This window comes from Corythoichthys intestinalis, chromosome 19 (genome assembly GCF_030265065.1).
Source record: "Corythoichthys intestinalis isolate RoL2023-P3 chromosome 19, ASM3026506v1, whole genome shotgun sequence".
Lineage (NCBI taxonomy): Eukaryota > Metazoa > Chordata > Actinopteri > Syngnathiformes > Syngnathidae > Corythoichthys > Corythoichthys intestinalis.
This window is the reverse complement of record NC_080413.1, coordinates 39,033,519-39,177,697: the sequence shown is the minus strand read 5'-3', so window position 1 is coordinate 39,177,697 and position 144,179 is coordinate 39,033,519. Positions and strand designations below refer to the sequence as shown.

At 39.4% G+C, this 144,179-nt stretch overlaps 1 protein-coding gene across 2 annotated transcripts; it reads left to right on the top strand.

Moving 5' to 3' along the window:
- Nucleotides 1–29,757: 29,757 nt before the first annotated feature.
- meis2b (Meis homeobox 2b) lies at nt 29,758–97,827 on the top strand. 2 transcript variants are annotated; one of them, XM_057823106.1, is made up of 13 exons: nt 29,758–30,133; nt 30,276–30,508; nt 30,808–30,949; nt 31,084–31,134; nt 31,312–31,362; nt 33,470–33,616; nt 39,969–40,083; nt 63,154–63,293; nt 71,614–71,690; nt 76,859–76,917; nt 78,796–78,885; nt 81,094–81,185; nt 96,834–97,827. In XM_057823106.1, exons 1-12 carry the CDS (start codon nt 30,122–30,124, stop codon nt 81,150–81,152), a joined length of 1,176 nt encoding a protein of 391 aa, XP_057679089.1. In that variant the 5' UTR covers nt 29,758–30,121; the 3' UTR covers nt 81,153–81,185; nt 96,834–97,827. The 2 variants fall into 2 exon arrangements, with proteins under 2 accessions (XP_057679089.1, XP_057679088.1); XM_057823105.1 differs by having other exon boundaries at nt 81,094–81,190.
- The last annotated feature ends 46,352 nt before the right edge of the window (nt 97,828–144,179 follow it).

The window sequence follows — 144,179 nt, the reverse complement described above, 5'->3', positions numbered from 1 at the left end:
ACACTGATTAATTGAATAACAGTTAGAGTGATATATAACCATTTCTGTCCAGGCAAAGTACAGCAGCAGATTGTAGGAAGGGGTGAAGGAGAGATGGAAGTTTATGAGCATGAGCAGAGGTGAATTAACTATCAACAAGGGATGATGGATTTTGATTTTGAATACTGATGGCTGAAAAACAAAAAAAAAATGTCACTTTTTTGACAGAAATTTGTATGTTGGTTCAATTATATATAGTAAAGGGCTATTTCTGACTTTTTATGATAGATAAAATCTGAAAAAAAAAAAATTCACTCACTTGCCAGTGCCCCGCTGTGCCCCAGTATTGTATTAGGTCTAGTGACGCCCCTGATAACAGTCACTTAATATCCTTGTAATGGCAAAACAGGAGTGATGCCCCTTAATGCACAAAAACAACTAGCACCCAGCATACCAACAATGACAGAAGAATAGTGCTGAAATTCCCCTGAAAAAAAGTGCAATTGCATACTGTAAATGCTGCCAAAAAAGCACAACCATCCAATTCATCTCAAAAACACTGAAAACAATCTACAACTGGTAATACTCAAGGTATAAGAATCACCAAATGACTAAACGTAAACAAAAGATGATAAATTAAATTTGTTGGGGGAAAACAAACAAACAAACAAACAAACAAACAAAAGCATACAGTATATACTGTATATGTTAATAGAAAAAAATCTAACAAAAATGTGACAGAATAGAAAATCAGTACCCCACTACAATATCTTTGTATTTTGTGAGCACTTAATCTTCTAATTAAAACCCATGCTAAATTCTGTAAAGCAGTGGTTCCCTGGCATTAAAGACATTCAGACGCAATTTCTTGGAGGGGATTAAAAAGTAACCATGGTTTGCTAATTAATCCCAGTCGATGAGATGTAGACAAAACTCATACTGACCCAGCGTTACGGTTGGTTTTAATTTTTTAAACACTTTGATGCATTTGTTTACATTTCATTTTTTTTACTGTATTTTTCTGTCATACCATGAATGCATGTCTCATGAAAATAATGGCAACGTTAAATTGGTGCAAAAAATGCTGGGAACCACCGCAGTAAGGGCTTTCAAAAAGGTGGTGTCAGTGTGCCGAGGTTATTATTTATGGCCCTAATTGTGGCCTGTGGTCCTTTGTCTTGTACTAATGGTTCACTGCACAATGAGCCATTATGCGTGTGTGTGTGTGTGTGTGTGTTTGTGTGCATGAGGGGTCTGTAATGATGAGCCTGTCATTGTTGAGTGGTGCGCCAAGGTGGAAGACCAGACCAAATTCTCCTCAGGTCCTCATACTGTTTATTAAGGCTGCAACAACTAACAGATTAAATCGATTAAAATTGATGAATAAATTAGTTGCCAGTGAATTTGATAATCGATTTTTGCCGGCACAATGAGCAGTCCTGTGTGGGTCCTTGTTTGTGTGTAATGTGAGGCTACTTTTGCGCGCAAGTGATTAGAGCAAGTGAGAGAGAGTTCACTGCTACACTCAGGTTGGGTTGCAGAATCAAAAATATTTCGAGGTGTCGAGAGGTAGATTGTCTTTTGTGTTGTTAGATTCAGTGTGCCTCCGTCAGAGATGAGAAAAATGAAGCTAATTGAATTGTTGGAGAAGGGGGACCGGAGGGTGTGTTCCAATTATAGAGGGATCACAATCCTCAGCCCTCCCGGTAAAGTCTATTCAGTGGTGCTGGAGAGGACGGTCCATCCGGAAGTCGAATCTCGGATTCAGGAGGAGCAGTGTGGTTTTTGTCCCGACTGTGGAACAGTGGAACAGCGCTACACCCTCGGCAGGTTCCTTGAGGGTGCATGGGAGTTCGCCCAACCAGTTGACATGTGTTTTGTGGATCTGGAGAAGGCGTTCAACCGTGTGCCTCGGGGAGTCCTTTGGGGGGTGCTCTGGGAGTACGGGGTACCGAGCCCCTTGGTATGGGCTGTTCGGAGTCAGAGTTTGGTCCACATTGCCAGCAGTAAGTCGAACTCGCTCCCAGTGAGGGTTGGACTCCGCCAAGGCTGCCCTTCGTCCCCGATTCTGTTTATAATTTTGATGGACAGAATTTCTAGGCGCAGCCGAAGCGTTGAAGGGGTCCGGTTTGGTGACCTAAGCATTGCATCTCTGCTTTTTGCAGATGACGTGGTACTGTTGGCTCCATCAAGCCATATCTCCAATTCTCACTGGAGCGATTCGCAGTCAAGTCTGAAGCGGTTGGGATGGAAATGGTGGACATGGTCCTCGGGAGGAAAACGGTGGAGTGCCCTCTCCGAGTCGGGGATGAGATTCTGCCCCAAGTGGAGGAGTTTAAGCATCTTGGGGTCTTGTTCACAAGTGAGGGTAGGAGGGAGCTGGAGATTGACAGGCGAATCAGTGCAGTGTCTGCAATAATGCGGACTTTGCACCAGTCCGTAGCGGTGAAGAAGGAGCTGAGCCGAAAAGCGAAGCTCTCGATTTACCAGTCGATCTATGTTCCTACCCTCATCAAGGGTGACGAGCTATGGGTCGTGACCGAAAGAACAAGATCCTGGATACAAGCGGCCAAAATCAGTTTCCTCCGCAGGTTGTCCGGGCTCTCATTTAGAGATGAGCAATGGGGGTGGCCAGGGGTGGCCTCGGCCACCCCTATAAATTTGTTGGCCACCCCACTGGCCACCCCGCTTGCCAATATAGATTGTTGTAGCATCAGTTATGCATTTCATCCAAAATGCAAATCTGCTAGCACCTGCTTTTCCCCAGTAATTATTTTGTTTTGTTAAATGTACACCTTATGCAGTGACGTGCGGTGAGGTTCGTGGTTGGTGAGGCACTGACTCCTTAGGTGTCAGATTTACAAATATATAACCAAAAAGGATAGCTTATTCAATTAACTACTGGTTATTTCATATCTCATCAGCATTCTTCACAAAACACGCACACACGGTACATATTACAGATACGTAAAGGTAGAAAATAACGTGCATTTGCGCTACACTCTCCATGTGTTGGAATTTCCATCGCAAGTCTTTAGTTCATACAACATAAATGAGTACAGAGTGGTGTACAAAACCACAGATTTCAATTTTGACCTTTTGTGAAATATTCAGTTGTTTTTAAAACTTGAATCTGATACTTAAATCAATTTAATACAGATTGCTCAACAAAAAGCATGAAAAGAAAAAGTATATTTTATTTAAGGCCAAAATTTAGTTTTAAAATATTAAGATTAAAATGAAAACTGTGGTCTTACCTTTATTTGTAGATGAAGTCCATGCGCCTGCCCTTCGCCACAAAAACCTCAGTTACTTTGTTGTAAAAGTCCTCCTTATTTTCCTTTAGTTTTAAAAGTCTCTCCGCCTCAATGGAGATGATCGCCAGGGAGGAAAGTTGTCCTGAATCGGTCCTATTCCGACTGTATCACATCACCGATTGCTTCAATTAGATCGTTCTGTATTCTATTTGACAAGCCAGAAAACACAGTGGATGTGTCCAAATGTCTAGCTAACCTCTCATCTTTCTCAGCAAAAGCGTATAAAAGTTCGACATAATTGCCACGATTAGTAGAGCTTGCCCTCTCATCGTTACCACGAAATGCTAACTCCTGCTTAGCTAAGAAGCAGGTTGCATTAATGAGGTCTTTCAAAATCTCGCGGTTCTCCTTTACCCTAGCATTGTGGGTGCTAACGTTGAGCCGCCGCTGTTCGTTCAAAGCCAAATCGATCCTTGAGCTTCCAAAAAATTTTAAAGCAGTCTGGCTTTGAATGTGAGTGTACGATCTCTCATGTTTGCTGAGACTTCGTGGTAAATTTTTCATGTCACAATATCCCGTGTTAGTCCAGACATTGGCACAAGTTGAGAACAAAAGGCATGGGAAGCAGTAAAGGCAGTTTTTCGAAGGACAGCCACACAGCCAGTCTTTTCGGGTGTACCACTCCGTTTGAAAAGAGCGAGTTATCTTAGACTGTCCCGTAGTTTGAAGCAAACCTTTTAGCTCCGGCGTTGGTCTTCCTCTGTTAAGCAGGTCCACTTTTGACTGAAAGTCCAGTTTTGAGAATTTTTAAAGTTTGGATATATAATCCTCTTCCATTTTGGGAGTCCGATGTCGACGTAGTAAACAATACAAAACGGCTCGCCGCAGTGCACTTGATTCGCCTGGTGCCATTACCTGTTGGCTCACGTTCGCCCCCTTTCTGTGCGGCAGCGTACTATCTGCCGCAACCTGTGCCTTTTCACTGCGGTTTTATTTCCCATCAGCAAAACTAAATACGTCGCTAACAAACATTAAACTTTAAGGGTTAAAGACATTAGCCAGACTGTGGAAAATCAGGTCAAATAAACGTATCTGGAAACATTATAATGGCGACATGCAGATGTACGGCAACCAGCATGCTCCAATTCCATGTATCAACCCAGTTTGTTATGGATTGCGCAATCAGAGGTGAGGCTTTACTAGTTGCTGCCGCACCTCTCGTTTCATTTCGTTATTTGAACAGGAAATGGGCAAATTCAGCGATTTTGACTATAAAAAAATGTTTGAAATGAGTCATACATTAAGAGCAATGGACAAATATTAATATAAATTTGATGCTATAATTATTTTTTTGTCATGATGACAGGTGAGGCTCTGCCTCACCTGCCTCCCCTGACCGCACGTCACTGACCTTATGCCTAATATATACATAACACAATAAAACAGAATTGTTGTAGAACTCAAAATGTTGACTGGACAGTTATGGACTATGCACATTAAATCATTAGTAATATCAAATATTACACAATACACCAAAGTATATCAGTAGCCGTGTCCTTAAGTCTTTCTGATAGTTTTCCCCTGACCTTTTTACTGCAGTAATAATAAATAATAATAATAATATAATGAAAACCTGAAATTATGGCTTTTAGAAGCAGTTTACATGGCGACTCTGCGACACAAAGACGCAATGACTGAGTAGCGGACTCGCCTCGCGTGCATATGGTGTCGGCGAAGATGGAAGGCGAAGACGAAAAATTCTGAATCCTGCCTCCAAAGTGGAAGAATCCGGTTGTGGGGGGCTTCCTCGGCATGCATATCAAAGGCTCTTGCGGCGCGACACCGCGCCGTAACGTCAGCACTCGTACACGTCACATTGGGCATGCGCAGTGGTGCTACTAAACATTAAAAACAGCAAATATGGCGGAATGTCGGCTTTAATTTACTGTTTTAATAATATTCTTAAATATGTTGAACGTTTCAATTTTTTTGCCTTTTTGAACAAAAGAAAAATGACATTGCTTCGAGTGGGCGGGCATATTTTTTTCCAGGCTGAGGGAGCTTGGTGGGGTCAAAGTGCATCATTCTCTGTCGCCCTGTAAATCTGCACTGCCCCCTAGGGTCTGACATGAATACTACATCGTTTTGATGCGGAATTGCGACATTGTTCAAATGGAGACGCAAATGCGATTTTGAAATTTTTCGTATTCTCGGAGAGTCACCATGTAAACGGCACCTTAATTTTGGTGTGCCACCCCAAGATTTTAAGTGGCCCCATCTGGCCACCCCGATGAAAAATTTCTGGAGGCGCCACTGGAGATGAGAAGCTCGGTCATCCGGGAGGGACTCGCCGACGAGTCGCTACTCCTCTGAATTGAGGAGCCAGCTGAAGTGGCTCGGGGATCTGGTTCGGATGCCTCGTGGGCGCCTCCCTGGAGAGGTGTTTTGGAGAAACATGTTAGCACTTGAGTTATCGTTAGATAGTAAGTTATCTCCCTCCTTTAACACACCTGACACAAATGATCAGCTCATCAGCAAGCTCTGCAGGAGCTCGATAACGATCCTGTATCATACACAAATTTATTTTCCAGTCTTTTGAAAAAGAGTAAATCTCTCACTCAGTTACGGGCAGCATCCATTATAGCGCGCGAGCGTCCGTTAAAGGTGTCGGGGCGGCAGACATGTCTTGAATTTCGTTCAGCTACGAGCGACTGTCATAAAGTTATGAGGGAAAATCGTCGTTTTTGAGCCTTTATGAATCGCAATCGAATCATCAATGGTCGAATTGCGATGCATGTAATAATCAATTTTTTGGAACTCCTCTAGTCAGTTTGGAATCGTGGTCATTTGACACCTTTCTGGTATTTCTTTATAGCCAAAAAAATCCCGGGACTTCCAGCGTTAAAGGTCTGTGCTGAGGTATCATCACACACTAAATGTAACTCGAAGCATTTGCATTGTATTTGAGGTACCATTTGGCTAATGCTAGCGTCCTCTTTAACTTATGGTCAACATTTTTACAGACAGTTCGTGGCGTCCAGGTGGGTATAATTAACTGAAAATAATGTACTGTTTTCCTGCTGAGTGTGGATTATCACCAAATTGATGATAGATTTGTAGATGCAACTGTTCAGATCAGGTATTTTTGGAGACATTTTGGGAACACGTTCTATTGATATCAGGTAACTTCCAGTTGATTCTGGGACATTTCAGGGACATTTCCTGTTGATATCAGGTCACTTTCTGTTGATTTGGGGACATTTCGGGGACACGTCCTGTTGATCTCCGATCATTTCCTGTTTATCTGGGGACATTTCAGGGACACGTCCTGGTGCATGGCTCTCAATGGCATCGACTTACTTGGGTTCCAGTTATATGTCAATGGGTTGTCATGGTAAATGGTCAAAAATCACAAGGACCTACAGTGGGGCAAATAAGTATTTAGTCAACCACTAATTGTGCAAGGTCTCCCACTTGAAAATATTAGAGAGGCCTGTAATTGTCAACATGGTTAAACCTCAACCATGAGAGACAGAATGTGGGGAAAAAAAACAGAAAATCACATTTTTTGATTTTTAAATAATTTATTTGCAAATCATGGTGGGAAATAAGTATTTGGTCAATACCCATAGTTCATCTCAGTACTTTGTTATGTACCCTTTTTTGGCAATAACGGAGGCCAAACGTTTTCCGTAACTCTTCACAAGCTTTTCACACACTGTTGCTGGTATTTTGGCCCATTCTTCCATGCAGATCTCCTCTAGAGCAGTGATGCTTTGGGGCTGTCGTTGGGAAACACGGACTTTCAACTCCCTCTGCAGATTTTCTATAAGGTTGAGACCTGGAGACTGGCTGGGCCACTCCAGGACCTTGAAATGCTTCTTATGAAGCCACTCCTTTGTTGCCCTGGCTGTGTGTGTGGGATCATTGTCGTGCTGAAAGACCCAGCCACGTCTCATCTTCAATGCCCTTGCTGATGGAAGGAGATTTTCACTCAAAATCTCTTGATACATGGCCCCATTCATTCTTTCCTTTACACAGATCAGTCGTCCTGGTCCCTTTGCAGAAAAAATGCCCCAAAGCATGATATTTCCACCCCCATGCTTCACAGTGGGTATGGTGCAATACTTTCTTCAGCAGGGGGACACGTCTGGCAGGATTTGAGTCCTTGGCGGCGCATTGTGTTACTGATAGTAGCCTTTGTTACTGTGGTCCCAGTTCTCTGTATGTCATTCACTAGGTCCCCCCATGTGGTTCTGGAATTTTTGCTCCCGGTTCTTGTTATCATTTTGACGCCACAAAGTGAGGAGGGAGTTGAAAGTCCGTGTTGCCCAGCGACAGCCCCAAAACATCACTGCTCTAGAGGAGATCTGCAAGGAGGAATGGGCCAAAATACCAGCAACAGTGTGTGAAAAGCTTGTGAAGAGTTACGGAAAACGTTTGGCCTCCGTTATTGCCAACAAAGGGTACATAACAAAGTATTGAGATGAACTTTTGGTATAGACTAAATACCTATTTTCCAACATGATTTGCAAATAAATTCTTTAAAAATCAAACTATGTGATTTTCTGGATTTTTTTCCCACATTCTGTCTCTCATGGTTGAGGTTTACCCATGTTGACAATTACACCCCTCTCTAAAATTTTCAAGTGGGAGAACTTGCACAATTAGTGGTTGACTAAATACTTATTTTCCCCACTGTATGTTTTCCTGCCATTGAAAATGAATGGGAAATTTGGACGTACATGGCTGTCAATGGCATCACATTAGAAATTAATGGGACCGTTTTTGGCATATTTTGTATACAATTTTTATGCCCCTTACTGACCTGGAATTTTTGTATGTGTAAATTATGTGATTTGGTAACATTTTCAGGACTAGATATTTTTTGAAATTTTTTCCCCGCATTTATGGATGAATGGAACAATTTTCGGGGTCATTCCCAAAATTCCCTGCGTCGCGCGGAAATTCCGGTCATTTTAGTATTTGAGCGGTGACGGTCGGTAAAACGAGTTGGGCTGTGCGGCGCGCCGAAAAAAACACTATTACAAAAAAGGGGGGGTCTATCTGGGTCTATCTATCTGGGTCTTTGCCTTACAAAGACCCATCTAATGACTTAAATATTACTAAGACTAATAAGTATAATCGTCCAAACGACTAAGACGAAAATGAAAAGGGCTGCCAAAAAACAACACTGGTGGTAAAACTACTCTTAATAGCACCCCCCCCCCCCCAAACTACTCAGGTAAATGTAACGGAGTAAATGTAATTACATTACTACCCACCTCTGGTGATTTCACACAACAGACGTGTGTGCGCGTGTGCGTGTGTGTGCGTGTAGGGGTGTTCTCTCCCCCCAGTCTGGGTGTCAGTATTAATGAGCCCAGATTTCATTTCCGATGAGCGATTATTTGACTGTTCATTTGGTTAAGATTTATGACGAGGTCCTATATCTGTAGCCTGCAGCGCTGCTCTAGTCTTTAATAATGGGAAATGAACACATTAATCACCCTGTAGCAGTCAGCCTCACGGAAAACACGGGAACAATATGCAATCTGCAACACTGGACACAGGAGAATATCGTTGCCTATTCAAAAACTCTTATCTAGCACATGGTGGGAAGAAAAATTACCTTTTTGATTGAATATGATTTTACATGGTAGAAGAAACCACTGGGCTGCAACATAGTGTCTGGTGTGCCGTGAGAAATCATCCACTTTCTCCTAGTTTAAGTAAAAATTATTTTTTGAAAATGAATCTCCAAATGTGCCATTGATGATTGTCTGTGCTGTCCAGTGGTCGGCAGAGTAATCATGTAATACTCTTCCATGTCAGTAGGTGGCAACAGGTAGATAATTATTTAGTTTAGTGAGCAGACAGTAGCGTTGTGGCTAGCCGCTACCGCTTACCATAAGAAAATAATTTTAAATATTTAATACATTTTATAATTCTTTATGCATTTTTTTTTAAATTCACAAACAAAAGTTTGTTTTTGCAAGTTGGAATTCGTTGATTTTTTGCGTTTCTTTGGCCTAATATTGTTATGTAATACAGGGGTTCCCAACCTATTCCACTAAGGCACACTGTGGGTGCAGGATTTCATTCTTACCAAACAAGATGACAACACTTTTTCCCCAATCTGGTGTTTTACAAGTGCAATCAGTTGATTGCAGTCAGGTGTGGCTTGTTTTAGCAGAAGCCTCATTGGTTCAACTGTCTCTGCTGGATCGGCTGGAACAAAAACCAGGACCCACAGTGTGCCTTGAGGACTGGGTTGAAAACCCCTGATGTAATAGGTTATAGCGCATATTCATATAGATGACAATGTGCTGAGGAAAAAAAAACAAAAACATTGTTTGGAAAAAAAAATCTATCATCCTAAGCAGTAAATCATGACTTGAATATTCTTTTCACCGAATACTTTCTTACTTGTACTCAGGGGTGCCAGTGGGCCGTAGGGTCTGGAACACCATTCCGGTATTAAAACCGGGGGTGGAACAGGGCAGAATGGTGCTTTGATCTCGAAAATATGACGGCAACTGTCAAACCTCCATGTTTAAAAAAAGAAAAAAAAAACAGGCTGCCACACACGCATTTTCAAAAAGAAAACAATCTAGTAACGTCACATTTACATACACAAGTGTTAACAACAATCCTAATAAAGTGCTTGTGTAGCGTAATTTATTTCTTATTTTTTTGTTCCAGAGAGTTCTCCCAGCATGTGTATCTGAGTCCGGCAAGACACCCTGCCTGGACAACTGTTCCAGTTGTCCGTTCCATTGGCTGACATACTGACATGTGATCAGCATGGGTAGTTGGTTCCGATTGTTTCAAATGTCCAAAATTTGGACTTATTGTTCATTTACCTATGTTAGTCTACTTATTTATTTCCTTAAAATATAAAAAAGTCCATGTCTGTGTTATCTTCAAAATATATTCCATTTCACTGTGCATAATGTAAGTCATTTGTACTTATTTTTGTTAATGTACGGTACTTTGAAAAAATAATAATAATACAAAAGTCAATGTTTACATCATCTTCAATTTAATAGTGTACATCCTATGTTTTTAAGTACCGTATTTTTCGGACTACAAGTCGCTCCTGAGTATAAGTCGATCCAGCCATAAAATGCCCAACGAAGAGAAAAAAAACATATACAAGTCGCACCGGAGTATAAGTCGATTTTTTGGGGGAAATTTACTTGATAAAATCCAACACATTGAACAGACATGTCATCTTGAAAGGCAATTTAATATAAAAATACAATAGAGAACAACATGCTAAATAAATGTACAGTGTACAGTGTATGAACAACGAAATGTGAATATACTGTCCTACGTTAAGGCTCGGTCGTGGCTATACAGCGAACTCCCAAAAGACAATGCTGGACGTCCGTATAATTTGCTGAATCAATTTGGTCCTCGATAGAAAACAGGTTCGCATCAACGTAAATAAATGATAATTAGGTACTATTAGTAATAAGTAACAGGTTAGCATGCGTTCGCTATCATTAGCACATCGTTCAAACAACCACACAACTGGCGCTAAGTGTCCGATCACGGGTGGAAAACACACAGCAACAACAGAAAAGATGATACACGCAGGCGTTGCCTCTGTAGAGATGATTTAAAAGCATAAACAATGAAAGTAGGTTCGCAGCCGTCTATTCTCTCTAGCTAACTCGCCCACTCAACTCACTCAGAGCTACGTAGCTGTCCGTCTTCTTCTGGCGTGTCACGTAAACAAGCGCGAGTGCGCCCTCACGTGGGCGTGAAAGCGCCACAAACTAAATGCATCCATTTCAAGATAAAAAAGTCAATAATACAATTGAACATACACAGCCAAAGGCAGAACACGAACGTGGCCATAGCTATAAAGAGTTATTTAGACAACTATAGCATAAGAACATGCTAACAACTTTACAAAACCATCAGTGTCACTGCAAAACACCAAAATAACATGTGAAATTATATCATAATGTGTTAATAATTCCACACATAAGTCGCTCCTGAGTATAAGTCGCACCCCCAGCCAAAATATGAAAAAAAAAAACGCGACTTATAGTCCGAAAAATACGGTAGTTAAAATTGAGGTATTGCGTTTAGATGCGAGGAAATGATGGCAAAAAAAAATTAGGAGATTGATGTTGGGGTTACTGTGTGGTGTTTTTGTTAACTGTTATTTTGCACATCATTGAAAAAATACCATTTTAAATAAAAATCTGTTTCTCGTGTATGCCTTGCAACAGTAAGTGTAATGCAGTAGCCTAATGTATGTGTAAAACCTGTTGTGTTTTATAGGTGCTGTATAACTGCCAAAAGCAGTTTGCTTTGCATTTCTGTGGTTTTAGGAGGTCTGATCACAAAAAAAAAAAAAGACAAATTTGGCTCCTTGGCGACCTTTATGTCAGAGAGTTCCGGCAAGAAATTCTAGCCACTTTCACCCCTGCTTGTACTCAAGCGCATAGGTTTGCATAGGGACGGTAGGGACAAAACACTACTAACTTTTCAGGATGCTCAAATTGTCCCCACCAAATTTTAAGCAACCTTATTGGCATTATATAATGTGTTCAGTTATGTACAGTAGGTCATTTAGATTGTCTTCTCATATGTTGTGACGATAGAATTGACTCTACCATTATTAAGTGAATTATTTTCATTATTTTCAGACTCACATTTACCCGTTTTTCACTTGCTGAATGAGCCAGTTCATGTTTTTTTCCTCAAACGCACGTTTGATTGGCTGATAACTTGACCCCCCCCCCACACACACACACACACACTCCCCCCGAACACTCTCACAGTACAGAAATACGTTATTGTCGACATGCTGCCTGCCCTCCTTTACCCGCTTCGAACAGGAGGGATATGAAGGTAAAGGTGAAAGCCCACCTCTAATTTTGTTACTGAAAAGTCCGACCTGCATCACAATTTAGAATTACCATTACATTAAACTGTGTGAACTTGCTAACCTGAGTAGGAAGCTGCTTCAGGAGAAGTGTACTCCTGTGCGTGAAATATATTTACTCTGCTAAGCTGTAAGAAATGTAGTGAACCAAGGTTTATCTACTTCTTCCCAGTATCATTTTTATTTTGCTTATGTGGTCTTAAAGCAGGCCAAATGAGCTTTTGTTTTTTGTTTGGCTGTGCTTGTTGACAAAGGCAGAAGAGTTTTTCCTGAAGGAAGGCTCCATTTTTATTTATTTTTGTTATTCCCTGACTAAGAGTTTTTTTTTGTTTTTTTTTGTTGTTGTTGTTATATTTAATTTATTGGTAACACTTTATAATAACTATCCGTTTTACCATTAGTAAACTGTTGATAAATGATTTATTGTTGATTTGTGAAGTATTTGTTAACAGTTTGTTAAGCATTTACAGGGTGTTCTTAACCTGAAACACAGTTTGTGTAGAAAAGTTTCAAGTTTTTGTAACGTTTGGTATTTCTATCTTTTCAGGTTAAGAAATGCCGTTCACTTCAAAAGAAAAGGCATTTTGATAAGGCATTTTGCAGGCAGCGCTCATGTTGGAAATTTATGAAAATCTGCCATAGAACCAACAAATATTTGTACTTTTCTTTGTATATATAACCAATAAAACTTATGACCTTCAACATAAAGTGTATGTAGTTTTATTAAGATCCATCAACTAGCATGGGCATTTAGAATGGGGTCAACCATCTTGGAACATCCTGTAAATGCTTAACAAACTGTTAACAAATACTTCACAAATCAACAATAAATCATTTATCAACAGTTTACTAACGATCTATTAACTAGTAAAACGGATAGTTATTATAAAGTGTTACCAATTTATTTAGACAGACACTTTTGAGTGGTATTAAGACAAATGTTTATTTTTATGCATTCCTGGATAGTTAAGAGATGATCAAAAATTTTGTATTTCTTTGTATGTTAATACACAAATTAGTGTTAAAATATTGCAATTTAAATTTGCTAATAAAATCTAGACATTTATTCTGGAAGTTTTCAAAATGTTTCTTTAGTAGTTTTTGAAAACAATGGTTTGAATCAAACGGTGTATTACCTGAACTTAACTTAACTTGTTTTCAGTGTAAATCTACTAGAAATAAGGCAAGGCAAGGCAAGGCAAATTTATTTATATAGCACAATTCAACACAAGGCAATTCAAAGTGCTTTACATCACATGAAGACCATAAAAATCACATTTAAATCAACACAACATTAAAAACCAAGACAAATGATCGCATTTAATCACAGAATAAAAATAAATAAATAAAAATAAAACAAAAATAAAAATAAAGCAAAAACTACTACTACTAATAATCATTGAAATCAGCAATGGAGATAAGCACAAGAGGAATAGAAGGCAGGTAGGTTGAAATATATAGACAGTTATGGATATGCAGTGCCAAACAAAAGCGTTTTTAGCCCTGATTTAAAGGAGCTAACAGTTTGAGCATACCTCAGACGTTCGGGTAACTTGTTCCAGAGGTGAGGAGCATAATAACTAAATGCTGCCTCACCCTGCTTGGTTCTTGTTGTTGGAACATGCAGAAGACCCGTTCCAGACGACCTTAGGGGTCTAGATGTCTCATAGGAATCTAACAAGTCAAGCATGTATTTTGGTCCAAGGCCATTAAGTGTTTTGTAGACGAGCAGTAGTATTTTATAGTCTATCCTTTGACTCACTGGAAGCCAGTGTAGCGATTTCAAAACCGGTGTAATGTGGTCCAGCTTCCTTGTATTTGTGAGGACTCTGGCTGCAGCATTCTGTACTAGCTGCAGCTTCCTGACTGATTTTTTATCAAGACCTGTAAATATACCGTTGCAGTAGTCCAATCTGCTGAAAATGAATGCATGCATAAGTTTTTCCATGTCTTGTTGAGTCAGAAGCCCCTTAATTCTGGTTATATTTTTTAGGTGGTAATAAGCGGATTTAGTGACGGACTTTAGATGGCTATCAAATTTTAGGTCTGAGTCAATAATTACGCCAAGGTTTCTGACTTGATTTGTAGCTGTAAGTGACATTGTGCTAAGTTGGCTGCTTATCTTTGACCTTTCCTTTTTTGGCCCAAAAATGATCACCTCTGTGTTCTCCACATTTAACTGGAGAAAATTCTGGCACATCCATTCATTGATTTGACAAATGCATTTACTCAGGGAGACTAAGGGACTATAATCATGTGGGGACACAGAAATGTACAGTTGTGTGTCATCTGCATAGGCGTGATAGGAGATGTCATACTGTTCCATTAAATAAATAAATAAATTAATAAATTAAATAAATAAGTGAAATGATCTGCCAGTGCTTCAAGTAAATTTTACTCAGATTTCTTGAAATAGGAAAAATAGCTAGCTGAAAATAGGCTTAAAGTTCCTGTGACACGAAAAAGCATGTTTATTTCATAATACACGCGGTATTTTATGCCCCTGAATGATATGTGCTTCGGTCTTGCATTGCATCGCTGTGACGTGTACGGTAGAATACGTCCTCTTCACGCTACAGTGTACTGTTGTGTATGAGGACGAAGGATTCAGCTGATTTTGCGGATTAATACGTTTATTTTTCGCATCACGCCAGTCAAACGGCTGCAGAAAAATCATTCTGTATGAGGGAGAGGCATATGCGCCTTTTTGGGGTTTCAAAAGGTTCCCATTCACCGTGGATATTTACTGTGGGACCATTGGACTTACGAGGAAGTGAGTAAACATCTTGTTTTGTATTATGTCAAATACGAATACAGCGATTACAAAGTAAACACTACAAACTTTCTTTAAATGAAGGACTACTTACGTTTGATCATTGATAGGCATGTAAAAAACTCTCCTAATGCTCATTAGCAGCAGCACGTTAGCTGCACAACAACTCCAGCCACCCTCCTCCGGGGAACGAACTGTAAATTGCTCTCCGCCGGGCGGTTTGCCGATCCGCGAAGACAATCGACAACCGGGTCGTCATGTCAAATAATCCAGGATAATTATGTGTGATTTTCCGCTTTGAAGACTTTGAAACATCACTCGGTTCGGGTTAGCATGTCGGCCAGCTGTCACGCCTTCTGGTTTGTTTACATTCTCTGAAGCCGGGGAAGGGAAATGACATATGTCCGATATAGGTGTCATAAAATATTGTTCGGGAGGTGCGACAGTAAAGGTGAAGTTGACAGTTTTCACCATTATGGAGTAATTTTGCCATGTCGTCCTGAATAAATGCATTTTTATTATTTCATATTCCATTCAGCACAAGACTGTTATTTGTCATGACCATGCCATTTATTTAGCAATTGGGGAAAATACTTGGATAAAAAGAATATCCTGTAAAAATATTGAAGTAAAGAGACAGAAACAATGACATTTTGCCGCTCTCTTCGTCGCGTTTTCCTCGTTGTGAATAGTTCCCCCTCGACGGGCTGACTGGTCCTTCTCAAGTCATTTATATAGCTATTGGGGAAAATACTTGGATAAAAAGAATATCCTGTAAAAATATTGAAGTAAAGAGACAGAAACAATGACATTTTGCCGCTCTCTTCGTCGCGTTTTCCTCGTTGTGAATAGTTCCCCCTCGACGGGCTGACTGGTCCTTCTCAAGCCATTTATATAGCTATTGGGGAAAATACTTGGATAAAAAGAATATCCTGTAAAAATATTGAAGTAAAGAGACAGAAACAATGACATTTTGCCGCTCTCTTCGTCGCGTTTTCCTCGTTGTGAATAGTTCCCCCTCGACGGGCTGACTGGTCCTTCTCAAGCCATTTATATAGCTATTGGGGAAAAATACTTGGATAAAATGAATATCCTGTAAAAATATTGGAGTAGAGAGACTGAAACAATGACATTTTGCAGCTCTCTTCGTCGCGTTTTTCTCGTTCTGAATAATTCCCCCTCAATGGGCTGAATAGTAAAACCGATGAGCCCAGTCTACCGCTGACGTCATCCATCTGTTGGGGACGCTAAAGCCCTATTATGGTAGGCGTGGCTAAGCGGCAGATTAAAAGACTAATTTCTCGTCATCTGTGCTTTGCTAAATTGTTGTATATAGTCGAATTGTCTCAAAATATGATTTTAATTCACATAATAATGCCAATTAAGACTTTTTTTCTCGTGTCATATGCTCTTTAACAGACTTATTTTAAGCAAAAAGCTTCTATATTTAATCTAAAAAAAAACTTGTTTGTCATAAATATTCTTCAAGAATAGATATTGTTCAAAACATTATTTGAAAGCATTTTTTTCTTGATTTAGGTGAAAAATGACCGACTTTTAGATATTTGGGCTTAATAAGAACAAATGGTAATATTTACTAAAAGTAAGTGGAAGAATCTGACGCATTAATCTGTGAACTAACCTTTAAAACTCAAAACAAGATGAAGAAAATTATTCGAATAAATTTAAGAAAAATATTCAGATTAAGACGTTAATACTGTAAATTTGCAGTGTGAAAGTTAGTATAAATCAATACAGATTTATTTTGAATTAATCATTTCGCTTATGAATTAATTAAGTTCTTATTGGTGAGAAATGTAGCCCTGACCGCCTTTTACCCAGTCTGTTTGGTCTTATTAAATGGTAAATGGTGTTATACTTATATAGCGCTTTTCCACCTTTCAAGGCGCTCAAAGCGCTTTACACTATCTCGCCATCCACCTACTGGTGACACAGCACCAGGAGCAACGTGGGGTTCAGTGTCTTGTTCAAGGACACTTAGACGAGTTCATCAGGGTGGAGAATCGAACCCAAAACCTCTGGGACAACTACTCTACCACTGAGCCACACCACCTGTCCCTGTAATGTCCCGTCCCCGGCAAAAAGTGTACATGTAGGTTGTGCTGTTATATCGTCCCTACCAATATTGAGACCAAACCTACGCCCTTGATTGTACTTCAATAATTTTTTTGGGGTGACTACTTGAGTCACGCTACTCTTACATGAATAAAATGTTTGGCTGCCTTACCCACCTCTGCTTCTGCCTCAAGAGCGCAAGCACTCCGTGTTTGAGCAACTGCCAGGCCCATCAAAGGTAGCATCAATAGACAGAAACTTTTTCTCATCAGATCCATGAATGCCTCCCTGAAAATTGGGCAATGTATGCGTACGTATTATCCATTTATGTATGGACAGTGCAGTATGTATCTAATGTTGCAGTCTTTTTGCTCATTTTTGCGCAATTTTGCTGTGATTGCTGCAAACACAATAAACCCTGTTCTAGTCTATACCACACTGCATGCTTGCATCCTACTCCAAGCTCCGACTCTCCACTTCCAACAACAACCGACCAACTGCAACCCCCACCCCAGCTTCTTCTCCACCCTGGCCTCCTTTCTCAGTCAGTTCTGACAATGCAAATGATTCTCACTGGGGTACAGGATGACGGGTGACAGAGGCAACCAGACCGAGACTGTCTGACGATGGAGGGGAAGGGGGCGCGGAAGGAAAGTTGAAGAACCCTGCGTGTGTATGTGTGTGTGGAGGGGGGGTACGTCTGTGTGTAAGGGGTGGGGTAGAAGAAGAGGTCAAGAATGGTGGTGCACTGGCCCTTTTCTGGTGAAAAATGCATATTTCCCTGACTAAATGGTAATTTATTACACGTAAGACAAGGCCTGACATGCTGAATTAACATTCATTCAGATCACATTGGATGGTCGGGGTTGTAAGGGGAGGGAGGAGGTACAATGAGGTAAACATAAAGAAAGAGAACATAGGGAAAAAGAAACAGCATGGAAATAATATGCAATGAGGATGATGTAGCCCCCGGGCATGGTGCATGTTTTGCTTGCTTCCTTATCGTTAGTGTATTTCTAATTCAAATATATGCCTTAAATAATTCACATGTGGCATATCAAAGAGTTGTGTGTGATACTTTTCTATGTTTGAAGGAAAATACATGCATGAAATATTTCCTATCCTATTTCAATTATTTTCCCATCAACAAAATTTGGAAGACAAGAGGTTGACTGGAATTTGTGCGCTATAATTTCATAACACATTAAGAGAAAGCAAGAGAGAGAGACCGACAGACGGATGGACAGACGGACAGACAGACAGAGACAGATGAAAACTCCAATAGCGTACCGCACAAATGCTATTTTTAGACCGTGACGTCGCCATCGTAACGTGGAAGTGGGTCATTATAGACACGCCCTCGCATACAATCCATGTAATTTCTGCTTGTTTTCTCTAGTAATCTTTCAAAAACGAACATGCTGACCAAACACTGCTGCTATGGAACTTGTAGAAACGACTCTAGACATTATGACATATGAAGGATGTTTTTTCTTCATGTTTCCCGAAACTCAAAACTCGGAGGAAAAAATGTAAAGAATGGATAAACTTGCACGGACATCCAAAAGACCAGTTTAACACCAGCAAGGTGAAGCCATTGACATTTCATATGCAGTAAACATTTTGTTGGGGGCCATGGTCTTACAGAGGACGAAGAGATAAGCCATTATGATATTTTTATTTATTTTTTAGCGTGGCATTTTGCCGTGCTGCTTCTGTCTGACAATGAAAAAAAATTAAAGTGGTATCTGACTGCCACTATTGTTACCTTTTCTGTTGCAAACAAAAACAACAACAAAAAAACTTTAGTAAGGGGGAAGTGTAAATAAATTATAAAAATAAGATTTGTTATTGATGAAAAAATTAAAAGTGTTCGTTGGCTGTCACTGAATAGCATTTGCGATCGCTACACAAAAATAGCAATGTAAATTACGGTCAGAGACGTAAGACAACCAGAGGATATAATATATAAGAAAGTCAGGGAATATGGTGGTAAAGGATAGATTGTTGAAACAGGAGAACGTCATTGTTGGTGGCGTAAGGCAATGCACACAAGAAATAGGTGTCGATAAAAAAGCTAACGCTGGATCAGGTCGGCTTTTTTTCAGCCCTCAACACTCAAGCCATCTCTTTAACTGAACATTTGTATGTACTTCCACATCTTTACCAGTGAATCCGGCACCAGGGACACAGTTTTCAGACAGAATTGGTAGGTTTAGCTCAGTAAACTACTAATTCGTACACTATTTCCATGCATTTACAATAAGGGACAAACAGGAGGTTGACCCGCCGAGCAACAATTGCTAACGTCATGAATATTAATGAGCAAAAGTGACGTGATGCTTGCGGTATGCCATTTGATCCAAATGGTAAATTGCCAACTAAATGATTGGATGCACTTCAAAACCACTTAACCAAAGAGAGAAACCGCACTGCTTTAGGACTTTGGTTTGATCGTGAAATTGACCTTTTGACTCCACCTCCTAAACATTAGCAGGAAAAAATGGTAAGATTATGAGATCATAGTTTGAACAACTGAAAAATGCAAACTTTCTGATTAAAGAACATACTTTGTTTGGAATATATGAGGTTCAGCATGAATGTTATCCCCAGTGTTGTTAATCTCACTTAAAAAAGTAATTATTTACAGCTACAAATTACTTCTCCCAAAAAGTAATGGAGTTAGTAACTCAGTTACCTCATTGTAGGAGTAATTAGTTATTTAGCAAAGTAACTGACGTTACTTTTCATGTTCTACACGTTGTTTTTATTTGGGTTGTTCCGATCATGTTTTTTTGCTCCCGATCCGATCCTGATCGTTTTAGTTTGAATATCTGCCGATCCCGATATTTCCTGATCTGATTGCTTTTTTTTGCTCCCGATTCAATACCAATCATTCTCGATAATTTTTCCCGATCATATACATTTTGGCAATGCATTAAGAAAAAAATGAATAAAACTCGGACGAATACAGGACTGTCTCAGGAAATTAGAATATTGTGATAAAGTTCTTTACTCTCTGTAATGCAATTAAAAAAACAAAAATGTCATACATTCTGGATTCATTAGACATCAACTGAACTATTTCAAGCCTTTTATTATTTGAATATTGCTGATTTTGGCTTACAGCTTAAGAAACCTCAAAAATCCTATATCAAAAAATTAGAATACTTCCTCAGACCAAGTAAAAAAATAATTTAATAACAGCAAAACTAAATCAAACATTTGAAAATGTCCATTGATGCACTCAGTACTTGGTTGGGAATCCTTTTGCACGGATTACTGCATCAATCCGGCGTGGCATGGAGGCAATCAGCCTGTGGCATTGCTGAGGTGTTATTGATGCCCAGGATGCTTCGATAGCGGCCTTCAGCTCATTTGCATTTGTCGGTCTGGTGTCTTTCATCTTCTTCTTAACTATACCCCACAAATTCTCGATGGGGTTCAGGTCAAGGGAATTAGCAGGCCAATCAAGGACAGTGATGCCATGGTCAGTGCACCAGTTACTGGTGGTTTTGGCACTGTGGGCAGGTGCCAGATCATGCTGGAAAATGAAATCCTCATCTCCATAGAGCTTTTCAGCAGATGGAAGCATGTAGTGCTCTAAAATCTCTTGGTACACAGTTGCATTTACTCTGGACTTGATGAAACACAGTGGACCAACACCAGCAGCTGACATGGCTCCCCAAACCATTGCTGACTGTGGGAACTTCACACTGGATTTCAAGCAACTTGGATTTTGCTCCTCTCCAGCCTTTCTCCAGACTCTGGCGCCTTGACTTCCAAATGAAATGCAAAACTTGCTTTCGTCTGAAAAGAGGACTTTGGACCACTCTGCAACTGTCCAGTGCTTCTTCTCCATAGCCCAAGTCAGACGCTTCTTCCGTTGTCTTGAGTTCAGAAGTGGCTTGACCATGGGAATACGGCTATTGTAGCCCATTTCCCGGACACGTCTGTGAACTGTGGCTTTTGATACCTGGACTCCAGCTTCAGCCCACTGTCTTTGAAGCTCCCCCAAATTCTGGAAGCGGCTCTTCTTCACAATTTTGTCAAGGCTGCGGTCATCTCTCTTGGTTGTGCAGCGTTTCCGGCCACATTTTTCCCTTCCAACAGACTTTTTGTGGATATGCTTTGAAACTGCACTCTGTGAACAGCCTGCTCTTTGAGAAATTTCTTTTTGTGTCTTACCCTCCTGATGGAGGGTATCAGTGATGGTCCTCTGGACAGCAGTCAGATCAGCAGTCTTCCCCATACTTGTGATTTAGTTTACTGAACCAAGCTGAGTGTTTTTAAGGCTCAGGAAACCCTCGCTGGTGTTTCGAGTTAATTAGATGATTCAGGTGATTAGTTGAATAGCCTACTTGTATACTTTTTCATGATATTCTAATATTTTGAGATAGGATTTTTGAGTTTTCTTAAGCTGTAAGCCAAATTCAGCAATATTAAAATAATAAAAGGCTTGAAATAGTTCAGTTGATGTGTAATGAATCCAGAATGTATGACATTTTTGTTTTTTTAATTGCATTACAGAAAGTAAAGAACTTTATCACAATATTCTAATTATCTGAGACAGTCCTGTATATACATTCAACATACAGTACATAAGTACTGTATTTGTTTATTATGACAATAAATCCTCAAGATGCCATTTACATTATTAACATTCTTTCTGTGAGAGGGATCCACGGATAGAAAAACTTGGGACTTTGTATATTGTGACTAAATATTGCCATCTAGTGTATTTGTTGAGCTTTCAGTAAATGATACTGTAGCCATGCCCAAATGCATGATGGGAAGTGGAACCATGACTGTGCGTAGTGCTACCAATTGATATATCTTCTCTGCGTTGGGAAATAACATAAGGTGTTAAGAAAAAGATCAGTTGCTACCTTGCTTCCCCACATTGCTTCCCATGATATTTCTAATCGTAGGGAGAGGGATTGTAAGGCTTTAGCCTAATAAAAAAAGGCTGCCCAAATTCACTCTACTCATTTTACGCTGCCTTTTATCTCTCTATACAGATAAAACGGTGCCATTACAGATTGAGCGCGACAATGCGTGAGTGAGTCGTGCAGCGCATGCATTAATTGCGTTAAATATTTTAACGTGATACATTTTTTAAAAAAATTAATTACCACCGTTATCGGGATAAATCTGATAACCCTACCTTAAGCCTAAACTAAAGACTCTGGATGAGTGTAACATGTTATGTCCATAACGTTAAATACAATTAGAAAACGATTTAATTAAAAAATATATATATATATTTAAAAAAAGGCGTGCCCGATATTTTTTTGCCGATTCCGATACTTTGAAAATGACGTGATCGGACCCGATCGATCGGGACATACTTTTATAACATCTATCACATAAAAGATGTATATATAAAACTGACTGATTTGAACGTACAGTGCTGGCGAAAAGTATTGGCACCCCTGCTATTCTCTCAGATAATGCTCAATTTCTCCCAGAAAATAATTGCAATTACAAATGCTTTGGTAGTATTATCTTCATTTATTTTGCTTCCAAGTAAAAAACACAAAAGAGAATGGGGAAAAAAATCATTATCATTTGACACAAAACTCCAAAAATGGGCCTGACAAAAATATTGGCACCCTTTGAAAGTCATGTGATTCTTCTCTAATTTGTGTAATTACCAGCATCTGTTACTTACCTGTAGCACATAACAGGTGGTGGCAATAACTAAATCACACTTGCAGCCAGTTATAATGGATTAAAGTTGACTCCACCTCTGTCCTGTGTCCTTCAGTGTACCACATTGAGCACGGGGAAAAGAAAGAAGACTAAATAACTGTCTGGGGATTTCAGAAGCAAAATTGTGAGGAAACACGGGTAATCTCAAGGCTACAAGTCCATCTCCAAAGACCTGAATGTTCCTGTGTCTATTGTGCGCAGTGTCATCAATAGGTGTAAAGCCAATGTCACTGTGGCTAACCTCCCTAGATGTGGACGGAAAATAAAAATTGACCGGATATTTCAACGAAAGATTGTGCGGATGGTGGATAAAGAACCTCGACTAAAATCCAAACAAGTTCAAGCTGTCCTGCAGTCTGAGGGTACAACAGTCTCAACCCATACTATCCGTCTGCGTTTGAATGAAAAGGGACTCTATGGTACCTATAGCAAAAATTTGCTACTCCTCTGTTGCTTAATCTCGTCTTGTGAGACGAATTTGATCATCTCAAATTTATCTCATTCTCTGCTTATTTGTTGCTGACTTTGTGCTCCTAAGGGGTGATGAGTCAAAATGAGCAAAGACATCATTGAGACAAAGGAGATTGATTTGAGAAAACCAGATTTGAGCAATATTTTAGAAGAGAAATTCTCTTTATTAAAAATGGAGTTACACAGCACCTTTCAGGCTCTCAAAGCACTTTGACACTATATCCTCATCTATCTGCTGGCGACGCAACAACGTGGGTTTGAATGTCTTGCTCAAGGACACTTAGATGAATTCATCAGGACAGAGAGTTGAACTCACAACCTCTGGGTTGGAGAACAACTGCTCTACCACTGAGCCACGCACGGGCACAGATGCAGGGTATTTGATGTGACACGCCAAATCAGTGGAAAGCAACTTCAGAAAGCGCGTGTAGCAGCGATGAAGAAAATTTATTATATTTTGGTTCATTTAATAATTTATATATTTCTTTGCTTTTTCGAAAAAAACTTCCAAGTTGCCTTTGAGCCAGTAGTTTTAGCAAGACATTGTCAGCCAGTGTGTTGCCTGTTTTGATTACGTCATCAAACAAGAGGACGAAAGTTCTTCACACTATTTTGAGGTAAACTTTCGGTCTTCGAAACCAAAACCGATAATGCATTTGTAGCAGCTGATAGTTTCCGGTGCCGAATTTTCGGTCACATCTCCAATTTTTACATTGGGCAAGATGAACCAAAATAACCAGATGTTATCTAATTATTTGACCAATTCTAATATTTCTCGGATTTTGGCAGGAGATGAATTAAGATGTGATTGGACATGTCAGAGCAGACTACTCTTTCTTACAATGAAAGAATTTTGAAAACCCAAAATAAGCAATTGCAGACTGGAAGGAGATCAAATTGAGAAATATTTGTGACTGCCACAATATAAGGTTGCTCCGCGAGATCAGTAAAAGAGGCAGCTTTGAGGCAAGGTGAAGAAATAAAATACTTTGCTCATCCATATCTTTTACTGAGACATTACTGAGATCGTGACTCCAAGTATGGAGATAAAATTGAGACACATTTGAGATTGACACAAGCACTCATAGTTGTCTCTTGGTGATATCTTGAAAGGAGAGAGCTGTGAGACTTTATTGAAAAATCGTGCCAGTAGAACTATTCTTAAGATCTTCTCATGTAATGTTCACTATGAGACTTACTTTTCATGAGACAAATTTGAGAAAACTGAGAAAACCTTGATTATTCCTGATTCATTTCTCAGAGATGTAAATGAGACATGAACAAGATCTCATCTTCAATTTTGCTTTACTATGGGTAGGATACCCAGGAAGACCCCACTTCTGACCCAGAGACAGAAAAAAAGCCAGGGTGGAGTTTGCCAAAACTTACCTGAGAAAGCAAAAAAACGTTTTGGAAGAATGGTCTCCGGTCAGATGAGACAAAAGTAGAGCTTTTTGGGAAAAGGCATCAACATAGAGTTTACAGGAAAAAACAAAACAAAAAAAAAGGCCTTCAAAGAAATGAACATGGTCCCCACAGTCAAACATGGCGGAGGTTCCCTGATGTTTTGGGGTTGCTTTGCTGCCTCTGGCACTGGACTGCTTGACCGTGTACATGGAATTATGTAGTCTGAAGATTACCAACAAATTTTGCAGTATAATGTAGGGCCCAGTGTGAGAAAGCTGGGTCTCCCTTAGAGGTCAGGGGTCTTCCAGCAGGACAATGACCCAAATCACACTTCAAAAAGCACTAGAAAAGGGTTTGAGAGAAAGCACTGGGGACTTCTCAAGTGGCCAGCAATCAGTCCAGACCTGAATCCCATAGAACACCTGTGGAGAAATCTGAAAATGGCAGTTTGGAGAAGGCACCCTTCAAATCTCAGAGACCTGGAGCAGATGGCCAAAGAAGAATGGTCTAAAATTCCAGCAGAGGATTGTAAGAAACTCATTGATGGATACCAGAAGCGGTTGTTCGCAGTTATTTTGTCTAAAGGTTGTGCTAGTTGTAAGTATTTGGCTGAGGGTGCCAATACTTTTGTCCGGCCCATTTTTTGAGTTTTGTGTAAAATTATAATTATTTGCTTTTGTTACATTCTCTTTTGTGTTTTGTATTGCAAGCAAAATAAATGAAGCTATTACTACCAAAGCATTTGTAATTGCAATCATTTTCTGGGAGAAATTAAGCATTATCTGACAGAATGGCAGGGGTGCTAATACTTTTGGCCAGCAGTGTAGATATGTTTTTCAATATGCAAATGAGGCCCTGAATCTCCTGTCTTTCTTAACTTTGCTCTAGTTGTCGTCACACACAGGTCATGTATACCTCATTCAAGAAAAATTTAGTGCAAGTGACCCATTTTTGGTAATTAAAAAAATAATAATAATAATTGTGGTGTCTCCAAATACAACGCCAACTAAGTGATGACAATGCACACTCAACAGAAAAAACAGTACATTTTCAATGAATTGTACCCACCTGGACGCCACAAACTGTATGCTAAAAAAGAGCATTTAAGATGATGCTCGCCACGCTAAATTCTAACAAGAACGCGAATGCTTTGCTAACAGCCGAGCCACGTAGCCAAACATCATCGCGTTTGCAACGGCGTCAGAACCCCCGCTCCTCCTCCCCCTTCTGAACTTTCCAGGGCAGGCAGGCGGCGGATGTGTGACAAAATCAGACAACTTGTGCTTCATTCAACCAAATTGTAGTAACACAATAACGCGCCCCTTCACATCCTCAGTACGGGTAACGCCGTTAAGTAAAAGTACAGATACAGGTGCAAAGAAATTACTTACGTAAGTAAAAGTACAAGTATCTAAGAAAAAAATTACTCAACTAAAAGAACAAAAATTTAAATGTAATTTCATGTAAAGTAATTTTTTTGTAAATTATACTTTACAAGTAAAAAGTAAAAGTATTTCTCCTGATGCAAAAATGTAATATACGTACTGTACATTATATATACACTGTATATATTTGTGCGTTTTCTTTATTTTCATGACTATTCACATTGTAAATTCTCACTGAAGGTAATAAAACAGTGAATACACATGTGTGGAATTATGAACTTTACCAAAAAAGGTGAAAAAACTAATAACATGTATAATATTCTAGTATCTTCAAAGTAGCCACCCTTTGCTCTGATTACTTTTTGGCTCATTCTTGCCATTCTCTTGATGAGCTTCAAGATAGAGTCACCTAAAGTGGTTTTTGACTTCACATATTTGCTTTTTCAGGGTTGATTAGTGATTACTGCTTTATCAATGGTGTTGGGACCTTCATTTGTGTTGCATTGAATGAGGTGTGTCCAAACTTTTGGCCTATACTGTACATAAATACAGAGATCTGAGTCAATATTCAAAGAAGGAACCAGAAAATTCATTGACTGCTCCGTTTTATTAAAAAAAAAAAAAAAAAAAAAAAAAAAAAAAAAAAAAAAAAACAAGCAATAAAATTGACTGCATTGTAAACTGAAGCTTAACAAGCTCATAAACTCCAAAACAACTATCTGGTGCATACCGCCACCTACTGTACAAGAGTGTTGTGTTTTTTATTGGTAATATATTGTTCACCTGCCTAATCTTGCTTGTAGTTGAGGCATGGAAACGAAGCTATCAATTCACAATGAGTAAAAAGGAAACAAACAAATGTTACGTGTAGTAGATGAGAATTTCAAAAGTAGTGGAGTAAAAACTAACGATACCTGCTGTAAAATGTACTGAAGTAAAAGTAAAAAGTACCATTTCATATTTGTACTCAATACACAAAAATGTACTTAAGTACATTAACCAAGTACTTTTACTTACCCATTAAAACCAATTAAGTATAGCCTCCATACATGCATTAATGACAACAAACCCATACAGTGTTGTTCTGACACATTTACAAATTCACAAAACTCAGACATAACAGCATTTAGCTTTCACTTACTGTGTGAATGCAGAATTGCTGCCACATCATGGCTCATCAGATCACAGAACCCTCTCCATGTCCAGAAAAAATATTACCAAAAATATCATTTTTATTCAGGACGCACAATAGTAAAAACAAACTTTTGCATTAAAATTGTGAATACCATCACTCAAAAGTTTTTATTATTGTTAGAATGAAAACACCTCTCAATATGCTTATGGAGTGTAATTAATTATTATTGAAGATAAAATTCAGTTTATATTTCTGGAAATTTTAGAAATATGATTATATAGAATGGCCACATTTGTCTTTTGTGTGACTATGTCGATCTCTCCTCTTTCTCTCTCTTTCTCTTTTTGCAAAGCAAACCTGTAGACACACACATAATTGAAAGAATAGTCATATTATGTTATCCATGGTATTGCATTTAAAACAGTGGCACATTTAAAATATTGATTGGGCAGTATTTACAAGTTTACAACATTGTAGACTGAAAGTTCCTAAAATGACGTCCGTGAAGTTGAGAACAAGGAGTGGTTGAGATTTTCTTTTTCATATATTTACCCTTTTAAACTTTGTTTTTTTTCAATTTTTCTTTGTTTGGATCGATTATTTATCATCTAACATATCGGAGAAAATGTGACAGTAACAAAAAAAATATAATTAAGCGATAGTTATGAGGTAGGTATCCGTGACTTTTTTACAAACACCATTTTTTTCATTGTGACGTAATTTGTTTAAAAGTTTAAAATATGTGAGTGAATAATTTTCTAAAGCTTTTTTTTTTTTTTTTTTAAAGAAATATCAGATGTCTGTAAACGGGGATTTCCAGGCTAAACCAGACAAATGAAAAATAGTTTGGGGGCTTAATGCGCCATGAATCTGCCATGGCAGCATATAGACATATGGCGGAAAGCACAGACAAGACTGAAAAAGCAGTTTTTGCTCTTGCACCCCTCTTTAAAATAAACTGCTGTATTTTAAGCCAAAAGAACTGTTGTGTTTGATAGAACAATATGTCTATATGCTGCCATAGCAGATTCATGATGCATTAAGCCCCCGAACTATTTTTAATTCATCCGTTTTACCCTGGAAACCCCTGTTTACAAACGTCACGCAACCGCTTTTGTTTCAACCCTGCCATAAAAAGAAAGTCAGTAATTATATTTATTATTTGAAATTTCTGTCATTTTTGGCATAGAATCATTAATTGATGTCTGATAGGGTTAGTTAGTTAGTTTAGTTTAAAAAAAAAAAAAAATGTAAAAAATTATTCACTCGCATGTTTTAAACTTTTAAACAAATTACGTCACAATGAAAAAAATGGCGTCTATAAATAAGTCACGGATATCTACCTCATAACTATCGCTTAATTGTATTTTTTTTGTTACTGTCACATTTCCCCCAATATTTTAGACGATAAATAATCGAACCAAACAAAAAAATTAGAAAAAAAAAATGTTTAAAAGGGTCAATTCATGAAAAGAAAATTTCGACGATTCCTAGATGTCTGCGATTTCTACATCTTCAACGTAAATTTAGCCTAACAGTGGCGTTATTACCCGTACATTATTACTGCAGCTAACCCTCCTAGCATGAGTTCTGACTTCAATGCTCAGCTCATCAGTGCTTGTAGGAGGAGGTGGCAGCGCTATCCCTTCATGTTGACTTGGCTTGAGTTTGTCTTTAGTTTCTTGAAAAAAATACGGATGTCCATTTCAATTTGAATTAGTAACGGAGGAGCCACTCAAGCGCCATTTCTGTAACCGAAGCAATCCCTATCCAATCGCAGTATTCAGTGGCCGGCTACTCGGCCCACCCCCTTATCTGTGATTGGCCAGAAATAGCCTTCATTCGCTGCTCAGATTTGTTGAATTGAATGACGACAGATCAAGATAGGATGAATAGAGGGTTCATCCTCTCCGTGTGTGTGTGTTTCTGTGGAAGATTAAAAAAATAAATGAAAAAATTACACAGTACAGTCTAATCGAGCTAGGGCGGGCACAGCAGTCACTCAGGGCGGGCCCAGCCCCCTTAATCTGTTAAAATCATGGCGTCTTTAATTCTGCTCTTGCGAGCTCTCACCTCCAGTTAGGGTTTTGCTGTTTTGGCTCAAAATATCACAGTTTATTTTAGAGAGGAGTGCAAGAGCAGAAACTGCTTTTTCAGTCTTGTCTGTTTTTCCGCCATACAGGTTATGCTGTTAAAGCTTCCTTACCAATGTTGAGACCAAACCTATATTGAAGTTAGTATAAATCGATAGATTTGTTTCGCATTGATCATTTAGCCTATCAATTAATTAGGTTTATATTTGTGAGAAATTTGGCTCTGACCCCCTTTCAATAATCTGTTTGGTATTATTATTGATGTCCAGTCCCCAGCAAAAAGTGTGCATGCAGGTTAAGTTATGAGACCAAACCTCCGCCTTTCATCATAATGCAGTATTTATATTTGTACCATGAGTACACACGCCCTGAAATGACCACTATATTATTGATCTTCCTGTGTGGCGCTACTACCTTATTGTGAAAGCTATAACCGGAAACCGTAATTGTTTCTCATGCTTGCTCGATAGTAAATGTGGGCCGGCTGAATCCAACCTTCACCAAGTTCCATCATTAGCATACTCTGCAGTTCTCCCATTTTATAAGGGGCTCCTCAGCCAATCTGCGTCCAGAGAGCGTGTCGGCGCGCACGGACACGAGCGCCCACTCCAAATAAGCAAAGGACTGACCAGAGGAGAAAGTCAACGCTTACATATGATGCTCCGACCAAAAATCAAACACATGCATTGAACTGAATCATCAGAGAAGCTCACGAATCTGCACGGTGAAGAACCAGAGGAATCAAGTTTTAAAATTACATGTTAGTAGGACCGATGATGATACCTTCGACCTTCTGATCACTTTTCATTGCTTGTCATTCCACTGACGTATACGGGACTAATAATAAAACGGAATATACTTTTCTGACTGTTGGATCTTAAAGTCATCGCTTCTCTTAACACACTTGAAATTGCGCGCGAGGATGGCGCAAAGGGTGAGTAACACACACACACAAGTTTAATGAGTATTTTTTGGGACACTTTAAAAAAAAAAAAAAAAAAAAAAAAGTAAAATATCATTTTAAATAAAATATTCCGTCGTGATGAAAATCATCCTATAATTTTCTCTCACTCAAGTACGATGAGTTGGCCCATTACGGAGGCGGCATGGACGGAGTTGGCGTCCCGACATCCATGTACGGAGACCCGCACGCCCCGCGGCCGCTGCCCCAGGTCCACCACCTGAACCACGGGCCGCCCCCGCATCCCACTCAGCATTACGGGGCCCACGCGCCGCACAGCATCATGCCAGGCAGCATGGGCAGCGCAGTCAACGACGCGCTGAAAAGAGACAAGGACCAGATTTATGGGTATTTAAAGAAAATGATCATCCAGGCAGTAAAAATAAATGTGCGCTATTAAAGTCATGGAAGATGAATGATGATGAATAATTTCAAGCAACAATATTTATAGGGGGGGAAATAGAAATATGTGCATGCTTTATAAATAGTCAAACTCCAGGTCCACACGATCTAAATATGCATTTTATATTTTGGAAAAAAACGTTCAGAAATAAATTAATTGTGCATTTAAATTTGGATTTTATCAGCTTATTGTCATTTTTAATGCGTTCTTCACTTAACGGGCGTTTATTCTGTTTATGTTGCAGCCACCCTTTATTCCCGCTTCTTGCGCTCGTGTTCGAGAAGTGCGAGCTGGCGACGTGTACGCCCAGAGAACCGGGAGTGGCGGGCGGAGACGTGTGTTCCTCTGACTCCTTTAATGAAGACATAGCGGTGTTTGCAAAACAGGTTCGTTCAATCTCGATAATAATGAATGCAAAAATGAAGTGCCTTCAATTTCAATAATAAAATAAATATACTACAGTAAAAGGCCGTGTTTTAATTAATAAAATATACGACACTGATATTTTCTTTGCTTTCAGATTCGCGCAGAGAAACCCTTATTTTCATCAAACCCAGAGCTGGATAACTTGGTGAGTACAGTATATGCAATTCTCCTTTCTATGAAAGCGCGTGCAGGATGCGCTTGCCTGGAGCAAACACATTCCTTTAGGGCGCACTTATTAAAATCATTGTTTTACTTATAGCGCACATAAAGCGCCCGAAGGCTCTGTTTATTGATGGTTCCGTGTATCTGTTGTTGTTTTTAGATGATTCAAGCCATCCAAGTGCTGCGCTTTCATCTGCTCGAATTAGAGAAGGTCAGTATTATATTAAAGCCCCATTAATGAAGTCGTTTGTAGAGCATTTAAAAATAATATTTAGAAAGCAAAGTCGTAAGAACGTTACATTTATCAGTTAACGAATAATACAATGCATTGAGAATGTGGATCCAGCAGTTATTATTTATATAATACTTAACATTATTTATTATGCTTTTGGGAAGAACAGAGATTTCTGGGAAGGATCTGTCAAATATTAATTATCATATGTATATTTTGTACTTTAAAATTGTATCTTTTCAGTAAGCATGTATTTTTGTATATGTCCTATACACTGTATAATATGACAAATGCAAACATGCTGCCTTATAAAATGTAATTGATGGTACTTTAATTGGCTGCAATTTACTTAATTATTTCAAGTTTTCAGGATTCAAATTAACCTTAATAATTGGATTATAGTAAATTGTTTGCAGTTCTCAAAATAACTTGAATGATTTAGATTACAGTAATTTATATATATATCTATAAAACCTTAGTTAGCTTTAGTGTTGTTCACTCAACATATGCAGGTGAACTTTATTTCATTTACCTATAATAATTCTACAATATAAACAGTATATGCTAATTTAATTAATAAGACATTTTCAAACAGTAATGACCCTACCCCAAGGTAAATGGAGAACACTCAATGGATTTTTTTTTTCTTGGTCTTGCTTCGTGTCAAAATGAACAACCAGTATAGTATAACATTGTATCATATAAGTAGAGCTCTCTACAACACCTTCACGTCGATTTGACAATTAAATATTTTGGCCAGCGACGTGGAGAAGAATGAGAGAGAGAGACTGGCTTTTGTTTTTCACACTTGCTGTTCTTGTGCCCCATACACCGCACAAACCTAGGAAACAACGCACTCTATTGAACAGAACACATATGACATAACAAAAGCAATTCTCTCAGTCGTGGTTGCCACAACAACCCATCAGTGTTGTTTTTGGCAGCCCTTTTAATTTTCGTCTTAGTCTTTTGGAGGATAATACGGATTAGTCTTGGGCTAGGTTCATACTGCAGGTCTTAATGTACTATTCCGATTTTTATTTTTTTATGTCATATCTGGTTTTTTTAGCGTGCCCATTCAGACTGCCTTTGTCCGTTGCTATGCTAATGCTACAAATTACATTCAGTGTATGATGATCCCTCAGCATAGACCTTTAAAGGCTAAAGCAAGATTGGGTATTCTCTCTGGCCAAGAAAGCAAATCTTACCGTGTGTTCCAGCCTGCATAGAGAATGGAGACGACACACTAGTAAGTCGGAAAGGGGGGGGCGCAGCAAGTCACAAGTGACGTAACCAGACGCTGCTACAATGCAAGCTAACTACACATTAAATGTCACATATTTTTACCATGTGACGTAAAATGTTGCGCATTTTTGTCTCATCCTCGTGTCATCAGACGAAAACTGGCATTCGTCTCATAATGTCTCCCAAAACATTTTGATCTCGTTATTGTGTCGTTATCGTTATTAAAAAACGTGTTTGTTGACGAAATATTTTCATTGTCGTCATCGTTGACGGAAACAACACTGCCACCCATCATCTGTTGCGCCGGAACAGTCACTTCAATATTTTACTCTTTTATACACTGTCGCGTTGCATTCAAGGCAATGCGACAGTTTATAACAGAGTAAAATATTTACATACCAAATCGATTTGAGTAAAGTAAGTGAAGGTGGTGAAGAGAGCTCTGGTTGTAGGCATGGTTCAGTGTGGACGTGTGCGGGAATGTTATGGTGTCAGACAAACGTGAAATAGACGAGGCAGATCTGTGCTTGTATGACAGAACGCCCAAAGAACAATGGGTAAAAAAAATTATTGTTTCCAAATCTAATTTGACTTAATGGAGAAACATCAAGTTAGGCATGTTTTCCAACCCCAAATTACCACTTAATTATTAAAAATTAGCGTTCACAACAGTTAGATTAAAAAAGAGTTAGGTTCACTTGTCATATTTAAATAAGTTGCATAGATAGAGACAACTGATTCGCTGCGGTGACCCCTGAAGGGAAAAGCCGGAAGAAAAAGAAGAAGACAAGCATTTACAGTGGAGAAAAAACTGTTTTTTAACGGTAGTTTCATTGTCTAGGTCCATGAGCTGTGCGATAACTTCTGCCATCGGTACATCAGCTGCCTGAAAGGCAAAATGCCTATCGACTTGGTCATCGAGGACCGGGACGTCTGTAAATCGGACTTTGATGACCTGTCAGGATCTTCTACCAACCTTGCAGATCATGTGAGTTTACAGCATCGTAAAGCTGGATGAGCCGTCTTGTCACTTAACTGTTATTCATCTGAATTTTATGGTGTCTTGATACAAGTACGAAACAGTCAGAGAGGTCCATATTTGGATGGTTTAAAGATTTAGGACACCAGTAATAATGATCATACATGCATGTTTTCTGCCTGCATAATGTCACATTGATGAAATTTGTTGGAGCTGCAATACTATATTTTGCTTTAGTTATGACCCATGTGTCTGCAATTTAAATAGTATAATATGTTCTTCTAATTCTAATTAACTACGACCATTCAGGCAATACTGCTATTATGAAATTTCTTTAACTAAGATCTTTACATCATATCACTTTGCTGTTAAATTTTAACAGACATTTCTTAACATATTGATATGCATCATTTGTGTTTATAATCATCCATATCACACTTTGGAGCTGCATAGTTGAGTTTGAGTTAAGATTACAATACACAAGCCCTAATATTTGGCGCATTGTCCTCAGAGTACCTAAAACAAGGGATGTCCCCGATCCGATCACGTGATCATTTTCAGAGGATTGGAATCGGGTAAAAAAAAAAAAAAAAAAAAGGATTTTTAAAATGTAGTCATTTTATTTTGGAGTATTAACACATTTGCTGCCATTGATGGCAATAGGCGTCCAATTCATTTTGACTGGAAGGGCTGCCAGGGCTACTTCAGTCAAATTTGATTGGACGTCTTGCCGCGAATGGCAGTGAAATGCGATCACTCAAGTTGAAGTGGATTTGATGTCTATTACTGTCAGTGGCAGTGAATGAGTTACGAGCAACAAATAGTGGAGAGGTATAAGTACATTGAAATATACTGTATATACTGTATATAATATACAGTATATATTTCGTTTTATATGATAGATTTATGTTTACACCACTGAAGCAAACTTAGAGCAAAAATCCAAGAATCATCACAACCAAGATAGCTGAATTAATCAACATTATATTACGGTATATGCAAGGACAACATTTCTCACGGATATGAACCTAATTAATGGGTAGGCTTTCATATGTATTGGTTCAGTTGATACACCGTTCGAGTCAAACCTTGTTTTTCAAAAACTACTAATGAAACATTTTCAAAACTTCCAGAAAAAATGTCTGGATTTTATAAGCAAATTTAAATGGCAATATTTGAACATAAATTATATTAACAGACACAATAAATACAAACTTGTTAGTAATATCTGAAGTATCCGGGAATACATTGTCTGTCTAAATTAGAAATCAAATATAACTGAAATAACGCCTGCTTTAAGACCACATAAATAAAATAAAAATGAAAATTAGGGAGAAGGGGGTAAACCTTTGCTCACTACATTTCTCAGTTTAATTAACATTAACAGTAAAAAACAAATTGGTGAGGAAGGATACTTCTCTCTAAGCAACTTCCTACTCGAGTTTTGCAGGTTAACAAGTTCACACAGTTTAATGTTATGCTAACTCGGATGCAGGTCGGACTTTCAGTAGCAAAATTTGTGGTGTGTTCCACTTCCGCAACATTGACATCTTTTTACATTACTTACAGTGGCTGCTGCTGCTGCTGGCCGGAAAAAAAATATATACATCCATCCTCTTCAAAGGGAGCGTAGGAGGCGGCATGTTGTCGACTTGTTGTATTTCTGTCGCGGCTGTGTGAGGCATTTGTGTGTTGTCGGAGTGCCAAGTTTGAGGAAAAAATATGGACTGGCACATTCAGCAAGTGAAAAGGATTAAGTAATGAATGTAATTCACTTAATAATGGTAGGGTCAATTCTATCCTTACAGCATGTGGGAAGACAATCTAAATTCTCTGACTTCGTAGGGTTATGTCCTTGCTGTCCCTATGCAAACCTACGCCCTTGATTATATATAATAGTTTATTCATGTGTAAAAAAACTATTTAAATCTAAATTGTTTGCAACCTTATTTTTTGCATCACAACTAATTTCCTTAAATAAAAAATAATAATAATAAATTTTAAAAAACAGCTTTTCTATTAACCTATTAATATGGTTATAATGTTGGGACAGCATTGTTGAAATTATGTTTTGAAAAAAAAGGCATTTTGATTTTTTTTTCTTCTTCTTAATACATTTCCGAGATATATCGGATTGGAACTCGGATCCTCAGAATCAGTTGACCCAAACTCACATGAAAAATATGTGATCTGGACATCCCTACTAGAAACCTTTTCTTAAGTAAATGAGTTCTGCCCTTTAATATTGCTCACTCTTCATTATACAATGACAGACAATTTGTGTGTTTTTGTGCATGAGTGTTATTTCTAAAGAATGCAGGCATTTTTGTGTGAAAAAGTGAACAGTAATTATGTGTAGAAGGGTTATGAGCACCTTTTTGAAATGTAACCAAACCTTAAAAGATGTCATCTAGAAGCTAGAGAAGCTGTTTATTTGTTACATGATAACAAAGGAATTAAGTTGGCGTTAGAGTCTATTGCTAAATCTCAAGATGCAATTTTACTGAAACAACAATGTATACCAATGGCCTAATTCACTGGGTTCCAAGGGGAAAAAAAAGAGGACGTTGCTTATTTTGGGGGCTGCAAGGACTTGGTGGATTATTGGTTATTGCAACGCCTCACAGTTCTGAGATCACAAGTTTTTTTTGGGATTTTTCCATGTTCTCCCGTTACCTCTGTGAAAATAAGTAAATAAGTGATGTCATTTGTTAATGCTAGGTTTGTGCTAGTTTGTGCTGAAAAAAAAAACATTTGTGTTGTTATGATTTTTGAGATATGAACAATTCTTTTATAGATTAATCTGAGGTTAAGCAGCCCCTCATTTTGATTAGAATTGGCTAAAAATGGTGTCAATCGTTCGTAATGGTGTGCGCTGTAAAAAGTTTCGTTTGTGCTGCTATTGTTTTTAAAATGCTGAGATATTAATTTCGAGCGATGAGGTCACGCAGCCCCCCATTTATTGCAAAATGAACCCGAAATGGTGCCATTCGTTTATGCTACACTTGTGCCGTAATTTTTTGTTTGTTTGTGCTGCTATGGTTTTTTGAGATATTAATTTCGAGTGATGACGAGACTCGCAGCCCCCCATTTACTACAAATGGATCCAAAAGGGTGCCATTCGTTTGTGCTACATTTGCGCTAGTTGTTGGGACACCCTTCTGTTATTGAGAGAGTTGGTACGCTTCATCAGCCGGAACGGCTGCGATTGACGTCATCACTCGAAATTAATATCTCAATATCTCAAGAACAATAGCAGCACAAATTACATTTTTTTACAGCACAAACGTAGCACAAACGATTGACACCATTTTTAGCCTTTTTTTTTTTCAAAATCCGGGGCTGGTTGACCTCAGATTAACCTATAAAAGAACTGTTAATATGTCAAAAACAATAGCCTCACAAAAGAACATTTTTTTCAGCACAAATTAGCACAAATCTAGCACAAACATGCAAAGTACATCAATCACATTTTTTCAAATGATTGCGCCAAATATTAATGAATTTGACAGAACACAAAGATATAATACAATTAGGGAAAATGGAGTACACAGAGAAGAACAAGAAAACAAATGATCATCATTTTAAACATGCGTTTTACTCTTGTTTCACTCAAGTCTCTCATCGCTTATGTTGTCTTCCGGTAGGGACAGTACCTCCACCAATGAGATAAGTTGGATTTCATACTGTCATTGTTCCGTCAGCTCACTGGTCATAGGCAGGGTACTGTAATACGTTTCCCTGCATATTCTTGTAAAGCACCATACCAGTATTTGTTTGTTCTACAAACAAGACACTATTGGTCAGGGGTCCCCAAACGTTTTTCTTTGGGGGCCACATAACTTTTCCCTTCTCTGATGAGGGCCCGGCGTCAGTTTGTAACAGAAGAAAATGTGACAATTGCAGGAGTGCCTAAAAGTACAAATTTATTGTTTTTCAGAAAGCCACAATCAAATAACCCTTTCTGGATTCTTCACGGAACTAAAGTAAATAAAATAAGAATAAGAATAAGAATAAGAATAAGAATAAGAATAAGAATAAGAATAAGAATAAGAATAAGAATAAGAATATAATATAATGTAATATAATATAATATAATATAATATAATATAATATAATATAATATAATATAATATAATATAATATAATATAATATAATATAATATAATATAATATAATATAATATAATATAATAACACTGTTAATTAAATAGATATTAACCAAATAACTCTCTCTGGGTTCTTCACAGAAAAAAGCCAGGAAATAAATATCACTATTGGAAAAAAAAAAAAAAAAGAAAATCAAGATGCTCTCTGGTATTGTTCAGGGGGCCGGACCAATCGGGGAGGCGGGCCGTATACGGCCCGTGAGCCATAGTTTGGGGACGCCTGCTACAGGTAGTTCTCGAGTTAAGAACGAGTTCTGTTCCTACGCTAACAACGTAACCCAAATTTTCGCGTAAGTTGGAACTTACTCTTTCAGTACCCCTAAAAATACCCCTTAAATTTCAAAATAACTATCCAAACCCATGTGTTATAAGCCATTGTGCTGTCCTCACCAGGACGTCTGAGCGAGCTAGCTCCAAAATGATGATGTCAGACGTCCATGTGGTTTGCTGACTTTAGTCAGCTGCTCATGACATTAACACTTGCAGAATGAAACTACAATAAAAATGAACTTAAATTAATTTCATCTTCAATAACGGCATTTTAATTTGTGTTTATAACTAGCTGCTGATACAGCAATAACAATCCACACAAACGATGGGCAAGTATCAGTTAGTGTCTGTACGTCAGCAAACCCAATCAAAAGACAAGACCTGCCCCAAGTATTTGACCACAATTGAAAACGCACAGTTAACAATACAAAACGTGTTATATACAGGTGTTGCCTCTGTGGATGCTTCACAAGCTATAAATGAGGGCACAGGCTTGCAGCTGTAGTATTTCCCCTCTCTCTCTTACTCGGCTTTCTAATCGCCGGTTGTAGTATACGGACTACGTGTCCCATGATCACCCCGTGGTCACGCAGCCAATGGCATGGGATTTCAGGGTATCTAACATAGCACATCTAGGTTGCTATTTGATGATATCTAGTGCAAATTTCGCGGGTATTGTCGGAGCATTAAAAAATTTAACATACGCCGCAAAAGTCACATCTGCTCATTACTGCACAACACCAGCATATGACCGGTGACCGTCACCGTTTCGTGCAATGCGCAAAGTAGTATAAGGAAACTTTTTTTTTTTGTTTTGTTTAATAAAGATTTGTCTGTGAGCCAGATGCAGCCGTCAAAAGAGCCAGAGCTGGCTCGCGAGCCATAGGTTGCCAACCCCTGGCTTAGAATTTTTATTCAGACAACAAAAACAAACCCAGAGGAAAATGACGTTTACATATCCTTTAACTAGTTCACACTAGAGATCATGAGCGGCAGGTGTAAAGTGCCATAAATCCATTAGAAGCACGTATTGCATCTTAACTAGCTTGGTGTGTATCTTACCTGATAACCATGACACTGATAACACTCAGTGTGACATGTACTGTATGTTAACGATAACTCAACCTCTGATTGAGGGAAGCGGAGATATTGATTCAGATGCACCTGGTTGTAGTTACTTCTTTTAGTTTGAGGTGTGCCGCTTAATGGTAACGGTAATGTCTCTGTGTATTGCAGAATTAGGCAAGAGCTAATTTTTATACAGTTTCATGCTTTTTTGAATTGCCTTTTAATATATGGGATGTGAGAAATTTAAACCTCCATTAGATTGGTAAATGTGGAAACACATGGCGTTTCTTTGAGTAACTGCATTAACAGAGGAGTTGTAATTATTTTCTGGACGGCTAAGAAAAGAGAGGCCATCGTTGAAAGGCCTCCTTCACACTGCGCTTTTGTTCCGGTGCTTCTTGTTGTCATCTGTTGAGCTCTTCATCTGATCACCATCAGGCAAACAGCTGACGCAAAGAGGCTGAAGAGGGAGCTCTGCTGTTTGGCTTGGGCTTATAGCCGTCTGCGTCCTGACCGAGACGCCCAATAAATACGGGCTTCTTCCTTAACTCTGCTTTCAGAAACAGCACTAGGTTTGCGTGCTGCAGTGTTAGCCAGTAATCCTTGGAATTACAACAGTTTTGATTTGATATCTACAGAATGGTAACTTCTTTTTTTCTCGTGTGTTGTTTAACTTGTTTGCTGTCTTAAAATGCTAATTGAACTTTGCAGCTGTCTTTGTAAAACTGCATAATGGACCTCTTACTAGACCTACTGGACCTTCCTCATCTATTTTCCTCTCTCTCTCCTCTCCTCTTTACCCGTATTTTCTTATCTCCTGTCCCCCGGTGTGTGGACCTTATCGTGACCTCTCAGAACCCAGCATCCTGGAGAGACTTGGATGACGCCCACTCCACACCCTCGGTAGGAACCCCGGGACCGTCCAGCGGGGGACACGTCTCTCAGAGTGGAGACAACACCAGTGAACTCGGTAAGGGAGCCATATCAAAGCTTTGCATTTTCAGTGACCTCTCTAAGCGTAGGTCCAGCTGTAAGGTGTTTCAGTGGGAATATTCCTTGAGAGTTAATGTACTTTGTATCATACTGACAAAGAGGTTTCCTTTGAAATCATTTGTAATAACCACCAATTTCAGTCTTGAATGTTACATAAAATAGATCAGAGAAGGTGGTGCCAAGAAGTTGCATGGGTGCATCTTGGTGTTTTATAACCTCCTATTCGGCTTGCCTTTTAAAATTTATCATTGCTATAAAAACTAGAAACTGCAATTTCTGGAGAAATTACTATGGGGCTTTGCTGTTTGGGATACAGATCTTAGCCCCGCCCAGGTTTGTCTGGGGACATTTCAGGGACAATATTAGGTCACTTCCTGTTGATTTGGGGACATTTCGGGTACATGTCCAGGTCATATCAGGTAATTTTGGGACATGTGGGGGACATGTCCTGGTCATATCAGGTAATTTGGGGACATTTTGGAAACATGTCCAGGTCATATGAGGACATTTGAGGGACATGTCCTGGTCATATCAGGTAATTTGGGGGACATGTCCTGGTCATATCAGGTCATTTGGGGCATTTGGGGGACATGTCCTGGTAATATCAGGTTATTTGGGGACATTTGGGGAACATGTCCTGGTCATATCAGGCCATTTGGGGACATTTGGGGACATATCCTGGTCATATCAGGTCATATGGGGACATTTGGGGGATATGTCCTGGTCATATCAGGTCATTTGGGGACACTTGAGGGACACGTCCTGGTCATATCAGGTCATTTGGGGGAATTTGGGGGCATGTCCTGGTCATATCAGGTCATTTGGGGACATGTCCAGGTCATATCAGGTCATTTGGGGGACATGTCCTGGTCATATCTGGTTATTTGGGGACATTTGAGGGATATGTCCTGGTCATATCAGGTCATCACTGATATCATGTGACAATGTCAGTTGTCATCATGGCAATCATTGGCATGACAATAATGACATGACAATGTCATGTCATAATTATGACTTCAAATAAAGAGTTAACGAAATGGCCGCAAATGAATCAAAATCGGTATTAGTAAGCGACCATCCTGGCACACATACGCTTTTCAGATACGCGTATTTTGTCTAATTCTCAGGCTGTAAATATTATTTGTGTGTGCACATACTGCTGCAGCCAAAGGGGCTGAATGGTATTTATGATAGTTTTTCTTATAATTTTACTTAATTCAGTTGACTATGATGAAAACTAGATTACAAATGAAATTAGTAAATTAGATAAGTGAATCACTACACAAATAACATACAGTGGTATGAAAAAGTATTTGAGCCTTTTGGAATTTCTCACATTTCTGCATAAAATCACCATCAAATGTCATCTGATCTTTGTCAAAATAACACAGACGAAAAAACAGTGTGTGCTTCCACATAAACTACCAAAACATTTATAGGTTTTCATATTTTAATGAGGATAGGATGCAAACAATGACAGAAGGAAGAAAAATAAGTAGCGAAACCATCACATTTAATGAGGATAGGATGCAAACAATGACAGAAGGAAGAAAAAAAGTAATCAAAACCATCACATTTAATATTTTGTGACTATATATTTGTGCAATAACTTCAACCAGATGCTTCCTGTAGCTGCAGATCAGTCTGCACATCGATCAGGACTTGTTATTTACAGTGGTATGAAAAAGTATCTGAACCTTTTTTAATTTCTCACATTTCTACATGAAATCACCATCAAATGTGATCTGATCGTTTTCAAAATCTCGCAGATGAAAAAACAGTGTCTGCTGTAACTAAAACCACCCAAACATTTAGAGGTTTTCAGATTTTAATGAGGATAGTATGCAAACAATGACCGAAGGGGGAAAAATAAGTAAGTGAACTATCACATTTTTACTACTTTGTGGCCCCCTCCCCACTCCCCCACCCCCTCCCTTTGGCAGCAATAGCTTCAACCAGACGCTTACTGTAGCTGCAGATCAGGCTGGTATATCGATTAGAACTAATCTTGGCCCATTGTTCTCTACAAAACTGCTGTAGTTCAGTCATATTACTGGGATGTCTGGCATGAATCGTTGTCTTTAGGTCATGCCACAATGGGGTTCAAGTCTGGACTTTGACATGGCCGCTCCAGAAAGCGTATTTCGTTCTTCTGAAACCATTCTGAAGTTGATTTACTTCTGTGTTTTTGATTATTGTCTTGTTGCAGCATCCTCTTTTTAGCTTCAACTGTCTGACAGACGGCCTCAGGTTTTCCTGCAAAACATCCTGATAAACTTTTGGATTTATTCTTCCATTAATGACAGCAAGTTGTCCAGGTCCTGAGGGAGCAAACAGCCCCAAATCATGATGCTCCCTCCACCATGCTTCACCATGGGGATGAGGTGCTGGTGTTAGTGAGCGGTTCTATTTTTCGTCCACACCTGACGTTGTGGTTACTCCCTAACAATTCAACTTTAGTTTCAATAGTCCCCCAAATATTTTGCCAAAACTTCTGTGGAGTGTCCAAGTTTTTTTGTGTGTGAAATTAAACAAACAACAATGTTACTTTTAGACAGCAGTGGCGTCCTCCGTGGAGTCCTGCCATGAACACCATTCTTGGCCAATGTTTTACATATGTGTGCGCAGAGATATTTGACTGTGCCAGTGATTTCTGTAAGTGTTTAGCAGACACGCTAGGGTTCTTTTTTACCTCTCTGAGTATTCTGCGCGGAACTCTTGGCATCATTTTTGGTGGACAGCCACTCCTTGGGAGAGAAGCAACAGTGCCAAACTCTCTCCATTTGTAGACAACTTCTTTGACTGTCGATTGATGAACATCCAGACTTTTACAGATGATTTTGTACCGTTTCCCAGCTTTATACCAATTAAAAACCCTTGATCGAAGGTCTTCAGACAGCTCTTTTGACCGAGCCATGATGCGCATCAGACAATGCTTCTCATTAAGACGTTTCTTAACAGGTGTGTGTTTTATAGTGGGCAGGGCAGTTTTAAACCACTTATTAGTGATTGGGCACACACCTGACTTAAAATGGTTGGTAAAAATTGGTTTCAATTGCTCTTTTAGTCTACTTAGGCGGAGGGTTCACTTACTCATTTACCACCTTCTGTCATTGTTTCCATGCTATCCTCATTAAAATATGAAAACCTATAAATGTTTGGGTGGTTTTAGCTAAAGCAGACACTGTATTTCCATCTGTGTGATTTTGACAAAGATCAGATCACATTCGATGGTGATTCTATGCAGAGATGCGAGAAATTCTAAAAGGTTTAGATACTTTTTCATACCACTGTAAATAACAAAATTAAATGAAAAATAACAATTTGGCAGCTCAACGTCAAATATTGTCAAAAGTAGTCCAACTGTTATCAAGTCGCCCAATTCATTTCTTTCTGGGTCATTGAAAATAGCCCAATTGGGCAGGATTCCTTTAAATCTGACAACTGATAGGAGCTTCGGGACTGTCTTTGAGCTAAAACTTGCTTAATTAATGAAGACCCCCTGACAATGGTGTCTTGGGTACAACTCATTTAGAAGTGATATAGAGATCTCTTTACTGTGCAATGTTTTTTCAGTTTGTGTTACCCTAATATCCCAGCAGTTTGTGTGATTTCGGATGTGCTAATTAGAGGTGATAAAAGTTTTATGGCTTGTTTTTGTTTTTCTCCCCTTTTGGCCGGAGTAAAAATACAATGGTCTTTAGAGCAACTTTCCACCCTCTGCCCATCAGGCATCAATGGGCAGTGTATTGACAAGAACAATGGCAGAATGCTTTGCAAGACAAGAGAAACTGAGAGGATTAAGTAGACAATCAGAAATAGATCAAGATCTTTCATTTGCTATTTCACCAAGCACTTCAAAAAAATAATATGAGTTACTCGCATCACCTGAAGAGAAGTGTATTTGTCATCTTAAAGTCAGGCTGGCTTTAGTGGGAATATAGAGTCTTTCCTTTAGGTTTTTTTTTTCAGACAACAGTGGGGGAAACCTCAAGGTCCATGGCCTTTTGACCTGGAAAAGAATACATTGAGTATGGGGGTGCTGAATACCCCCCGTGGGGATGTAAGGACAGAGCATTTTATGTATATGAAACAAAGGAAGATAGGAGAACAGACTGATCAGAGCTGTTGTTGCTGCAGCAGGGCTGGCTGTAAGCTACCTGCTGAGGCTATGATACAGAGGAGCTTAAGTGAGAAACTGCAGTTTAAAAGGCATTCATACATTACAGCGTTTGGATCCATGTTTTAAAAGGATGGCATGTGGAAACAGATGTGCAACCTGTCAATTACATGCCTCGTTAACATTTGTGAAAAGAATTCTTCCTCAACCTGGTTGTTAAAGAAGCATCACATCACCAGGATTAAAACTGCAATATTTTGTTATCATGTTCCAGCGGTAGCAAACAAACAAAACTCAGCTTTTGGAAGCAGGCATTAACCAGCATTTGTGATTTTTTAAGTCATCTTTAGGGATTACATGTCAACAGTGTTGGGAAAGTTCATTTTCTACATGAACTAGTTCAAATTCAAATTCAGTTCATAGTTCATTATTCAGAATTTTGATCTACTGTTCATGGTTCCAAAAAATGAACTTTTGTAGTCCTTTCTTCTCCCTAATAATTGCTCCTAATAATTGCTGCACGCTGTTATTGACATATTAGAATCACAGACAGCAATTATTTTATCCTCTTAAATACTGAAACTTTTTAAGATTCGTCTTCATATTCAATTTCAAATCTGCATCGGTTTTACTGTTCGTAAAAGTCCCTTAAATGTTGGTACTGGGCCAGTGTTCCATCAGATTTTGTACCCCATCTGAAATTCCATTTTTGTGGTTCTGCACATGCATGTAATGTTACAAACGGCTGCGAATGCAGGGATTCCAACGTAAACACCAAATTTATCTATAAATAAAGGAATCATGTACTTACGTTTCGTCACGGACGCACACGAAGGAAAGTTCTTTCGCACCGTGTCTTCCATGTACCGTCAAAGTGCCTGCGACACCATAAAAAAATCTTAAATAGCATTATTATGTGAATTACAATCATATTTTGAGATGATTCGACCACATACAACAAGTTGGCAAAGCGCAGAATACGAGAAATGAGTCTTTTAATCTACTGTTTAGCCCTACCTGTCATTATAACGCTCTCGCATCCCCAGCTGGGGGTACCAGGGTCACAATTTCATCTGATTTGGAATTCAGCCCATTGAGAGGGAATTATTATGAATATGGAAAATGCGACGAAGAGAGTGGCAAAATGTCATTGTTTCAATCTCTCGACTCCAATATTTTTACAGGATATTCTTTTTATCAAAGTATTTTTCCCAATTGCTAAATAAATGGTATGGTCATGACAAATAACAGTCTTGTGCCAATATGAATATGAAAAATTCAAAATATTGAGTACGACAGGGCAAAATTGCTCCACAATGGTCAAACTATCTACTTCTTGCACCTCCCGAACAATATTTTATGCCACAGGAGTTAATTCGGGTTTTGTCATTTCCCTGTCATTAGGAGAGCGTAAACAAACCAGGAGGCGTGACAACTAGCCAACAAGCCAACCCGAACCGAGCGGCGTTTCAAAGTCTTATTCTCGCCTTTCAAAGCAAAAAATCACACAAAACTTTCCGGGATCATATCACACGGCGGCGGGATTGTCAATTGTCTTCACTGATCAGCAACTCGCCCGGCGGCAAGCAAGTTACTGCTCGTTGTTCCTCTGCTGCGGGCAGAAGAGCTCGTTTGCCGGGGAACCAGCAGGAGAATGACTGCCGGACAAACCGGCCTATGTCGGAAGAGCGCACAGCTGCCAGAGCCCAACCCGAGCATAGTGGTCCATTTCCAGGCACACGAAGAGGGCAGAGGGGGCTGGAAGTCTGGGCGATATGGAGAACCGCATGAGCGTAAGCCGAGGATAGCACTGTGGGCACACGAGGAAGACCAAGGGGGGTGTGCGACAAGCCGCCGGTTGTTGGCCGAGTGGCATTCTCGGTGAACAAGGAGCACTATCAGGCACAAAATGCAAGCCACTTCCATATTAAAACGTATGCCATGATCCCAGTATTTGACATAATACAAATCATGATGTTTACTCACTTCCTCGTAAGTCCAAAGGTCCCACAGTTGTCAGACTTGTTTTGGCCAATCTCGGGGTGGGGGTTTTTGAAACCCAAAAAGGCTCACACGCCTCTCCCTGGTGCAGCAACAAAACCCTGCAGCACATTTGGCTGGCTTGAAGCAAAAAATAAACTAATTCATCCGCAAAATCAGCTGAATCCGCAGTCCATCTGCATGCTATAAAGCAATGCTGTATTCTGAGATGCTACCCGGGTGACATCACATCGCATTCCTCCTCAAAACAGGAAGTAATTTTTTTTCATGGCGCGGGATTTAAAAAATTAATAAATAAAACGATCGCTTTCACACACATCCAAGCGGTCCATTTCATTCAGGAGCATTAAAGACCGTGTGAACTATGAAATAAACATGCTTTTTGCTGTCATAGGCACTTATTTACGCCCTATTCATGTTGCAGAAGTATGTTTATGATGCAGCTTGTTTAAATATTATCCAGAGATGCTAAATAAAGTCCAACTTAATGTAAAAAATATTCACCGCCATAATAGCTTCGGGAGCAAAAGCTGCCATATTTGCAAAACAACACAGCCATGACAGCCTTGGGCAGTTTGGGTTGCTGAGTTGTATAGTTTTCTGCTATTTAGGTTTGTTTGTTTTTTTAAATTGTGTTTTCAGCCTATTGTTTGTCTGCAGTTTTGTCAGAAAGGCTCTAATTCTGAACTCATGAATGTGGTATACGGACTACGTGTCCCATGATCACCCTGGGTTCACACAGCCAATAGGATGAGACTTGGGGGATGGGTGAAATCACTGCTCTGTTATATGATATCTAGTGAGATGAGCGTAAAAGTTAGCATATAAAAAGAGTTGACATCACATTTACAGCAGTGGTCGCGTATGTTCTCTGTTGCACAGCACCCATTACTTGACAATGAACGAGGTTATGAACGCCGCTCAGAACCGCTAGAATGTGCGTTCAGAGTAATGTTCATGAGACAAAAATATGATGCGTTCAGTTCACGTTCACCCAAAATATGAACGTGTTCATGAACGATCATTCATTGAACGCGTTAATGCACAACATTGCATATCAAGTTACTCAATGTACCTTTCTGTTCGACTTTTGTTTACCGTTTAACAACTTTTTACCTAACCGGCTCGTTGACCTAAATATGCTAAATATTACATTTTGGCCTAAAGAAACATCCTGATAAGTTGTGTTGTGACAGCTTTTGCCAAATGCAGGTACAACATACTGGTATATTCAAGAATAATGAACAAATATATATATAAAATAAAATAAAAAATAGCAAAATTACAAGAAATCAATGAAAAGAAATTTATTTAGACTGAGTCAAATTCCAGGGGAAGCCTTCTCTATTTTTGGGAAATTTGGAGTCTCGAACAAAAATGAATTAATAGCATCAATGTATTTTTCTTTCTTCTTACTTTTTATCTATTAAGCAATCCAAGCCTGTGTTTCCCTTAAAGTAAAATATATACACCTTTCCAAAGACAATTTTATTTTATTTATTTAATCTGGACCAAAACTTGCATCCTCAGTTCTTTTTTCTTTTTTTAAAAAAAAATATTTATTTATTTATTAAAAAAAAAAAAATTAAAAATTTTTTTTTTTTTTTTTTTTTTAGCATCCTCAATTCTAATCAATACATTTTCTTGACTATACCAAATTCCAAAATTATTAATGTAATATACAGTGCAATACAGTGGTACTTCTACATACAAATTTAATTTGTTCCCGGACCTGGTTTGTAAGTCGAAATGGTTGTATGGCAAGTGGGATTTTTCCATAGGAATACGTTATAATTCAATTAATTCGTTCCACAGCCCAAAAACCTATGCTAAATCCTTCATAAATACTACAGGTAAAATTACAAATAGCAATTACACATAGCAAAACAAATACATTATAAATACAAATAATAATAATAAATTGGGGGAAAAAAGCACCTGGGGGCACCTGGTTGTTGTATTTACTTAGATCATCCGCAGGACTATAGTTACGGTTATGATGTTCCAGGGGCAGGTAGCGTTTTGAAATTGCACTTTTTTTTTTTTTTTTTCCCAAAAGACCCACGTTTGAACGAAGGAGAGCCAGTGTCGCATGAGAATCCCTGTCGTATTTGGTGTATGAACGGTGTCGGCGGTTCAAAGTGTTTTGGCTGGGCGGAGCAGCAAAGAAACGCCTTTGAAAAACTAGAACAAGCAATATTTGGAGAAATTGCGATGGTAGCTTTGCTTTCGCGAGTAAAACCCATTGGGGTCATGTCCTGCTGATTTCAGGTCACTGCCTGTTGATTTGGGGATATTTGAGGGTCACTTCCTGTTGTTATCAGGTCATTTCCTGTTGATTTGGGGACATTTCAGGGTCACTTCCTGTTGATATCATGTTATTTCCTGTTGATATTTTGACATACATTTCCATCAATGGCATCGACTTGGGCGCCGGTTGAATGTCAATGGGCTGTAATGGTAAGTTTTTGGTAAAAAATCGCAACCACCCATGTTTTTCTGCCAACAAAAATGTATGGGAAATTTTGGCCATGAGAAATAAATTGAATGAAGTACATGGCAATAGCATCCTATTAGAAACAAATGGGAAATTTTTGGGTGAATTTTGGGGGAACAGTGGGTTTTGGGCGAATTACCTTTCTGAATTTTTTTTTTATGTATGATTTATGTAAATTTGATAAAAAATTTAGGACTACATAAATTTTGAAAAAAAAAAACGTTTTTCATTAAAAAAAACCTGTGTTTTGTCATAATCTGTAAATTTTTGGGTTCATTCGAAAGATTATCTGCGTCACACGAGAATTCCAGTCATTTTGGTATTGGAACGGTCTCGATGGGCCAAACGGTTTGGGTTGTGCGGTGCACCAAATAAACAGCACTAAAAAAAAAAAAAAAAAAAAAAAAAAAAAAAAAAGGAATAACAAAGATGGTTGTTTTTGCATCTCATGTAGCTACCATCAAAAATAGGAATACTATCCTGTAGATGCTAGATTTTGCATTAAATGCAAAGCTACCATATTAGTACATACTATATGGACTATTAGTAAATAAGTGCAACTATTTCTTGTCATGTCATCACTTCACTGAGAGTGGTAACTATACCACGTTATGACAACCCCAACCAACCATGTGTGAAGTCATTTGAGACTGCTGTGGTAATTGCAATTGGCTTAATACCCTGGCTTAAAACCACAGGAAAATGATCCTATACACTAGTGGCTGGTGGTTAGGCTTCTGGCTGCTCGCTTCTCTGTGGCATCCTAGTCTTCAGTTGTTTCCTTGTAAGCTGTGTGATATGCAAAGGGCTCTCTTTGATACCACAACCCCCAGGGTTACTGCCGTCGACCACAGCTAAAGGGGTTGAGCTATCCAAGGAATGTTTGCTGGAGATCTGGGGGAGGACAAGGAGAAGCTTCAAATGTCCATCACAAAGAGAGAAATAAAACAAAAGATGGCAGAGGCACAGGTCAAAAAGATTCTCCGAAACGGTATTGAAAAATGCATTGTGAGAAACAGGATATGGGGATTTTTTTTCCTGGCGACTCAAAGAAAGAAAAAAAGGAAGATGGAATGTTCCATGGTAGGGGTGCTAACATACCAGTGACCTCACAGCTTCAGTGTTACAATTAAATAATGCCCTGGTTGCATCTGTCATAGTGTAGATGTTCCTAAAAGGAGGGAAATGAAGGAGGTGAAAATGAAGGAAAGGGAGGGGGAAGGGGTGGTCACATTTTCATTCTTTTAATGCACACAAACACATGTGCTAAATGCGTTTTTAGAAGTTGGTAAACATTGTTACTTGTTTTGTGTTGACACCAGTGGCGTTCCTAGCCTACATGGTGCCCTGGGCGACAAGACACTTTACCTGCCAAAAATATATATGCAACCCCTGGCAAAAAGTATGGAGTCACCAGTCTCGGACGAGCACTCACTCAGACATTTTATCACGTAGAACAAACTCAGATAAAAAGCTTGAAAACATTAGAATTAGAATTAGTTCAAAAGTGCAGCTCTTAAGCATTCAGAAACAGTAAAAGAAATGACTAAAAAAACATTGGGGTGGTCAGTAAATGTTAATTTTATAGAGCAAGTGTAGGGAAATATACTGGACTGTCTCAGAAAATTAGAATACACAATATTCTAATTTTTTGAGACAGTCCTGTGTATATATACAGGACTGTCTCAGGAAATTAGAATACACAATATTCTAATTTCCTGACTGTCTCAGACAGTCCTGTATATATACACAGGACTGTCTCAAAAAATTAGAATATTGTGTATTCTAATTTTCTGAGACAGTCCAGTATATAGAATCACTCCATTCTGAGGAGAGAAAAAAAAAAAGAAAAAAACCAAACGAACACAAAAACACATTTAACACAACTATTCCTCCACCTAGCATTGTGAGGAATGTTCATGATCTACATATGTGAAGCGCCTTTATGTGCCTGAACCGCCATTGGTTGACACGGACCTGATGTAGCCAACAGTCAAAGTCAATCAATTTCCAGTTCCCAAAATAAGGACACTAATGTAACAAATCGGGTTGCACTCAGTCACGTGAAAAAATTACAACACCCCATGAAATATTCAGTTCTTTATTAAGAAATGTTCACATATCAATGTCTGAACTTGTTTTTCTGTATCTCTGGAGAAGAAAGTGATTTAATTGCAGGTAAACAACAAAAATTAACATTGTTTTCTCATTAAACAAAATTTATCAACAAAAAATGCATATTCTAACTGAGAAAAACAGGACACCCTACCACCTAATAGCTAGTGTTACCCCTTTACCTTCAGTGAGACACTTTTTGTAGCCATCTCCCAGTCCTTGACATCGGTCCGAAGAACGTTTGCCCCATTCCTCACCTCAGAATACCTTTAACAGTGACTGACTGTTGAAGTGAGTGAAAACACCTTGGTGAGATCAAAGAAGCTGTCTGAGGCCTTCAGAAAGACGATTGTCAACACTTCTGAGTCTGGTAATGGATTTCAAAAGATCTCAAAAGAATATAAAATCAGCCATTCCACAGTCCGGAAAATAGTCTACAAGTGGAGAACATTCAAAACAACTACCAACATGCCCATGTCTGGCCGTCCAAGCAAGTTCACCCCGAGAGCAGACTGCAAGATGCTAAAACAACAAAACATCTCTAAAAACTCTTAAATGTCATCACGGAACCTACTGCAGGCTCTTTCTACTGTTGATGTGAAAGTGCATGCCTCTACAATCAGAAGGGGACTTCACAAGTTTAACCTTCATGTGAAGGTGTGCCTTCGCTCTCCAAGAACAACATGAAGGCCATACTGAAGTTTGCCAGAGTGAATGTAGACAAAGACCAGGACTTCTGGAATAGTGTTCTTTGGACAGATGAATCTAAAACTGAATTATTTGGACACCAGAACAGAGGACATGTTTGGCATAAACCCAATACAGCATTGCAGGAAAATAACCTCATACCGACTGTGAAGCATGCAGGTGGAAGTGTCATGGTTTGGGGATGCTTTGCTACAGCAGGACCTGGCCAGCGCACCATCAAAGAATCCACCATGAATTCTATTGTCTGTCAGAGGGTGCTTGAGGAACATGTGAGATCATCCGTGAAAAAATTAAAGCTGAAGCGAAACTGGACCCTGCAACATGACAATGGCCCAAAACATACCAGTAAATGCACCAAGGACTGGCTAAAAAAGAAGAAATGAGTCCTGGAATGACCGAGTCAAAGCCCAGATCTTAATCCCATTGAGATGCTGTGGGGTGACTTGAAACGGACTGTACATGCAAGAAACCTCTCAAACATCTCACAGCTGAAAGTATTCTGCGTTGAGGAGTGGGGCAAACTTTTTTCAGACCGATGTCAAGGACTGGTAAATGGCTACAAAAAGCGTCTCACTGAAGTTATTTCAGCCAGAGGGGGTAACACTAGCTATTAGGTGTTAGGGTGTCCTCACTTTTTCCTCAGAATATGCATTTTTGTTGATATAAAGTATTTGGTTTAATTAGTAAAACAATATTAGTCTTTGTTGTTTACCTGCTATTAAATCACTTTCTTTTCCAGAGCTGAAGAAAAACAAGATCAGACATTGAAATGTGAACATTTTGTGATAAAGAACTGAATATTTTATGGGGTGTCCTAATTTTTCCACATGACTGTATACGCTTCAGGTTCCAAAGTTGATGTGTTGAGTGTTGTGTTTTTTTCCGGCTGTTCCTAAACACACCGCATTTCTGACTGGAGTAAGAAGGAGGGGTGGACGAATTAGCGAGGTGATTTTGTTTTGTTGGTATTGGCTACGGCCTACGGTAGCCGTGTTCCATGCTTTCGTTGCAAATACAGTAGTACTTCTACTTACGAAATGAATTGGTTCTGGAAATAGTTTCGTAACTTGAAAATTCTGTAAAAAGAGACACATTTTTCATGGAAATGCCCTAATCTGTTTCAAGCCACCAAAGTTCAGACAGAAAACTTGTATAATGCACAAAAATGCATCAAAATATGTAACTAATACATGTTACAATTAGATTATTGCACAATAAACATTAAATCAGAGTTGTGCATAATGTTAATAAACAAGAATACAATAAAGAATAGAAGTTAATACTCTCGTGTAAAGCTGTCGGAACATGAGGCGCGAATGAAGAGGAAGCTGGGATACACACATACTAGTACATACAGTAGATGATCTCTTAGCCTATTCGATGCCAGAAATGCTAGGTAATATGGCAGAGCAGCTATAAGTACATATGTTACATTCAGTAATCTCTGGGAGCAGCAATACTGTATTTTTGCCTTTTGTATCCTGAAATTTCTTTCGTAACAAGAGGCAATATTTTCAGTTTGAGGCATGTCTTAACCTGAAAATTCTGTATGTCGAGACATTTGTAAGTAGAGGTACCACTGTAAACCATTGAAAACCCTAAAGTCTGAGTTATGCTTCTGCGTTGCGGTGATGGCGTAGCGACTACAGCGTCAATGAGCGTTCGATAGTTCTGTGGCGCGGGAACGCGTTGCTCTGAAATTCACCACTAAGCCACCAGAGGGGTGTGGCATTGTGTTTGTACGGTTTTGGGGGACTCATGTCGACTTCCTCTAGTTTTCTTCCGGTTACACAACAATGGCAACGGAGATGGAATGCTTGAATGTGGATCTTCAACTCATCAACATTGAACAGCAAATGTTGATCATACAAATGTTGAGGCCCAGGCGACGCAGAAGACAGCTGCGGAGGTGGTCGTTAGCGTAGGAATGCTTGTAAATGGAGGTGATTTCGCGCTGAACCGGAAACAACAGTCCGAGCAGGCCAATCACACCCCATTTGCGTCACAACACCACACGTTGACACGACGTGTAGTTAGAATTTTGTTTAGCTGTACGTCAGGCTATGGTGGAGGGCTATAAATCGGGTCTGCCTAGGTCTGCCGTAGAAGCATAACTCGGCCTGAACTAACTCAGTAATAATGGTAAGTGCAGCGTTTTTTTTTAAATGCGAAATATTTTGACGTAAATTTCGACTTTAACAGTGAAATTCAACTTACGAGGAAATTCAGGTTACGTAGGAACGGAATACATCCGTAAATTGAGAACTCCCTATATAGGTGAAAATTTCTGCCATTCTAATTCCAGTTTTCAAGACTTGGCTTTAAATGCAATCATCTTGTCCAGATCCCAGCACAAAGGTATTCCCCAAGACTTGGAAGCAATCCAGACTGCTTCATTTGGAACGGTGTATCATGCCTAATAAGGGAAAGAGTTGTGTGGTGTCACTGATGATGGATCAGGGACCTGCTGAGCTCATTAGATAGGCGTGCTGGCTTTGCATCACTGATGCAAATGGGGTACAGCAATCAGTTCTGCTAAGTGCTCCCTACTTTGTCTTTTTCACACTCTATCCAATGACTGCTTGTCATACCATAACAGTGTTTAAAAGAGCAGGAAAACAGAAGGGAAATAAAAACAAAACAAAAATGGGTTGAATATTTGACAAAGCAAAGGAAAATTAGTAGTCACGAATAATATATGTTAGTTTAAACAATATTAAGAAGCCTTGAAATATTTGCTTTGGTATTTACTTTTTGCTTCACATTATTTCATCATTGTTATCATTCATTCATTCATTTATTCATCTCTACCGCTTGAAGGGAGGGTGCAAAAAGGCAAGAGTCTTCTTCATATCTTAGGGTGATGCTTTTTGTGTGTTTTGCTTCTCTGCCCCGGGGCAATACTCCCGCCATCCCTGCAGTAATGCCCATCCCTCCACCTCCACCCTGGAGTGTCACGCGTGCAGACACTGGCAGGCAGTGGGAAGCAGAGCCTGATGGGTGGGGGCGGAGATAGAGTCATGGGAGGCGGGGGGTGAGAGCAGGGCCATGGCAGAATTGCACGGGTGTACGACTTTGAGACTGGACCGTCACACACTGCTTAGATTGGCTGAGTTGCCGCGGAGCAGTCAGAAGCGATTAGTGTAGCAGAAGATCTGCCCTGCGGCTTTCCCCTCTCTACAGCACAAGAAAGCGGGATGAGGCGAACAGAGAAGAGGCGGTAGACCAGGGTGAAGTGGGGGGGTGGGGGGTGACATGCCATACGTAGAGATAATTAGTCTGAGCCAGGGCTCTTTCTTTCTTTTTCCTTCTTTACTGTTTTTTCACCCACATTTCCTTATTCACTTAAGATGATGAAAGTATACTATAACTATAGGACATTTAAGAACTACAATTGACACAGAATATAATATTTAGTATAATACAGTGTATTTATATTTATCTGTGCATTCATTTAGTAGACGTGAGTATTGTAATGGTATATTTACAGGTCTTGACCAAAAAAAACAGTCAGAAAGATGCAGCTAATACAGAATGCTGCTGCCAGAAAAGAAACGAATCAGTGTTGTTTTCATCAACAATGACGAACAGGAAAATATTTCGTCAACAAAACCTTTTTTTATGACGATGCAGAGATGAAAACTGGCTAAAAACTTGTTTTGGGAGACTAAAACATAAGTCAAATGCCAGTTTTCCTCTGACGAGACGAAAACGCGCAATAGTTTCTGTCATATGTTCACATTGTGCGACATTTTATGTGTAGTTAGCCTGCATCAGAGCAGTGTCTGGTTGTGTCACTCATGTGATGTGCTGCGCCCCCAAATCACAGTCTCAAGGCTTGCACAGTAAGATTGTTTTCTTGTCTTAGTCAGAGAAAATATGCAATGTTGCTTTAGCCTTTAATGGTCTGTGCTGAGTGATCACCACACACTAAAAGTAACTCTTAGCATTAGCATAGCACTCGCGTTCGGTAATGCTAATGGCTAGTGTCCTCTTAAACTCTTGGACAACTTTTTTTTTTTTTATACAGTTCATGGCGTCTAGGTTTGTATAATGAATTGAAAACACTGTTTTTCTGCTGAGTGTGTATTACCAAGTTGTCCTTGTAGACGCTACAATATGTGCTCATCTGTCAATGTTCATTCAATATAATTGGAAACCTTTTATTTATTCATTTTTGGAGTAATTTCTTTTTTAAATTTTACAGGCGAAAACATTTGTAGTAAACGTCAACTAAACCTGGACAAAACTAGTCTTGAGTTTTCATTAACAAAAACTAGAGGAAGACAAACACATTTTGAGATGACTAAAATATGACAAAGATGAAGAAGTATTATTGTCCAAAAGACAAAAATTAAAACGGCTGACAAACACAACACTGACACAAATGCAATGATGCATTAATTTTTAGTAGACTATTGTAATGGTATGTTTACAGGTCATCACAAAAAATCGGTCAGGAAGCTGCAGCTAATGCAGAATGCTGCTGTCAGAGTCCTTACAAAAATAAGAAACCTGGACTACATTACACCGGTTATGAAATCGTTACATTGAGTCCAAGGATAGACAATCAAATACTGGTCTACAAAACACTTACTACGTTTGTTCCCCCCCAAAAAAATCCTCCATTTGTTTTACCCCTTCGAAGCATTTAGACCCCTAAGGTCGTCTGGAACCAATCTGCTGTGTGTTCCAAGAACAAGAACCAGGCAGGGTGAGGAAGCATTCAGTTACTATGCTCCTCACCTCCGGAATAAGTTACCTGAAATTCTGAAGTGAAATTAAACCATTTGAATCAGGGTTGAAAACACTATTGTTTACTGCAGCGTACTCATAACTGCCCATATAGTTCAAATTTGAAGTTACAGTAATCCCTTGTTTTCCCGGTTAATGTCCGCCCCCTCACGAAAATTGACAATCCGTGAAGTAGCGGCAAAGCTAATTTACAAATTTTTTTTGGGTGTGTTCAATGTATTTATTCAGATTTACTAGGATTGGAAAGAGATACATATAAACAAACAAACAAACAAACAAACAAACAAAACTTATGTGTATACGTATACATTGGTACCTCGACATAAGATCGCTTCGACACACGATCTTTTCGACATCCGACGTAAAACTTGACACGCCATTTGTTTCTACATCCGACGACATGCTCTGAATATGATGTTCTATGACAGCACTGCAGTTTCTTTGTTTTCCCGTAAGACGGATGCACGGCATTTTTTCTTGTGAGAGAAATCAACATGGGTTCTAACAATATTAGTGCAAGTGCTGAAAAAAAAGGAAAAAGGTGATGATTACCATTAACATGAAGATGGATATGATGGAAAAATATGAGTGTGAGGTGCGCATCCGTGATATGGCTCAAAAATATAGCCGTGGACTGTCTATCTATTAAGGTGGCAATTATTATTGTGGTAACATCGCCAAAGAAATCGCCAGTTTCGTCAGGTTTCTCATCATTTATTCCATCAACTTGTGCAACACAACACGCCTAGTGTCCCCCGCAGCAAGTAAACAAAATGAAAGTAAAAAAGCTCACTCCATCAAGTCAGCCACGCGATGTGTTCAGGTACACCACGGAAACCAAATATAAAATCTTTTTTGAGCCTCTTAACCCTATAATGCCTGACCCCAGATATAATACATTCAGATTTTTTACATTTGAAAGCTTTATGTGGTCCTGAAACATACAGTATTAATGATTAAAAAAAAAATACAAAAAATAATAAGCACATATTTTTAATTTGTATCAAAAATGTTACATTAAGCATTACAGTGATCCCTCATTTTTTCGCGATTAATGGGGATAACATTAATTTTATTTTATTTTTGTTTTGGGGGGGTGTTCAATGTATTTATTCAGATTTAACAGCATTGGAAAGTGATACATATAAAACATGTTTTTTCCCTTTTATCCCAAAGTAATTAAAAAAACAAACAAACAAACAAAACCCTTACATGTATGTGTATATTTTAATAAAAGTTTTATAACTACGTCAAATGTACTAATTATTGTATGCATGAGCTATATAGAAAACAAAACTATGATTTGTACATCTATATATGCATACAGGGGTTGGACAAAATAATGGAAACACCTTAAAAAAATCAACAAAAACTAATTTAATATGGTGTAGGTCTGCCTTCTGTGGCAATTACAGCCTCAATTATCCGAAGTATTGAGTCATACAACTTATGAATTGTTTCCAAAGGAATTTTAGGCCATTCATCAATTAGAATACCCTCTAACTCTTTTACAGATGATGGCGGTGGAAATCGACGTCTTAATTGAATCTCTAAAACTGACCATAAATGCTCAATAATGTTGAGGTCTGGGGATTGTGCTGGCCATACGAGATGCTCAACTTCATTAGAATGTTCCTCGTGCCGTTCTTTAACAATAATGTTCAATGGTCATGATGCCAAAATGTTTGGTGTTTCCATTATTTTGTCCAACTCCTGTATATGTCTTGCAATTTGTTTTTTACTGTATTGATGATTTTATGTGTCATTTTGTTTGTGTTTTTGAATATGTATGTAATGTAAAACACTTCGAATGACCTGGTGTTGAATCATGCTATACAAATAAAATTGCCTCGCATTGCCATATTTCAAAATGAAGGCAATTCACAGGACAATAAGTATTTTTTCCCCCAATATAAAAAAGTATTGGTGCAATATGGCTTCAATTAAAAAACTCAAGACTACAGAAGTAACTCAACAACGAAACAATTCTTGATTTGAAAAAAAAAAAAATATGCAGAAGACAGTGTCGAATGAAGGACAGAAGCCGTGTCATCCCTGCAACTGTCCATGAGTCAGACCTGGATACCATCCGTCAAAACTCCCACAACCCCCTACATCCCCCTCCCATCCATGGAACACATCCTTTTGAATGTCAATATTCATTAGCTGAAATATTTATTCATGAATATGGCTCATATAGATGCGCTTGATTGATGCATCCCTAAAAACAAAAAGACATGCTTGGGCAAATCTTAAGAAAAGTAGGGTTTCTGTCCCGCCTCAGGGGAGGAGTCTCTCAGATGCATTATTCACATGCCCTCCAGGCAGGCTTTCAAGGCTACTCTGCCCCGAGGGCAAGAAAAAATAACCACCACTGTTAAAAGTAAATCATCTCGGCTGATGCACAATTAATGGCAGAGAGGGAACAGAGTGCCCCTTGCGCTGCAAGATGGAGCGCGTTGGCAAACAGGGGCGGAAATTTCTGCTTAAAGGAAGCCTCCTCCCTTGATCCGTGCCAGCTTTCTTCTGAAATCAAACAGGGATGCCGCTAATGGCGGGATTCTGAGCCGCAGACGTACGTGATGCTCGGGGTGAGGGTCGGGGGATGGGATTTGTTGTTCACTGAACACATGGGAACACAGGGGTGCCGAATTTACCGTCCCGTTCTGCCAACTCATCCACCTTCGTTTTGCCTCAGTGACCAAAAGTCCAACTTTGAACAATACACGGTGTGATGTTATTGGGTCTGTATCATACAAAGGTCAGACTAAGTTTTTGTTATTGTGTTTTACCCCCTTTCTTCTAAGGAAATCATTAGTCTCGTTTCAAATAGAGGTCGCGTATAAATAACGTTACATGTAGCACAGCGCCTGAATGAGCGTTCATTATTTCACGTTGGGCACACAACTCCTGCAGTCATTACTTCATGTCAAGCCAGTGACTCAGATTGTATTAATAGCTCTTGGTCTTATTGAGCTCCCACACTACAAACTCCTCTTCATTATCCAATGTCCAGGGGAGTCAAACAGAGGTGAGAGGAAGAATCTTGTGCTTTGCCATTACACACAAGAATACATCCCCAGCCTGTATTATGTTTGTTGTCAAACATGAATGAATTTGTGTCGTGTGACTATCGATTATTTAAGTAATCGGTTAATCTATCGAATAATTCGCTGAGTAATCGGATAACAAACATTTAATGTTTTGAAACAAGTGTTTATGCTTGCAATAATATTTGTTTTGACCTGCACAACCATTGGCGCCAAGATGGCAATACAAAATAAAATACCTGAGTGTATCTTCAAACTCTACAGAATTGCGCTCAAATAAAAACTTACGGCCTTATGTGGGTCTTATTTCTATGTACAGTACAACCAATACAGGCCGTTAGTACAATGTGTCAATTACAAACAAATAGTGTGGCAGAACAACCAAACATTATCAAAAATTCACATTCATATTTTGTATTATTAAATGAATTAAACACTTAAATGAACTGTTTGAATTGTTATAATTCTTTTAACCCATCCATAGATTTTATAATGTATTGACAGGACACGGGGCGCGGGGCCGATAAATAGGGGGCTTGCATTGTTGACGAGGCCGTCAAAGCTGACCGAGTGGAATCACCGACAAATAGCTTTTTTTCGTTGAAAATTCTTGTGAGTAAATACTTAAATCCCTGAATTCTTTATAAATATGGACGTAAAACGGTCTCGATTCTTGGTTAAAAGCAAAAAAAAAACATGCAGTTAGTAGTGTTGTTGCAATAAAAAATAACGCCGTTAGTAACGCCGTTATTTTTTTCAGTAGTGAGTAATCTAATTAATTAATTTTCTCATGTTGGCAACCCCGTTACCGTTACTGAGGATGGAAAGGCGTGCGTTACTATATTGGTTGGATGACGCGAGAAAAGTCTGATGGAGACGGACTCACTGAGACGAGAGAGCAGAGCAGGAGTGGGGAGGAGGCAAAAAAGTTGTGACGCCGAGCAAATGCGATGCTAGGTGGCTCCGATACTACCTGACTGTAGCCGATAGCCTCCAAACTACGCCCACATGATATGGTAGATATGGTAGACATAGTAGATATCACATATTTAGAACTAGATGTAAAATGACAGACACGGCGGCGTTAGCAGCATGTACAGTATAGGAACTAGATGTGTTAGTAAACAGCCGCCATCTTAAAGCAGTAGACTTCTTAACTTTTAACGGTTGATTTAGGGTAAAGAATTGAGCTGGGGCCAATTGTACCAAAAACCTTTTAAAAATTTCACATAGTGTGACCTGTTTTGTTTTGTTTTTTTGAGGGGGAAAAAAAAACAAAACATGAAAATTATCACCAGTTACTTTGCCGAGTAACTAATTACTCTTACATTCAGGTAACTGAGTTACTAACGCAATTACCTTATGGGAGAAGTAATTTGTAACTGTAATTAATAACTTTAAGATTAAGAACACTGACAGTTAGTTAGTTTTTTCTCACGGATACATATTGAAATCATGAGTGTTTTATACAAACAAAATGAATTATACAGTATGTCAAAAGTAAGCGCATTACCTTAACTAGCCGCACATCTGACATAAACAATTAAGTGGCATTTTTACACAAGAATGAGAGTATAACGTCTACAATAATATTCAACACTCAGATTGCTTTTTATGAATTCTCACACAGGACATACAGCGGTATGAAAAAGTATCTGAACCTTTTGGAATTTCTCACAATTCTGCATATATTCATCATCAAATGTTATCTGATCTTTGTCAAAATCACACAGATGAAAAAACTCTGCTTTAACTAAAACCACCCACACATTTACAGGTTTTCATATTTTAATGAGGATAGTATGCCAAACAATGACAGAAGGGGGCGGGGGGGTAAGTAAGTGAACCATCACATTTAATATTTTGTGCCCGCACCCCTTTGGCAGCAATAACTTCAACCAGACACTTCCTGCAGCTGGAGATGAGTCTGGCAAATCGATCAGGACTAATCTTGGCCCATTATTCTCTACAAAACTGCTGTAGTTCTGTCAGATTCCTGAGATGTCTTGCATGTTTCGATGTATTTAGGTCTTGCCACAGCATCTCAATGGGGTTTAAGTCTGGACTTTGACTTGGCTACTCCAGAACGTGTATTTTGTTTTTCTGAAACCATTCTGAAGTTGATTTACTTCTGTGTTTTCATGGTCATTGTCATCATTGTATTGTTGCAGCATCCATCCTCTTCTTAGCTTCAACTGTCTGACTGACGGCCTCAGGTTTTCCTGCAAAACATCATGATGAACTTTTGAATAAATTCTTCCATCAATGATTGCAAATTTTCTAGCCTCTAGGTAGCAAAACAGCCCCCAAATCATGATGCTCTCCCCACCATGCTTCACAGTGGGGATGAGGTTTTGATGTTGGTGAGCTATTCCATTTTTCCTCCACCCATGACGTGGTTTGTTACTCCCAAACAATTTAACTTTCGTTTCATCAGTCCACAAAATATTTTCCCCTTTTTGTGAACATTAAATGAGCAACAATGTTTTTTTTTAGACAGCAGTGGCTTTCTCCGTGGAGTCCTACCATGCACACCATTCTTGGCCATAGTTTTACATATACTGTAGTTGATGTGTGCACAGAGATGTTGGACTGTGCCAGTGATTTCCGTAAGTCTTTAGCAGACACTCTAGGGTTCTTTTTTACCTCTCTGAGTATTCTGCGCTGAACTCTTGGTGTCATCTTTGGTGGACGGCCAGTCCTTGGGAGAGAAGCAACAGTGCCAAACTCTCTTCATTTGTAGACAACTTCTCTGGCTGTTGATTGATGAACATCCAGACTTTTAGAGATGGTTTTGTATCCTTTCCCAGCTTTATACAAATCAACAATCCTTGATCGCAGGTCTTCAGACAGCTCTTTTGACTGAGCCATGATGCACATCAAATAATGCTTCTCATCAAGACATTTCTTACTAGGCGTGTGTTTTATAGTGGGCAGGGCAGCTTTAAACCACTCATCAGTGAATGGGCACACACCTGACTTAAAATGTTTGGTAAAAATTTGGTTTCAATTGCTCTCCTTAGGCAGAGAGTTCACTTATTTTTTTATTTTATTTTTCCCCCTTCTGTCATTTTTTGCTTGCCGTCCTCGTAAAAATATGAAAACCTATAAATGTTTGGGTGGTTTTAGTTGAAGCATTCACTCTTTTTTCATCTGTGTGGTTTTGACATCAGGTCAGATCACATTTGATTTTGATTTTATTTTTTCATACCACTGTAGTTTCGCAAAATAACATATTGAGCACAATTAGGCGTTGAGGCTGCTCTATAATCAGCTGGTACTAATGATTATTTTTTATAATTGATTAATCGGATGAATGTCTCTTTTTTTCAATTACCGTCACAATTTAATTTGCAGTTGTTTTAGGCATGTTGTAAGTAACAATGAAGTAATGAGATATTATTTTTGAAGGAAATAGTCATCCATTTTGTCTTCATTGTTCATTACAACATGCCCAAAACAACTTCAAGTGAAATTTTGATGCCAATTGAAAAAAATGACATTTATCCGATTAATCGTTTAATACATTGTCCGATTAATTGATTCTAAAAATTATCGTTAGTTGTCGCCCTATCACTAACATAATTAAGAAAAAAAAAAAAGCAGCAAAGATGCCAAAAAAGAAATGCGTGTCTGCTGGGTTAGGGCCGTTTGGGACATAGGGGGGGCATTTTTCATTTTACATACACTAACAAGAATGGGGGTGTAGCGCCCCTGAAAGTAGCAAAACAATTCGAATTTCTCTATTTAATCGATTAATCGTTGTAGTTAATGTGACTCCTCATGCTTTTCTAATCCTAGGAGACGGCCTCGACAACAGCCTAGCGTCACCGGGCACAGGAGACGAAGATGACCAGGACAAGAAGAGGCAGAAGAAAAGAGGCATCTTCCCTAAAGTTGCCACAAATATAATGAGAGCATGGCTATTTCAGCACCTTACAGTAAGAACTTTTGATCTGTGTTTCCTATGTTTTAGTTGGGTCCAATGGATACTGTCTAAAGCCAAGCAAACACCATGCCCTTCATCAGATAGTTCTTATGCTTCTAACGCTTCTGAAGAAACATATGCAATTGTAATGTTGCCTAAAGGCATCCTGAAACTAAACCCACGGTTCTACCAAAAAATTGTTCACTTTTGTTCACCATTGTGCAGGAAACTCCGCTTCAGAGGGCTTTATTTTTATTCAGCTTTATTAAAATTAAAAATGATTTTGCACATGCACACTCCATGCAAAGGTGGGCATTCAAGGAAAGCATGGGGTGTGAAGACGAATCCAAATAATGCGGATTTAACGTATGGTGACAGAAGGTTGGTCTAAAGTATATACAGAGGTGGGTAGAGTAGCCAAAAATTTTAACTAATCACAGTGCTCTGTAATGGCTGCCAGTAAGGGACCTGGCAGCCACAGTAATTGGGCGTTAGGTGGTCCCACACTTTTCTTTATGGCGTGGCTCCCGGGGCAGGACCTCCTCTTCGCCTGGGCTCCCTGTTGCGGAGGCAGGGGTGTGGGAAAGGGGCTCCGGTCCCGCACTGCGTCGGCTTCTAAGCGCTCTCCAGTTTCCGCCTTCCTCTCTCTTCTCTACCCGGGTATCCTCCTTGGGCCATGGTGCGGGTCGCCGGCTGAGAGCCGGTGGGTTGGCGAGGTGACGCCCACTCTGGGTTGGTATCCTGTCCTGCACAGGACTAGCAGGCCGTAGGGGTCCCTCGGTGTGACATATCGGTTAGTGGGTTGCGGGGGTGGTTGGTTCGTTTGGGGGGCGGGCATGCGTGGGGACTGGTGGCGTGTATCACCCCTCGACTTGCTGGAGATGGGCTGCGGCCCTGGGGCCGGCCCCGCGTAGCATTTCCACTTGTCTACAGGACTATCGCTCGCCTGATTGGATTCAAGCATGATTGGGTCCAATTAGACACACACAAACGGAGAAACTGTGCCAGGATTAGCGATCAGGGAGCAAAGAATAGGATGTCAATATATACACACTTACAAGTGATTCAGATAATACTGGTGTCCACACCTCACATTGCTGATTTGTGTTTCAAAATCATAATAATCATAATATCATAATAATTTAACAAAAACTGAATTAATTAGGTACAAATTTAAGTGATATAACCACATGAAAAACAATAATTATCAGGAATGTATTTTTAATACATTGAATAAAATTCACATCTGGCGGCACGGTGGCTGAGTGGTTAGAACGTCTGCCTCACAGTTCTGAGATCAAGGGTTCAATCCCGGGCTTCGGCCTTCCTGTGTGGAGTTTGCATGTTCTCCCCGTGCCTGCGTGGGTTTCCTCCCACATCCCAAAAACATGCATGGTAGGCTGATTGAACACTCTAAATTGTCCATAGGTGTGAGTGTGTGCGTGAATGGTTGTGTGTCTCCTTGTGCCCTGCGATTGGCTGGCAACCAATTCAGGGTGTCCCCTGCCTACTGCTCGAAGTTAGCTGGGATAGGCTCCAGCACCTCCGCGACCCGCGTGAGGAATAAGCGGCATGGAAAATGAATGAATGAATGAAAATTCACATCTATCATGCCAAATTTAAAACTGTATGATTTAACTCTTAAGGTCCTGAGCCTTATTTGTGTGTGTGTCAGAGCCGGTCCAGGCCATTTGGGGGCCCAAAGCAAAATAATGCAAAGGGGGCCATATTTTTGGCCCACCATTTCGTCACAGTGTGCTGTGAAACCCATACATGCAATCCAACCCATACATCCATATTTTGTATATTAATCAGATTTTGTTGCACTGCATACTTCAAACTTCTCACCCAAATGATTGTCAGTACTTACAGTAGGGTCAGTAGAGTTAAATCCCGCGATTTTCACAGTATTCCGGTGTGTGTGAAATGGGCAATAGAGTAACATTCTCCTTATACCAGGTTAGTTCTTCGTAGGCACTGAACAGATTTTCATTTGTTGTTCATCTTTGATCCATTATAGGACAAAGAAAAGACCAGCGTGTAAAGGTCGATTTTACAGCACGATTACATACAGATATCAACATCAGAGGAAGAGCAAAGGATATTTTAGAGTGCTTTTACTTTTGTCCAAGGTCTAAAAAACAGCTTTATACAGTTTATAATAGGCCAACACAGATCCTGTACTCATAGTAATCCCTTACTTTCCAAAGACCACCTTTAGATTTTACAGATGAAAAAAGGAAGATAATTGAATTATCCCCTTTCTGTCCTTCATCCTCTTTCATCTCTAATTTGTTAAGCAAAAGTGTTTGCCATGGCAGGATGTGCCAATGAAAAGTGTGCGCGGAGACTTTGGCTCTTGAAAGGCCCATTGCAACACCCAAGCGATCAAGCATTCATCAGTTGTTGAGGTTGTGAATGGAACTGGATTATGTTTTGTCAGATGTTGCTGTGTGAGGCCTACGGTTGGTTACAAGGTAGGGGGGGTCCTCCGCAACAATCTCGTGCTTTTGTCACCCATTCTTAAGAGTCTTGAAAGATCCTCTTCTGAGGAAGCTATTGAGAAAGCAGCTGTAAAGGTTTCGATTCATTATATTATTCATTATCGTCTCATTAGCCTGGTCAAAATGTTGGTTTCCATGCAACCTTACATTTGGCCACATTCAAAGATGAATGCCCAAGTTTGGATTTAGTCATCACACCCTGTAATCCTCTGATGGCCTCACACTTGGTAATGTAAAATGATTCTTTTCCAAGATTTGTTAGCCCATTATGTAAGGGTTCCACAACGTACCAGTAGGTTGACATGATTGCGTCCACTAATTTGCACGATTCGGAAAGAAATGTTATTATGTACATTAACTTGTACTTGTGTTCATACATGACTAAAAGAGACAGTTTTAGAAATGTGAAATACTACAATGGTACCTCTACTTATAAAATGAATGGGTTCTGGAAGTAGTTTTGTAACTTGAAAATTCTGTAAGTAGAGACGCGTTTTCCATGTAAATGCCCTAATCCGTTCCAAGACCCCCAAAATTCTGACGTACAGCAAATCTTTTATGATGCATTCAAATGGATCAAAACATGTAACTGATAAATGTTAAAATCATAGTCGTGCATAATGTAAAAAAACAAGAATAAAAGTTAATACACTCATGTAAAGCTGTCGGAATACGAGGGGCGAATGAAGAGGACGCTGGAATACACACATACACATGCAGTACAGGTCCCTTTTAGCCAATGGGATGCCAGGAATGCTAGGCAATAGCCAATGGCAGAGCACAGTGCTTAATTTATAAATCGTAAGGTGCTGGAAAGCAAAGTACATATGACAGAGCAGGGATGATGTGGCGGGCACAGGTCCCGGAACATACGTAGAAAATGGTGCTGAAAACAACACGCAAATGCCCACTTGCCATGCTGTGGGACTTAAAAGCCTCAATTTCAGATATTATCCATGGTATAAATGTTATGACAACAATTTACAATTATTTAGGCTATACTCTTCACAGCACGTGCAATTGCCCACATAACCACAGGTGGTACTTACAATACACAGTAAGCAATTAAGTTTCTCAACAGGTCTAACTTGTACTACATAAAAGAATTTAGAGTTTACAATAAATAACACAAATCTCCCATTATTATTATTTATTATAATAAAGGGTGGGTCTGAGGAAGCTCTCTGATTGGTCATTTGCCATGTATTAATCACGATATAACATGGTAAATAAAATGAAAATAATTCAAAACTGTGTCGCCTACTTTATTGCATTAACATAACATCGGCGAGGTTAAGTGTGAAGACCACAGTTTGTTTACGCTTGCTAGGACAACATGGTTGAAAGTAAAATTAAAGGCAAAGAAACTACTTTCTGTGAAAGATGAAATCTCTCAAAGCTTATGTTTGACAGCAAATTAGCTCACATTATGAACAGATTTGATGCTGATTTTATTGTTGTGGTCCGTTATATAATCGCAATTGTACACTTGATGCTGTTGTTTAACGTCATTAGCAGTACGAGAGTGCTGGTAGTAAGTCTGCTTCACCCTGAACTGAGCTGCTGTCCAAACAGTTGTGCATCTCATGCCTTCCCTGACCTGTCGCTTGATGTCCCACATTCTTCTCTGCTCAGTGCGTGCTCCTCTACTTCTGAAATTTTCCTGTAAGTGAGCTGATGTACCGGTTCCCGCCTTTTGCTCTGGCTGCTCTACCGGGCTAGCTGATGCCACGGTACTCACCTGTTGCTCCGGCTGTTGGTGGTCCACCTGGCTGGCTGCTGGCGCTGTAGCTGGCCCCCAATCTGGGGGGCGCTGAACCTGACCAGCTGCTGCCACGGTAGCAGCCTCCTGCCCTGCTTGACTGGCTGTCCGTGAACCTGGCTAGCTGCTGCGGTGCTAGCCTCCTGCCCGTTAGCATTATCGCTGCAGCTGCCCTCATCGCCAGTTGTTGCGTTTCTGACTCATTTTGAACCATCGTCTTTCTTTAAAAAAAAAAAAAAAAGACAGAAAATGCAACTGTCTTTTTGTCATTTTTAAATACCCTTTGATCCTGGCTGCTTGCTCCCCAGATGCCGCAAATTAAAAAAAAAAAAAAAATTATGTCACACGAGAGGTGCCGGATCTACCCAAATAAGTCCCGGAACATAGGGAGGCCAAAATCAAGAGGTGCCGGATCCTGTTCCGACAGGATCTGGTACAAATTAACCCCTGGCAGAGCAGCTATATATATATGTTACGCTCCGTAGACTCTGAGAGCTGCGAGTACCACCCATACTGTATTTTTGCCTTACGTATCCTAAAATTTCTTTCATAACAAGAGGCAATATTTTCTTGTTGAGGCTGGTCTTAATGTATGACAAGACGTTCCAAAGTAGAGGTTCACTGTTCTTAATTGGTGCATGACACAGGAAATGGGTGCATCGGTACATATGTATGTGGTAATTTAATATTGGCAAGATGAAACTTAATGCACTAGTGGGTTCTATTGGAGGGATGTTTTAAGTAGACACCTGTTAGCATTTTTGAAAACTGACCGACGATCACGGCAGCCTGTTCAATCACTTGGTGTGTTTTAAACTCCGTAAAAAAATCTGTATTTGACATAGAGCGCTTCAGTCAACGTGACTCGAAAGCACAGATGTTATCCTCCCTCCCAGTTTTTATTTGGCACCGATTGACCACGGAAAACCGGAGATATGAGCTTTTTAAATTTCTCAACAGGAAATGTGTTTTCTCCACTTGAGAGCACTCATGATGTTTGGACGAATGATGCTTCATTTCTGTATCTTTTTCTATTGCCGGAATTCAATGATTTTTTTTCCCCTTTGGCTTAATGTGGTTTTCTAAGAGAGTAGTCTTCTTCTTTTTCAAAGTATAATAACAACAGAAAAAATGCCATTGTTTAAAACAAAATCGAACATCATTAGGAGTTACTCACAGTGTTTCTCATTACTTGAGTATTCTGTTCACCAAATACTTTTCTACTTGAGAACATTTTTTGGATGACTACTTTTACTTGAGCAATATTTTTATGAAGTAACGCTACTCTTACTTGAATAAAATTTTTGGCTACTCTACCGACCTCTGCAAATAATGTTATACAAAGAATGCAAATGCTTCTCTATTCTTCAATAAATGTCTGATGGAAATGCGAGAATTACTGTATAAACAAGTTCATTCAAAATGAGTCACAATAATCCATTTTGTTTTTGCATAATCAAAAAGTGTAGTCTCACCTCTCCAAAGACATATCAACTATTTTTCGACTTTTCATTTTCCACCAAAATTTGTTGGGTTTATCATAAGTTTCCAAAATTTGGAGAAAACGAACCCAAAAAAGTTTCGACAACAACTCTTCACTGTCTTGAACAACCAGTATGTTCGTTTGGCTGAACAACCACCAATTTGGTGCGCAATCTAAGGACATGATGTACTGAGAAACAGCAATTACCTTTGAGCCACGACAGATTTAATTCTTTAACGGTGTCATTGAAGCTCATCCAGGGGCAGAGATTAGTTTGTGAGTTGGGCGAATGTAAGGTAAAGTTCTTCATCTCTTCGAGCCATCTTTGTGATGTATTCGTGGAGCTTGGATGTTTCGTGTTGGATTGTGGTCCTGATGCTCACTAACCCTCGGCCTCTCGCCTTCCGCTTAGCGTATAGCCTCTGGATACTGGATTTTGGGTGGAACCCTCTGTGCATGCTGAGCAGCTTCCGTGTTTTCACATCTGTGGTCTGAACTTCCTCCTTTGTCCAGCTTATTATCCCAGCAGGGTATCTGATCACTGGTAGGGCATAGCTGTTAATTGCTCGGATCTTGTTCTTGCCCTTGAGCTGACTCCTCAGGACCTGCCTTACTCGTTACAGATGCTTGACCGTTGCAGCTTTCCTTGTGGCCTTGCTCTCTATACATATATGTATCATAATAAATCGTTAGATGTGAAATTTGTAGTTACGTAGCTGTGGATATCAACTCTTTCTGCCACCATCAACTGTTCCAAACTGCTGTCTGCAACTCTGTATCTCCCAAGGAGATGGTACCTTTTCTCGTAGGCCCAGTCTAACTGTTTGCATTACTCTAGCACGCGTAATATAATTAATCAGGGAATTGTATCGTTTCTTGTATTTACTGTTTGTATTACTCTAACACACCCAATATAAAATAAATTGCACTTATACCATAGTTTAAGGAAAACAAGCAGAATAAAGGGCATAAAAGATACACAACGCCTTCTTATCACGGAAGCCCAACGTGTGTGTCATGAGCAAGATTGACGCACCAACTCTCGCAATCACTTCTCCCGGGCAGTCCAGAACAAATGGCGGGACACTCTGTCCCAACACAAGGAGCACCGGAGAGTGCCCGATATCCAACTGATAACACGACTGACAAGACTCCAAGAGCCCCCTTTGACGCTGAGGTGGCAAAATCCACAGCCCTCGTTGACCGGACAACAGTAACTCCCGAATCCTCCTGCCCAATCCACAAACAGACAATAATCCCAAACACACCCTTCCTTCGGCCCACGGCCCACCCCGCGAGAGCCTTCAAAAGGCTGAATGTTTAACTAAGCATTGTAATTTTTTTTCTCGGGAACCTTTTGTTGACTTCTGATATGGTGACCTTGGAATGACCTTGCCTCCCCGCCTGAGTGTTTCTGTTTTACCTTGTCGTTGTGATCGCTGTCAACCCGAATAAATTGTCAACTTGTTCTCGGTGAACCCTCTTTAAACCTTTCAAAATGGAGTCAGTACGAAGGGTTAAGACTAAAGTGAACGCGCAGCGTTTGCCCTTCAAGCCGGATTGTCGGTGTCCCGCCGGCCCGGGTCAGTGGAGCTGCGCCAGCGCGGGTCTGGCGGTTCGGCTAGCGCAATTCCGGCGGTCTGGCTAAAACGTCAGATTCCTTCAGTCAGTATATCAAATTTTGACATATGTTGTTGTGGTGTGTGGCGTGGCCGGAGAATCTGTTATCAAAAAATCCTTGCAGATGACAGGTAAAGTTTTTCTCTTTGGGTGGATGGCTTGACAGCTACTGCTTCTTGCGTCTTTCACCATTTTGTGTTATTGTTGGTCTTACCATAACAAACACACATGCACAGTGCTCCATTGTGGCTGGTAGATGAATCGAGTTTTTTTCTACATGTTAAATTACTCTAATGCACTTATTTCCATTTTTTTTTTTACATGGTTACCATTTCATTGCACTTTTAAATATGGAGCAGAAACAACATTGACTTGCTGACTAAATGTTCCGATGACTTGTGGACACCTACTTATGCCCCTTACCTGAAAAATAAGTTGAAAATGAAGTTTTTGGAAGCTCATCCTTCACTGATGACAACAGGAGCCAGCTGATGGTCTGACAGCAGCAGAATGGCAACTAGCCCACGACCCTATCCCCAGTACATGGGTCACCTCTGTCTGCCATCTGCCGCCCTTCTCCCTTAATAATACACACCCACACACCATACACACATACACAGATATACGACAAAAACGACTCGGCTCGAGGAAGGGGGAGGGGGTGAGGTGGAGTTGAGGGTGACGGGGGGCCTGGCCTTACCAGGGCACCAGACAAAAGACACTATTGTGCCTCTTTACATCCCACCCGATCATTTGTCAAGCAATGTCAAATAATGTCACACAAAGCCACGCGCTTTTACCCTGAAGTGTTAATGGGGCCAAATATTGGTCAGTCCCTGCTTTTGGGGGGGGGGGGGGGGGGGGGGACAATACATTTGTATGATCACATCTATGAATTAGGGATTTTTACGTCTCCTGAAAAACTTCAGTCACCTTTTTTTTTTCTTTTTTAAATCCCATACAGCACCCGTATCCCTCAGAGGAACAGAAGAAACAACTTGCACAAGACACAGGCCTCACCATTCTCCAAGTCAACAACTGGTAGGTAACTTTAAAGCCAGTTTCGTACATTTCAAGTGCTACCTTAAACACAGTTCTTACGTCCACCAAAGTAAACATGATTCAAAACAGATTTGCATGTTTGCCAAACTTTCATGTTACATTATCCCAACCAACTAACTATACAGCTTGTCCTCGGGTTACAAACAAGTTCCGTTCCTACGCTGGCAGTGTAACCCGAATTTCCGCGCAAGTCTGAATTAACACTTTAAGTACCCCTAAATTCCTTCTAAATCTCAAAATAACTATCCAAAAACATGTATTATACAGTACGTCATTGTGCTGTGCTCGCCAAGACGTTGGCGCAAGTCTTAGCTAGACATCGAGCTGTAATCTTTTCCCTCTCTCTCTCACTACGCGACTCCTTTGTGGGAACAAATGGACTCTTCCTCGTGCGTGCTCATACGCTCTTCTTCATGTGCGCAAATATGTTCTCTTGTACAGTGGGGCAAATAAGTATTTAGTCAACCACCAATTGTGCAAGTTCTCCTACTTGAAAAGATTAGAAAGGCCTGTAATTGTCAACATGGGTAAACCTCAACCATGAGAGACAGAATGTGGGAAGAAAAAAACTGAAAATCACATTTTTTGATTTTTAAAGAATTTATTTCCAAATCAGAGTGGAAAATAAGTATTTTGTCACCGACAAACATGCAAGATTTCTGGCTGTCAAAGAGGTCTCTGAGGTCTCTCAATTTTGTCTCTGGTGTTCTTCGACAGCTCTTTGGTCTTGGCCATCGTGAAGTTTGCAGTGTGACTGACTGAGGTTGTGAGCAGGTGTCTTTTATTCCGATAATGAGTTAAAACAGGTGCCATTAATACAGGTAACGAGTGGAGCCTCGTTAGACCTCGTTAGAAGAAGTTAGACCTCTTTGACAGCCAGAAACCTTGCTTGATTGTAGGTGACCAAATACTTATTTTCCATCAGGATTTGCGAATAAATTATTTAAAAATCAAACAATGTGATATTTTGTTTTTTTTTCCACATTCTGTCGCTCATGGTTGAGGTTTACCCATGTTGACAATTACAGGCCTCTCTAATCTTTTCAAGTAGGAGAAGTTGCACAATTGGTGGTTGAATAAATACTTATTTGCCCCCTGTCTATTGTGGTGTCTACAAGGACAATGGCAACTTCTTTAGGGTTTTATATGATTTATTTGCAACGGAGACCACTAACAGGCTTACTGTAAGCCATAGCCGACGGCAACAAAACAAAAAGAAAATAATAGACTTCGCACTCCAGGAAACTTGTCCACCGTTTCTACTCATTTTTTTTTACCCCTCCCACTTCCCTCCGTGAAGCTGGCTCCCCATCAGACGCAAATATGTATAAAAATGATGTCAATCGTTTGTGCTACGTTTTGCTTGTTTGTGCTGTAAAAAGTTTTGTTTGTGCTGCTATCGTTTTTACGATATTTACAATTCTTTTACAGGTCAATCTGAGGTCAACCAGCCCCCCATTTTGATTAAATATGTCAAAACATGCTGTCATTCGTTTATGCTCCGTTTGTGCTGCTATCGTTTTTGAGATATTGAGATATTAATTTTGAGCTATGATGTCACACAGTCCTTCATTTATTGGAAACTAGACCCGAAATGGTGCCATTTGTTTATGCTACGTTTGTGCTGTAAAACTTTTAGTTCGTGCTGCTAGCATTTCATAGATATTGAGATATTAATTTCGAGTGATGACGTTAATTGCTGCCCCCCGTCGCGGCTTACGAAGCGTACCAACTCTCTCAATAACAGAGAAGTGTACCAACAACGAGCGCAAACGTACCATAAACAAATGACACCCCTTTGGGTCCATTTGGCTGCGAGTCATGTCATCACTCGTAATTAAAATTTCAAATCCCCCATGTACTGCAAAATGGAGCTGAGGGATGCCATTTGTTTGTGCTACCTTTTACGCCAGTTGTTGGGACACCCCTCTGTTATTGAGAGAGTTGGTACGCTCCGTCAGCCAGCAGGGTTAGATACAGAAAAGCCGAGAGTGACATTATCGCTTTTAATTAATATCGCAATATCTATGAAACGATAGCAGTACGAATGAAAATTTTTACTGCAAAAACGATTGACACCATTTTTAGCCATTTTTTATCATAAGGGGGGGCTGGTTGACCTCAGATTGACCTCTGAAAGAATCGTTAATATCACAAAAACGATAGCAGCACAAACGAGTACAAAAATCAGCCAAAAGAGCACAAACCTATGACATAATCTTTCTATAAATTTGGGGGGGGGGGACTTCACTGAGCTCTCATACTATTCCTCCAGTCAATCACGCGGTACGTTTAGGGACGGCATGTGAAACACAACACTCCGCACATAAACTATGTTTCCAGACTAAACAATGGCGTACAGCAAGCAACACATCACTTTTGCTCACTAATATTCATGACGTTAGCAATTGTTGCTAGGCGGGTCAACCTCCCATTTGTCCCTAATAGTAAATGCATGTAAATAGTGTACGGATGAGATATTTACTGAGCTAAACCAACCAATTCTGTCCGAAAATGATGTCCCTGGTGCCAAATTCACTGGTTAAGATGTGGAAGAACATGTAAATGTTCAGTTAAAGAGATGGCTTGAGTGTTGAGGACTTAAAAAGACAGGCAAAAGAGCCAACCCCTTTTTCTTGTGTGCATTGCCTTAGGCCACTGACAATGACATTCTCCTGTTTCAACAATCTATGCTTTACCACCATATGCCCTGTCTTTCTTATATATTATATCCTCTGGTTGTCTTACATCTCTGACCATTCTTGGGGGTAATTTACGTTGCTCTTTTTGAGTAGCGATTGCAAATGCTACTCAGTGACAGCCAACGAACACTTTTAATTCTTTCATTAATAACAAACCTTTATTCTATAATTTATTTACATTTTCCCATTACTAAAGTTTTTTTTTTTTTTTTTTTTTACAACAGAAAAGGTGACAACAGTGGCAGTCAGACACCATTTTAATTTTTTTCAGGTCATTCATTGTCAGACAGAAGCAGCACGGCAAAACGCCACGCTAAAAAATTAGTTAAAATATCAAAATGGCTTACCTCTTCGTCCTCTGTAGTAACATGGCCCCCAACAAAATGTGTACTGCATATGAAAGTGAATGGCTTCATCTTGCTGGCATTAAACTGGTCTTTTGACGTCCGCATAAGTTGATCCATTCTTCATGTTTTTTCCTCTGAGTCTTTGCCTTCGGGGAATGTTTGAAGAAAACATTCTTTACTTGTCATAATGTCTAGAGTCGTTTCTACAAGTTCCATAGCAGCAGTGTTTACTCGGCATGTTCTTTTTTGAAAGATTACCAGCAGAATGCGAGGGCACATCAGTATGTTGATCCACTTCCAGGTAACATGGCGAACTATGGTCTAAAAATAGCATTCGTGTGGTACGCTATTGCAACGGTATGAATTCTATTCCATTTTTTAAGAAGTAAATAGAGAATATTAAATTTCGTAGTTACATATGAAATATGATTAAAAATAATTTCACAGTATTACTAACACTGTGGATTGCAGTCACATTTAATATTGTGTTAAAATTCAATTAAAAAATGTATAAACTGTTAAACAAAGTCACGCTAATGTGTATCACACACACACTTCAATTTTAGATGTGTAAAGGTTTTGTTCAGTTACAAACGTCATTATCGCTGTTTAATTAGGGGAAACCTTGGCCTGAAGTTGACAGGTATGTACTAGATATATATTATATGTACAGGCCTATTTTTCCATTTTGTTGACAATGTGCGGTAGCTCCTTTTGAAGAGGTTTCTCCAATAGAATTGAAAGATATCCATTTTAGAAAAGAGTTATCCCAGAGGGGTGTCTAAGTGGGTTTTTAAACCTGATTTGAACATGTTTCCCGGGTTTCTGCGAAAGACCTAATTCTGAATGGGTTATTGGCTGCATGTAATTTTAGCCAATGGCATCCAATAACATCAGTGCTGCAGATGTCAACGCCACTTTTAAATCATTTGTGTGCCGCATTTTGAGTACTCCGTGGAATTTATAAATGAAAACAGCGTCAGACAAGACACGGAAAATTTGTAAACAAGCAAAGCAAACAAACAAAGTTAATATAGCCATAATATGAGCACAATGCAATGTGTAGTATGGAATTGGACGTGCATGAAGCAGCATTGGTGAAAACCATTAAATTATCATTTACAGTATCTTAATGAAATGTATTTAAGAAAACACATCTGCCCTACCGTAATTTTTTTGTTGTTTTTTAAAAAATATTTTATTAGTTATATCGGCAGCACGGTAGATATCTATATGTATCATGATTTGTTGAGCTGCTTTGTCTATTTTAACTATTTTTTAATTGTTTCAGTGTGTAGCACTTGCAGATCTGTAGTATAAAGTGTTTCAAAAATATAATTTGTTATTCTTAATATTATTATCGAAGATGAATGAATGAGTACTTATCTCACAAACACCATATTAATCAGAGTATCATATTTAGGCCAGTGCTGGGTCATGTGACGTATCTTGCTTTAAAGGTTCCATTGTATTGCATTCATTTACGTTCTATCTAATAATACTACTATTATATTTTTTCCAATTTTGTTGAATGAAGTGCGTTTTGTTACCACGGACTTAAATAGCAAGATAAATTTACCTCAGCACACATTCAGATCCAAAAGCTTTAGAAGCGCTAATGCAGATGTCAATGCATTCAGATCCACTATGCTGCCTGAGGGCTGTGTTCATGAAAAAGTATTGGCAAACCAGTTAGTCACATTATAGCCTGTGGCTACAAAGCTGAATCAATATTTTTTTAAGATATGTTACAAGCTTCATATACACTAGGTCGTATCCGTGGAAGTGAATTATCAAGGACATGCCTAGAGACAGAATCTGTATAGAGACATGCAAAGGAAGATCCTGAATTATCCTGAAAAATGTGAGATTGGATGTCTTTGATTATGGTAAACTTGTAAAAAAAATAAAATTAAAAAAAATATTCTGAAAATGAAAACTTGCGATATTTATCGACTGAGGAAAATGTTTGATTAAACCCTCTGATTCTGCTTAATGCTCTTGTGAATTGAATAATTTGCTATGTTTTATGCACAGAACAACCAACTATGGCCAGTGTGTCCCTTCAATATTCAAATGACATACCTTTGTTTTTCAGGTTCATCAATGCAAGGAGGAGAATAGTCCAGCCTATGATTGACCAGTCCAATAGAGCAGGTGAAATTGCATCTCATTTTGAATTAATCATCAAGCAGAAGATGTTATTAAATTTGCTATCAAATAATTTTTGACACAGATTATTGTAGTTTAATTGGAATAAAACGCAAAGAAAGATTATTTGACAGGACAATTTGCACTCAAGGAATTCAAAGTGCTTTAAAGCTACATAAAAATTACAAGAAGGCAAATACAGTGGTATGAAAAATTATCTGAACCTTTTGGAATTTCTCACATTTCTGCATAAAATCACCATCAAATGTAATCGGATCTTTGTCAAAATCACACAGGTGAAAATACAGTGTCTGCCTTAACTAAAACCACCCAAACATTTATAGGTTTTCTTATGATGAATGACAGAAAAATAAGTATGTGAACCCTCTGCCGAAGGAAACTTAAAGACCAATTGAAACCAATTTTTACCAAACATTTTAAGTCAGGTGTGTGCCCAATCACTAATGAGTAGTTTAAAGCTGCTCTGCCCACTATAAAACACACACCCGGTAAAAATTGTCTTGATGAGAAGCAATGTCTGATGTGCATCATGGCTCAGTCAAAAGAGCTATCTGAAGACCTGCGATGAAGGATTGTTGATTTGTATAAAGCTGGAAAAGGATACAAAACCATCTCTAAAAGTCTGGATGTTCATCCATCGGCGGTCGAAGAAGTTGTCTACGAATGGAGTTTGGCACTGTTGCTTCTATCCCAAGGTGTGGCTGTCCCCCAAAGATTACGCCAGGAGTTTAGCGCATAATACTCAAAGAGGTAAAAAAGAACCCGAGAGTGTCTGCTAAAGACTTACAGAAATTACTGGCACAGTCCAATGTGTCCGTGCACACATAAACTATAAGTAAAACTATGGCCAAGAGTGGTGTTCATGGGGGGACTCCATGGAGGAAGTCACTTCTGTCTAAAAAGAACATTGTTACTCGTTTAACGTTCGCAAAAAGGCACTGGGACGCTCCACAGACAATTTGACAAAATATTTTGTAGACTGATGAAACCAAAGTTGAATTTTTTGGGAGTAATACACAACGTCACGTGTGGAGGAAAAATGGAATAGCTCACCAACATCAATAACTCATCCCCACCGTAAAGCATTGTGGAGGGAGCGTCATGATTTGGGGCTGTTTTGCTACCTCAGGGCCTGGAAAACTTAATCATTAATGGAATCATTAATGGAAGAATGATTCAAAGGTTTATCAGGATGTTTTGCAGGAAAACCTGAGGCCGTCTGTCACACAGTTGAAGCTGAAAAGAGGATGGATGCTGCAACAAGCCAACGGTCCAAAACACAAAATTAAATCAACTTTAGAATGGTTTCAGAACAACAAAATACATGTTCTGGAGTGGCCAAGTCAAAGTCCAGACTTGAACCCCATTGAGGTGCTGTGGCATGACCTGAAGACAGCGATTCATGCCAGACATCCCAGGAATCTGACTGAACTACAACAGTTTTGTTGTGCCAGACTGATCTGCAGCTACAGGAATTGTCTGCTTGAAGTTATTGCTGCCAAAGGGGGGACCACAAAATGTTAAATGTGATGGTTCCCTTACTAATTTTACCCCCTTCTGTCATTGTTTGCATACGCTCCTTATTAAATTTATGAAAACCTATAAATATTTAGGTGGTTTTAGTTAAAGCAGACAGTTTTTTCATCTGTGTGATTTTGACAAAGATCATATCAAATTTGATTAGGATTTTATGCAGAAATGTGACAAATTCCAAAGGTTCAGATACTTTTTCATACCACTGTCTATTTTAAAGGGGTTATTGGCTGCATGTAGATGGAGCCACTAGGTTGCACTGTATGTGACTGATGTTCACATGGCTGTACATACATACATTTAACTTGTTTTCCTTGATTCTTCTCTCAGTGAGTCAGGGTACAGCTTATAGTCCAGACGGCCAGCCTATGGGAGGCTTCGTCCTTGATGGACAGCAGCACATGGGTCTCCGACCGGGAGGTAAGCTTAGACCAAACAATTTTCATATATGTTTATGTATATATTTGTATTTACGGTTACAGCTACAGTTTGTGGAGTTAAGTGTGAGCAAATACTTGGCATTCGTAGCATTTAAGATGGCTGACTTTTGTTTGGCAAATTAGGCTTATTAATCTACTAAATTTACATCTCGATCAGACTAGATGGACATTTGAACACCAATTGTTTGGTGTCAAGTGGGAAAATGCGTGTCGTATTGAACACTCAGTGTACATATGTGTATTACAGCTTTACAAATTGTCAAACGTAAAGGAAGTGTAAAGCTTCAAAAAGCACAATTGCCTTGTTTGATTAGTGTAAAGATGATCAGCTTCACGTTTAGTGAGGTTAAAACACATAACATTAATAAAGTAAAAAAATAAGATACTGTGCGGTGCAATAAGGTACTGTCGTAGACTTCATAATGTATTAACTGGACACGGGGTGAGGGGCGGATAAATAGGGGGCCTGCATTGTTGGCGAGGCTGTCAAAGCTGATCGAGTGGAATCACCGACAAAGAGCTTTTTTCGTTGAAAGTTCTTGTTAATAAATGCTTAAATCCCTGAATTCTTTATAGATATGGACGTAAACCAGTCTCGATTCTTGATTAAAAGCAAAAAAAAAAAAAAAAAAACGTGCAGATAGCATTTATTTTAGGTAAATATGTCAAAGCACAATACTAGTCTTTTTTTGAATGTAGCTAGCGGCCGCGTTACGTAAACAGAGCTTTTCCGGTGAAAATTCTTGTGAATAAATCCTTAACTCCCCGAATTCTTTATAGATATGGAAGTAAAACAGTCTCAATTCATGGTTAAAAGCAAAAAAAAAAAAAAAAATGTGTAGATAGCATTAATTTTACGTAAATATGTAGATGTAGATGAAGTACAATGACAGTCTGTTAGTGAATGTAGCTAGCGGCCACCTTATGTAAACAGAGCTTTTCTGGTGAGAATTCTTATGAATAAATGCTTAAATCTGCAAATTCTCTATAGATGTGGATGTAAAACGGTCTCGATTCTTGGTTATAAGCAAAAAAAAAAAAAAAAAACGTGCAGATAGCATTTATTTTACGTAAATATGTCAAAGTACATTGCTAGTCTGTTAGTGAATGTAGCTAGCGGCCGCCTTATGTAAACAGAGCTTGTCCGGTGAAAATTATTGTGAATAAATCATTAAACCCCCGAATTCTTTACGGATATGCAAGGAAAACAGTCTTGATTCTTGGTTAAAAGCAAAAAAAGAAATAAAATAATGTGCTCTTAGCATTTATTTTACGTAAATATGTCAAAGTACAATGCTAGTCTGTTAGTGAATGTAGCTAGCGGCCGCCTTATGTATACAGAGCTTTTACCGTGAAAATTCTTTATAGATATGGATGTAAAACAGTCTCGATTCTTAGTTCAAAGCATAAAAAAACTATGCAGTTAGCTTTTATTTCACGTAAATATTGCGAACTTCGATGCCAATGAAGTAGCGGCTAATTTCTCCCATTGATTTTTTTTTTTTTTTTTACAACATTTCAAAATGCATGCATAGTACGAAAAATATCATAATTACCTTGAATCCTCGAACAAATCACTCCTGAGACAATCCTTTCTGTTTGTATGTGGTACAGCTTTCGTACTTTTTCAACAGAAATCCGGCGTTAGATCGCTGCGGGCGTGTGTTTGTGAATAGCTTCTCTTGATGTGGGCGGCCCCCAACTTGAAGGCGAGGCGCAGTGCATAACCGATCTGACCCGTCAATCCCATTATGAAGTCTATGGTACTGTTTATGCGACCAAAAAAAAAAAAAAAAAAATCGAAATCGCGTAAATTGAGTAACCTAGTACTGTATTTTTGCCTCTCGTATCCTGAAGTTTCTTTCATAATAAGAAGCAATATTTTCCCATTGAGGCGTGTCATAACCTAAAAATTCCTTATGTAGAGACAGTTGTAAGTATAGGTACCACTGTAGTTAGTTTACTTCCCAACTACTTATTCACTTCTTGAAATAAATTTATCAAAGATAGATGAAGAAAATAATTCAAAATGCACCTGTGTTATAATTTATGCAATCCAGATTGACTTCATTAGAAAAAATATAATGTATCCCTAAAATCTCTATCATTCGTAAAAGTAATTGTTTAAAGTTGATAAGGGTGTTGTTATTTTTCAACTTTATAATACTTCATACATTATTTTTTTCAGGTCCAATGGGGGGTATGGGTATGAACATGGGCATGGACGGACAATGGCACTACATGTAAGCCCACACCAATAAGGCCAGCCTCAACAAACAGGTGACGTAAGTACATTACTGTATACAGTTCATCTTTTTTACTCAAAGTTTTGTTACGAACAGTTGAAGGATATTCATCAAAAGTCCTTTTTATCAGGTTTGATCGATAATACGCGTTACAAATGACCACGCCGCCATCATTTGGGTTTAAAATGTCCACAATGGATTTGACAAGCTACTTCTTTTTGTCTCAGTCGACTGGCATGTATAACGACAGTTTCTATATTCAATGTGAATTAACGCTACTTAATATGAAAATATATTCATCCAAAACAAAAGTATGCCTACTATAGGGAGGAGGTGTGTGACAATATATCTAAATGGTGATATATTACGATACTTTTTATCCCAAAAGGTAATCAATATGCGCCACCTAAGAATCAATATACTCTATGCAGTGATGAAAATAAGTATTTGAACACCCTGCTATTTTGCAAGTTCTCTCACTTAGAAATGGGGTCGATAGCTGCATAAAAACAACAGCCCACCCCATACAATCAGTAAAACTCAAATGTTGGTGCCCTAAGACTGTCATAAGACCATCATAATTATGACATGACAGTGCCATGAGTAATAATGAATGCTTATGACAGATGTTATTTAGTGTCATCCGGCAAATTATCTCACTTTTAAATGGATGTAAAACATCAGAGCAGGACATAAATGGATTTAGTGGCATAATTTGCTTTATGACACTTAATGACATCTGTCATAAGTAGTGCTGTCAAATTTATCGCGTTAACGGGCGGTAATTATTTTTTTCAATTATTCACGTTAAAATATTTGACACATTTAACGGAATGACCCGCTCATGCGTTGCCTCAAACAGATTACAATGACGCTGTTTTTTTGCACATTGAGAGCTAAGAGGCAGAGAAAGGCGAGTGGAAACAGGCGTTCATTGGACCACGCTGTTTATTGGCATAAGCATCGGCAACTCCTTCACAACAAACATAAGTATTGTGGCGAGCAACGTGGGAAAGAATGACAGGAGTCTTTCTTAACACTTGCTGCACTTGTGCCACATACATCGCATGACTCCAAGATACAGCACGTTTCATTGAACACAACGCAGAACATTTGCAGCCACCACTGAAAGTAATGGTTGCCCAACTTCCCATCATGCATTTGGGCGGAACAGTTAAGTTGCTATAGTATCATTTAGTGAAAGCACAACAAAAATAATATTCCTATCTCTCAAAAAAAATGATGTTCAGGAAAAGAAAAGCGCTCAATGCTAAGAGAACTGACATTCCCAATCAAAATAGCTATGGAAAATACACAGATTACTTACTCAGACTTTGGTCGAACTCTATTCAAACATTTCGTTTAGCTCAACAAATACACTGGATGGCAATATTTAGTCACAATATACAAACTATCAGAGGTCTTGTACATTGTGAAGCCAGCACTCAAATGACCATGAAGTACAATGGATTGGACCAGTAAACAGGGAACTATGGCGTCAGTCGAGGAACAAAACACACTTATGGCTACATTACGTAAAAACACTGTGGAAGAACAGCAGGGAGCCCGTGTGACGTCACCGCTCGGCGACGTCAACAATGACGAGCTACTAGTTCATTTTTTGATTGAAAACTTTACAAATTTTATTAAAACGAAAACATTAAGAGGGGTTTTAATAAAAAAATACTATTACTTGTACTAACATTTATCTTTACTACAAGTCTTTCTATACGTGGATCCTTTTAACAGAAAGAATGTTAATAATGTTAATGCCATATTGTGGATTTATTGTTATGATAAACAAACATAGTACTTATGTACAGTATGTCGAATGTATATATCCGTCTTGTGTCCTATCTTTCCATTCCAAATTTTAACTTACAGAAAAATATGGCATATTTTAGAGATGGTTTGAATTACGATTAATTACGATTAATTAATTTTTAAGCTGTGATTAACTCGATTAAAAATTTTAATCGTCTGACAGCCCTAGTCATAAGCATTCTTTAATGCCCATGATACAAACATGTCATAACTATGACGGTCTTATGGCAGTCTTATGACACCGCTGTCAAATAAAGTGTTACCTATTAACCCAACTAAATCAACAGATAAGCCGCACTGCAATATAAACCACAGGATTTAGCATGAGGGAAAAAAGTAGCGGTTTATAGTCCGAAAATTAAGGTACTCTTACTTGATTAACTTTTTGGGCTACTCTACCCACCTCTGCTTGTGACTGATAAATGAAAGTGTGTGGTTGCAACACATTCCTTCGCTACCACGCCTTCATCCCCGTTTATATTCTTATGTCTCTCTATCCATCTCTTCTCATCCCGCAATCTGATTAAGAACCAAGCTAATCCGACCCCCACCTCTCTCTTCCTTCGGCCCCTATCAGCTTCCTACCGCTGCTGACAGTTCTCAAATCAAGACGTATTGCCTGCCGAAGGCATCCAAGCACAGAGAATTTTATTTAACACCCACACTCCTCTGCTCAATGAGCCATGCTGTAATGACACTTACCTTGATTAATAGAGCTCTTTATATGTAAATAGAAGATGCATTTGCTTCATTATTTATCCAGTAGGCCAATTTTCGCCAACACAGCTGCCTCATTCCTTATCTGATAATCCCCCGAATGTTGCTAATTAAGTTCAAACGGTATCATTATGTTTTTCGTTGGGGGGGAGAAAAAAAATAAAGATCGACGTGGCATTTCAACCAGAATAAATATAGTACAATATGTATTTGGCGGTGATTTAATCTAATTACTTCTCATTTAATGATGAGTTGGTAGTTACAGTGTAGTTCAATGAAGCCTGGTGTATTTTCCTCCCCCAATTTCATCTGCAGTGAGAGCATATGCTGACTGCAGCAGTAAATTTCCTCAAGACTGCAGAAATATTACGCTTTTCCATGTGCAATAAAGCCAGAGCCATAACATTTAACCAGCATGGAATACATGAGTGAGTCTGCGTTATAGCCTCCTGTCTTCCGCGTAGCATTGACATATGAGCTGCAAAAGAAACAACACATCACATTTGCAAAGCTTGCAACATGATATTAGAAAATGTTTTTTTTCTCCTCTGGAATGAGGATAGAAAATACTCAATAATTAATTTCAAATGTGAAGGCTGAACAGAATGTAGTATTTAAATTTGACCTTCGTTTAAATTTATCAGACAGGATCTGAAATGGTATGAAAAAGTATGTGAACCTTTTGGAATTTCTCACGTTCCTGGATAAAATCACCATCAAATATGATCCGATTTTGTCAAAATCACACAGATGAAAAAACTGTGTGCTTTAACCAAACCCACCCAAACATTTTTAGGTTTTCATATTTTAATGAGGATAGTATACAATAGTATAGTATATACAGTATTTTATTTAAAAATGTTTATGTGCACGTATACATGTACAAATCATTGTTTTCTTTTATACATACAGTGGTATGAAAAAGTATCTAAGCCTTTTGGAATTTGTCACATTTCTGCATAAAATCACCATCAAATGTGAGCTGATCTCTGTAAAAACAGTGTGCTTTAACTAAAACCACCCAAACATTTATAGGTTTTCATATTTTAATGAGGATAGTACACAAGCAATGACAGAAGGGAGAAAAATAAGTGAGTGAACCATCACATTTAATATTTCGTGCCCCAACCCCTCCCCTCTTTGGCACCCATCACTTCAACTAGACGCTTCCTGTAGCTGCAGATCAATCTGGTACATCGATCAGGACTAATCTTGGCCCAAATTTTCTCTACAAAACTGCTGTAGTTCAGTCAGATTCCTGGGATGTCTGGCATAAATCGCTGTCTTTAGGTCATGCCACAGCATCTCAATGGGGTTCAAATCTGGACTTTAACTTGACCACTCCAGAACGTGTATTTTGTTCTTCTGAAACCATTCTGAAGTTGATTTACTTCTGTGTTTTGGATCATTGTCCATCATCTTTTTAACTTCAACTGTCTGACAGCCTCAGGGTTTACTGCAAAACATCTGTCAGCGACGCGGGCAGGCAGGTTGTGTGGACCCAAATGCAGGGAAACAAAAAATGCAGCGAGGCAGGTGGTAGTGAACTCAAAAAACGTTTTAATAATAATTAACAAAATCACAAAGTACAAACAAAAGGACTATGGATCAAAAGGCAATGTTCAAACAAAACTTACTTAAACGGAGGGACAGGTTCACGAGGGCTTGGACGGGACTTGACTTCAACGTTGAGATAGACACTGACATTGACATTGACGATGACGATGACGCAACAAGGACTGAAAAGAAACTGGAAGCTTATATACACACGCAGACAAAGGGTAACGAGACAATGAGGAACAGATGGGTGACACAGGTGGACGCAGATTGGAGGATACACAAGGAGCGGTACACAAGGTGAAATCAATGGCAATTACAAGGACACACTAGGAGGGAATCAACACAAAACCTAACAACATCCTGATAAACTTTTGAATGCATTCTTCCATTAATGATTGCAAGTTTTCCAGGTCCTGAGGTAGCAAAACAGCCCCAAATCATGACGCTCCCTCCACCAATGTCCATGGTTCACGGTGTGGATGAGGTGTTGATGTTGCTGTTCCATTTATCCTTCACACATGACTTTGTGTGTTACTCCCAAACAGTTAAACTTTGGTTTCATCAGTCCACAAAATATTTTGCCAAAACTTCTGTGTCCAAGTGCCTTTTTGCGAACATTAAACGAGCAACAATGTTTTTTAGACAGCAGTGGCTTCCTCTGTGAAGTCCTCCAATGAACACCATTCTTGGCCATACTTTTATATATAGTTGATGTATGCACAGAGATGTTGGACTGTGCCGTTGATTTCTGTAAGTCTTTAGCAGACACTCTAGGGTTCTTTTTTACCTCTTTGAGTATTCTGCACTGAACTCTTGGTGTCATCTTTGGTGGACGGCAATTCCTTGGGAGAGAAGCAACAGTGCCAAACTCTCTCTATTTGTAGACAACTTCTCTGACTGACGATTGATGAACATCCATACTTTTAGAGATGGTTTTGTATCCTTTCCCGGGCTTATACAAATCAACAATCCTTGATCGCAGGTCTTCTGAGAGTTCGTTTCACCAAGCCATGATGCGCATCAGACAATGTTTCTCATCAAGACAATTCTTACCAGGTGTGTGTTTTATCGTGGGCAGAGCAGCTTTAAACCACTCATAATTGATGGGACAAATTCGGGAAAAATTTGTTTCAATTGCTCTTTAAGTCTCCTTAGGCAGAGGGTTCATTTCATTATCCCCCCCCCCCCCCCCCCCCCTTTGTCATTGTTTTTCTTGCTATCCTAATTAAAATATGAAAATCTATAAATGTTTGGGTAGTTTTAGCTAAAGCAGACACTGTTTTTACATCTGTTTGATTTTGACCAAGATCACATTTGATGGTGATTTGATGCAGAAATGTGAGAAATTCCAAAAGGTTCAGATACTTTATCATACCACTATACAATCTGTTGCTCTACTATGCCTGGACAGAAATGGGGATATATCACTGTAACTGTTATTCAATTAATCAGTGTTTCTTAACTGGTAGGTTGTGACCTAAAAGTGGTTTATGTTGCTTGGTTGGGTTACCTAGCTTACCTCTCTCATTCCTCCTTGCTGATTTATCCTTGCTGCAAGCGAATAACTTTCTAATATCCATTTGTGAGAGTAACGATGTTTGAGTCAAATAGAAATTAAAAAATAAAAAACATCGTGTTACAGAATACAGGGACTGCAGTAACAAATAAAATGCTTGTCAAACAGTTGGAAATTATGATGAGAACAGATGCAAATTAGAGGCTATATCTCAAAGATTAATTAATTGATACAGATTGATTCGATTCATTTTGGTCATATAAACAAATTGATACAGTTCAAATACCACATATCATTTTAAGACAATATTAGACAAAGCTCTTGAGTGAGAGCCTCTCACTCAAATTGCATTAATTGTTTGCTGTATTCATAGCGAGTAAGCTAAAAGACAGCAGCTAATCTGTTACTTCAATAGTTTACAGCAGTTAACTGACTGATGCATAAAGAGTAAAGTTGAACGATTTAAATTCAATAATTCATGGGAATAGGCGACCAAACAAATAGGTAAAAATGAACAACAAGGATGGGAAGTTTATCTCGCACTAACCTGTAAAGCAGGTGTGAAGATGTTATTTGCAACGTCGTCCGTATGATTGGCAAACGCACCGTTGATGCTGCATTCATGTGTTGTTGGAGTAATCGAAAAAATTATTCTCGAATTACTTGTAGTCTATCAAAAGCGCCAAACAGTCACTAAACCTGTGATGAATCGTTGGAGCATTAAGATGTTTTTATCCCACATTACGACTTTACAACACATTAGAACGATATTCCAACTCGGGAAGTCAGATCTCCCGATAAACATGAACACAGCATATCTCCCGAAGGTGCTTCGCAGAAATATTAACTCCTATGCCTATCACAGCCAAAGTTACATGCATAAATTGCCATATGTATACTGTATGTAAATATATATATATACAGTATATATATATATATATATATATATATATATATATATATATATATATATATATATATATATATATATATATATATATATATATATATATACACAGTGCCTTGCAAAAGTATTCGGCCCCCTTGAACCTTGAAACCTTTCGCCACATTTCAGGCTTCAAACATAAAGATATAAAATTTTAATTTTTTGTCAAGAATCAACAAGTGGGACACAATCGTGAAGTGGAACAACATTTTTTGGATAATTTAAACTTTTTTAACAAATAAAAAACTGAAAAGTGGGGCGTGCAATATTATTCGGCCCCCTTGCGTTAATACTTTGTAGCGCCACCTTTTGCTCCAATTACAGCTGCAAGTCGCTTGGGGTATGTTTCTATCAGTTTTGCACATCCAGAGACTGACATTCTTGCCCATTCTTCCTTGCAAAACAGCTCGAGCTCAGTGAGGTTGGATGGAGAGTGTTTGTGAACAGCAGTCTTCAGCTCTTTCCACAGATTCTCGATTGGATTCAGGTCTGGACTTTGATTTGGCCATTCTAACACCTGGATACGTTTATTTTTTAACCATTCCATTGTAGATTTGGCTTTATGTTTTGGATCATTGTCCTGTTGGAAGATAAATCTCTGTCCCAGTCTCAGGTCTTGTGCAGATACCAACAGGTTTTCTTCCAGAATGTTCCTGTATTTGGCTGCATCCATCTTCCCGTCAATTTTAACCATCTTCCCTGTCCCTGCTGAAGAAAAGCAGGCCCAAACCATGATGCTGCCACCACCATGTTTGACAGTGGGGATGGTGTGTTCAGGGTGATGAGCTGTGTTGCTTTTACGCCAAACATATCGTTTTGCATTGTGGCCAAAAAGTTCAATTTTGGTTTCATCTGACCAGAGCGCCTTCTTCCACATGTTTGGTGTGTCTCCCAGGTGGCTTGTGGCAAACTTTAAACGAGACTTTTTATGGATATCTTTGAGAAATGGCTTTCTTCTTGCCACTCTTCCATAAAGGCCAGATTTGTGCAGTGTACGACTGAATGTTGTCCTATGGACAGACTCTCCCACCTCAGCTGTAGATCTCTGCAGTTCATCCAGAGTGATCATGGGCCTCTTGGCTGCATCTCTGATCAGTTTTCTCCTTGTTTGAGAAGAAAGTTTGGAAGGACGGCCGGGTCTTGGTAGATTTGCAGTGGACTGATGCTCCTTCCATTTCAATATGATGGCTTGCACGGTGCTCCTTGAGATGTTTAAAGCTTGGGAAATCTTTTTGTATCCAAATCCGGCTTTAAACTTCTCCAAAACAGTATCTCGGACCTGCCTGGTGTGTTCCTTGGTTTTCATAATGCTCTCTGCACTTTAAACAGAACCCTGAGACTATCACAGAGCAGGTGCATTTATACGGAGACTTGATTACACACAGGTGGATTCTATTTATCATCATCGGTCATTTAGGACAACATTGGATCATTCAGAGATCCTCACTGAACTTCTGGAGTGAGTTTGCTGCACTGAAAGTAAAGGGGCCGAATAATATTGCACGCCCCACTTTTCAGTTTTTTATTGGTTAAAAAAGTTTAAATTATCCAATAAATGTTGTTCCACTTCACGATTGTGTCACACTTGTTGTTGATTCTTGACAAAAAAATTGAGTTTCATATCTTTATGTTTGAAGCCTGAAATGTGGCGAAAGGTTGCAAGATTCAAAGGGGCCGAATACTTTTGCAAGGCACTGTATATACATATATATATATCAGGGGTCGCGTTAACCGAATTTTTTCCGTCGTTGACCGGTTTTTTAAAACGGTGACGGAAAAAACTGAAGTCCATCCGTCATTTTGACAGGTTGCAATTCACACCCCAGGCCACAGTGTGGCGAGTGAGCATATTAATTAGCTATTGTCTCTCTTGATGCATGACGTCGTTGGCCTTACTCGGAAAAATGTCAAGGCAACTGGGTGTTTGCCTGGCACGGCCAGACTGTTCTCTCTGTATTTTTCAAACACTGAGAGAAAAGTCTGGGACACAGCCTCTCGAGTAGGTACAAAATCAATCGACAAATCAGATTTGTTTATTTGCGTGATGTGTTCTTCACGAGCAACGTCACTCTTGCGCGCCGAAAGTCGTCTCTACTATAACACGGATGGCGAACGGGAGAGCCGAGAATATGTTCCAATCTGCGGTAAATTCAGTTTTAAATGAGCTAAAAGCCTAAAACACATCGACACGAGTCATTGACAACAGTCTGTCTCGCGCTAACCATGTTGAATAAACTCCGTTCTCCTCGTATGTTTACTTCCGCGCGCAAGTCCCTCGTCCTGCCCTCGTCGCTTTGCTAACGGCACGTCTGCCCGTCGCTGATTGGTGCACTCCGCTGTCTGTTTGCCTCTTGTTAAGCTTGTTCCGACAGAATATTAATTAAAAATGAATGAAAACTAAATACTATTGAATATGTCATTATTATCATTTTCAAAATGTAAGTGACGGGTAAAAATAGATTATGTCCGGATTTTTATAACACAATCAGTCAAAATGACAGACAACGAAAAAGTCTAGCGCAAGCTCTGATATATATATATATACACTGTATATGGAGTGAATAGAGTAATATTACCATATCAAATAGGCGCATTCTGTAGATAATGCTATGTAGATTTAAAACGGCAAAGTATTTTTTTTGTTTTGTTTTTTTACCGGTGAAATTTATACTGGGGCACTGCAGATCAATACTGGAGCACGTCCCTCAGTGCAATATGTCTGGTGACGCCCATGCTTATTTATATATTTAAAAACTATAGTGGCACTTTAAACCCAGAACACCATTTAAAACCCATATTAGTGAGCTATGAGATACTACAGCAAGTGACTTTAAAATGATAGCAGACCATATTTTGGACTCTAATCCATTCAAAAAAAGTGACAGAAAAGGCTTAATATTGAAATTAGATCCTAATTACTCTTCCTTTCTCAGCTGCATTGGCCCTGCCCACAAAAAAACAATTTGGGTCCACCTTGTCCCCCGCGTAGTGACAGAAAGCAGTTCCTTTGAATGATTCACCTACTGTACCTGATTAATTGCTTATAGTCTGAACCAGTTGCTAAATGTATCTTTTTAAATTTTTATTATTTAGTATTTATTTTACTGTTGGAATATGCTACTAACACAGTTTTAGCCTCCCTTGCTTGGCAAGATGGCTCTTCTTGAAGAGATTTTAATCTCAAGAATGCTTAACTCTTTATAGGATGTGACATTTGTCCAAGGTACATTTTTTTTCACCCTCTCAATTAGCACAATATACTGTAATTGCAACGGTTATAATTAAGTATATTTTCAAAAAGTATATCAATATGTTTGTTTTTTTTTAATTTTATAGATCAATAAATCTAATAAATTGGTTGTGTCAGGAGTAAGGGCATGGGTTTACTTAGGGACTGTATAGGAACATAACACTACCAACTTTTCAGGATGCTCAAACTGTCCCCACCAACTTTTTAATTAACCTTATTTGCATTACATAATGAATTCAGTTAAATACAAAATTTAGATTGTAATCCAATATATTGTAAGGATAGAATTTACCCTACCATTATTAAGTGAATTATTTTCATTATGTTCACTTACATTTATGCCATTCATTTGCTGAATGTGCCAGTCCATTTTTTCCGTTCGAACGCACATTTGATTGGCTGATGACTTGCATTTATTTAAAATGTATTAATTTATTATCCACATTATTTATAGAAAAATATTTTTATTTTCACCCTATGTAGACATTTTTTCCCCCCAGATAATCATACATTAATCATAATCGGGGTAAAACGTGTTCATTTTTGCCGATTTTGGCTGTGCTTGTGGACAAAAGCACTAGTGTTTTACCTGAAGGAAGGCTCCATTTTTGTTTATTTTTGTTATACCCTAACTAAGAAATTCTTTAAACAACGTAGAGTGGTCTTTAGACAAGTGTTTATTTTTTTTGCATTCCTGGATAGTTAAGAGATTATCAAGAAGTTTGAATTTATTGTATGTGTTAATATAATTTAAGGTATTTTCAAATACCTTGCAGTTTGAATTTGCTAATAAAATTCAGACATTTATTCTGGAAGTTTTCAAAATGGTTCTTTAGTAGTTTTTGAAAACAATGGTTTGAATCGAACTGTGTATCACCTGAACCAATACACGTGAAAGTTGGCAAAAGTCAATAAAGATTTATTTAGCATTGATCAGTTAGCCTAGCAATTAATTAGGTTCATATTTGTGAGAAATGTAGCCCTGACCTCCTTTAACCCAGTCTGTTTGGTCTGATTATTGTCCCGTCCCCAGCAAAATGTTTACATGCAGGTTACGCTGTTATATCATCCTTGCCAATGTTGAGACCAAACCTATGTTCTAGGTCAGGAGGCCATCCGGTGTTAAGTCTGAATTTTTAAAAAATCATGCGAGTGACTTGCTGAAGGTGGCAACCTCTTACAGCGAAAACGGGAAAGTCACTTGAATTGATTTTATGGGACTACGATTGAATTCCAAGTATTCAAATATTTTAACAATGCCCTCAGAAGGGTTATGATGAACAGGTCCGCTTACAGATATTTTAAGGTGGAGGATATTGGCATTACATATTTCTAAGGTCCTTAATAATTAAGCATGAGACTGAAGACTTTTCAGAAATATATTGTTTTCAAAACTGACACCAATCGATTCTTATTATCATTAACGTAGGTGCACTTTAAATGCAAATATACAACTTAATATTTTAAGTGAACTAAACTCAATTCTATCAACTGTTTGTGAACACTAATTTTTAATAAGTAGGTAGTAATTTGGGCCTGGAAAACATGCCTATTTTGATGTATCTCAGTTAAGTCACATTATTATTATTTTTTTTTCTACCCAGTGTTCTTTGGCCGTTGTTCTGACAAATAGGTATCCCTTGTCAAAGTATAGTATCCCCGCTGTTGATTGCAGATTAATGTTGAACAAATCTACTTTACATTTTGACACGTCTATTTAGATATAGTATAGATATACCGGATTTTTTGGACTATAAGTAGCATTTTTTGGTCATATTTTGGCTGGGGGTGCGACTTATACTCAGGAGCGACTTATGTGTGAAATTATTAACACATTATGATATCATTTCACATGTTATTTTGGTGTTTTGGAGTGACACTGATGGCTTGGTAAACTTGTTAGCATGTTCTTTATGCTATAGTTATCTGAATAACTCTTAATAGCTATGGCCACGTTCGCGTTCTGCCTTTGGCAATGTGTGTTCAATTGTATTATTGACTTTTTTTATTTAATATTGAAATGCATGCTTTTAGTTTGTGACGCTTTCACGCCCACGTGGGGGCGCACTCGCAGTTGTTTACGTGAAGAGCGCTCACACGCCAGAAGAAGACGGATAGCTACGTAGCTCTGAGTGAGTGGATGAGTTAGCTAGAGAGAAACCCGGCTGCGAACCTACGTTTATTGTTTATGCTTTTAAAATATCTCTACAGAGGCAACGCCTGTGTGTATCATCTTTTCTGTTGTTGTTGTGTGTTTTCCACCCGCGATCGGACACTTACTGTGGACCCAGTTGTGTGGGTGTTTGAATGATGTGCTAATGCTAGCTAACGCATGCTAACCGTTTATGTCATTGCTGTAAAACAACCTAATTATCATTTATTTACGTTGATGCGAACCTGTTTGGTATCGAGGACTAAATTGATTCAGCAAATTATACAGACGTCCAGCATTGCCAGGACCGAGCCGTAGCATCCTGGTGAGGCATTTTGTTGTTCATGCACTGTGCACTGTACATTTATTCAACATGTTGTTCTCTATTGTAATGTTATATTAAATTGCCTTTCAAGATGACATATCTGTTCTATGTGTTGGATTTTATACCCCCAAAATGCGACTTATACTCCGGTGCGACTTATATATGGTTTTTTTGTCTTCGTTGGGCATTTTATGGCTGGTACGGCTTATACTCAGGTGCGACTTGTAGTCCAAAAAATACGGTATTATTATTATTATAAAATATTTAGAAACTCACTCTATGATGTCAATATTCTTTCTTGAACAATAAACACTATTAAAAGCCAGGCGACCCACCTGTTTGCTGCTATCAGACAACATTAACGTCCTAATTTTGCTATTATCTCGCAATATCATCAATATTCTATTGTAGTCTCTCATGCATATACGGAATTGCTTACAGAATTTAGTGGTCAAACGGCACTATAAAGTGTTTGTCGTGCGTATACTCAGTAGCGCTTTGGATATCAGTTCGACCGGGGTACCCATTCGTCAGAACATCGTTCTTTCAGATATGCGCAAACCTGCCTCGTCTATTTTTGCGCTTTTCTCACACCAAAATATTCCCGCACACGTCCGGGTAAACCGAGCTGTCAACCAGAGCTCTGTTCAACTTACTTTACTTACTTCACATCGATTTGGTCAGTAAATATTTTTACTTCTTTATTAACAGTCGCATTACTTTGTTTTATATGGCAACATGACAGTTTATAAAATAGTAAAATATTGTAGTGACTGTTATCTATCTGTTCCACCGCAATGGACGATGGGTAGTTTTGGCAACCACGACTGACAAGTGGTTGCAGTTGTTATGTCTTGTGTGTTCAGTTCAATGAAGTGCACTGTTTCATGGGGCCGTGCGTAGTATGGGGCACAACAGCAGCAAGTGTTAATAGCTAGTCAGTCTATGTCATTCTTCTCCACGTTGCTCGCCACAATATTTACTTACCACATTGATGTGAAGTAGGTAAAGGTGTTGAAGAGAGAGCTCTTGTTCATTTCACCCCAAGCATTAACAAAACATTAAGCAGTGTGTCAAGAGCCAATGTCTCGTGTCTTAAATGTATTGTTGAGCCTTAAAATTTAGTTTAATTCCACTGAGTTAATCCGTTTAGTGTTCTCCCTTCATTTATTTGGGGGTAACTGGAGGTGAGAGCATGAGCGAGCATAATTAAAGATGCCAGGATTTTAACGAGATATTATCGCGTACTTACCTCTTTTCGGTCCAAAAACTCCATGTAGCATGTCTCACCGAGTGTCAAGACACAGCTGTGAATGACCACAGCCAGATTTTTTAGGGATTTTATGGGTCAAACATGGTCATACAACAAGGGTCATGATGCAGAAATCGCAGACATCAATGAGTGGTGGAGATTTTCTTCTTCATATATTTACCGTTTTAAACTTTTTTTTCCCTCAATTTTTCTTTGTTTGGATCGATTATTTTTCATCTAAAATATTGGGGGAAATGCGACAGCAGCAAAAAAACATACAATTACGTAATAGTTATGAGGTAGATATCCGTGGCTTACTTACTGTACAGACACTATTTTTTTCATTGTGACGTAATTTGTTTAAAAGTTGAAAATGTGCAAGCGAATAAATTTTTTAAAGTCGTTTTTTTTTTTTTTTTTTTTTTTTTTTAAACTAAATATTAGTCATCAATTAATGATTCTAAGCTAAAAATGACAGACATTTCGAATAATAAATATAATTACTTCTTGTTGTGCAACGTCTGTAAACGGGGGTCTCCAGGGTAAAATGGACAAAATTAAAAATAGTTTGGGGGCTTACTGCGTTTATTTTAGTTTATTTTGAGTTTATTTTAAAGAAGGTTGCAAGAGCAGAAACTGCTTTTTCAGCCATGTCTGTGTTTTCCGCCATATGATGGGTTAGCTGTACTAAAGCTAACTAAGGCAGTATTTTTCAACCTTTTCTGAATCGCAGCACGTTTTTACATTGGAACAAATCTCGCGGCACACCACAAGCCAAAAATGTTCCAAAATTACTTTCAGTACAGTATACAGTATTTAATTATAAAATAATTTCTCAGTATTTATACTTACTCAGTGTGTTTAGGTTAATACAAAGCCGATATCCTGGCAGGAATCTTCAACAGCTCTCAGTCTCTGTTTTTATTTCTTATAGCAGTTAGGCTTGAAAAGCTCAGAATTATAAGACCGGAGGACTTTAGCAATGTCTTTAACCACATTAGGGCCGAACATCACGCTGACAATGACTTTACAGATAGGTAGTATTAATGTCTTAAAGCAGTAGACTTCTCAGAATGGGTCTGTTGTAGAGAACCTTCCTAGCAAACCTAAGTAACTTTTTATCTAAAATACTCCTAAATCGGCAAAATCTTGACTTGTATCTATCTTTAAATGATGAAACAGTTTTAAAACGTTTACAAGTCGAACGTAGACAGAAGGGAACTCGTGCAAAAACGGGAGCAATTTTAACAACTTTAACGGTTGATTTATAACATTAAATGACTTCCAAACATAGCAAAGGTTACTATCTTTTTTTTTTAATGACAAAAAAAACATACAACGTAACACCAGTTACTTTGCCAAGTAACAAATTACTCTTACATTCAGGTAACTGACCCAGATAGCAGACCGACATTGAATAAACATTGATTTTCCATCAAAATCATCAATATGGTTGAGAATGAAATTTTCAACGTCAAGTGATTTTGAAACAACATTGTTCAATGGTATGTCGGGCGATGGTTGGGTTAACACTGTTTTTGAGTTGATGAACTAATGTTGACAAATAGTTGATTTATGTTTGACCGGGAAATATGATTGAAAAGTCATTGAATTATGGATGAGCGGGCGTCTCACACAAAAATACACACAGTCCCAGGCTTCAACTGGGAAACAGGAAATAAATGAAAATCACTGGATTAGACCAAATCACAACAACAGTTATTTCAAGGAGAAAACAAAACATGTTTTGAGGTGCAGTAGCCCTACGCTGGATTTCGAACCTACTTGAGCATTGTAGCTTCCCCCCCCCCCCCCCCAGGTATGACTAATGCCCACCCACACCTGGCATCAAGATAGCGCAACTGCTTCAACTCAAACTGAATTGCAAGCTGAAGTGCCATGAAGTGCAGCCATCAAAAGACATGATAAATTGCCAAAAGTGCTACATACAATTATAACAAAAGTCACTGTTACAAAAGTCACTGTTACATTTTAATATTCATGGTGTAGCTAAAGATGTCCCTCTGTCCAGTAGAGACCTGGAAAAAAATACAGGAGAACGATAAATTAGGCTAAAAGAGACAGTAATCACCTATCGTAATATACCTTTAATTTATTCATTTATTTTATGTCTTTCCAGGCCTCCATGGTTGGCTCAGGGATCTTCTTCATTCATCTTGTGGAGCTCAAGGCCGCCAGTGCATATCCACGTGACCACCCCTTCCTCATCTTTGTTGCCCTGTGCACGGCTGGCACGCACGCGGGTGAAGAGGATTACGTGTGGGGAAAAATCCATCACCTGTAGGCTACTTTGTTTTCATGCAGTTCGAAAAGAGACTTTAGTAATATGAAATAACGGGAAGCGCCGGAGCGCCAAACGACGTGACTGTTTGGCTGCTAAAGACATTGACAACATAAGCGGTCACCCCTCAATTTCATTTTAAATTATTTATTTATTTTTATACCACGCGGCGGACCACAGGGATGACACCTTTTCTTTCTTTTTTTCTAGTCCAATATGTGAAGCTTTACTCCCAATTTATTTGCAACGCCTGTCCGAACAATTAATATAAAGGCAAACAGTACACAACCCATGCACACACATGAAAACACTGTGGATGGAATATATTTGAAAATATGTATAATAATTGTCGTGCTTTATAGATTTGTGCTTTTTTTTTTTTTTTTTTTTTTTTTTTACAGTGTTGCTCTTGTGACTCCACCACGCATCGCCCACCAACCTCGAGTGATGTTATAATCACCGCGCTCATGTTTTTGTTGCATTTTCTTATCCTGATTTTCTGTGTGTGCAACCGAAAGGAATTTATAAAGTGTTCAGTCAATTTGGATAATGTTTCAATGATTTTCTATCGCTAAAAAAAAAGGGAAAAGTCTGCACCGGTACCAAATCGAGACAAAATAAAGGAAGAATGACCAAAAAATACAGTGTGTTGATGTGAAGGAGGCCTTTGGAAAGAGAGTGAAAGATGGAGGTGTCGTGTGTGGGTGTTGTAAGGAGAGGGAAAAAAACAACAAAATTAGTTGTAGGAGCAGGTCACGTCTCCAGCTTCGGTTCGATAGGAGACGGAATTGCGGTTGTCTGCTATTAGATTGATCGTGACAGCCATGATGGATGAGACGGCCTGTGTGCGTGGGTGCGCGCGTGTGAATGAATTAAAGTATGGAAGTGTTGTTTCTTTTTGAAAACGGAATAAATAATTTTGTTATAAATTTGTTTTTACTCTTACGTAAACGCGCTTATTTTCTTGCTAGTTGTACTGGCCCGCTTTACAGGACGGAAATATAAATAAATAAATGCCTAAACTGCACGGAGGAGCTAATTTATCACTGTCAGACTGCAACGATCCTCAGAGGTTTGTATCGACAAGGAGAGCGCACAGCAGGACCTTCCATTGAAGATCTGTAACTATGCAGTATATGAGTATTGATGCGTGACTATTTAATCAAAGATAATGCAAAGAAATCACCACGAATTTGTTTATACACTGAAAAAAAATAACTGGTGGATTTACTTGATAAAAGCATTGTAACAATTTGCACTTACTTTTAATAAGTAAAACTTACCATTTAAATTTACTTTGGGGGTAAATTTTACCAATAAAAAATGCCACATGGCAAAATCCATTTTGCCACATGGCAAAAAAATGCCAAATGGCAAAATCCATTTTGCCACATGGCAAAAAAAAATCCACATGGCAAAATCCATTTTGCCACATGGCAAAAATATGCCACATGGGGAAATCGATTTTGCCACATGGCAAAAAAAAAAAAAAAAAAAAAAAAAAAAATGCTACATGGCAAAATCCATTTTGCCACATGGCAAATAAAATGTCACGCGGCAAAAAAAAAAAAAAAATCCCACATGGCAAAATCCATTTTAACACATGGCAGAAAATGTCCATGGCAAAATCCATTTTTCCACTTTGCATAAAAATGCCGCAAAGTAAGAAAAAATGCCACATGGCAAAAAAATAACCCACATGGCATAATCCATTTTGCCACATTGCAAAAATATGCCACAAGGGAAAATCAATTTTTCCACATGGCATAAAAATGCCACATTGGGAAAAAAAATGCTAAATGGCAAAATCCATTTTGCCACATGGCAAAAAAAAAAGCCAAATGGCAAAATCCATTCTGCCACACGGCAAAAAAAAAAAAAAAAGAAAGCCAAATGGCAAAATCCATTTTGCCACATGGCAAATACCACTTTTGGGATTCGGCCCTGCTGGGAAAAACACTGCGGAATATATTTGAAAATATGTATAAAAATTGTTGTGCTTTATAGATTTGTGCTTTTTTTTTTCTTGCACTTGTGACTCTACATGGCAAAATCCATGTTGCCACATGGCAAAAAAAAAAGAAAAAAAAAAAGCCACGTCTTTAACAGTAAAATATACTTAATAAAAGTAAATGCAAATTGTTATAATGATTTTATCAAGTAAATTGACCAGTTATTTTTTTCAGTGTAGGAGGAATTTTTTAAATTGAATATAAACAACAAAGACACAACAACATAGTCACATTATTTATTTTCCATCAATGTATATCGCTCACTTCAAGCAAAATTAGGGCTGTGGGATATTACAATCACTATATTTTCATATAAGCGGGCTGCATTACTCTGTGATGCGAGGCTACGTTTCTAACTACAATTATTTTTATTCATATTGCAGTGTCGGGAATACAGTTTATCTCATATTATAGGCTGAAAAAAATAAAACGAAATCAAATTCGTCCAATTAAGAAAAAGGCCAGTCAGTTCTTAATTCTTGCGTTATATTTATAAATGATAACGGATAGAAGATGGTGAGGGCGGCATTATTAAAAGATAAATGCCACGTATAAAATTTCCCAGTGTATTCGCCATCTCTTACTGTGCGCCAAGAGGACTAATTGGTAGGCTTCTGCAGACTGTGCACAAGATAAATGCGTTATGAAAGCTGCCGGAAACGCGCGCCTGTCTTCATGAAATATAGGTCAGGGCTGGAAAACGCTGAACGCAGAAGCGTCACGTGATTCCCAAAGTGTATATACTTTCAGTTGAATTGGAAGCATAGTGCGTCATTGTCTATTTTTTTCATTAATATAAATTGCAAGGGTAAGTTCCGAAAAATAATGAATCAAAATCAATTATTATCATTTTAGTTTGAAAATCAAGACAAATCATTTTTAAATTACATATCACTTGACCTTTTCCGTTCCAATGAAGGCTATTCATGCATAAAATAACGTTTGAGTACGGAGAAGAAATGTTTTTAGGACAGTAATTTCTTCTTATAAGAGGAAAATATTATATAATACATAGCGTTCTAATGAAGTTGTGTTTGTAAATAAAGATCTAAAATAACAAACTATTATTAGGTCTGTAATATTGCGTGTAATACTAATTTTGAACAATAATTCAAATTTATTTATTTATTTATTTATTTTTCATATTGTACTATTGCTGCTCTTGTCTGAGTGGTCAGCAAAAATCCTCGCTGAGATGTAGGACAGTTATATCACCTCACAAAGCCTGACTGAGCAGGGACAACACTCCGAGTCCATGGGTGGGAACACCGAACAATATCATTTTTATAATTTAATCGTTGGCTTTTGATTATTTGTCATCGGTAAATAAAAACATGACTGTGAAACATGAATTTGAAATTAAAAACTCAACTCAAAAAAGGCCTTTTTACACGTGCACGCGCAAGCCAAATGTGAAAAATCCCTCTGCAAACCGCGATTACCAGAATGACCAAATTTAAAAATGAAGAGTGGAAGGCTTTTCGTTAGTGTAAGATAAGTCTATAGTGTGAAGAAGTGGATATTCTTTGTTGCACTAGAGCTTTACTAATTTTTATGGAGAAAGAGGAGAGATAGCAGCTGCAAAAAATGTCTCAGTGGAAACGTTTTTTAAACTCGTTCATGTGCTAAAACTCCAACCTGACTCATGCGAATGAGATGTTTGAACCGCCTTCTGTCGTGTACATCTGCGGCCTGTCTCGTCCATGGACAATATCGCACGAATTGGTTTAAAACTCAAATTCTTCAACAAAAAAATCAATAAAATTCTCTCTCTCTCTCTCTCTCTCTCTCTCTCTCTCTCTCTCTCTCTCTCTCTCTCTCTCTCTCTCTCTCTCTCTCTCTCTCTCTCTCTCTCTCTCTCACTTTCTCTCTCTTTTATAAATGAATTTTTAAAAATATGATGTTGCATTTGGAAATTAAACCACTTGAAAATGGATCATTTGGTGCAAGGGCGTAGATTTGGTCCACTTTGAAAATGGATCATTTGGTGCAATGGCGTAGATTTGGTCTCGAAAACCCTAAAACTAACAAAAATAAATGAAAATTGAGCCTTCCCTCAGGTAAAACACTACTGCTTTTGTCCACAAGCACAGCCAAACTCAACAAAAAATGAGAGCTCCTTTGGGCCGCTTTAAGACCACATGAATAAGATAAAAATGAAAACTGGGGAGAAGGGGGTAAATCTTTCTTTCAATTTAATTAACATTAACAGTAGAAGACATACAGGAGGATGTTTCTCTCAAAGTGGCTTCCCCCTAGAGTTCGAGAAATGCACATAAAGTCATTTTATGCTACAGTTTATCACAAAAGTGAGTATACCCCTCACATTTCTGCAGATATTTAAGTATATCTTTTCATGGGACGACAGTGACAAAATGACACTTTGACACAATGAAAAGTAGTCTGTGTGCAGCTTGTATAATAGAGTTAATTTATTTTCCCCTCAAAATCACTCAAAATATAGCCATTATTATTTAAACCCTTTTTGTCAGTGTTGTCCATTGAAAAGATATACTTAAATATCTGCAGAATTGCGAGGGGTATACTCACTTTTGTGATACACTGTAACTCTGATGCAGGTCAGACATTCAGTAGCAAAATTAGTGATGTGTTCCCCACCTACACAAAATTGATGTCTTTTTACATAACTTACAGTGGATGCTTCTAGTGGAAAAAAAACTTCTAATATCCCTCGTCTTCGAATAGAGCGGAGGAGGCGGCATGTTGTATTTCTGTCTGGGCTGTGAATACGTGTGTGTGTGTGTGTGGGTGTCAAGTCATCAGCCAATCAAACATGCGTTTGTTGGGAAAAAAGTCAGCAAGTGAAAATGGGTCAATCTAAGTCTGAACATAATGAAAACACTGGAATTCACTTCATAATCGTAGGGTCAATTCTATCCTTACAACATATGGGAAGACAATATAAATTACTTCTATACCTGAAGTCATTATATAATGCAAAAAAGGTTGCTTAAAAGTTGGTGGGGACAATTTCAGCATCACACACGTTTCTCAATACAATAAAAGGCTTTCTCATACTGCACACACAGAATGCTATACCTGACACTCCTATCGCAAGAAGGCTTTTGCCATCAAATCTCTACATTGTGCTCATTCGTGTTTTCATTTGCTACACAGTCGTATTTCCACTGACACACATACAATTCATTGAGTACACACAACTCAGCTTTTGCTGCACACTACCAAGCATTTACATCACATTGTAGTGCAAAACTGAAAACACGATAGTCCAATGCAACACACCATATGAATGACAATGAATCTGTAAAATAAGATAGAAGAAGTATTGGCACCCCTGCAATTCTGTCAGATAATGCTCGATTTCTCCCATAAAATGATTGTAATTACAAATGCTTTGGTAGTAATATCTTCATTTATTTTGCTTGCAATGAAAAAACACACATCAAAACAAAAACATCAGGGAACTCCCGCACGGTTTCGGCTGTAGGGACCATGTTCTTTTCTTTGAGAGCCTTGTTTTTTTTTTTTTTTTTTTGTCGCTGTAAACTCTATGTTGACACCATTTCAAGTCCTCAGACAGTTCTTTGGTCTTCTTTCTTTTCTCCACGCTCAATGTGGTACACACAAGGACATAGGACAGAGATTGAGTCAACTTTAATCCATTTTAACTGGCTGCGAGTCTGATTTACTTTTTGCCACCACCTGTTATGGGCCACAGGTAGGTAACAGGTGCTGTTAATTACACAAATTAGAGAAGCATCACATGATTTTTCAAAGGGTGCCAATACTTTTTTCCGGCCCATTTTTGGAGTTTTGTGTAAAATGATCATCATTTTTTTTTTCATTTTCTTTTTTGCTTTTTCATTGCAAGCAAAATAAATAAAGATATTACTACCAAAGCATTTGTAATCACAATCATTTTCTGGGAGAATTGAGCATTATCTGACAAAATTGCAGGGGTGCCAGTACTTTTGGCCAGCAGTGTACCAATCATTGAGTACACACAGCTAAGCTTTTGCTGCACGCTACCAAGCGTTTACAGCACATTGTAGTGCAAAACTGAAAACGCTATAGTCAAATGGAACCAGTGTTGTTAATCTTACATTGAAAAAGTAATTAGTTACAGTTACATATTACTTCTCCCAAAAAGTAATTTAGTACCTCAGTTACCTCATTGTAAGCATAATTGATTACTCAGCAAAGTAACTGACGCTACTTTACCTGTTATTACATCATACATTTGTTAAAATCTTTCACATAAAAGATGAATTGAAGTTTTTACCTATATAACAGTCTAACGGTATACAGACTTTAACTTTCAAATAGTCTGAAGGAAAAAAAGCCTTTTTGTTTTTCCTGTTGTACTGAACCCACACCGAACTGTGACCCCCGTACCGAGGTACATATTGAACTGTGACTTGTGTGTATTGTGACACTCCTAAATATTTTCAATATGCAGGTGAGGCTCTAAATCTCCTGCTTCTCCTATCTTTGCTCCAGTTGCTTTGTTTAAAGGTTCACGGATATGGTAAGGAAAGTGACTATTTTTGGTAATAATAAAAAGATATATATGGCGGAAAACACAGACAAGGCTGAAAAAGCAGTTTCTAACTGATCCAAACAAAGACAAAAAAAAAAAAAAAAACATTTACATTTTTGATTGAAGTGATTTTCCTTTTGAAAAAAAATATTTTTTGTTTGTTTGAAGCAACTTATTTTTTGATTGAATAATAAAGACACAAATGTCCTAGCCAAAATGTGGTCTAAACGCAAAATTACATGAATTCAATCAAAAATGTTGTTTCAATAAAAAAAAAGTTGACTTAAAAAAAAAAAAATCAAAGAAAAATAGTTTTCAAATATATTCTTTTGAATTTCAAATTTATTTTTTCATTCAAACATATTTTTTTTGATTGAAGTGACTTTTTCTTTGATTGAAAATATATATTTTGAGCAACTTTTTATTTGATTAAAGCAATTTTTTGGGGGGATTGAATAATAAAGACACAAATCTACCGCCATACAAAAGCCTCCTACAACACCATATAAGTTGTTGAATTTTTTTTCTTTTATGTTTTTCTATGTCTGGCCACTACAGGGTTAATTTGTTTGGTTCCAATTGTCTCAAGCATGTGTGGCGGCGACCAGGTAAGGAGTACAAAGATAAGTGTGTCATGCCTACAGTCAAGCATGGAGTAGCACCTCTTCAATCTCTGCAGCAATGCTGACAGCACTCCTGTAACGAGTCACATGACATTTTGGATTGGACATGTTTGTATCTTAATGAAAGAAAATCATATTTTTGAAAAATAGGAAATTGAACATTGTTTTCATGTCCTAAGAAGAATGAAAACACATCTGAAAAAACTAAGGATTTTATAATTCATGCATCAGACGGTTTATGGCAAGGCAAGGCAATTTTTTTTGTATAGTGCAATTCAACACAAGGCAATTCAAAGTGCTTTACATCACGCGAATATCCACAGGCAGCGATAAAATGATTCATAAAAATCCCATTAAATCAAAACGAAAGTTGAAAACAAAGACATCATCAAGAGAATTAAAAAAAAAATTGAAATCGGAAATAGGAATAAAACAGACACAAAGAGATTAAAAAGCAAATAGCTTGAAATTTGAAATTTAAAAAGTTATGAATATGCTGTGGTGAACAATATCGTTTTTAGCCCTGATTAAAAGGGGCTTACAGTTTGAGCACACTTCAGACCTACAGGTACCTTTTTCCAGAGGTGACTGAATGCTGCCTCACCCTGCTTGGTTCCCGTTCTTGGAACATACAGCAGACCCATTCCAGACGACCTTAAGGGTCTAGATCAGGGGTGGGCAATTATTTTTCCCCAGGGGCCAAATGAGAAGCAGAAAATATTGTGGAGGGCCGGACCAAAAGCTTGAAATCTACTCGTTATTAATTTTGTTTCTACATTGAAATAAGTAAATTGTATTGTTTACAGAAGCTGGTAAGAGTATGTGTTATTGTTAGATAATGAGAGAGTGAGGTTGTTTTACAAAAAAAACTGAATTTATTCAGTGAAAACAGAGGTAAGTTTGCTACATTTCCGACTGTTTTTCAGTCACATTACCACAATGCTTTATTTTTAACTTAACTTTCTATAAAGATACCACAATAATGTAACATAACTCAACATTTTTATCAAACTGCCAAACAGTGCAGAACAAACACGTTTCAGTAGTTTTTTCTTCAGTGAGAGAAATCTAGCCTCTGTTGAGCTTTAACAAGAGCATCAAGGTCAGGTTGAATGTTTGAGGTGGAGATGTGAAGCACATCTGACAGATGGTCATCAGTCAGAGAGGACCTGTACCTGGATTTGGTAAACTTCATTACTGAGAATGTTTGCTCAGATGTACAGGTAGAACCAAAAAGAACCAACATCTTCTGAGCATGTTTCCTCATGTTTGCAAAAATTCTCCTTCCTGAGAGATGAACAGAACTCCAGCAGTGAGGCTGACTTAAAGTGCTCTGCCAGTACTGTATCTGACTGCAAGTCTATGAGCTCCAGCTGGACATCAGTGGGTGCATTATCCACATTGCATGCAAAGGGAGAGGAAATCAGGTGCATTTCATCCTCAATGTTTTTAAAATCTTCAAATCGTCTTGAAAACTCACTGTACATGTCTCCTAGCATCGATGAGTACCTACAGAGGTGACTGGCTGATGGTTTGACTTCTTTCAGGGTTTGCGTGTGAGTGAGAATTTTGTTCTCTAGTTGATTTGAGAGAAACTGCAACTTTCTCATGAAAGCCTTGACCAGGTTTTGTCCATTTCATGGACAAAAAGGCCCTTGCCTTGCAGTTTAGTGTTCAGTTCGTTCATCAGTGCAGTCACGTCAACAGCAAATGCTAAATCGGCAATCCAGTTAACATCTAAGAGCTCAGGGATGTTTTTGCCTTTAGTCTCTCAAAACTCTTGAATCTCTGCTTTTAGGTCCCAAAACCTTTTTAACACTTTGCCCAGGCTGAGCCATCTGACAGCAGTATGGTAACTGATGTCACCATGTTCGTCATCATGTTCTTCTAAAAGTGCAACCAACTGCCTGTGATTTAATGCTCGTGCCCTGATAAAGTTAACTGTCTTAGTTACAACATCAATAACATTGTTAAGTTTCAACACTGACTTACACAACGCATGCTGATGAATAATACAATGAATAAACACCAATTTATGCTCTGCGTCAAGTTCAGTCACTTTATCTTGCATCCGTTTCAAAAGTCCTACATTTTTCCCGGTCAGATTGGGACAACCATCAGTAGTGACTCCTATCAGTTTGTCCCATTTCAGTTAAGCTTGTCCATGCATGCGTTTACCTCCTTGAACAAATCACTCCCCGTGGTTGTTCCTTTCATTGATCTCACTGCTGCCAGCTCCTCCGTAATCGTGAAATCCTGTGTTATTCCTCGGAGAAACACGAGTAACTGCGCCGTGTCGCGGACGTCACAGCTCTCGTCCAAAGCCAAGGAGAAAAAGTCAAAACTTGCTACTCCACTTTTTAGCTGAAGTCGGAGATTCTCCGCGATGTCCTCCACCCTTCTGGTTACCGTTCGCCTGGACAGCCGGATTTTCTCAAATGTTTCTTTTTTCTCCGGACATATTAGCGCTGCAGAGTCCACCAAGCACTCTTTCACAAACTCTCCCTCCGAAAACGGCTTACAGTTTTTAGCGATTTTATGAGATATCACAAAGCTGGTCTTGGTTGCTGCATCCCGAGCTGCATATAGCTTGGTAAAATAGCCTTGTTGTTTTTCTAGCTTCGCTAGCAAATCTTCAGATAACCGCGCTCTTCCAGCCTCAGTCAGATGTCCGTATTTTTCTGCATGCTTCGTCTCGTAATGCCGACTCACGTTGTATTCCTTAAACACGGCGATCTGCTCACCACAAAGTAAACACACGGGTTTACCACCGACGTCTGTAAATAAATATTTCGTTGTCCATATTTTTTGAAACCACGACCTTCAGCGTCCACCTTTCTTTTTTTGGCGTGTGCAGACATTTTAGGGTTACCATTGAGTTGCTGCTAGTCACATGCACTCAGACTTGTTTCAGTACCTGGACGTAAATGACGTACGCATGCCGTAAACAGGTTTCAAAGTAAAAGTCCTGCTGTTTTAGTCCACGTATTACGCACAATTTTGAAAGTAGGTTTTATTTTCTTAAGTCCAAGCAACCTTTCGCGGGCCAGACAGAGTGGGTCTGCGGGCCGTATTTGGCCCGCGGGCCGTAAAATGCCCGGTGTTCGGCCATTCCCTACTACGCAGCGAAACGTACGCACATCGGTTAGAAGCGGCGAGTACTCACTATTTTTGTTTTTATTTAGTTATTTAGAACCTTTTCACTGCCTCAAAGATACTTTTTGCATGTATTACTCTCTCATACTTTTAACCATTGTGTTTTTTTTTGTTAGCTTTGAAGCAGTTGACCACATTAGTCACGTAGCGTATTTAAACCGTCCTAATTTGATATAACTACATTAAAGTATTTTCTGCAGGCATTTTTTTAGCACCTTATTCCTGTATGCATCTAAACAAAACAAGTTTAGAGCGCACGGTAGTACTTTAAGTGTCAAATTCGACTAGTGTAGACGTTTCGCCGTTGTAGGATATTTTGGCAGAACACCGGGTCTGGTCTAGATGCTTCATAGGGGTCAAACTAATCTAGCATGTCTTTTGGTCCAAGGCCATTAAAGTGCGTATAACACCAAAAGCATGTTTATTTCATATTTCACGTGGTGTTTTATGCTACTGAATGAAATGGACCGCTTGGTTCTGTGTGGGAGCGATCGTTTTATATTTTCAATTTCTGAATCCCGCGCCATGAAAATGAGTTACTTCCGGCTCCCATCTCGGGTTTAGGACGAATGTGACATCACCCAGGTCAGCATCTCTCAATAGAGCATTGCTTTATAGGATGCAAATGGACTGCGGAATCAGCTGATTTGCGGATTAATTATTTTATTTTTTCGCATCACTCCAGCCAAACAGCTGCAGGCTTTTGTAGCTGCACCAGGGAGAGGCGTGTGAGCCTTTTTGGGTTTCAGAAAGTTCCTATTCACCCCGAGATCGGCCAAAACAAGTGTGCGACAACTGTGGGACCATTGGACTTACGAGGAAGTGAGTAAACAACGTGTTTTGTATTATGTCAAATACTGGGATCACAGCACACGTTTTAACTCATTTGCTCCCAGAAACGTATAAAGACATTCTATTTTTAAATGCTTAACTGTCCCACAAACGTATTTCTACGTCTTTTGCGGTTTTTTTTTTGTACAAGAAGCATCTAGAGCAGGGGTCCCCATACTTTTTCCTGTGAGGGCCACATAACCCGTCCCTTCTCTGATGAGGGGCCGGGGTCAGTTTGTAACAGAGAAAGTGTGACGATTGCAGGAATGCCTAAATATAAAAATGTATTGTTTTTCAGAAAGCCACAATCAAGTAACCCTTTCTGGATTCTTCACGGAACAAAAGTAAATACAATAAAAATAATATAATAATAACACCATTAATTAAATAAATAATGACCAAATAACCCTCTCTGGGTTTTTCACAGAAAAAAGCCAGGAAATAAATAACACTATTGAAAAAAAAAATTTTTTTTTTTTTTTTACAAATTTTGTTTTTTGTTCAGGGGGCCAGACCAAATGTGGCGGCGGGCCGTGACCGGCCCGCGGGCCGTAGTTTGGGGATCCCTGATCTAGAGCTTCCGATCTATCGCCGAAACAAAAAACAAGCCTCAAAACCCATTTCAAAGCAATAAAACTGGCCACTGGAGGGCAGTAGCGCATTTGTTAAAACCCCACAACCCAATTCAAACAGTACAACTTTATTAGGGAAGTTAGCAGAGCCCCTCCGCAGCTTGCTGCTCAAGTCCACCGCACGCTTGAGTGTCCTGCACGGAAACGCGCACGGCCAAACCAGTTCCCCCCCAGGAACATAAGTTCCCCAGGCGAACGAGACAGTGGTCACCACAAAAAAAGACAAAAAAAAATCCATCTTTACGAGACAGTCGGCAATGAGGGAAAAGTTTAACCGCTGTCGCAGCCACCAAACGTCATCTCTCAGTTAGGTAAGTGTGAATAAATTGTTACTTTGCTATCAAAAGCTCTATTTGGCTGGTTGTTCATGTTATTTTGTAAAAGGAAAACATTATTCAGATGTTTGGGATGTCACTGAAGCAAAAAATAGCCGTGTTAAAGTCAAAATTATGTTTGAAATTTTTGCGTTTACAAAAAGCTCATTTTCTCCGTTTTTTCATCAGAAATTGGAAAAATGCTCAAACTAAGCTATTTTCTAATGCTGATTTCTAAAGAATGGAAAAACATATGAACTTACTTTTTTTTCTGCTGAAAGAAGAGAGTCTAATCTTTCTTTTGGTGGGTTCCATGTTTATATAGCAATAGAACATAATTTTTTGTGGGCCGTGCAAAATCAGTCAAAATCCAGTAAAATGGCCGGGAGCGAAGGGCCTTGCTCCAGTGAAAATGGCTGGGAGTGAAGGAGGTGGCTTGCATTTTGTGGCTGACATGTTACTTGTCCACCGAAAATGCCATTCGGCCGACGACCGGCGGCTTGTCGCACATTCCCCCGCCGGGAGAGCGCTACACTTAGCTTATTGCCCTCCTCGTGTGCCCGATGTTCTATCAAATTTTCCACCCGATCAGAAATTGCAACTTTGTGTTAAAAATGGCCGCAAATACAGTGATTACAAAGTAAACACTACAAACTTTCTATAAATCAAGGACTATTTCCTTACGTTTGGTCATGGACGTAGAAAAGTTCTCCAGAGACACATCTTGCCATGTTAGCTGCAAAACTGCACGCCGCTCTAATTATGTCTTCGCGTCTAGTTAAGCATTAATTTACGCCATATTCATGTTTACCATGTGGCAGCTAGGCGCTCCTACGATGTTGGCCCGTTTGTCCGGCGGTAATTCTCCTATTACTTCCCCAGCAAACATGCTCTCCTGCCCGCAGCGGGGGATGAGCTGTAACTTGCTCGCCGTTGGGCGGGTTGCCGATCAGTGAAGACAATCAACAACCCTGCAGCCGTGTGATATGATCCCGGGTAGTTTTGAGTGATTTTTTGCTGCGAAAGCTGAGAATAGACTTTGAAACATCACTCGGTTCGGGTTATTATGTCGGCTAGCTGTCACGCCTCCTCGTTTGTTTACGCTCTAAGGGCAGGGAAATGACAAAAGCCGGACAAATTCCGGCGGCATAAAATATTGTTCAGTAGGTGTGACAGTAAAGGTGAAGTCGACAGTTTTGACCATTATGGAGTAATTTTGCCAATATTTTTTAATATTTCATATTCCATGTAGCACAAGTCTGTTGTTTGTCATGACCATACCATTTTTTAGCAATTGGGGAAAATACTTTGATAAAAAGAATATCCTGTAAAAATATTGGAGTAGACAGACTGAAAGAATTACATTTTGCGCCGCTCTTCGTCGCATTTTCCTCGTTTTGACTAATTCCTCCTCAATGGACTGAATTCTAAATCAGATGAAACCAAGATCCTGCCGATGTCATCCTTCTGTTGGGGATGCTAGTGTCCTATAATGGTTGGCGTGGCTGATCGGCAGATTAAAAGACTCATTTCTCGTTATCTGCACATTGCCAAATTGTTGTATATAGTCGAATCGTCTCCAAATATGATTTTAATTCACATAATAATGCTATTTAAGACTTTTTTTCTCCTGTCGTATTCACTTTAAGTGTTTTGTAGATATGAAACAGTGTTTTATATCCTATCCTTTGACTCACTGGAAGCCAGTGTAACAATTTCAGAACCGGTGTAATATGGTCCAGTTGCCTTGTATTTGTAAGGACTCTGGCAGCAGCACTCTGTACTGGCTTCAGCTTCCCGAGTGATTTTCTATCAAGCCCTGTAACTTTAGCGTTGCAATAGTCCAATCTACTGAAAACGCATGCATAAGTTTTTCCATGTCTTGTTTACACCGAAGCCTATTAAACCAACACTCACTCTTTTCAACCATTATAAAATATTTTCATAACATGATATGTCGACTGACAACTAGTTGAATGACATCTGTTTTATATTTTGAGGGTCTGTATCACTTTCACCGGCACAAATTGTATCACATTCACCGTGCACCCCCCTTCTCTTTTGTTTTACTGGATTTTGGCTGATTTTGCAAGGCCCACAGAAAACTCTGTTCTATTGCTACATAAACATGGAACCCACCAAAAGCAGGATTAGACTCTTTTCTTTCAGCTGAAAAAAAGTTAGTTCATATCTTTTTCCATTCTTTAGAAATCAGCATTAGAAAATAGCTTAATTTGAGCAATTTTCCAATTTCTGATGAAAAAACTGAAATTGAGCTTTTGGTGAAAGCATACATTTCAAACATAACTTTGACTTTAACACAGCTATTTTTTGCTTTAGGTACATCCCAAACATCTGAATAATGTTTTCCTTTTACAAAATAACATAAACAACAAGACAAATAGAGCTTTTGATAGCAAAGTAACAATTTATTTACACATAATTAACTGAGAGATGACACTGTTGTGGCCGTGACAGCCGGGGTAAAGTTTTCCCTCATCGCCGCCTGTCTCTGCTCGGCGAGCAGCACGGACTCAACAGCATCGTCCGCTGCACTGGTGGTCCCGGTCGTTCTGCTCGGTCGTCCAGCGCCTGGCATCCCGGGTGTCCTTCCGGTTGTTCTGCTTGGTCGTCCGCTGCCTGGCATCCTGGACGTCCATTCGGTTGTCTTCCACCGGCGCCCCGGTCGTGCGGCCAGTTGTTTGTTCCGTTGAATCGGGTTCCGGGTCTTACCAAATGCGCTACTGCCCTCCAGCGGTCAGTTTTATTGCTTTAAAATGGTTTTCAGCGTTGTGCTTTAGAGCTAAGTTGAATCATAACCCAGAGATGGCTCTTGTGAAAAAAAAAACGTTAAAGACGTATAAATACATTTTTGGGACACTGAAACAATCAAAAATAGAACGTATTTATACATTTTTGGGAAAAAAATGAATTAACTTTGAGGAGGGTGGCAGGAACCCTGCCACACAAAAAACTATAAATGTGCTGACTTCTTTATGTCATACGTCACTTCCTCGTTTCCCCATACATTATATAGACGGTGCGAACGCTTTCGTGCGAAATTTGTAACCTGAAATCTGGCAGAGCAATAAAAGAGACAAAAAGTTTTGTCTGTGGATGATAAAAGGACACTCAAGAATAAACATTGGCCCATCTTTCACTCGCTAGCGTGAAGCCCCCACTACCCAACCGGGCGGGGAGGTGGTGAGCACCTCGAAGCCACATGGTTGCATATGCTATTGTTTAGTCACAACTAGATTCATTATTTCAATACTATTCATCCTTCACACAGCCACGCTTTTTGCTCGGGATGGGACATCAATAAGACCAAACAGATTGGGTGAACAGGGGTCAGGGCTACATTTGTCACAAATTTGAACCTAATTAAATGATATGCTAAATTACTGTGCTCATTACCTCGATCACGATCGACCAGTCAATCTCAATGCTAGTGTGGGTAGCTTGTGGTATCCCAAAAAAATCTTTTTTTTTTTTTTTTTTTTTTAATGTTCATAGCTGATTATGGTGTGTGTATGTTGTGTTGTGTGAGCAACATATTAGGTTATGCAGCACCCGTCTCTCTAAGCAGCTTCTTGCTCACGTTTTTCTGGTTCTATAGTTTCCATCAGAGTTCACTACATGTCTCACAGTTAAATTTACGTCAACAGTAGAAAACACAAACAGAAGGACACTTCTAAGCAGCTTCCTATTAGAGTTTTGCAGGTTAGCAAGTTCATACAGTTTAATATTATGCTAACTGTGATGCAGGTTAGAGTAGCAAAATTAGTGGTGTGTTTCCCACAATATTGGCATCTTTTTAAATTACTTACAGTGGCTGCTGCTGTCCAAAAAAAAAACTTCTAATATCCCTCGTCTGCGAAGGAGGCGGCATGTTGTCGACATGTATTTCTGTCGGGGCTATGTGAGTGTGAGCGTGCATGTGTGTGTCGGGGGTGGGTCAAATCATCAGCCAACCAAACTTGCAATTGAGAGGGGGCGGGGGGGGGGGGTGGACCAGTGCATTCAGCAAGTGAAAAGGGGTAAATGTAATTTGAACTAGGGCTGTCAAATGAATAAAATTTTTAATCTAGTTAATCACAGCTGAAAAACTAATTCATTGTAATTAATTCCAATTCAAACCATATCTGAAATACGTCGTATTTTTCTGTAAATTATTGTTGGAATGGAAAGATAAGACACAAGACAGATATATAAATTCAACATACTGTACATAAGTACTGTATTTGTTTATTATAACAATAAATCCACAAGATGGCATTAACATTTTTAACATTCTTTCTGATAAAGGGATCCACGGATAGAAAGACTTGTAGTCAGGGGTGAAAGTGGACCGGAACGAGCCGGATCTCCGTACCGGCATGAGTTTTTGACCGGGAACGCCGTTCCGACGGTATTTTGATCCCGAAAATATGACGGCAACTGTCAAAATCCTATGTGTGATGGTTTGTTTAAAGTATTGTATTTTGTCAAATGATGCCCTCTGGTGGCGGAGTTGGGTGTGTCTGAACTCTAGGCTTTTATGACTGAGAAGCAGATGTTTCGGACATGGCTAAGGGACAGCTACTTACTCTGGTTCGGCCCACTTGAAGCTCTAAGTTGTTTCAGTTGATGTATTTTGGTGTTGGCATTTGTAGTTAAGTTTGGAGATACTGTTTGCTTGGTGATGTTTAGCGATTTGCTATGAGAGAAGTGTGAATACGTTAGCATTCGTAGCATCTAAGCTAGCGGGCTTTATTATGCAGAATGGGCTGAATTGATTTACTAAATTTACATATTGATCGTACTGGAGGAACGTATGATCACCAATTGTTTTGTGTAAAATGTTTATTGTTAATATGTGTGTCATTTTGAACATGAGTGCATGTATGTGTTGCAGCCTTTAGGATTAGTCAAAAGTGAAGAAGTAAAAGCTTCAAATGAAAAAAATCCACTATTGCCTCGTTTTGCTGTCTGTCAACCTAAACAAATTCACGTTTAGTGAGGACAGAACACTATCTATGAAAAAAAAAAAAAAAAAAAAAAGAACGCTTTGTGAATTAATGCAATAAAAAAGAGCAATGCAACAGAAAATTGATCAGCTCTTTACGAGAAAGGAAAGAGTTGAAGAGGCTTGTTTATATAGAAAGGAAAGAGTTGAAGAGGCTTGTTTATATGATCTACTGGCCATCATTTATTTAGACTCATCAAGTTTCATTGTAAATTCTCACTGAACGTAAAAGAAGTATGAATGAACATGTGTGGAACTATGTACTTAGTAAAAACAGGTGAAATAACTGAAAATATGTATAATCTTGTATCTTCAAAGTAGCTTCCTTTTGCTCCAATTACGTTTTTGTACACTCTCACTATTCTCTTGATGAGCTTCAAGAGGGAGTCACCTAGAATGGTATTTGACTTCACAGGTATGCCTTTTCAGGGTTGGTTAGTGGAATTTATAGCTTTATCAGTGGGGTAAGGACCTTCATTTGTGATGCATTGAATGAGGTGTGTCTTTTGGCCTGTACTGCATGTTAGTTATATCCTTATTTAAAAAAAAAAAAAAAAAAAAAATTAGGGGGAAATTAGATTAAGTTTGGGGTTACTTCTGTTTGTGTTGACTTATTTTGCAAATCATTAAAAAAATATATATGGTATTTTGAATGAAAATGATTTTTTTGTTTGTATATGGAATAGGAATAACTGCCAAAAGCAGTTTTATCTGCATTTCAGTGGTTTGAGGAGGTTTAACCCCCACCCCAAAAAAAAAATAAAAGAAATCTGGCTCCGTGGCGACCTTCTTGACAGGGAGTTCCGGCAAGAAATTCTAACCACTTTCACCCCTGCTTGTAGTTCTTAAAAGATAAATGTTAGTGCAAGTTATAGTAATTTTATATTAAAATCCCTCTTAATGTTTTCATTTTAATAAAATTTGTAAAATGCTCACTTAAAAAATAAACTAGTAGCTCGCCATTGTTGACGTTGCAGAACGGTGACGTCACATGGGCTCCCTGCCAATTTATATGGAATAGGAATAACTGCCAAAAGCAGTTTTATCTGCATTTCAGTGGTTTGAGGAGGTTTAACCCCCACCCCAAAAAAAAAAAAAAAAGAAATCTGGCTCCGTGGCGACCTTCTTGACAGGGAGTTCCGGCAAGAAATTCTAACCACTTTCACCCCTGCTTGTAGTTCTTAAAAGATAAATGTTAGTGCAAGTTATAGTAATTTTATATTAAAATCCCTCTTAATGTTTTCATTTTAATAAAATTTGTAAAATGCTCACTTAAAAAATAAACTAGTAGCTCGCCATTGTTGACGTTGCAGAACGGTGACGTCACATGGGCTCCCTGCCAATTTTCCACTGTGTCTTTAACTATGTAAGGTAGTGATTGAAATACAACACAAGGTTTCAATGGCGAGTTTTAAATTACTTAGAAATCAAGCCAATGAGTGTGTTTTGTCCCTCGACTGACGCCGTAGTTTCCTGTTTACTGGTCCATCCACGGTCATTTGAGTGCTGGCTTCACAACGTACGAGGCCTCTGATAGTTTGTATATTGGGACTAAATATTGCCATCCAATGTACTTGTTGAGCTAAACGAGTGCTAAACGAAATGTTTGAATAGTTTGTCCAAAGTCTGAGTAAGTTTTATTATTATTTTGCATCGCTATTTTGATTGGGAATGCCAGTTCTCTTTGCATTGCTGTTTAACTGCGTGAGAATAGGGCCTCATTAATACAGATTGAAGCGCTTTTCTTTTTGTGAACATTATTATTTTTTTGAGAGATAGGAATATTATTTTTGCTGTGCTTTCACTAAATGATACTTATGTTTGTTGTGAAGGAGTTGCCGAAGCTTATGCCAATAAACGGTGTGGTCCAATGAACGCCTGTGTCCACTCGCCTTTTTCTGCCTTTTAGCTCTCAATGTGCAAAAAACTGCGTCTTTGTAATCTGTTTGAGGCTATGTATGAGCGGGTCATTCTGCGCATGCGTTAGATGCGTCAAATATTTAAACGTGATTAATTTAAAAAATTAATTACTGCCCGTTAACGCGATAAATTTGACAGCATTAGTTTGAACATAATGAAAATAATTTACTTAATAATGGTAGGGTCAGTTCTATCCTTACAACAAATGGGAAGACAAAATAAATTGCCTGTATAACTGAGCTCATTATTATATGCATACAGTGGGGCAAACCACCAATTGTGCAAGTTGTCCTACTTGAAAAGATAAGAGAGGCCTGTTATTGTAAACATGGGTAAACCTCAACCATGAGAGACAGAATGTGGAAAAAAAAAAAAAGAAAATCACATTGTTTGATTTTTAAAGAATTTATTTCCAAATTAGAGTGGAAAATAAGTATTTGGTCACCTACAAACAAGCAAGATTTCTGGCTGTCAAAGAGGTCTAACTTCTAATGAGGTCTAACGAGGCTCCACTTGTTACCACTCAATGGCACCTGTTTTAACTCATTGTCGGTATAAAAGACACCTGTCCACAACCTCAGTCAGTCACACTCTAAACTCCACTATGGCCAAGACCAAAGAGCTGTCGAAGGACAGCAGAGACAAAATTGTAAACCTGCGCCAGGCTGGGAAGACTCAATCTGCAATAGGTAAAAAGCTTGGTGTAAAGAAATCAACTGTGGGAGCAATTATTAGAAAATGGAAGACATACAAGACCACTGATAATCTCCCTCGATCTGGGGCTCCACGCAAGATCTCACCCCGTGGCGTCAAAATGATAACAAGAACGGTGAGAAAAAATCCCAGAACCACACGGGGGGACCTAGTCAATGACCTACAGAGAGCTGGGACCACAGTAACAAAGGCTACTATCAGTAACACAATGCGCCGCCAGGGACTCAAATTCTGCACTGCCAGACATGTCCCCCTGCTGAAGAAAGTACACGTCCAGGCCCCTCTGCAGTTCGCTAGAGAGCATTTGGGTGATCCAGTAGAGGACTGGGAGAATGTGTTAGGGTCAGATGGAACCAAAATAAAACTTTTTGGTAGAAAAACTGGTTCTCGTGTTTGGAGGAGAAAGATGCTTTGAGGCTGTTTTTCTGCAAAGGGACCAGGACGACTGATCTGTGTAAGGGAAAGAATGAATGGGGCCATGTATCGAGAGATTTTGAGTGAAAATCTGTTTCCATCAGCGAGGGCATTGAAGATGAGACGTGGCTGGGTCTTTCAGCATGACAATGATCCCAAACACACAGCCAGGGCAACAAAGGAGTGGCTTCGTAAGAAGCATATCAAGGTCCTGGAGTGGCATAGCCAGTCTCCAGGCCTCAACCCCATTGAAAATCTGTGGAGGGAGTTGACAGTCCGTGTTGCCCAATGACAGCCCCAAAACATCACTGCTCTAGAGGAGATCTGCAGGGAGGAATGGGCCAAAATACCAGCAACAGTGTGTGAAAAGCTTGTGAAGAGTTACAGAAAAGGTTTGGCCTCCGTTATTGCCAACAAAGTGTACGTAACAAAGTATTGAGATGAACTTTTGGTATTGACCAAATACTTATTTTCCACCATCATTTGCAAACAAATTCTTTAAAAATCCAACAATGTGATTTTCTGTTTTTTTCCCCCCACATTCTGGCTCTCATGGTTGAGGTTTACCCATGTTGACCATTCCAGGCCTTTCTAATATTTTCAAGTGGGAGAACTTGCACAATTAGTGGTTGACTAAATACTTATTTGCCCCTCTGTATAAGGTTGTTCAAAGGTTGGTGGGGACAATTTGAGCATCCTGAAAACTTGCAACTATGCAAACCTACGCCCTTGCAATTCTCAATTCTGCCACATCCATTCATTGATTTGATGAATGCATTTACTCTGGTAGACTAAGGGACTATAATCATGTGAGGACACAGAAATGTAGAGTTGTGTGTAATCTACATAGGTGTGATATGAGATGTCATACTGTTCCACGATCTGACCTAGAGGAAGCATAGATGTTAAATAATAGTGGTCTGAAAATGAACGTTAGAGGAACCCTGCATGTGAATTTGGTTCGTTCGTGGTTTCTGATTGACAGAAAAAATCCTGAACATGTAAATAAAATGTGAACCACTGAAGAACATTGTCAGTGAACCCTACCCACTGTTCCACTCTGCTGAGTAGTATGTTCTGATAAACTGTGTCGAATGCGGCATGGTAGCAGAATAGGTGATTTGCCCGCGTCATTATTCCGACGAATATCATTGAGGACTTTGATAAGCACGGCCTCAGTGCTGTGGTGTGGCCCAAATCCAGACTGTAATGATTTAAAAAGATTGTTTTGAAAGCCTGGATCTGTTCATAAACAACCCTTTTGATAATTTTCCCCAGGAATGGCAGATTTGATAACGATTTTCTTATTGATTCCAAGCAGCACAAATTACATCACGTAATTAACACATGTTACTAGTGATGCCGAGGCGCCGATGCGTGTGCCGAGTAAACCGGAAAAAAATCTGCAAAGCGCGCATCGAGGCATGAGTTGATTACGCTTGTGGCCACGCCGGAAGCCTCAGAACGCGCAATGCTACGTCCAACGCCTCGCGAGACGGGCTTCCTATGTCATCGCCATCACAGTTTCGCGGGTGATACGAAATAAAATGACGCACCGAGACGACAATGAGCTGACAGGTGACACTGACAAAGGCAACTCGCATCTTCAAACCTCAGTACAATCAGATTCGTTTTGCAATGGACGCACCATCCACAACGAAAAAGAAGAGAACATGCCCTGTCTGGGATCATTTTGAGCAGATCTCTCCTAAAAAGGTACAAATTATAATAACCAGTGTGAATATACTGTATATTGTAAATGATTGTGACAACACAGTGTATTCCTCGTTTTAATGTCTTTCTTGTACTTGCTGAAATTTCAAAAGGTGAACTGTGAAGTTTGTTCTAAAGAACTTGGGTACCAAGAGAACACTTCATCTAGGTTGAGGCATTATAGGGCACTGCATGAAAATAAGGAGACAACTCAAATAGAACCACGCCCCGGTAAACCATTTTAACATGCAATGAAAAAACAGCATAGCCTACCATGTACATTTCAAATGTGACAGATGAAATGAATGACATCTATCATTAATACTGGGAGCTTTACAAACATGTCTACCCAAACCTCTACAAACTAGTGATAACCCTTCTCTGTACCCCGGCCTCATCTGTCCCTTGCAAAAGAATGTTTTCAAAAGCAGGAGAAATCCTATCCAAAAAAAGAAACCGTTTAAAGCCAAAAACTTTGGAAATGCTAGTTTTCCTCAATAAAAATGAATGAATGAAAGGCGTGTCTTGTTCCTTGTTTATATGTCAGTGTCTAAAATAAAGCAATCATTCTTTCAAATAACACACGCACATTCATTCACATCACAACTCCCCGCCCTTCTGACCCCATCAAATCCATGGTATCATTTTAATCACTCTGCCATGACATTTATTTTCCACATGAAGGCGTAATAGAACAAATGAAGCCTCATGATGCTTCGGCCAAGGAGTGAACCAGTTGGATGGAAAGTCTCATTGCTTCATGATGCTTCAGTTTACCATCACTACATGTTACACACGCTCAAGTCAGGCTACTTGATTATTCAAAGAGTGACCATTCCACAAGTATTATCTAGAGTACCATCACCGAGAGATTTTTCGTCGATTTTCACAGGCCAGGTCATCATTATTCATGAGACTACTTAAAGAAATGATGATTTTCCAAAAAAGTCTATTAATGGGTCTATCGCAGGGGTGTCCAAACTTTTTGCAAAGGGGGCCAGATTTGGTGTGATAAAAATGTGGGGGCCGACCTTGGCTGACGTCCTTCACGTTGAACAATATATTTAAGCACATTTTAGCAAGCCATTCTGTGTGTCACATTTGCTTTATTCTTTTTTTAAATCAATAATTTCAACAATCTCGCAACTAGCCTTTGTGGTGTTCTCTTTCGACTCTCAGGCTCTTGCGAAATACCGCTGCTGTGAAATTAAACTAGCTTCAAGTTGCTTCAATTTCTTGCTGCGTTTCTTCCCTGCAATCTTGTCGTGTCTTGTTTGGTAATATCGCCTTACATGGAACTCTTTAAAAACAGCGACTGTCTCTTTGCAAATGAGGCAGACACAGTTGTTGCGTATTTTAGTAAAGAAATAGTCCAATATCCACCTAACCTTGAGGCGTCGGCCGTCGCAGTCAACTTTTTTGTTGTTGATTGTCGCCATTTTAGAAAATTGGAAGTAAAGGGTCACACGGGGTAATGTTGCTTAGAGTGCTGCTGCCTTTTAGTGGGTAAATGAGGAGCAGCATTTAGTGTGTAAGCTACTTCATATGCTGGTAGCAGTACTGCTGACTAATTTATTAAGTCTGTGTGCGGGCCAGACCTTGTTGATTTTATGACAGAGGCTGGGGGCCGGATGAAATTTGACCACGGGCCGCATTTGGCCCCTGGGCCGAACTTTGGACATGTCTGGTCTATCGTATTCCTTGTCGAACACTTTATAAGAAAAATATAACATATATGCATCTAAAATAATCCTAAACGATTTTATTAGCAATTTTAATACTCATTTCGGTTGGAAGTCAACCAGTGTTTTCGGAATAATATGAATTTGGTGGGTCGTATTGCCAATCTGACTATTGATTTGACATAAAAGTGTATACCTCCGCATCCGATGGTGGTATTTTTGTGTTGCTACGACTAACGGAAGTGGATGTTCCAAATGACTTCCCGAAATGCACCTGACGACGACAGCCAATCAGCGTATTTTCGCCCGTAATTCGAGATAGGATGGTCCCATTGGTCCCAAACAACTTTTATTCCACTCAGTATCAAAAAGCCTTTCCATAGAGTACCCCAACTATGTCTAGGAAGTTAACAAATCCAAGTTAACGGAGGATTGTGCTAAAATTCCTCTTATATTGTATGAGATCCGCCTTTATGTAATTACACCAACCTAATCATAAACGTGTTAATATTTGGGAAAACACAAGAGATACTCTGCCCCTGCTGTCTGAACAAGCTGAACACTTTCTGTGTGTGCAGGCTTTCTCCACCCCATCTGAGAGGGTGTTCCCACTGCTGGAGACACCATAAGTCCAGAAGGATCAGGTATCCTACCTGGAAAAGCAGACATGCTTATTTTTCTGCAAAAGAATTGTTCATTTTTTACATTTGCACTACGCCGTGTTCTTTTGTATTTGACAGTATTTATCTTTTTTTATTATTATTTTTTTAGTGCTATCAGCTCATATGTCCTTTTAAAAAGGAGGATTTTTAAAATTTCTATCAGAAAAATGTTTCAGTGAAATGTTACACATTCTTGTCGATTTGCCGCAGTTAACATTAAGGTTTTGGGCCTCTTTTGACCTTGTTGTGAGTTTGTAAGGTTGTGACTCCTGATTAAACAAACTAGATGCCAATCAAAATGGTTGTTCTTCTTTTTCCCCAAATTAGGATCGATAAGAGAATCGATAAAAAATCAAATCGTTAAGCAATATGGAATAATAGAATTGGAATTGTAAAAATCCAATCAATTCCCATCCCTACCTATAATTACTAATAGTTGTGGCATCCAGATTTTTTTAGAAGAGGTTTTATGGCTGCACTTTGCAGTTATGAAATTAAAAGAGTCATCAATGGTTCTGTAAGCCTTGTAGAATGTGAACCGAAAAAATGAGAAAAAGATTAGTTCCAATTGTTTTTCCAATTTCCCAAAGTATCTGCAATTTTCTTTGTTATGTGTGATAACTGTGCCAGTTTACCACAACTGGAGTGGAATAGACTGTTTGAAAACCATCAACATTGGACTGTTCAATATCTTTCAAACTAGCCAGTTTTCTTCAGGTTCAATTGAAAAAGCAACGGCAGGTCACCGCCGGAAAAAAAAATCTCCCATCCTTAGTATGAATAAGGAGTTTGAGATAGTTCCAATGAATATCGGCCTATTTAGAAGATTTTCAACTTGAATCTTTTGTTTTGCCATTGTCGTCTTGTAAGTCAGTGTTGTCTCAGAGAGTGAGTGTTTTACTACCCCAGACACGAAGTGTCCTATTCTCTTGGATTTACTCAGAGAAGTGTTTTTGGTCAGCCTGACTTTTCACCCCCTGCAGCTGCATCTGGCTCTGGACATAAATGGTTTCCTTCAAATTAGAGGGGAAGTGAGGAGAATTCGGACAGGCACTCTTGACATAGAACTTGCCGCACTGGCCCCCGTTTCAGAATTAAAGTGACACATGTCGTCCCAGGTTTTTCACCTGACAGTTTTGTTGGCACTATTGTCCAGTCTATGTGGCAGCTCCTTCCACTATAGTTCACACATCACCATGACCCTAAGACCACTGGTCTTTCAAACTGTGGCCTCCTCTTTATTCACAAGTTGGAGATATTCATTATTTTGTGTAACATTTCGAAAAGCCATCTGTAAAGTATAATAAACGTGAATACATTTCAATTCAGGGACTTCTCGTCTATTTTCCTTTGCCTTTTATTGATTGACATCACACAACACTGAAAAGATCGCCTGTTGTTAAAAAAACAACATTAGGAAATGGAATTTCTCGGCCAGACTATTTCTACCCTTTATAGTTTTATATAGTTATTTGTAGTTATAATGTTTGGCCATTGCAACAAGAACATTTTTGAATAGAACAAAATTTTGTATTTCCTCAAAATGGTTCAACTTCTGAACAAACATGTCCTACATATTCCTAATTAATTATTCATACCATCTTACCATCATTTTAGACATCTAGAGATATGATCAATTCTGTGTGTATGGCATGATAAACCATGTTTTGTTTATATTATGCTTCTGAATAAAAAATAAAAAAAGACCGCTTGCCTGTGTGCCAACACAATTCTATATGTTTGTTCAACTTTTAGAATCCTGCACCATGAAAATGAGTGACTGGATGCTGTATGCGATGTTAGTCATGGGCGTCCCCAGATATATTTCTCTATGGCAAGTGCCCCAGTATTGATCTGCAGTGGCCCAGTATCAGTGTTGTCACTACAGTGGTATGAAAAAGTATCTGAGCTTTCTGGAATTTCTCACATTTCTGCATGAAATCACCATCAAATGTAATCTGATCTTTGTCAAAATCACACAGATGAAAATACACAGTTTGCTTTAACTAAAACCACCCAAACATTTATAGGTTTTCATATTTTAATGAGGATAGCATGAAAACAATGACAGAAGGGGGGAAATAAGTAAGTGAACACGCTGCCTAAGGAGACTTAAAGAGCAATTGAAACCAATTTTTACCAAACAATTTAAGTCAGGTGTGTGCCCAATCACTGATGAATGGTTTAAAGCTGCCCTGCCCACTATAAAACACACACCTGGTAAGAATTGTCTTGATGAGAAGCACTGACTGTGCATCATGGCTCGGTCAAAAGAAATGTCTGAAGACATGCGATCAAGGATTGTTGATTTGTATAAAACTAAGAAAAGGATACAAAACCATCTCTAAAAGTTTCGATGTTCATCAATCGACAGTTAGGCTCTCCATTTGTAGACAGTTGTCTACAAATGGAGAGTGTTTGGCACTGTTGCTTCTCTCCAAAGGAGTGGCTGTCCACCAAATATGACGCCAAGAGTCCAGCGCAGAATACTCAAAGAGGTAAAAAAAAAAAAAAAAGAATCCTAGAGTGTCTGCGAAAGACTTACAGAAATCACTGGCACAGTCCAATATCTATGCACACACATCATCTTTATCTAAAACTAAGGCCAAGATTGGTGTTCATGGGAGGACTCCATGGAGGAAGCCACTGCTGTCTAAAAAAGCATTGTTGCTCGATTAATGTTCGCAAAAAGGCACTTGGAAACTCCACAGAGGTTTTGCCAAAATATTTTGTGGACTGATGAAACCAAAGTTGTATTGTTTGGGAGTAACACACAACGTCATGTGTGGAGGAAAATGGAACAGCTCACTAACATCAATCCCTCATCCCTACCGTGAAGCATGGTGGAGGGAGCATCATGATTTGGGGCTGTTTTGCTACCTCAGGGCCTGGGCAACTTGCAAGCATTAATAGAAGAATGAATTCAAAGGTGGCACGGTGGCTGAGTTGTTAGCACATCTGCCTCACAGTTCTGAGATCAAGGGTTCAATCCCGGGCTTCGGCCTTCCTGTGTGGAGTTTGCATGTTCTAGGTTTCCTCCGGGAACTCCGGTTTCCTCCCACATCCCAAAAACATGCATGGTAGGCTGATTGAACACTCTAAATTGTCCGTAGGTATGAGTGTGTGCGTGAATGGTTGTATGTCTCCTTGTGCCCTGCGATCGGCTGGCAACCAGTTCAGGGTGTCCCCTGCCTACTGCCCGTAGTCAGCTGGGATAGGCTCCAGCACCTCCGCGACCCTCGTGAGGAAAAAGCGGCATGGAAAATGAATGAATGAATTCAAAGGTTTAAAGGCAGGAAAACCTGAGGCCGTCTGTCGGACAGGTGAAGCTAAAAAGAGGATTGATGCTGAGAAAAGACAATGATCCAAAACACAGAAGTAAATCAACTTCAGAATGGTTTCAGAAGAAAAAAATACATGTTCTGGAGTGGCCAAGTCAAAGTCCAGACTTGAAACCCATTGAGATGCTATGGCATGACCTAAATAGAGCGATTCATGCCAGACATTCCAGGAATCTGACTGAACTACAGCAGTTTTGTCGAGAAGAATGGACCAAGATTAGTCCTGATCGATGTGCCAGACTGATCTGCAGCACAAGTAGCGTCTGGTTGAAGTTATTGCTGCCAAAGGGGGGGGGGGGGGGGGCACACACAAAATATTAATTGTGATGTTTCACGTCCTTATTTTCCCCCCTTCTGTTTAGAGCTGGGCGGTAAACCGAAAATTTACCGTCACCGAAATTCTTCACGATGACCGACGTAATTTTGACCATGTCGGTAAATTCGGTAAATTAATAAAACAAGAAAATAGTCTTTTCATCCCGCTTTGACTCTGTGTTGTTCGTCTATGCTCATTCCCCTTTAAGAAAGCAGTGAATGTACTTACGTAGGGAGTCACGTGATCATCAGGAAGCCAATCAAACAGAAGCCCGGTAAGCTAACGCTAGCAGCTAATGCTACAAGCAAAACGTGATGGAGTGTGGCTTAAGGGAGGTTCGCCAAACTTTCACCCGACATTTAATAGACTCTTGGTGGCATCCAGACGGGCTTTCACCAGCTGTCCTCCCTTGTTCTCACAATTTCCGGAGATGGTGCTTTCAGTGCTTTCTACCGGTAGCCAGGCCACAGGCTAACGCTAGCCGCTAACGCTAGCGGCCGCTAGCGGCTAACGCTACAAATGAACGTGATGGAGTCGGATAGCGGCTCTAACCTTGTCGAAACGGCTGAATTTAATGAGTGGATTGGGCATGGACTGCATCTAGCAATTACTATGTCGCGTTATTTTGTATCTGACTGTGTGTGATTTCTCTGATAGCTTTTGTGATGGTAAAGCATTCAGCATAAAGCACAAATGGCCCCAGCTATTTTTCTGTATGTGTTTAATTCTGTGTCATTATTGCTATCATAAAATCTTAAGTGTTTCATTTGCAGAAGATCAATATAGCTTTAATGTGTGTCTGTCTGTTTGGGGGTTCATGTATGTGTGCATTTATTAAAAAATGCACTGGGGGGGGGGGGGGGGGGGACCTTGAAACCATAAAGTAAACACTTGTATTGAATAATTATGTCACAGCAGCCATTAACAATAAATTGTCTTTTTGAAGTGTACTGTTCGAGCTGCAAGTCATTTGTGTTACAATGACATGTTTGCACAGGCATATCGATTTTGACAATGTACATTGTTCAAGCCATACACTCTGTTATAAATGCTCATACTTGAATTCTTCAGGTTCAGATACTTTTTCATACCACTGTTTGTGCCTTGTCCATACGCGCCGTGCAAATTAGCTCGCTAACAACTGTGTAATGGAGTTAAGAGACGCAAATTCTAACACCTTATCACGGCGAATGGAACGGGCAGCAATACTACACTCATCAAGCCAAAGTAAAAAAGAAATGTGGTTCTTTGAAGAAGGAATAGCTGTCAGAGTATGTGCAAATAGAAGAACAAGTAGTGAAACTGAGTGAGATTTTTTTCTTTTTTTTTTTTTTTTTTTTTTTAAACTTCCTGTATAGCTGCTTAGACATGGAGTATAGGAAACTTGAGTGTCCTTATTGTCTGAATAGTTTTAATGTAGGAGTTTTATATACTCCCATTGTGGTTGTTTATTATATTTTATTTATTAACTCACCCATGACACAACTAGACCTTACCCAGGCCAAAGCAGGACTCTTCCTATGGTTAAAGCTGGACTCTCTCATATAACATTGTACACATCTCATGAACAGTGAGATTTTTGTGTTTTTCATTTTAAATGGGCCAAATCAATTATATTAAAAGTAAACTAATTAAAATTGCTGCTTTAATTTCATTCTTTTTATGAGCCATGTAACTCGCTACGATCCAAGGTTTTGAACACTCGTGATGCTGGTGTGTAGGCACAGGGTACACATCTGATGTTTCTCACAGTGGTCCACAATGTGCTCAGTGAGCTTGTGTGTCTGCTCAGACACATGAAAAACTAGAGGAAACATTGGTTGTCAGGCATGCGTGCATGCACGTGGGGCCCATGCAAACTACTGAGAAACATTTTGAGTTGCTTCAATGACATTTTGGCAAAATAATTCTTTTCACTGTCATTTTTGGTCTTGGATTTCCTACCTCTATAGTGTGATCACTTTCATTTCTATTAAATTATGTGGCATCATTTTGTTACTAATATATCCCTTACTTATGTCATCAAAAATTCCGGGACGGTGAGGGGTATAAAGTTGTATACAGAATTTGGAAAAAAAAAAATACGGTTCCCTGGAAATTTGCCCAAAACTTTCCTGTTCATTTCTAATGGGAAAAACGGCACGCCGCACAGCCCGAACCGTTTGACCGATCGGCACCGTTCAAGTATCGAAACGACCGGAATTTTTGCACGATGCAGGTGATTTTTCAAACGGCAAAAAGAATATTCCGTTCGCCCATTTAAACAAACGCCAATTTTTCGGGAAAAAAAAAGTTCCTAAATGTATCTAGTCCTACAATTTTTGACCAAATTACATAATTTGGGCATCAAAAATTCCGGAACGGTGAGGGACATAAAATTTGTATACAGAATTTAGAAAAAATTTACGTTTCCCCGGAAATTTGCCAAAAACTGTCCCATTCATTTTTAATGGAATGCAACGTTCAAATTTCCCATTCACCTTTAATGGAAATTTACAATGAAATTTACATTGCATTGATACAATGGCGGCCATGTATGTCAAATCTATTGATGCCAATGTACTTGGATTCCATTGACATATACATCGATGCCACTGATGGCCATGGACGTTCAAAATTTTCCCATTCATTATCAATGGCGAAAAAAAACAATGTCCCCAAATCAACAGGAAATTACCAGATATCAATTGGACGTGTCCCCCAAATGTGTCCGATTCCATTGACGCTTATGGAGGGTGATGCCATTGACGTCCATGGATGTTCAAATTTCCCATTCATTTCTAATGGCATTTACTTTGCTTAATGCCATTGAAGGGCATGTTTGTCCATTCTATTGATGCTGATATACTTGGATTCCATTGAACCTATGTAAGTCAATGCCAATGATGTCCATGGACGTCCAATTTTTTCCCCATTCATTTTCAATGGCAAAAAAAAAGAAACAATGCCCCCCAAATCAACAGGAAATGACCAGATATCAATAGGACGTGTCCCCCAAATGTCCCGGATTGAATTGACACTTATGAAGGGTGCTGCCAGTGACGTCCATGGACGTCTACATTATTTTCCCCCCATTCATTTTCAATGGCAAAAAAAAACAATGTCCCCCAAATCCACAGGAAATGACCAGATATCAATAGGACGTGTCCCCAAAACGTCCCGGAGTCCATTGACGCTTATGAAGGGTGCTGCCAGTGACGTCCATGGATGTCCAAATTTTTTTCCATTGATTTTCAATGGCAAAAAAAAAACAGTGTCCCCAAATCAACAGGAAATGACCAGATATCAATAGGACGTGTCCCCCAAACGTCCTGGATTCCATTGATGCTTATGAAGGGTGCTGCCAGTGATGGCCATGGACGTCCAAATTTCCCATTTATTTCTAATTGCATTTACTTTGTTTAATGCCATTGACGGACATGTTTGTTCATTCTATTCATAGCACTGGGCGGGGCTAATATCTATATCTCCACACAGCAAAGACCCAGAATAATTTCTCCAGGACTTGCAGTTTCTAGTATGGAAATATATTCCCGATAATTAACCACTAAACCCTCCCTACCCACACCTTATCCTTTTGGATCTAATGTGTTTTCAAAATGTTCCGCTAATTTTTCGAGAAGTGTATAATTATTTTATACATTAGTCCTTAAACATGTAAGTTCGTCACAATCAACAATAAATGAAGACACGTATAATTGATACAAAATAAAAATGGCCTGCACTCTAAAATAATATTCCAATTAAAAAAACAAAAACAAATAGGAGTTGTATTGAGATTTAAGCGCTCAAAAATTAGCATCCCAACAGATGAAATCTAGAAGACCTCCTCACCACTGCACACACACACGAGGCCCGGCCTGATGAATGAATACACCCGGACAGCACTCATCCATCACCTCACTTCTGTGCCTAGCAAAGAGCAATGTGACAGGAACGGTCAAATAACGTTTAGCACACGGGGAACCCTGTGTTTGGGGAGAGATTATTACTGTCACAGCTTTAATGGATTAGCTTGGACCAGCAAAGGTTCAGCCAATGAGACTCAGAGGCTGTGTATTAGCATAGCTATCAGAGGTACGAGCAGGCAGCAGCAGGTTGGTGATTGACAGATGGAGGTGGCTGCCCAGCAGACATGCAGGCAGTCTCAGTCCAAGCAGCGAGGAGCCAATTATATAGGGAGAAGCAGGGTCATTCATCATTTAGTTGGACACACGTCCAGCCACACAAAGGGGAGCAGGGAGCCTCAGTTAGCATCCCGAGATGGAGATGATGCTCATTAGATTGGACTGTCTGGTCTGGGAGTAACACAGAATGCTCAGGGTTCACATTTAGAGCACATTATAGATAAGCTCTACTAATGACAGAAACACAAGAGTGACAAACAATAGGGTTATCGATTTGACAATTCCTTTCATGATTGTCCAGTAAGAATTAAAAAAAAAAAAAAAAAAAAAAAGGAAGATAATGCTTGCCTGAAACATGTTTGTGGAGATCTTTCTTAATGGATGACATAAGAATTAAAAAACAAAAACAAAAAAATCAGATATACGATCAAGACATCCAATGTTGATAATCTTACTTTAAAAAAAGTAATTAGTTATATTTACTAATTACTTCTCCCAAAAAGTATTTTAGTTAGTAATTCAGGTACCTTATTTCAAGAGTAATTAGTTACTCAGCAAAGTAACTGCCGTTACTTTTCATGTTCCACACGTTATTACATTATACATTCTATAACATCTTTCACATCAAAGATGTTTATGTTAAAACGACACTTTCAGTTTTGGTCAATTTTAGCAACGCCGGTGGACAAAAGTGGTAGTGTTTTGACTTAAGAATGACTGCACTTCCCATGAGGACCAGCACACACCCACACAGTGTCGTAAAATCATGATCTCCCAGTCGCCTGCAAATGGATTTATTGACATTTCTGTTTCCAGCGACAGTGTCTAAACAATAGCATATGAGGGTTAGTGTGGCTAACCCTGAGTGAAAGCCAGGCTAATGTTTATTCTTCTGTATCTTTTTTTATCCCTGGTCGCCTCCATATTTTTCCTTCTTGGACAAAACTTTTTGTCTGTTGTGTTGCTATGTCATCTTTGCAGAATTCGCGTGAAAACGTTTGCATCGACTACCGTCTTTATAATGAAAGGGGAAGTGACGTATGCCGTAAAGCAGTCAGCACATTTGTAGTTTTTTCATATGGCAGGGTTCCTGCCACCCTCCTTAAAGTTAATTAGTGCCAGTGAAAGCGATACAGACCCCCTCAAGATATAAAAGAGGTGTCATTCAACTAGTTGTTTGTCGACATATCATTGCAAATGTTATGAAAATATTTTATCAAGGTTGAAAAGTTACCTAGTGTTGCTATAACTGATTGAATTGAACTGATTTTTTCATTAAAAATATGTCACATGTTTTTACATATAAAAAAAAAATCATCGACTCGTCAGATGCACTGAGAGAAATGGAGGCGCCGGGGAGAGCTACGTGAACAAATACATGGTAAACATCGGTGGAAATGGATTAAGTTACACAAGCACTTATTTAGGCTTGTTGTTAACACTTGTGTATATTTCTTCTTGGAGATGAATGAGGGGCAACCAGCAGATTTTTTTTTAACATGGTGTTTGAACAGTTGCCGTCATATTTGCGGGATCAAAGCAGCGTTCTGGGCAGTTCTGCCTCAAAAACTCATGGCAGAACTCCGTTCCAGGTCGTTCCAGACGACTTTAACCTCCGATTTTAAGCCAAAAGAACTGTTATATTTGATAGAACAATTTGTCTACATGTTGCCATAGCAGATTAATGGCGCAATATGCCCCCAAACTATTTTAAATTTTTCCGTTTTACCCAGTTAGATAAACAGATACTGAAAAAACGGATTAAGGCTTATTTTTCGTTATTTTATTGGCGCTTTTGATTGGGAAACGGGAGACGATTCATTTCTCATTTTTAGTTAACACACATACAAACAAAAAACAGAATTGGGGTCAATTTCTGTTTTCCAAAATTAGAAGGAAAAACAAATGGCCAAAATGTACATGGACCCTGAAGCCACTCTTGGCCAACTCTTGGCCAATCACAGACCAGCTGTGACAACCTTGAGGCTGAGTTGCGTCACGTAAAGTGGACCGCAGCCAATTTTCTTTAAAAGCCGGACAAACAGCTTCCGGCTAATGGGTTGTGCCAGACGCCGGACACATCACTGAAAAGGCTGAGTGTCCGTCCTAAAACCAGACAGGTGGTCTCCGTATGTTAACGTTTGTGCTATTATGTGCTTATACCCACAATCACAGTTTGGCAGGGCTACATGTTCATTTAAGCAAAGTTAAACCATATCACCAGGTTAGTTCAAATGCCAACGCCAGCTGCTAAAAGGCAAAATATTAAAATGGAGTTCCTCAATCTTCTATTATAAATGAGCAGTAGTGGACACATCGATTGAGCTCCACCAATCCATTCAGTAATAGAGTGATGTGCATCGGATTTATGTCCGTGCAGGTGAATTTGTCACTGACCAACTGGTAGAACTTCTGTTTTGCTTCCCTGTTCCAATGAGAGATGGCCTGAGAGAGCTGATACGAGAGGGAGTGGGGCTGACAAGAAACAGTTGGAGACAATAAGATAATGAGCAGATGGAAAAGCCATGAACAAGAAACACAGGGAAGTACCCATATTTCAAAGCAACAGATTGACATCGGGTGTCAAATGTATGCGGGGTGTTTTGCATGACAGGCACATTGTAGCTCATTCATACTGTACATATAGAATCACATGTTTTTATTTTGACATTGATGGCTTACAACTGGAGATTTGTGATTTGCGTGATCGAGTGCATGCACTACTGCAGTGGTCCCCAACCGCCGGGCCGCAAATTTACTTTGGCGTGTGCCCCTTAACACACCAATATCCCTGTCTACTCTAGATATAATACTACAGGATAGAATGTCGTCATAGAAATCCATTAATTGGACTGCTAGCAGTACATCTTGTTTTGTATATCTATGTGCACTTGTCCTTTATAATGATGTATGACGTAGGGCGGGCGCATCACATTTGTTCCCGGAAATAATTAGCCCCCACACTAGAATGACTGAAAAACAGACGTCTTTGGAAAGATTTTTTTTACGAGAAAAATGGCACCTGACGAGCATGAAGATGGGCCTACAACCTCGCAGAAAATAAAATCTATGCTACTTCCCAACCACTAAAGACCCACGAACTGCGAAGGAGTGGATTCCTGACCTGTATGTGAATAAACCGAGTGATTCGAGCATGTCTGTGCAACAGGAATATCAGCTTGTAGAGATGGCAAATCACGGCGACATTTAACATACATTGGAGACAACAATTCTACTGAGGTTCTGGATTAAAGTCATTTCGGAATATCCTGACATCGCTAGGAGAGCACTGAAAACTGTGCTACAATGTCCAACATCGTATCTTTGTAAAGCGGGCTTCTCTCACTCTCCCATCTCGGGACCATCTCGTGTCAACGATAAAAGCTCAGGCCTCCCATTGATTCAGCGGGTGTGTTGTATTTTCCCTGCACTTAACACGACGGGGCTAAAAACAAATGTTATTTTTTATTTGCTGTATTTTTCTGCCGCACATTGCTGGTGTTGTGACAAATTTGGTATGCGCGTAACGTTAAAAATGACCGCGAATGCAGCGATTCCAAAGTACACACTAAAAACTTTCTTTAAAGAAAGGAATATTAACTTACGTTTGCCATGTTAGCTGCACACAACAACTGCACGCAGCTCTCTTACTTAACGACTTCGCCATGTCGTTAAGCATTAATTCACGCCATTTTCGTGTTGCACATGACTATGATGTAAATATTTTTTTAGCACTGTGGGATAACATTGAGAATCTAACTGAATATAAAAGAGGGCTTTTTTCACGGCCACTAAATCTTTGGGAGCAAAATTTTATAAGGGTGCAAAATTTGACAGAACACTGGTCAGTGAAAAAAAAGACCCAAATCACACAGGTCCAAGGTGCAAAAAAGGTTGGGGAGCCCTGCACTACTACACTTGGCTTACTATTTTTGTCTGCAGTCACATTCTTTCATTTGGATGGATTAGATGTCTAGCCTACGGTGATCGAAAAGTGTCAGGTGAAATGCAAAGTCCAAAAACTTTGCAAAAAGAAAAAAGCACAAATGCCAATTGCAACACCACGATTCCCAATTGCTTAAGCACAACTGCAAATTGGCAAAAGCACAAACCCAAACTGCCTGCAACATGAATGCAAACGGGTGGTTACACAAATGCAAACGGATTGCAACACACAACTGCAAAAAGCCACAGCACTAATGCAAAACGATGACCCAGAAGTAGACTACATTTTACAGAAGTAGACATGAGGACTCCTGCACTGCTGTTGCCACCGAAGAGGTAGTCACAAAGCAATATATACCAAAGTGTGAATTTGTGAGCGAATTTCTATGACTTACGTTTTCAAAATCATGGAAAAAAATAACAATTATGTATATTAAATATACAAAAAATAATAAATAAAAATAATACAATAAAAGTAAATAAAGTAAATATAAACAATTAATATTGTTTTTATATGCCTGTAATAAAAGTCTAGCAGTCATTAAAGACACCATAATCAGTATCTTCTTGTGTTTTTAATCCAAGCCATTTGCATTCGTGTTGTGGCAATTGGGGTTCGTGCTTTTGCCAATTTGCAATCGTGCTTTGGCAATAGCATACCGCGCAAATGCTATTTTTAGACCGTGACGTCGCCATCGTGAACCGGAAGTGGGTCAACATGGACACGCCCTCGCATACAATCCATGTTACTACTGCTCGTTTTCTCCGGTAAAAAAAAAAAAAAAACATGCCGATCAAACACTGCTGCTATGTATTACGACATATGAAGGATGTTTTCGTCATACGTTTCCCAAAGCCAAAAATGTGGAGAATGGATCAACTTGTGCGGACGTCAAAAGACCAGTTTAACGCCAGCGAGGTGAAGCCATTCGCCTTCATATGCAGTTAACATTTTGTTGGGGGCCATGGTCCTACAGAGGACGAACAGGTAAGCCGTTTTGATATTTTCACTTATTTTTTTAGCGTGGCGTTTTGCCGTGCTGCTTCTGTCTGGCAATGAATGACCAGGAAAAAACAATTAAAATTGTATCTGACTACCACTGTTGTTACCTTTTTTGTTGTAAAAAAACAACTTCAGTGAGGGGGAAGTCTAAATAAATTATAGAATCAAGATTTCTTATTAATACAAAAATTAAAAATGTTCGTTGGCTGTCACTAAGTAGCATTTGTGTTCGCTACACAAAAATAGCAATGTAAACTACCCCCAAGAACGGTCAGAGATGTAAGACAATCAGAGGATATAATATATATGAAAGACAGGGCAAATGGTGGTATAGGATTAGAGCTGAAACGAATACTCGAGCAACTCGAGTAACTCGAGTTTAAAAACTGATCCGAGTAATTTCATTCACCTCGAGTAATCGTTTATTTTGACAGCTCTAAGCATCACGTTTTGCCCGGACTACTTTTAATGCGGGACAACGCGCTGATGTCACGTGCGTAGAGGAAGAAGCAAAAAAAAAAACTTACTGCAACCGACAGCCGCTACAAACGATGCTGACGTTGCTAAATACTAGCCCGCACGATGCTACGTTGGTAGGTAGCGTCTGACGAGTCTCATAGAGATCACATGTATGTTGAACTAGATGCTAAATGACAGACTCGGCCGCGTCTGGGCAGCGTTAGTAAACAGCCGCCATCTTAAAGCAGTAGAGCGCTAAGCGCTAATAAAGAGCGCTAAGCGCTAATAAATAAAGATTAACGTTACTTATGACCACTGTCGATGCGTGGCTAACGTTTCTTACATACAGGCTTTAACATAACATAGCATTGTGGAGTGATGAGGGTGTAAAATAAAAATTCAATAATGCTAACTATCAATTTTAGCTCAGTAGTCATTGCTGGATAAAACACCAAGTAGCACTGGTCCCTAATGTGCTCCAATACAGCCTGTATCATACATTTATTTTGAACACTGCAAAAACTCAAAATCCTATCAGGACTTACAGTTTAGACTAACTTAAAACTTAACTAGAACTTAAAAATGGCTTGACACAAATAGAAATTCAATTGAAACACGTGGGGAAAAAATCCTAACTTTTAAGTGATGTGTGCTATCAAGCGTAACGGCATTTTTAGGTATAGATATATATATTTTTAAATAAGATCTAAAGGTTTTTTGAGTGAAAGCAGTGAATTACTTTTTTTTATTTTAGTTAATCTGAGATGCAAATGTTGGATGTTTTCAACAATCTACATCGAAAATTAAGACATTGATTGACTGAAAATGGTTCAAGATTAGATGAAATGTCTTGTTTTCTCATGTATATTTTTAATTGCTCTTCACCTAAAAATATATTTGTTTTATCCGATTACTCGATTAATCGATAGAATTTCCAGTCGATTACTCGATTACTAAAATATTCGATAGCTGCAGCCCTATATAGGATAGATTGTTGAAACAGGAGAATGTCATTGTGAGTGGCGAAAGACAATGCACACAAGAAAAGGTGTTGATAAAAGCTACCACTGGATCAGGTCGGCTCTTTTTCCTGTCTTTTTCAGCCCTTGACACTCAAGCCATCTCTTTAACTGAACATTTGTATGTTCTTCCACATCTTTACCAGTGAGTTTGGCACCAGGGACATCGTTCTCAGACAGAATTGGTAGGTTTTGCTCAGTAAACATCTCGTCCGTACACTATTTCCATGCATTTACCATTAGGGAATAACTGGAGGTTGACCCGCTTAGCAAGAATTGCTAACATCATGAATTTTAATGAGCAAAAGTGACGTGTTGCTTGCGGTACGCCATTGTGAATCGTGTTGTGGCAGTTTGCATTCATGCTTTTTTCTTTTGCTAAGCGTTTGCAATTGCTGTTTGTGTTCTTTTTTTTTTTTTTTTTTTAACCATTTTTTAACCTTTTTTTTTAATTTAAAAAAAGTCTCATTTTTATTTATTTTGTTTGTTTTTTAATTTAAAAAATGTGTTGTGTTCTGGCGATTTGCATTTTTGCTTTTTTTCTGTTTTGCAAAGTGTTTGGACTTTGCACTTCTTGGCTACCATTCTAGCCCCCTCAATGGCAGGCAATGATTTAACAAGGAAATGACCCAGAAAACAACAGAAAGTGACAGGAAATCAACGGAAAGTAACCACGGATTGCTCCACAATTAACAGAAAATTACCTGGAAATGCCCTAAAACTAACAGGATATGATCGAAAAAATATACAAGACTCGACCTCGGAATGCACCAAAATTTACAGGAAGTGACCCGTAAGTACCCTAAAATTCGTTTACTAAACTAAAACTAAAATTGTCATCTTTCAGTGGCATTGACTGCATCCAATCCATTTTTGACTGGTCATAGTTATCATGTCTGCGCCACTCTTACTCCACAAATCTGAATAATTTCTGACCAAGTTTGATTAGTATCGGTAGGGGACATCTCTGACTGCTCCCATACTCAAAACTGTTTTTTTACTGGCGTGGAAAATAGTGAAAAGTCCTGCATTTGTGCACTTTGATCGAGTCACAGTTTTCATATTTGTGGCACTGTAACTCCACAAATCTGTAACGTTTCTTACAGAGTTTGGAGAGTATTGGAAGGGGACATCTCTGACTGCTCCCATACTCAAAACTAAGCATTTTTTCAGGAGCATTATTGATAAAAATGAGTGGAAAGTCCTGCATGTGTGCACTTTGGACGAATTAACATTTTTTCACCTGCTACCTCCCAGTCAAAATGGATTGGAAGTCTAGTGCCATCAATGATTGCCAGTGAGTTTACTTATTTGGAGAAAAATAAAACCAAGTACAAAATGAAACAGAAATGATCAGTTATAGTGTTACTCTGAAATCAAACAAAAACACACCTTACAATCAAGACCAGGTCACACATCATGAACTTACCCTGCCCTCCACTAACAACACACTGTAAACCACTGCATAAAACATATTTTAAAAAACACTTGACATTTGCTCTCCTCATCCAATTACTCAATATCCATGGCTGAACACATGTTTAATCAACATTCATATGCCCAGGGGACAAAGAGGGAACGCTCCGCACCACCACCTCAGCCACATTAGGACTCAGTCCCTTGGGCCCCTATGGTAAGAATCATTGTTTACCTTTTCCCCTTCCTCCCCGTTCTTCCAACTTCTTTTCTGGGTGTCTGCAATGCACATGGCTCCAACATACGTGTGTGAGTGGGGCTTGGTGGTAGTGGATGTGCGTGAAAAAGCGCGAGGGAGAGAGGAGCAGTGAGGAAATTGACTTCTCACAGTAGGGTGTGTGCTAGGCAGATGACTCCAACAGCATCTGGGTTGTGGGCAAATGCATGAGCAGTTTACAAATATGCATGAAAGATAATGACTCCTCCATCAATGCAGCAGCAGCTGTAGTGTGTGCCCCATCTCACATGACTTGAATAAGAAAACAAAAGGGATTGGCTCACAATTAAAAAAAAATCTGAAATGGAAAATACCTCGCTTTATTATATAGTGTATGTAGAAATAACCAGTCACCCTCCATTAAATATTTTCCAACGTTATTGAAGAGAAGCTGATTTTACTTGCCCACACAACAGGCCTTCCAAAGCAGAGCTTCAGACTGCAACCAAATGGTCGCATTTTGAAACTACGGCTAGGTTCAGACCACAGGTCTTGATGCACAATTCTGATTTTTCTTCATTTCTGTTTTTTGGGCGTGCCCGTTCAGACTGTCTTTTTCCATAAGCCCGTTCACTCACAAGCGCTGCGCAAACTGACCGGTATGCGCACAAGCATGAAAGCAAATGACAACACATGCTGGTTCTACGTCATTGTATGATGAGCATATTTTGATTTCCAAAAAGAGCACACAAATTCAATTCAATTCAATTTTATTTGTATAGCCCTGGATCACAACAACGTTGTCTCAAAGGGCTTTGCAGAGGCAATATGATACACAATCAGAAACAGCAAATGAAGAAACAGAGATGAATAAATAAATTCAAGTCCTGGGTTTCCCCCATCCTTAGACCCTTCATGTCGGCAAGGAAAAACTCAAAAAACTCCAGAGTCTTCGGGAGAAAAATGAGAAACCTTGGGGAGTACCACAGTCAGGAGAGATCCACTCCCAGGACGGATAGACAGGAAGCACCAGGACCGCTAATGGGAATTAGCAGGCGAAATTACAGTCCGTAAAGATGCAGTGGAGTAAAGGAACAAGAAGCGGTCCATCTAGCCAGATGAGACGGGGGTAGCAACGAGGACGTCCATCCAGCTTGGGGTCCGGACAGTCAGGAGGCTGCAGCTGAAAAATAGCCCCTCCCCAGAAGGGAGGGGGGAAAGGGAACACCGGGTGACTAGTGATGAAGAGACTAGACAACTAGATATTAACATTGGAAAATAGAAATAAAGTAAGAGAAGTGGTAGGTAGAGTGAGAAAAAGGAGATAGAACTCAGTGGCTGTACTTCCCCCAGCTTTATAGCTTCTAGTGCAGTTTAGACTAAACTTTGAGTCTACTCCGACTTCAACTAGCCTGACCATAAGCTTTGTTGAATAGGAACGTTTTTAATCTAGTCTTAAATGTGCAGACTGTCTCGGCTTCTTTAATATTAGCTGGAAGCTGATTCCATAAAACGGGCTTGGTGGCTAAAGGCTCTAGCTCCGACAGTACTTTTAGAAACCCTGCGAACTACCAGTAGACCTGCATTCTGAGAGCGGAGTGTTCTGTTAGGGCGGTATGGAACCAGAGCATCGGTGAGATAAGATGGACCCAACCCATTAATGGTCTTAAATGTAAGAAGGAGGATTTTAAATTTAATTCTAAACTCGACTGGAAGCCAGTGAAGGGCCTTGAGCACAGGGGTGATGTGCTCTCTTCTATTGGTTCCTGTTAAAAGTCTTGCTGCTGCGTTTTGGACAAGCTGAAGACCTTTTAGAGAACTTTTAGGACAAGCTGCAAGTAGGGAGTTACAGTAATCCAATCTCGATGTAACGAACGCATGAATTAATATTTCTGCATCGCTTTTAGATAAAATGTTTTTAATTTTGGCTATGTTACGCAGGTGAAAGAAGGCCGTTCTATAACAGACATAAATAAAGTGCTTGAGAGAGCGAAGCGAGGGGCCTCGCATTGACCACTACTTCCTTAGAGGTAGGGCAAATCAGTCGAGTGAAGCCCAGTGGCAGGATACTCACCACAGTTCACAGGGCATCAGAACCCCAGACGAAGCCCAACCAAGCACCGATCCATCAACGGACCTCGGTCCAGAGCCCACTCAGCCACAGACTGCAGTAGAGAGGAAGATGGATGGACGTAAGCCTCAGATATTGTGGCCTAAATCCTGCCAGAAACAGGAGTGGGAATCCACAGACACAGACCTTGTCCATCTATTAGAAGGTCTGAAGGGATGCGTGGGAAGAAAGCTGGACAGGATCGGAGATGTGATCTACAGCTATGGAGCAGAGAGGTTTGGGGTGAAAAGGCAGAACCAGAGGACACAGAAGGAGTCATCAGCCCATCTGAAGTCCAGGAGGCAGCAGGAGATCGAGAGACTGGTGAAGGAAAGAAGGTGCCTGAGGAAACAGTGGAAGAAGGCAACAGAAGGGGAAAGAAAAGGAATTGAAGCACTGCAGGGTGACATCAAGCAGCGCCTGGCAACACTGCGCCGTGCAGAATGCTTGAGAAAGCAACATAAGAAGAAGGAACGAACGAGGACTGCCTTCTACAGAGATCCCTACAAGTTCGCTAAAGACCTCTTTGTCAAGGAGAAAACTGGGACCCTCAAAGCACCCATAAGGGAACTAGAGGAGCACCTGAGGAAGACCTACTCGGACAAAGAGAGGCATGTGCCAGTCAGCATTCCGGATGACATGCCACCAATCCAGCCACCTGAGCACCAGATGGAAACAAGGCCCCCTACATGGAGTGAAGTTGAGAGCACAGTGAAGCGGGCAAGAACAGCCTCAGCCCCTGGGCCCAACGGCATTCCATATAGGCTCTATAAGAACACGCCGGGTGTCTTGAAGTACCTCTGGAAGCTGATGAAAGTGGCATGGGAGAAAGGAAGCATACCAAAGGCATGGCGAAGGGCAGGAGGGATCCTGATTCCTAAAGAGAAGAACTCCTCAACCATCAACCAATTCCGCCAGATCAGTCTTCTGAATGTGGAAGGAAAGATTTTCTTCAGTGTTGTGGCCCAGAGGCTCTTAGCATTCCTGCAGAAGAACAACTTTGTTGACACCTCAGTGCAGAAGGCAGGGATAAGTGGTTTCTCAGGATGTATGGAACACACAAATGTCATCTGGCACCAAGTACAGACGGCCAAGAAGGAGAAGAAAGATCTGCATGTGTTTTTTTTAGATCTTGCCAATGCCTTCGGGTCAGTGCCTCATGAGTTTTTGTGGACCGCGTTCAACTTCTTCCAAGTCCCAGAGGACATCACCAGGCTGGTCAAAGCCTACTTCCAGGACCTCCAGTTCTGTGTCACAACACAGGCTAGTACAACTGCCTGGCAGCACCTGGAGACAGGCATAATGGCGGGCTGCACCATCTCCCCACTGGCGTTTACCATGGCAATGGAGCTCATCATTCGCGCATCGCAGTGGGTGGTTGGAGGGGAGCGTTTGAAGAGCGGGCTGCGCCTTCTTCCAATCAGGGCGTACATGGACGACATGACGACAATTACAACAACAAGCGCATGCACCAAGCGACTGCTGGATAAACTCCAAGGAAACATCAAATGGGCACGAATGGAGATAAAACCCAGCAAATCTCGCAGTATCTCCATTGTCAAAGGTCAGCTTGCAAATGAGAGGTTCCACGTCAGCGGCGAGCCAATACCAACAGTTCTGGAGAAGCCAATCAAAAGCCTTGGCCGCTGGTATAGTGCAGAACTTAAAGACTCGAAGCAGGTGGAACAACTCAGGCAGGATACCATCACGGGCCTCAAGCAGATTAACAACACTGCTCTCCCGGGGAAATTAAAGCTGTGGTGCTTTCAGTTTGGACTGCTGCCCCGTCTTATGTGGCCAATCTCCGTCTACGAGGTCACCTTATCCCACGCCAATCGACTAGAGAGACTGGTGAATGCACAGGTGAGGAAGTGGCTTGGACTGCCAAAATGCCTTAGTAGCATTGGCCTGTATGGCAACGGAGCCCTCTCCCTACCAATCTCAAGCATAGTGGAGGAGTACAAATGTGCCAAAGCAAGGCTGGAGATGACCCTCACAGAATCCCGAGATCCATTCGTCAGAGGTGCTGCTCCAACCCTAGCAACGGGGAGGAAATGGAAGCCATCTGCAGCAGTCGCATTTGCAAAGACCGCCCTCAGACACCAGGATATAGTGGGGCACGCCCAACATGGCAGAGGGGGCCTTGGATTGGAAGCAACAACACCCACATGGCAAAAGGCTACTCCAACCGAACGGCGGCACATGGTAGTGGAGGAGGTGCGCCACCAGGAGGAAGCAGCTAGGTGTGCCAAAGCAGTCTCCCAAGCTCAGCAAGGCCGCTGGATGAAGTGGGAGGGTGTGGAGAGGAGGAAAATCACCTGGAACGAGCTGTGGAGCATGGAGTCTAGCAGGTTGAGCTTCATCATAAGAGCCACATATGATGTTCTGCCTTCTCCAACCAACCTTCATCTTTGGTATGGAGAGGACCCAGCCTGTCACCAATGTGCAGCCTCAGCAACCCTCAAACACATCTTGGTGGGTTGCAAAGCCGGCCTGACCCAAGGAAGATACACCTGGCGCCACAACCAGGTCTTAAAGTGTTTGGCTGCCGAACTTGAGAACAAGAGGGTATCCACCAATGCCATGCCTCTAAACGCCCAGGTTACCGTCCCACAGAAAATGTTTGTCCGGGAAGGGGAGAAACGGCGGAACAAGTCATCTCCCCCGGAATCTGGCCCATTGACCAGACCTGGTCCTCTGGTCCAAATCCTGCCGGCATGTTTTCATCGTTGAGCTGACTGTCCCGTGGGAGGATGCCATCGATGAGGCATTTGAACGGAAGAGGCTGCGGTATGCCAACTTAGCAGCTGAAGCAGAGGGGCGGGGCTGGAACGTGAAGGTGTGGCCAGTGGAGGTCGGCTGCAGAGGCTTTGTAGCAAGGTCCACCACAAGGCTCCTGAAGGAGGTGGGGATCAGAGGGCAGGCCCAACGGAAGGCAATCAAAGAACTTGCCACTGCAGCAGAGCGGAGCAGTCACTGGCTGTGGCTAAAACGCAGGGACGCAACATGGGCTGCCAAGTGACTGTGCGGTGCCACCGCTTGACACTCACCCAGGTCTGATCAGCCTGTGGTGGGCCAACCCCAGCAGAGGGTGTATTGTGTTAAGTGGCCGAAACACCTGATGAAGCTGGGGCACACAACTGATGATGTGTCGAGCTGGTGGCACCGCTCAGTCAGTGACTAAGTCCAACCCATCCAAGAGGACCTCAACTGCTGTGCTGATTAATTTACTTTGGGATCTATAACAACTAGTCCTATTAAGAAGTCCCCGTTTAGCATTGGCAGAGATTGAGGAGGGGGGGGGGGGCGGGGGCAGTGCCCCTCTTGTGGCCGAGAAATGTCATTGCATGTAATCACCGGTGCAATCCCCTTCGCTCCCAGCCGTTTTACTGGATTTTGATTGATTTTGCAAGGCCCACAGAAAATTCATTCTATTGCTATATAAACATGGAACCCACCTAAAGAAAGATTAGACTCTCTTCTTTCAACAGGAAAAAAAGTAAGTTCATATCTTTTTCCATTCTTTAGAAATCAACATTAGAAAATAGCTTAGTTTGAGCAATTTTCCAATTTCTGATGACAAAACTGAGAAACTGAGCTTTTTGTAAAAGCATACATTTCAAACATAACTTTGACTTTAGCACAGCTATTTTTTTTCTTTTGTGACATCCCAAACATCTGAATGATGTTTTCCTTCTACAAAATATCATCAACAACAAGACAAAAAGAGCTTTTGATAGCAAAGTAACAATTTATTTACACATAACTAAGCTATTAAACTGAGAGAGGTCGCTGTTGTGGCCGTGACAGCCGGGGTAAACTTTTCCCTCATCGCCGCCTAGCACATCAAGATAGATTTTTTTTAGTCTTTCTTTTGTGCGGACCACTGCCTCGTGACGGAGTTCGCCTGGGGAATTGTGTGGGGCATGTTGTGTTCCTGGGCGGGAACTGGTTTGTCCGTGAGCGTTTCCGGCTGAGTCGCGGGACACTGGAGGGTCGCGGGGGACGCGAGCGGCTGAGCACGGCGCCATGGGCTGTAGTCGGCGAGCAGCACATACTCAACGGCATCGTCCGCTGCACTGGAGGTTCCGGTCGTTCTGTTCAGTCGTCCAGCGCCTGGCATCCAGGACGTCCTCCCGGTTGTTCTGCTCGGTCGTCCGCAGCCTGGCCTCCTGGTCGTCCATTCGGTCGTCTTCTGCCGGTGCCACGGTCAGGTTGCGGGTCTTACTAAATGCGCTACTAGCCTCCAGTGGCCAGTTTTATTGCTTTAAAATGGATTTTCAGCATTGTGCTTTTGACCCAAGTTGCATCAGAACCTAGAGATGTCTCTTGTGAAAAAAAAACAACCTAAAAGACATATAACTACGTCTTTGGGACACTGAAACAATTTAAAATAGAACGTACTTATATGTTTTAGGAGCAAATAAGTCAATAACGGCATTAGAGTATAACGGTGTTACTAACGGCGTTATTTTTTTCAGTAGTGAGTAATCTAATTAATTATTTTTCTAATCTTGGCAACGCCGTAACCGTTACTGACGATGTAAAGGCGTGCGTTACTACTGTGGTTGAATGATGCGAGAAAAGTCCGAGACACAGACTTACGGAGACGAGAGAGCAGAGCAGGAGTGGGGAGGAGGGAAGGAAGTTGTGACGCCGTTGCAAACGCGATGCTAGGTAGCTTCAATAATACCTGACAGTAGCCGATAGCCTGGAAACTACACCCATATGATGCTACGGTACGATGCTAGATATCACATGTACAGTGAGGAGAACAAGTATTTGATACACTGCCAATGGGTTTTCCCATTGGCAGTGTATCAAATGGGGAGAACAATGGGGAGAACAAGTATTTGATACACTGCCCATCGGTGTATATAGACCTAGATGCGAAATGATAGACTTGCCTGCGTTAGTAAATAGCCGCCATCTTAAAGCAGTAGACTTCTCAGGAAGGCTCTGTTGCAGAGACCCTCCCTAGCAAACCTAAGTAACTTTTTATGTAAAACTATCTTTAAATGATAAAAA

Bases quoted from the DNA above. Each gene is read 5' to 3' on its own strand.
- meis2b (XM_057823106.1), top strand. The intron at 30,509-30,807 runs GTATTTAAAGAA...TTTATGTTGCAG, and splicing joins GACAAGGACCAGATTTATGG to CCACCCTTTATTCCCGCTTC. The intron at 40,084-63,153 runs GTAAGGGAGCCA...TTCTAATCCTAG, and splicing joins AGACAACACCAGTGAACTCG to GAGACGGCCTCGACAACAGC.